At 52.4% G+C, this 114,893-nt stretch overlaps 1 protein-coding gene across 2 annotated transcripts; it reads right to left on the bottom strand.

Moving 5' to 3' along the window:
- Positions 1 to 20,746: 20,746 nt before the first annotated feature.
- Positions 20,747 to 89,467, bottom strand: MGAT5B (alpha-1,6-mannosylglycoprotein 6-beta-N-acetylglucosaminyltransferase B). 2 transcript variants are annotated; one of them, XM_082442686.1, is made up of 18 exons: positions 88,784 to 89,467; positions 84,841 to 84,953; positions 75,852 to 75,999; positions 64,336 to 64,451; positions 63,729 to 63,802; positions 62,532 to 62,702; positions 61,505 to 61,669; positions 60,628 to 60,797; positions 44,401 to 44,532; positions 42,885 to 43,018; positions 38,445 to 38,575; positions 37,973 to 38,057; positions 30,467 to 30,693; positions 29,259 to 29,405; positions 28,955 to 29,071; positions 23,470 to 23,544; positions 22,830 to 23,086; positions 20,747 to 22,300 (listed from the first exon to the last, which is right to left on the bottom strand). In XM_082442686.1, the coding sequence occupies exons 1-18, from the start codon at positions 88,849 to 88,851 to the stop codon at positions 22,102 to 22,104; spliced, it is 2,529 nt and encodes an 842-aa protein (XP_082298812.1). In that variant the 5' UTR covers positions 88,852 to 89,467; the 3' UTR covers positions 20,747 to 22,101. The 2 variants fall into 2 exon arrangements, with proteins under 2 accessions (XP_082298812.1, XP_082298811.1); XM_082442685.1 differs by lacking the exon at positions 37,973 to 38,057 and having other exon boundaries at positions 30,467 to 30,622.
- Between the last annotated feature and the right edge of the window lie 25,426 nt (positions 89,468 to 114,893).

The following is a 114,893-nucleotide window of genomic DNA, read 5'->3' as shown; positions in this document are numbered from 1 at the left end:
CACGTCAAGGACCGTGAGACATAGCTAAGAGATACTTTTTATGTGGGTAAAATCATGGCTCAAATGGAAAAGGAACATGTATCAAAGATTTTCTTGAATTCATTAATTCCTGAGGGAACCAAGATGTTACAACCAGTTCAAAGGAGAATTCAAAGAACACACACATGTGGGTAACTGGGAATGCTGAAATAAATTTACGAAGCGATGCAAACCTGGCCCCAGAACAATAATCAACTGCATTCCATCAACTCAGCTCCTATGCACTCCTATGGACAAAAATTACGTGCATTATTATCAGTTTTCCACAACTTAGAGTTGTAGCTCAAAGACAACAAAAAGTGGAGATAACCCCAAAGGTGTGTGAGACAGGATCCACAGTAAGAGGTTTGGGTTTTTTGCCCGTGTCAGGGTCTTTTTCAGCAGAAATGAATCACTACACACAGTGCCCAGTATATAGTAAGCGCTATACAAGTTTTTGTAAAAACTAATGTGGAGATATTGATACATAAATGAAGGCCAACCAAATGAGAATAAGCAAAGACCGTTTATTCAAGGTTGCTGTAGCCCCCATCCCTTTTCTTTCAGCAGAAACTCACAGGCAGGCAGGGGAGTGGGAAGGCTTTCTAGGGGTGCAAAGAGGAGAGCTCAGGTGTGCTCTGATTGGTGGCTGGCGGCCTGGGCAAGCTGGTGGGGGTCTGCTAGCAGCAGGGCATCCCACTGGTTAGGGGTGCATATTTGGCACTCTCTGGTTGGTCCTAAGTCGGAAGTGGGGACAAAAATTAGGGATGCTGCCGGTTATGAATCAAGTCCTAGCTGTTTGGGGCCAGTTGTTACAGGGCTGGTTGTTAGGCTTCCAGGATGTTTGCTAGAGATAGTGGTCTGAATTCCTCCAAGTCTGACTTACAGCCAGCAGGCCGGCTTCCTGGACTGGCTACTGTAGATAATGAGTTTGTTTCCTGGGCTGGTTGCTGCAGGTTGTGGGTCAGCGTTCTATTTTTATATACAGTCTGGCCGTTATCCATTTGTATATTGAGTCTCTCAATAACCCCAGTGCCTGACACCTTGGACCCGCCATCAGTGGCAATTAACATCAGCTGATACTCACTGATTGCACAAGATAGCCAATTCTGACTGGTTTAAGCAGAATCAGGAGTTTATTGCCTTGGGAGCTCAGAACATCTGCGGAGAGCCAGGCCAGGGAGGACAGGAACCGGAGTGGCTCCAGCCCCATGCCTGATGCAACCCGTTTCTGCCCTGCGTCGCTCTTGGAGATAAGGTCCTGGGGGAGGATGGGGTCCTGTTGATCTGCCTTGGGTCATGTGCCACCAAGGGAGAGAGGTGACTATTCCCCCAAGGAAAACCAGGGTGCTGATACCATACAAATGAGGCTTGAGGGACTTCCCTGGTGGCGCAGTGGTTAAGAATCCACCTGCCAATGCAGGGGACACAGGTTCGAGCCCTGGTCCGGGAAGATCGCACATGCCGCGGAGCAACTAAGCCCGTGAGCTACAACTACTGAGCCTGCGTGCCACAACTACTGAAGCCCGCGTGCCTAGAGCCTGTGCTCCGCAACAAGAGAAGCCACCACAGTGAGAAGCCCGCCCACCGCAATGAGAAGCCCGCACACCACAACAAAGAGTAGACCCCGCTCACCACAACTAGAGAAAGCCCGCGCGCAGCAACGAAGACCCAACACAGCCAAAAATTAATTAATTAATTAAAAAAACAAAACAAGGCTTGGTTACCAGATCACCAGAAAAACACCAGCATCCAATCAACAACCCCAGGACATGGGTGCCATGGGTGCCATGGAAACATCCACGTTTGCAGCTGGGGACACTGAGGCACACAGAAGGTCAGTCATTTGTGGGATTCAAACTCAGGGTCTGCTCTCTTCAAAGCCCAGGCTCTTCCCCTGTGTGTCCCTTTGCCTTGGTGTGCGGTGAACTTGGTGTCCCCTGACCCTCAGGTACATATGAGCTCCCACCTGCCCTGCCCAGCACAGTGCACGGAGCCCTCTCCCTCCTCTGAACTTGGGTCCTTCTCTGCATCAACACCCTTTTGGCCCATTCACATCACTAATTGCTGTGTGTGTGGCCTCCTTCCCCAGCGGGGGACAAGATCCTGGAGGTCACCTGTCTGTAAACACAGAAAAAACTTTAAAAGGAGATCTTGAAATCCAAGGGTCTCTGAGAGAGGAACTGTCAGAGCAAAGGAGAGTGAGCCAGCTATCTGGAGTTGCTCATTTTCTTACTGTTGAGTTTTAAGAATTTTTTGTATATTTTGGGTAACAGTCCTTTATCAGATGTGTCTTTTGCAAATATTTTCTCCCAGTCTGTGGCTTGTCTTCTCATTCTCTTGAAATAGATGACACTTGGCTAACTCCAGTTAAATCTTACTCCAAATCCTGCTTCTGAGAGAGGCAAGAAGTTTGGAGTCAGTCATGTTTTCTGCCCCCCACCCCACCCTCTCAAAGGTCATACAAGAATGGGGAAGCCCCCATCTTTATCCCTGCATGGTTCCCGTGGAGATGCTCCTTGTCCAAGATGCTGGCGGTCCGTTCCAAGATGGGCAGCTCCATCCCTGGGGCAAACTTGGGTTTGGGGACTCCTTTGCCAGGGCTCCCGAGGCCAGAGCTCTTGGGATCTGTCTACATCTGTGCGTCATCTCTTCTGAAGACCTGTCTCCTGGTAAGGATCCTCATGGGCCTGGGACACAGGTTTCCCCACCCTCAGAATCATCCACCCTCAAAGCTCTGATCTTCTTCCTTCCTGGGGAAGCCGCCTCCCAGCCAGTGTCCCCATTCTGAAAGCCCCGGAACGGTCCGCCCCCAGTAATTCAGTCATCTGGACTCAAAGCCCACCCCATCTTGTTCTTTTGGGGTGGACAAGAAAAAAGAGCTCTCTGAAGTCGGATTCTTTTACAGGAAGGACAAATTAGACATGCCACATGGGAAATTATCCTGCCTCAAGTGGTCACCAGGAGCCCAGAATGGTGCCTTTATTCAAAGGGGGATTTTCTGAGTTCTGGAATTCTGCCAGGAGATTCTGCCTCTGGAAGCCTTTCCTTTCCCCACCTCCCAGCCATCCCTTGCCGGCTGAGCCGCACCCCTTCCCCCCCGCCCCCCCTGCCCCCTGTGTTGCCATAACACCGTGGCTGCAGCTCTGATCCCACGGTGGGGGGATGGGGAAGTCACCGGTCCATCTTGCTGATGGGCTGTGAGGTCCCTGAGGGCAGGGCTGTCTTATTTGTCTCTCCAGCATCTGGCACAGATGGAGCCAACACATTCCCCGTGCCCGCCCCCAAACGACGGTGCAAACTCCAAGTGCTGGGTCGGTGCAGGAGGCTCCCCACCGTCGGGAAGCTCCTAGGCTGATGGGGTTGGGGGTAGATGCTGGAGTCCTTGGCCTTTGGGTTCACCCTACTCTCCTAGACTCCTCTTTATGCAACTTTCCTCGCCCACACCCACCACCGCTGGTGAGAGCGGCTCCTTTGTGATTCCTTTTGCATTTTCATTAATTTCTATTGAATAATTGAAACCAGAAAATTAGTACTTTCAACCTAAACCTGAATTGCAGTGTGTGTGCTTTTTATAATTATAATTCCACTGCAGTCTGAAGCATTTGAGTGAGCCCGCCTTCTCCAGGGATGGATGGAACAAATCTATGTCTGGAGAGCTTAAAACACAGTGCTTGGCTCAGACAGCGCACCTGGACATTGCTTTTTAATTAATGGATGGATGGATGGAAACAAGGACCCCAAAGGTCAATCATCAAGCCAGCTGTATAGAAGCTTCCAAAATTAGGGATGATTCTCCTTACTTTCTGAGCTAAAACCAATTTTGTTTCTTTTATCAAAATGAAATGGAGGGGGCTTCCCTGGAGGTCCAGTGGCTGAGACCCCACACTCCCAATGCAGGGGGCCCGGGTTCAATCCCTGGTCAGGGAACTAGATTCCATGTGCCGCAACTAAAAATCCCATACGCGGCAACGAAGACCCTGTGTGCCGCAACTAAGACCCGGCGCAGCCGAATAAATAAATAAATATTTTTTTAAAAATGAAATGGAAATTGCAGGACACCAAGGGGCTGAGAACCTGGCCAAAAAATTTTGCTTTTCCTTTCTGCCCTATCCAATGCCAGCCCACCTCACATTCTAGATGTGACCTGCTTCTAGCCTTCTCCTAGAGGCAGGATTTTTAAAGCATTGGCACCATCCTGGGCCTGGAGTGTGCTTACTGATGAGGGGTGGGGAGCAGAGAGCTTTGGTCTGCAGCCCTCAGCATGGCCCCCTTTGGGGACAGCCAGGTGACCACTCTAGCAGGCATGGACATCCTTCTAATACCTTTTACTCTTCTCCCACTCCTGGCAGGAATCGGGGGTCCTCGGTGTCACCTCAGTGCAGTTCCCATCAGCCTTACTTGGGATACAGAGGGATAAGCATCTCTGATTTTAGAGAAACATAAAGAGCAAGCGGGCAGGGCAACTGCAGAGAGAAACGTTCATGTGACCGCTGATCTCTGGGAGGGGCCCTGGCACCCTGATGCGTCCTGTTAATTCCGTTCTTTCCCCAGGAGAAGGGGAAAGACACAGTCATCACCCAGAGTCAGCAGTGACTCATGGCCTCCTGGAGGGGGTTTTCCCAAGGGGGTCTCAACAGGAAAAGAATAAGGCTGATGCGGCCAGGGAAGCCAGGAGAGGACCCGGCTGGAGCGAGATGGAAAGCTGAGTGGGAGGCAATCCCCAGGGGAAGTTATCTCCCAGGCTCCACCCATCCTTGTTCAAGGCTGGGATGCCCGGGGTCTTAGGGTGGGGTCCCCCACCTGGCTGATCATCACAGGCCCTGGCAGGTTAGGGTTCTATTGCTATATTTTTCACTGCCATCTAAATGCCTCTCCATGTGGGGGTTCAACCACAGTACCTCGAGGGTCTAGCGCAGGGCCAGGCACAGAACTGGAGTTTAGGACTCTCTGTAAAGTCTGATCACCACTCTCCCCATCCCTGTCTTTGCTCCACCCACAGTAGCCTCTTTTTTCCACCTTGCACCTGCCTCAGGGCCTTTGCACAGGCTGTCCCCTCTGCCTGGGACGCTCTTCCTTTTGACTCACTTCCTCCAGCTTCCTGGCCAAATGCCATCTCAGCAAGTGTCTTCTTATAAACCAATAGCCACCTTCCCACTTTCCATACTCCCTCTCCTTCTTGCTGTAATTTTCTCATTTTTGTTTATTGTCTATCTTCCACCAGCTGCAATATATGCTTGATGAGAACAGGTGTCGTTTGTGCACAGATCTCCTGAACAGTACTTAACACATAGTAGGTTCTCAATAAACACTTGCTGACTGAAGGAGTGAGTCACAGTTGCTGGCTAGGGAAGGAGCACAGGGTGTTGGGTCTAAAAAGAGAAAGTCTTCACTTTGGGCTCAGCTGGCACAGAGGCCATGTGGTCCAAGCTTGGCACACAGGCTGTGTCTTACCCTTTCATGGAGGGCGGCCACCTGCTTCTAGGCCGTCTGCTTCCCTCCCCACTGGTGGCCACAGCTGCACCAGCCCTCATAGACTTGAGGGCACACCCTGATCTTTGGGGCCCCACTCCCCAGGGCCCTTCCCATGCTTTCTGGCTGCACCTTTATCCCTATGACCAGGCCCCTCACTCCTGCCTTCTCAGGCCCAATCTGCAAAATTGGGATCACAGAGAGGTGTGGCGGCACTCACGCTGGGCAACAGAGCCAAGCTTTCCGTAGCAAATCAAAGTTTAAAAGATGCCACTTTTAATTATGTTTGAGTGCAACGTACCCTGAGGCTTTTGTGGTAAACGGCTCTCAATAAACAGTTTCTTCGTTAATTATTATTCATTAATTTCTTGAGCAGTGGCAAGGGGGAGGCAGGGCCCTGCTCAGCCCACAGCCGCATGTCAGCTGTCAAACCCTCGGATGAGTGGGGCTCTGAGCAGCTGCCCTGTTGGCTCCATCAGGCTCGCCTGGGCCCAGGGTGGGCAAGGGAGCAGCCTGAGTGGCGCCGGAGCCAGAGCTGGGAACTCCAAACTTTGGGAGGAAAGAAGGCAGGGGAGAGGGAGAGGGCTGTACTGGCAAAAACACCCCTTCCACCCGGGAGAGACCTCGCCTCTGGAGAGCCCCTCCATGGGGTAGTGAGGACTTTTATCTTCAGCAGAGCAGTAAGGAGAAGAGAATCACCACTTACTGAACAATGACGGAGGCGCCTTACACCTGGGATAAACCTACTTTCTGAAAACAAAATGCAAACAAGACCTTCAAAGCCCTGATCTGTAGCACATGCCAATTTCCAAGGTGTAAACACTCCCACCATGGCCAGTTTCAAGATACCAACAAGTTAACACTTGGCTTGTAAAATTCCTGAAAATTTAACAACCATTTCTGCACGTTAGTGGGAGCCAGCGCCTGCACCACAGTGTGTGTGATGGTATTCAAAACTTCCCTGCAAGAAGGTGTCATGGTTAGTTAATTTCACGTGTCAGCTTGACTAGGCCATGTGTACCCAGATATTTGGTCAAACATTAACCTGGGTGTGTCTTTGAGGGTGTTTTGGATGAGATTAACTTTTGAGTGAGTAGACTGAATAAAACAGATTGCCCTCCCCAGTGTGGATGGGCCTTGTCTAATCAGTTGAGGACCAGAATAGGACAAAAAGACTGATGCTTCCCTGAGTAAGGCCTGACTGTCTTGAGCTGGGACATTGATTTTTTTTCCTGCCTTTGGACTCAAACTGAAACACTGGTTCTTCTGGGTCTTGAGCCTCTGATTTGTGGACTGGAACATACTCTGTTGGCTCACTACGTTCTTAGGCTTTGGACTCAGACTGGAATTACACTATTAGCCCTCCTGGGTCTCCAGCTGCCAGATGAAGATGGTGAGAGTTGCCAGCCTCCGTTTTACATATAGATAGATAAATAATCTCCTGTTGGTCCTGTTTCCCTGGAGAACCCTAATACAGGGGTAGCTGTGGTCACCAGAATAATGCCCCCCACCTACCCGAAGATGTCCACGTTCTAATCCCCGGAACCTATGAATATGTTACGTTACATCATGTGTTGATTAATTTCATGTGTCAACTTCACGGGGCCACAGTGCCCAGATGTGGTCAAACATTATTTTTGGATGAGCTTACCATTTAAATAGGTGGACTTTGGGCTTCCCTGGTGGCACAGTGGTTAAGAATCCGCCTGCCAATGCAGGGGACACGGGTTCGAGCCCTGGTCCGGGAAGATCCCACATGCCGCGGAGCAACTAAGCCCGTGCACCACAACTACTGAGCCTGCGCTCTAGAGCCCGCGAGCCACAACTACTGAGCCCACGTGCTGCAACTACTGAAGCCCGTGCGCCTAGGGCCTGTGCTCCGCAACAAGAGAAGCCACCGCAATGAGAAGCCCGCGCACCACCATGAAGAGTAGCCCCCCGCAACTAGAGAAAAGCCCACGCGCAGCAACGAAGACCCAACGCACACAAAAATAAAAATAAAATAAAATAAAATAAATAAATAAGTGGACTTTGAGTAAAGCAGATTGCCCTCCCTAAGGTGGGTAGGCCTTATCCAATCAGTTGAAGACCTGAATGGAACAAAAGACTGAGCTCCCCTAAGAGAAAATTCTGCCTTCCGACTTGAACTGCAGCATCAGCTCTTCCCTGGGTCTCCAGCCAGATGGTCCACTCTTCAGATTTTGTACTATCCCAGCTCCATAATCACATGAGCCAATTTCTTAAAATAAATCTCTTCCTATATATGTACATATCCTGTATATACACATACATACACATCTGATTCTCTGGAGAACCCTGACTAATACACATGGCAAGGGAGAAAACGGGAGAATTAAGGTTGCAGATGGAATGAAGGTTGTTAATCAGCTGGCTCTGAAATAGGGAGACTGTCCTGGATAACCCACAAGGGCACTGCGGAATCACAAGAGCGGGCAGGAGGGTCAGTGTCCTGTGATGAGAGGTGACAGACCTGGCCAGCCATGTAATGGGGCCACAAAGCAGGGAATGTGGGCAGCCTCTAGAAGGAGGAAAAGGCAAGGACACAGATTCTTCCCCAGAGTCTCTAGAAGGAACACAGCCTTGCTGACACCTTGATTTTAGCTATGAGACCCATCTCGGACTTTGACCTCCAGAACTGTAAACTAATAAATTTGTATTGTTTTATGCCACTAAGTTTGTGGTCATCTGTTACAGCAGCCATAGGAAACTAATACCAATATGTATTGTCTGCAGTTAACTAGATGACGAGCCTAAAACTCAGAGAAGCAGGCTGCCCAGGTTGCCATAGTGATGAGCGTCAATGGGGTTTGAGCCTAGGGCCGTCTGATTCCAAGGGCCAAGTTCTTTGTTCTGTCGCATGAGAAAAGCCATTCTTTAAATGTAAACGCCCTTAGGAAGGTTACCAACTTAGTCCTATTTCAGCCTAGGTAACTGGAAAGTTTTCTTTACCAAACACCAGAAAATAAACCACCACAAAGAGCAACGTCCAGGTGAAGGCACAGCTGAGCTTGCTGGAAGGAGGGAACCCGCCCCCTCCGCGGGGTAGGTGTGGCCCAAATGAAGCTGGAGATGAAAACTACCAGGTGGTCAGTGTATGAGCCTGGCATTTAAGCCTATGAGGCTGAGAGGCGTTTCCAAACCCTGCACCAAGGGGCTTGGATGTCAACCCCTCCTTGGAGGCGGGAGGCGTGGCCTGGGGATTGAGGTGGGGAAAAGCAACCTCTTAAGGACCACAGCTTCGGTGAAAGGGTAGAGAAGAAAACACCTGTCCCAGTGCAGGGAGATGAGGAGGCTGGTCTTTTTTTGTGGAAGAGGCGAAATACAAGGAGATGCTGGCTGAGCACTTTCCAGAATGGATGAAAACCAAGCGTCATCAGATCCAGGAAGCCCGGTGAGTCCCATTACCCCAGGCCCTGGATGCTGGTGCCCAAAACACGGGCACTAGATGGGAGACTTTGTATCTTCTGGGCCAAACGCTGCAACAAGCACTTGTGCTGGGCCAGTGTTTGCTGGATGAATGAGTGATGGGAAATGAGGATGCCAGCTTTAGACAAGCCTGGGAATTCACAATCTCTACCCACCCCTCCATCCCCACCTTCTTAGGACCCCAGAATGGGCTGGACAGAGAGGGGTTCTGGGGGACCGAGGGGGGGCCTAGGGAAAGGGTATCAATCGTCCAGGGGTATCTCACATGGGTCCAAGGCGCCCTCCCATGACCTAGCCCCCAGCCTGAAACTCCAAAAGCCAAATGCCCAACCCCACCCAAGCCCTGGGGATCCCCGCTGGAGAAGACGCCCCCGAAAGGGTCTTGATAGGAAGAGGTGGCCGATGGTCAAGCCTGGGAAGCCAGGGACAGAGGAGGTAGCTGAGAGTTGAATTGGAAGAAAAAAGAGTCTCTATTCCATTCGTTTCACACCCAACTCAGGGGACTCAGCTGCACCGTTTCTCCAGAATCACGTGTCTCTTGAGCCCAGTATTCAAATATATGCAGAAGTCGAGGCTGGGCTATATTTAGCAGAGTCAGGGGGAGATGATCTAAGGCTGAATTGAGCAGAGCCAACCTGGGAAGTCAGGCTGGAGGGACCGCCCCCCTCCTGCTGGAAGTGCCCGGATGCTGCTCCCAGGTGCCCTGAGGGCCTGTATTTGGGGGTTCTGGCGGGGAGGAGAACGGGCATGATCTACAGCCTGCCTATATCCCTGGGCACAAGCGTTGTTTTTCCTTTGGGGGCTTTTATTGAGCCAGCACCACGCTTTTATGAGAAAAGATGGACTGAGCTGTGTGCTGGGGCCGACAGCCTGGCCAGGGGGCCATTGGGCTCACGACTGAGGGCACTCAGTCTGGTTACCTCTCTCCTGCTATTATCTTTAAAAGCAGCAGAAATCTGACCCTATCTGTATTAGTTTCCTATGGCTGCTGTAATCAGTGATCACAAACTGCAATGGCTTTAACAACAACAATGTATTCTCTCATAGTCCTGGAGGTTAGAAGTCTGAGATCAAGGTGTTGGTAGGGCCGCATTCGCTCTGAAGCCTCGAGGGAAGAATCTTCCCTGGCCTCTTCCAGCTTCCGGTGTTGGAGGCAGTCCTTGGCGTTCCTTGGTTTGTAGCTACATCGCTCTAATCTCTGCTCCGTCTCCAAATCGCCTTCTCCCCTGTGTATGTATGTGTCCAAATTTCCCTCTGTTATAAAGACTCAGGGCCCATCCTAATCCAGTACGACCTCGTCTTAACTAGGCTTATGAAGACTCTCTCCAAATAAGTCACTTTCACAGGCACTGGGGTTAGGACTTCAACACAGCTTTGGCGGGGGGATGGGGAGCGGTGCTCAACTCAATCACGACACCTTCCATCTCGTTCTACCCAAGGACAGCCATCCCCCACCCCCAGCAGCTGTGGCTAGGAGAAGGCCCTCCAGGTTGGGGGTTCAGAATACCTGGTGCAGCAGCAGGCTGCGAGCAGCATTTCCCGCAAGCCTTACTGGTCTCACCTGCCAGGAAGGGGCGGTCAGCCCCTCCTACCCGGAGGCACCTGGAGGCGGCCCTGAGCCTTCACAGCCCACTTACTCAACACCCGCCTCATCCCACACATCGCAACCCGGCTTGTACCTGCCTGACCTCGTTTCATCTTCAACCCCCGTGTGTGCTGGGATCATTTTCCTCGTTTCACGCAGGAGAAAAAAAAGGACAAAATAAGGTGAGCCCCACGGCAGCAGGTTGGGTGCCCGGATGCCAGCCCGGGCCTGACTCAGCTCTTGTTAGAGCTGGAACACGGGCTTCCACACCTGTCTGCCCTTCCGAGCTGGGGGCAGGGCTGCCCAAGCAGAGGCCATGGGGAGCAGGGGGAGCCTCTCCCTAGCGCCATCCTGAAAAGAGCCCCCCCAGTTAAGGAAATGTTGTCACCACTTTAAAGGTTACTAGGATAAGATACTGGAGGAACCAGCGTGACCCCCGTGGGCCACCGGGACTTCCCTGGCGGTCCAGTGGTTAAGACTCTGTGCTCCCGGTGCAGGGGGTGTGGGTGGGCCTTTTTTCTTGAGACCTCACCCCTGCCCTGGGCTCATTCCCCCAGACATGGCAGGAGGAACACATGGGGTTTCAGGGGACTTTGAGTTAGCTAAAGGGAGGGGCTGCAGCTGCGGTGCCGGGACATGGGGGAGGCATATCTCCCAGCCCCAGCCCCAGCTAAGAGGGTCCTTGGTGACCGGGAGAAGAAACTGGAGTTGGGAATGCCTTTCAGCGCTCTGCAGAGACTAGAGGAGACCCTGCCCCTCGGCAGCCCTCCCACCTCCCTGGTTCTGGGCAAGCAAGCCGGTCAACAGCCTCCCTGCACTCTCTCTCCTGCCCTTGATCTCAGGATTCTGTCTCGGAGCCTGTGTGCGCTCTTGGCTCCAGGCCCAGGCCGGACCCAGCCTCTTCCCTCTTCATTCCCAGGCTTGGCCGCCTCCCGAGCCCTGGGCTGGAGGGAGGAGCTGCGTTTGGCCTGAGGGCTGCAGGTGGGAACTGGGGGGGTCCAAGCCTTCAAAGGAGGCCTCCTCCAGCGCCCTCGACCTGATCACAGTCTATGGGAACAAAGCTGGGAGGTGAGGGAGCAGGGAGGAGCCATCCAGGCATGATGGGGAGACCGGTGGTTCACGCTGGACGCACATTAGAAACACCGGAGTGCTTTTTGGTTGTTTTGTTTTTTTAATTCTGATGCCTGGCCCCCGCCCAGAGATTTCAGTTTAATTAGCCTTGGACATGGGGATGGCTAACGCTCCCCAGGTGACTGCAAAGGCTAGGGCGGGGCTTCATCTCACCTGTGAGTGGGGAGAATGGAGTCGCCTTGCAGGGTGGTGATGAGGCCGGTCCGTGCCTATTTCAGCAGTGGTAGGGGTGAAGCAGGGGGTAGCCAGCTTTGGTTTTAGGGAGGAAGGGCCTCCTGGCACCAGCATCTGGTCTTGTATCCGGGCTGCAGTTTCTTCCCAGGGCCTGACTTCTTTCTCTTGCCTGCCCCTCCAACTTCACCTGCCCGCCACCCCCGCGCCCCCCCGCCCCCCCCACCCCCCGCCGCCCCGAGCCCACCCATCCACCTCATTAACATTTTAAGAGAATTCAAATGTAGTCTCCTATACAAAGAAGTCTCAAAACTCAACAATAAGAAAACAAACAACTCGATTTAAGAATGGGCAAAAGACCTGAACAGACACCTCACAGGGAAGATATACAGCTGTCCAGTGGGCATATGAAAAGATGCTCCACATCCCATGTCGCCAGGGAATTGCAAACTAAAATTCTATTAAAAATAAGTAGAATAGCTACTGGTACCCGCTTGATCTAGACCAGTGGTGTGCAACGTGTGGGCCTTGGGCCTGCAGCAGGAGCGTTGCCTTGGTAAGAACTCAAATTCCCAGCGCCCACCCCAGACCAACTGAATCAGAAACTCGGGGGGTGAGAGCAGCCTGGGTTTTAATAACCTCAGGCTCAGGTGATTCTGATGCCCTCCAAAGTTTGAGAACCGCTGGCCTAGAACAGGGTGTCTCCCCCTCGGCACTGCTGATGCTTAGGGCCGGATCGTTCGTGCTGGTGGGGGCCGTCCTGTGCACTGTGGGAGGTTGACCCACATCCCTGGCCTCTACCCACTGATTGCCGGAAGTAGGCTACTCCCCTGCCCCTGTTGTGACAGTCAAACACCTCCAGATAGTGCCAGGTGTCCTCTGGGGAGCTAACTGCCCCCGTGGGAACCCCTGGCTAGGCGAGCGTCTCAAACACAGGATTATGTAAAACCATGAACACATCCTGTGGCTTGGGCGCCACGCTGGGCTGTCCCTCTGTTGGGTCATTTGATCCTCGCTTTATAGCAAATCCCATCTCACTGCTTATAAGCTGTGTGACCTTGGGCAAGTTACTTAAACTTTGTGCCTCAGTTTTCTCAACTGTAAAATGGGGATAGATTAGTACCTCCCTGATAGGATGGCTAAGCACATAAAATGACAAATCGTGGTGTATCAAACTCTCAGCACGGTGTCTGAAGTACAGTAAATGCTCAGGAAATATGTCTTTTTTTTTTTAATTGAAGTATAGTTGATTTACAATATTAGTTTCAGGTGTACACAAAAGTGATTCAGTTATATATATGTATACATATTTTTCAGATTCTTTTCCATTATAGGTTATTACAGATATTAAATATAATTCTCTGTGCTACACAGTAAATCCTTATTGCTTATCTATTTTATGTATAGTAGTGTGTATCTGTTAATCCCATACTCCTAATTTTCCCCCCTCTGCCTTTCCCCTTGATAACCATAAGTTCGTTTTCTATGTCTGTGAGTCTGTTTCTGTTTTGTAAATAAATTCATTTGTTATTTTTTAGATTCCACGTATAAGTGATATAATATTTGTCTTTCTTTGTCTGACTTACTTCACTTAGTATGATAATTTCTACATCCATCCATGTTGCTCCAAATGGCAAGGTATTATTCCAATATACCTCTTCTTAAGCCAGTTGTCTATTGATGGGTACTTGGGTTGTTTCCGTGTCTTGGCTATTGTAAATAATGCTGCTGTGAACATTGCGGTGCACGTATCATTTCGAATTAGAGTTTTCATCTTTTCTGGATATATGCCCAGAGTGGGATTGCTGGATCATATGGCAACTCTATTTTTACATTTTTAAGGAACCTCCATACTGTTTTCCATAGTGGCTGCACCAATTTACATTCTCACCAGCAGTGTAGGAGGGTTCCCTTTTCTCCACACCCTCTCCAGCATTTATTATTTGTAGACTTTTTGATGATGGACATTCTGACTGGTATGAGCTGGTACCTCATTGTAGTTTTAATTTGCATTTCTCTAATAATTAGCAATGTTGAGCATCTTTTCATGTGCCTGTTGGCCATCTGTATGTCTTCTTTGCAGAAATGTCTATGTAGGTCTACCACCCATTTTTTGACTAGGTTGTTTCTTTGATATAGAGTTGTATGAGCTGTTTGTATATTTTGGAAATTAACCCCCTGTCGGTTGCATTGTTTGCAATTTTTTTCTCCCATTCCATAGGTTTTTTTCATTTTGTTTATGGTTTCCTTTGCTGTGCAAAATCTTTTAAGTTTGATTAGGTCCCATTTGTTTATTTTTGCTTTTATTTATTTTGCCTTGGGAAACTGATCTAAGAAATATTGCTACGATTTATGTCAGAATGTTTTGCTATGTTCTCTTCTAGGACTTTTATGGTATCATGTATTATATTTAGGTCAAACCATTTTCAGTTTGTGTATGGTGTGAGGGAGTCTTCTAACTTCATTGATTTACGTGAGGCTGTCAGCTTTCCCAACACCATTTGCCGAAGAGACTGTCTTTTCTCCATTGTATAGTTTTTCCTCCTTTGTCAAAGATTAATTGACTGTAGGTGTGTAAGTTTATTTCTGGGCTCTCTATTCTGTTCCATTGATCCGTATGTCTGTTTTTATGCCACTACCATGCTGTTTTGATTACTGTAGCTTTGTAGTATTGTCTGAAATCTGGGAGGGTTATGTCTCCAGCTTTGTTCTTTTTCCTCAGGATTGCTCTGGCAGTTTTGGGTCTTTTGTGGTTCCGTACAAATTTTAGGATTATTTATTCTAGTTTTTTGAAAAATGTCATGGGTGATTTGATAGGGATCACATTAAATCTGTAGATTGCTTTGGGTAGTAAGGCCATTTTAACAATATTAATTCTTCCAATCCAAGAGCATGGGATATCATTCCATTTCTTTGAATCATCTTCAATTTCCTTTATCAATGTTTTATAGTTCTCAGCATATAGATTTTTCACCTCCTTGGTTAGGTTTATTCCTGGGTACTTTTTTTCTTTTTAAGGGGATTTTTAAATGGGATTTTTTTTTTTAAGTTTCTCATATTTCATTTTTAGTGTAAAGAAATGCAACTGGGGGGCTTCCCTGGTGGCGCAGTGATTGAGAATCTGCCTGCCAATGCAGGGGACACGGGTTCGAGCCCTGGTCTGGGAAGATCCCACATGCCACGGAGCAACTGGGCCTGTGAGCCACAATTACTGAGCCTGAGCGTCTGGAGCCTGTGCTCCGCAACAAGAGAGGCCGCGATAGTGAGAGGCCCGCGCACCGCAATGAAGAGTGGCCCCCGCTTGCCACAACTAGAGAAAGCCCTCGCACAGAAACGAAGACCCAACACAGCCATAAATAAATAAATAAATAAATAAATAAATAAATAAATAAACGAATAAATGAATGAATGAATGAAAGAAAGAAATGCAACTGGGACTTCCCTGGTGGTCCAGTGGTAAAGAATCCGCCTTCCAATGCAGGGGATGTGGGTTCGATCCCTAGTCAGGGAACTGAGATCCCACATGCTGCGGGGCAACTAAGCCCACAGGCCATGACTACTGGGCTCACGTGCCTCAATGAGAGAGCCCACATGCTGCAAACTACAGAGCCCATGCGCTCTGGAGCCTGCACACCACAACTACAGAGCCCATGTGCCCCGGAGCCCACGCGCCACAACTAGAGAGAAACCCGCATGTTGCAAAGAAGAGCCCACGCACTGCAACGAAAGATCCTGCATACCACAACGAAGATCCCACGTGCCGCAACTAACGGCGCAGCCAAAATATAAAATTAATTAATCAATTTAAAAAAATAATCTGCCTTCCAATGCAGGGGATGTGGATTCGATCCATGGTCAGGGAACCAAGATCCCACATGCCACAGGGAAACTAAGCCCATGTGTCACGACTACTGAGCTCACGCGCCTCAACTAGAGAGCCCACGTGCCACAAACTACAGAGCCTATGTGCTCTGGAGCCCACGCCTCAACTAGAGAGGAGAAAACCTGCACACCACAACTAGAGAGAAGCCTGTGCACCACAGCAAAGAGCCTGTGCACTGCAACGAGAGCCACAATGAAGATCCCGCATGCCGCAACAAAGACCCAATGCAGCCAAATAAATAAATAAATAAATAAATGTTTAAGACAAAAGAAATGCAACAGATTTCTGTATGTTAATCTTGTATCCTGCTACCTTGCTGAATTCATTTATTAGGTCTAATAGTTTTTGTGTAGAGTCTTTAGGGTTTTCTATATAGAGTATATCATGCCATCTGCATATAATGACAATTTTACCTCTTCCCTTCCAATCTGGATATGTTTTATTTCTTGTCTGATTGCTGTGGCTAGGACTTTGGATATTATGTTGAATAAAAGTGGTGAGTGTAGGCATCCTTGTCTTGTTCCAGAATTTAGTGGGAAGGCTTTCAGCTTTTCACTGTTGAGTATTATGTTGGCTGTGGGTTTGTCATAAATGGCTTTTATTATGTTGAGATATGTTCCCTCTATACCCACTTTGATAAGTGTTTTTATCATGAATGGATGTTGAATTTTATCAAATGCTTTTTCTGCCTCTATTGAGATAATGTGGTTTGTGTATTTTGTTGATGTGGCGTATCACATTGATTTGCATATGTTGAATCATCCTGGTGACTCTGGAATGAATCCAACTTGATCATGGTGTATGATCCTTTTTATATACTGTTGGATTGATTTGCTAATATTTTGTTGAGTTTTGCATCTATATTCATCAAAGATATTGGCCTATAATCATAGGGCTGTGGTCAGAAAAGATGCTTGAAATAATTTCTATCCTCTTAAATTTGTTGAGGCTTATTTTTTATCCTACTTTGTGGTCTATCCTAGAGAATGTTCCATGTGCACTTGAAAAAAAATGTGTATTTTTTTTAATATATAGTGTCCTGTAGATATCAATTAAGTTCAACTGTTGTATTGTGTCATTTAGGACCTCTGTGGCCTTATTGATTTTCTGTCTGGAAGATCTGTCCATTAATGTCAGTGGGGTATTAAGGTCTCCTAATATTGTTGTATTCCTGTAAATTTCTCCCTTTATGTCTGTTAGTATTTGTTTCATATATTTAGATGCTCCTATATTGGGTGCCTATGTTAACGTTAAATAGTGTCCTTCTTTGTCTTTCTTTATGGACTTCGTTTTAAAGTCTATTTTATCTGATATGATTATTGTTACCCCTGCTTTCTTGTCATTTCCATTTGCATGAAATATCTTATTCCATCCCCTCACTTTCTGTCTATGTGTGTCTTTCACCCTAAAGCGAATCTCTTGTAGGCAGCATACTGTAGGTTCTTGTTTTTTTATTCAATCTGCCACTCCATGTCTTTTTTTTTTTTTTTTAAATTTATTTTTGGCTGTGTTGGGTCTTCGTTTCTGTGCGAGGGCTTTCTCTAGTTGTGGCGAGCAGGGGCCACTCTTCATCGTGGTGCGCGGGCCTCTCACTGTCGTGGCCTCTCTTGTTGCGGAGCACAAGCTCCGGACACGCAGTCTCAGTAGTTGTGGCTCACGGGCCTAGTTGCTCCGCGGCATGTGGGATCTTCCCAGACCAGGGCTCGAACCTGTGTCCCCTGCATCGGCAGGCAGATTCTCAACCACTGCGTCACCAGGGAAGCCCTGCCACTCCATGTCTTTTGATCAGAGCATTTAGTCCATTGATATTTAAAGTAATTATTGACAAGTATGTATTTATTGCCATTTTAAACCTTGTTTTCCAGTTGATTTTGCAGTTCTTCTTTGTTGTTTTCTTCTTTTGTTTTTCCTTTAGTGTTGTGATGGTTTTCTTTTGTATTGTGCTTGAGTTCCTTTCTTTTTGTTTTTTTGTGATTCTATTGTATGTTTTTGATCTGTGGTTACCCTGGTTTTCAAGTACGTTAACCCATAACTATATATGCTTGCTGTAGACTTATAGTCGTATAAGTTCAAGTACATTCTACAAGATCTACATTTTTTTACTCCTCTCCCCCACATTTTGTGATTTTGACGTCCTATTTTACATCCACATGTTTATCCTTTGCTGTTAATTACAGTTATAATCACGTTTACAAAAATATTTTGATTGTTTTTTAATCTATGTACTGGCTTATTTAAGTGATCTTCAGTCCTTTGATATATTTGCCTTTCCTATTGTGTTTTTCCCTTTCCTATTGATCCTTCTTTTCTATTTAGAGAAGGTCTTTCAATATTTCTTTTAGGTTAGGTTTAGTATTGCTGTATTCTTTTAGTTTTTGCTTGTCTGAGAAATTCTTAGTGTCTCCTTCTATTCTAAATGATAATCTTGCTGGGTAGAGTATCCTAGGTGGCAGATTTTTCCTTTTCAGAACTTTGAATATATTTTCCCTGCTGGCCTGCAAGGTTTCTGTAGAGAAATCAGCTGATAGCCGTATGAGGGTTCGTCTGTAACTGACACTTTTTCTCTTGCTGCCTTTAGAATCCTCTATCTTTAACTTTTACCATTTTAATTATGACATGTCTTGGTGTGGGTCTGTTTGGGTTCATCCGTTTGGGACCCTCTGTGCTCTCTGTACCTGGATAACGGTTTCCTTCTCTAGGTTTGGGAAGTTTTCAGCCATAAGTTCTTCAAATACATTTTAAATCCCCTTTTCTTCTCCTTCTGGAACCCCTATTATGTGTAGGTTGGCACATTTTATATTATTCCATAGATCTCGTATATTGCCTTCATTTTTTTTTTAATTTGTCTTTCCATCTGCTGTTCTGATTGGGTGATTTCCATTATTCTATCTTCCAGATCACTTATTTGTTCTTCTGCATTATTTAGTCTGCTATTCATTGCCTTTAGCTCAGTTTTTGTCTTGGTAGCTGAGTTGTCTAATTTTGACTGGTTCCTCTTTATAGTTTCTAGTCCCTCATTACAGTGATCTATATTTCTATCAATAATCTTTCTTCATTCCTTTAACATTTTTATTACCTCCTTTTTGAATTTGGGGTCTGGTCAACTGAAGAGGTCTGTTTCATTGTTTGTTTCTTCAGGGGATTTCTCTTGTTCTTTTAATTGGGAGTAGTTCCTCCACTTTTTCATTTGACTTAAATTCTCTGTCTCTGAATTTAGGAGAAACAGTGTTCTACTGTGGTCTCTAAGGGCTGTTTTTACGTGAGAGTGACCCGGTATAGACTGTGTGAGTCCAATATCTTTGGCGTGAGAGCTGTTTTTGGTACGGATGTCTGCCACATCTTTCCTCAGGGTGCGCTGGCTGCTGTCCCTTTGATAGGGGGTGTGTTTGGTGTTGTGGTGACCAGAGCCTGCACTGGATGTTGGGTGGGTCCTCCTCTTCGCTCTGTGGTTGTCACAGCTATGTTGGGGGCAGGTAGGTGGGACTGGAGCACTCCCGCTGGGAAAAGAACCCTTGTGAATTCCTCCCCAGGGGTTACCCACAGGGGACATGCAATTCTGTGATGCTGCCCGCCACCCAGTGTGCCTACCAACAAAGTCGGCTGCTGCTGGACCTGCCCCTGGACCTGCCCCTGCTGAGGGAGTGCTGATAATAGGCTCAGATGTCAGCCCTGCCCCGCAGTGCATGCACTCACAGAGCCCATGGCCACTGTAGTCACGCCCCACCTGAGCACGCTGACAGCAGGGGTCTTCTATGGCAGACTCGCGCCCTGTCTTGCACGTGTTAACAGTGGTGCCCAGACCACATTCCAGGCCCTTTGGGCTGTTTCCACACAGCTAAATCAAGTCTTCTCCCTGGGTCTGTCCGCTGAAGCCCCAGCCACTGTGCATATTAGCAGGAGCATGTTTCGGGCTGAGAAGTGTGGAGACGTGGCAGCTGTCGGTGCTGGTCTCTCTCTACCCTGCCTGGCAGCAAGTCAGCACCCACACACACCTGCCAAGCAAAGTCCAGGCCACTCCAGCGCCCTGTCTGCCCCAGCGGGCCTCCCAAATGGCGAAGGGGGATCCCAAGACAAGGGACCCTTTCCTCTTTCAGAGCTCCCTCCCAGGGGCCCAGTTTCCATCCTGCTTTGTTTTTTTTTCTTCTGTCCTACCTGGTTACAAAGAGATCTTTCTTACAGCTTTGGTTGTGAAAGATCTTCTGCCAGCTTTCAGTTGGTTTTCTGGGAGAACTGTTCCACATATAGATGTATTTTTGATGTTTGTGGCGGGAGGTGAGCTCTGTGTCCTTCTACTCCATCTTTTTTTTTTAATTTTTGGCTGCATTGGGTCTCCGTTGCTGCGCGCAGGCTTTCTCTAGTTGTGGCGAGCGGGGGCTACTCTTTGTTGTGGTGTGCGGGCTTCTCATGGCAGTAGCTTCTCTTGTTGCAGAGCACGGGCTCTAGGTGCGTGGGCTCCAGTAGTTGTGGCACGCAGGCTCAGTAGTCGTGGCTCGCAGGCTCTAGAGCACAAGCTCAGTAGTTGTGGCACACGGGCTTAGTTGCTCCGTGGCATGTGGTATCTTCCCAGACCAGGGCTCAAACCCGTGTCCCCTGCCTTGGCAGGCGGATTCTTAACCACTGTGCCATCAGGGAAGTCCCTACTCTGCCATCTTGATCTCCCTCCCCTAGTCAGTCTTCTTATGACGACCTGGCTCAGGCTCTCATCAAAATGCGTTTATGTTCTCTGACCTCACAGCAACCACAGCCAGCAGAGGCCAGCCCCAGGCGAACAGAACTGGATCCAGCCCTGCTGGTCAAGCAGGGTCCCTGGAGTCACAGTGCCGGAGTGGCGGGAGGGGCCGTGGACTTCTGGTGCCCACAGGGACTTCCTTTAGGCAGCCTGACACAGCACCAACTTTGTAGATGGAATGACAATGTGGAGGAGGGGCCCAGGGGCCCCAGATGTTCACCCCCCCACCCAGGGTGTTCACACCCCCTCACTCCTCCAGGCCTGGCATCCCAGGAAAAGACGAGAAATAGCATAGCTCCTCCTCTGCACCTCACATCCCAATAAAATATTTATTATTTCAAGAAATCTTTAAAAAAAAAGAGAGAGAAAAGAGTATCTCTATTGCTTTCCCCCGACAGGTCAGGTCCTTGGTGACTGTTGAGTTTCTGTGGCCACAGGAGCTGCCCAGGCCAAGAAGGCTCTCTGATGGGAGGTATCCACCTTCAGGCCCCGCCCTCTGGACTCAGGGCCCTGCGGCTGCCTCCCTGGAAGGGAGGAGGGGCAGGCCTAGGTGGGTGGGGCGGGTTGCCTGGAAGGGAGTGGAATTTAAAACGGGGGTGGGGTGGCAGTGTTTCTGACGGCCCGATCTGTTTCCTTAGGCAGCGCTCAGGGTGAAGGGGAAGGCATGCCACACGGATGGACGGCTGGATCCAGAGGCGGTTTGAGGCTGGAGGAAGCTGGAGGTTAGGGACACGGACGCAGCGTTGATGGGGCAGGGGTGGCTACGTGGGGGTAGCAGGCCTGGGCATCCAGGAACTGGGCCACGTGTGCCGTGGGGCTGAAGCTTCATCCCAAGCCTACAAAAGATGCTTAGGAGGTGGGGGCAGGGTAGATTCTAGAGCCTGTTCTCAGAGGCTGGGGTGGGGACTGAGGCTTTGGAAACAAATCCACGGTCTGGAATCGCAGTCATGCTGGGATAGGTTTCAGGAAATGCCCAAAGTGAAGAAAGTTGGAATAAGCAAGAGGGAAACAATTCAACCCAGGGTCTAAGTGGTCCCTGCAACCCTAACTGTGGTGCCCAAGTGTGGAAAGGAGGGGGAATTTGGGAAAGCAGGAGGGGTGGGGCTAAGGAGGAGGCATGAACAGGGTCCCCCAGCCTGGCCTTCCCCCAGTCCCCGGCCCTTTCTGTCCACACCCCAAACAACTCCACAGGGACAAGGCTGACCCCTCACGCATCACTCCCCACTCTGTGGACCCTCCAGTGGGCCACTGGGCAAGCATCACCCTGCTTCCTCTATCGTACGCCCAGAGGCCCCATCCTTGAGCCCAAGAAGGACAAAGGCCCTCACTCCATCTGGTCCAGATCTGGTCTTGCACAAAGCAAGGGGCCTCCGACCACCTGCTCCCGGGCCAGTGGGACCCTCTCACCAACCCCCAGCTGCTTGGCCACAATGCTGCCACGAGCCCTCGGGGTGAGAACGAGGAGCCTGCCTAGGGCGGGCACCAGGCACTCGGCAGAGTTGCCTCCCTCCCCAGACCTGCGCACCTATCATCAGCTCGGCCCACATCCCGGCCAAGAAAGGAGGCTCCAGCCTGGGGGCGTTGAGCAGGTAGGGCGGGTCGCTGGAGCTCGGAATCTGCTGGTGCTTTCTCCTGCGGCGGGGAGGGCCAGCCGGGTGGGCGCCCTCACAGACAGTCCTGGCACAAGGCCACCTGGCCCTTGCGGAAGTCTCGGCAGGGGCAGAGCCGGCGGTACTTGGTGCTGGAGCCGGCGCAGCTGAAGAGCAGAGGCTCTTTCTGCAGGAAGCACTCCTGGCCCGGCTGGGCAAAGGCCGGGTACAGGTGGTTCATCTCCGACTCGGTGCCATCACAGGGCACCTGCAGCCTGGGTGGGCACCAACGAGGTGGTCACTCAGCGTGCGGGGTGGGGGCTGCCCCAGCCTGGCACTGCCCACTCCCTCTTCCTGGCCCATCCCATTCCAGACCCAGGGAGATGTCTCTAGGAGGCGCCAGGACAAATGCTGGGCTGCAGCTCCTTCTCCCGGCTGCTGGGAGAGAGGAGAGTGGGCAGGAGGGCGGGGGCCCCAGGCTCACCCATCAGGAGGAACCTGGGGCAGCTTCTGTGGCCTGGACCTAGAAGATGCCCAGACAGGCTGGGCAGGGGGCTGAGGGAGGGATGAGGAGGTCAGGGACTGGGCAGGGAGCTTCCCCTAGTGGTTTGGGGCAGAGGCTTTGCCAAGAGTGGGCAGCTGTGCTGTGGATACCTGCCCGGAAGGTCCCTTCTGGATCCTTCCTGACTCACTGGAAAGCACTGCATGCCCCCACAGCTGGCAGGGCCGGGGGCAAGGCGGCCACGGGAGCAAAGGAGCTACAGGTGAGGTCAGCTGGGCCGGGTCGGGCCGGGGCTCACTCACGTCTGGAAGGCGTCCTGGCTGTTGAGGAAGGGGAAGAAGGAGGGCTCGCAGATCAGCCCGTGGTCCAGGCAGGCGTCCGTGCAGGCCCTCCCAGCGGCGGCCAGCCAGGCCCGGAGGGAGTGCGCTGGGGGCCAGGCCCCGGGGGCCAAGCTGGCGTTGCGGGCCCACTTGAGGTGAGTGGCGTTGGGGGCCAGGATGAAGGGGCTCTCCGGGGCTCGGGCCCCTGCGGGGGCAGGGCCTGGGGCTGCACAGAAGTCCTGCCCAGAGGAAAGCAGTGTCAAGAGGGGAAATGGAATACCTCACTCCCAACTCATCCTGTGGGTAGGGGTTGCTGGGGGGAGGGTCTTCCCTACTCATTACTAAACTTCTAAACAACTGTGTAATAAAAATGATAAATGAGTCTTTGCATTTCTGTGCTGTAATATGGGGGTTGGGACTCGAGCTGGGGCCCTGGGGCAGGGGCGCCCCAGGCCTGGTCTCTGAGCAGTACTGCTTGGCCCCGCCCATCTCCAACCCCGTGGGGGAAGGAAACAGACTGGAGAAGGACCTGGAGGTTAAAGCACGCTGCACCCTGGGCAGAGGTGGGTCCTCAGACACTGGAGCCAGCTCGGCCCCTGGAGACAGCGGGGGACCCACCTACCTGGTGCTGGATGTAGGCATGGACCCGCTCCAACATCCCCTCACACGTGTACTCGTAGGGCAGGTAGGGGTCCACCTGTGCGAGAGACAGGCAGACACATGGGGCAGGAGAAGCCCTGGGCCTCCCCAGACCTGGCTGCTCGGGCCTGGGCGCAGAGATCTGGAGGCTCTCACGGCCTGCACCCAGGGAGCCGACCATCCTATCCCCGCAGATGCCCCGCTCCCCGGTGCGCCCTTCAGTGGCCCTCGGGGGGGCTCACGATAGCTCATCCCTCCCTGGCCCTCTCCCAGTTCCACGGAGCTTCTCCTCTTTCCGTAAAGCTCAGCATTCCATCCCCTCCTCGGCTGTGATGCCTGCTCTTCCCCAGCCAACCACCGGACGCACCCTCCCCTCTTAGACGTCACCTCCTCTAGGAAGCAGACCCAGAGCTCCACCCCCACTCCTGTTAAAGGACCACTTTCCTTTGCACCCACCCCAGACTTCCCCAGTAGAGAATTAGTGCCTGTGTCATCATTTCTGATTTATCCCTTGTCTCCCTCAGGTCATAAGCCCCATGGGCTGTGGGACCACGACTTGTTCACCATTGAATCCCTGGTGCCTGGCACAATGCCTGGTACACAGCGGTCACTGAGGAACTAGTCATGGAATGAAAAAGCATCCCCAGCTCTGCCTGTGTTCTGCCCAAGATGTGGAAGTTTCACACAAAGCAACACCGGGCATCTCCCAGCCTGATGGAATGAGATGACATTTGTAAAGCTTCCTGCCCAGACCAGGCACCCGGCAGCTACATGAACTAGGTGCCCCCAAACGGAGGCCACATATTGTCAGTCTAAATATCAGAGTTATAGAACAGCGCACGCCAGGGCCGACGGGAACATATGGATTTGGTAGCTGGGGCGCAAGGAGCAAGGGGGACGGAAGAGGTGATGAGGAGGCCGCCTCCCCAGCGCGGGTACCCCCACCTCCTCTCCACTCTTCTTACCTGGCCACCCCCTCCCTGTTTACAGCAACGCTCGGTGGCCCAGCACACAGCCTCCTTGGAGGAAACTGTCGGCCAGGTGGGCGGGAGGCGAGATCGCGGTGACATGGGAGATGGTCCATCTCAGACTCAGAGGAAGGTCTGTTTTAGCCTTTGACCCCACCTCCCACTCCCCAACATGTGTGTTGGCACCATACCCAGCCCAGCCGCCTCCTGTTAATGCCGTTTCCCTGCCAGCAGCTCCAGAAATCAGGCAGTTTCAGCCCAGGTAGTGAAATCTTGCTGGTCTGCCCAAGTCCTTTCTCCTCATCAGAGATGGGTGTGTCAGAACCCAATCAGGCTGCGCTGGGTCCTGTCTCCTGTAGACCCCAGCTCGAAGGGCTGGAGGCCCACCCTGGGCCCTCTGGCCAAGGGGACATCCCCAACTTCAAGCTGAGGAGGGTCTCAGGGAAGCAGCAGCTGCCACGAGGACCGATTCTCGGGACAAGGCCCCACCCATCTGACCTTGCCCCGGTTCTGACTTCACCTACACTGTGAGCAGGTGTCCTTAATCCTGGGGCAGTTCCGGGGTCCCAGAGAATCCCCAGGTCCACATCCAGCCACCACTTCACAGCCCATCAACCAGCACAGCCCTTCCAGCCCTGAGCTCCACACAGCCAATCCCAACCCCAGCGGACGGCCACCGAGGCCCCGGCCGCCAGCTGCTGCCCCAGGAGATCCCCAGTCGCCTCGGGTCCAAGACTTCAAGTCCTGGTTATAAATAAACCCCCCAGAGAAAAGACTTCCCCTCCAAATATCACTCTGCCTGCTCCTGGAGGCAAAAGCCAGTTATCCCTGCGTGGTCTGAAGCCCATCACGTGGTGATTCTAAGCCCCCCTCCACCCGTGCGAGGGAGGGGACCATTCGCCGCAGCCACCTGCCGTGGCTCTCCCACCGGAGGAGCCAGCCTGCCTGGAAATCACCCCCATTAGGTCTAATTACAGGTGTGCACGGTGATCCGTCTCGACAGAATGGCAGGTGCTGGTCCTGCCGGGATTGCTGGCCTGTGATAATGAGAGCGGAAGGGGGCGGGAGCAGGTGCTGGCATCCCTCCCCCCCCCCGCCACCTCCTTCCTCTCACCTCGAATGGCCTCACCCTAGACAGAGGGCAAACCCACCCCCACCTGGAGCCTCCTCGCTGCTTGCTGGGTGGGGGACAGCTGGGCTGGTGCCTCAGGTCTCTCTCACCCCCTCCTCCTCCCTCACCCTGCAAAAGGCCCCATGACTTGCAGCAGCTGCGTCCCCTGATGCTGGCCCTCATTCGCTCTCTCAGTTCCTGCCAGCTGTTTCTAAGTCAGTTTTCTAAAACAGGATGATCAGAGTTACCCACGGTGCTTGTTTAAAACGCAAACTCCAAGGCCGCACCGGTCCTTTTAAATCAGAAGCTGGGGATAGGCCCAGGAATCTGCATTTTAAACACCTCCCAGGCAATTCTTGGGTAAAGGGTTAACTGCCCAAGAGTCAGGGTCGGGGGGGGGGGGGCGGGGGATGGCTAAAGGCAGGGGGGACCACGGGCTGGTTTGGGGTCCAGCTGCAAGTCAGCCTGACGAATTTGCAATACCTTGGTTCCTGGACCCTTTTGTTATTGATTTTTAATTAACTAACAATTAAACAGATGTTCACGTTTTAAAAAATCAAGAGAAAACAAGGCAAAGGGGGCTTCCCTGGTGGCGCAGTGGTTGAGAGTCTGCCTGCCAATGCAGGGGACGCGGGTTCGAGCCCTGGTCTGGGAGGATCCCACGTGCCGCGGAGCAACTAGGCCCGTGAGCCACAATTCCTGAGCCTGCGCGTCTGGAGCCCGTGCTCCACAACAAGAGAGGCCGCGACAGTGAGAGGCCCGCGCACCGTGATGAAGAGTGGCCCCCGCTTGCTGCAACTAGAGAAAGCCCTCGCACAGAAACGAAGACCCAACACAGCCATAAATAAATGAATTAATTTAAAAAAAAAAAAACAAGGCAAAGTAAGTTCTCTGACCCCAGACGCCCAGCCCCTTCCCCAGGGCAGGCACTGCTGTCAATTTCTCGTGTGTCCAACCAGAAATAATGCATGACTAGATGATCATGCTCACATGCACAGACGCCCCCCAACATACACCCCTGTTTAGGTCTGCAGCGGGGAACGTGGCCCTCCACAGGGCTGGGATCTCGCGCACTCAGCTTCACAAGGGATCTTGAAGGTGGAGCCAGACCTGAGGTCTGGGGGTGGACAAAAGCCTTCCTGGTCCCCTTCCCACCCCGCCCCTGCCCCCCTGGGGTGGAAGCCCCAGAGGGCTGCTTTTGCAACTGGTGGGGAGAGGGAGCAGGAAGAGAGTGCAGGATGGGGGTCCCCCAGGGCAGCTTCCCACAGCGCCCTCCCCCATACCGTCTGTCGGGGGCTGGGGGGCTTTCTCTAGCTTGCTCAGCTCAGTGTTGAGAGCTGACACCTGGCCCCCCCGGTTCAGCCTCAGCCAGCGATGGATGGAGTTGGGGGAAAAACACCCCGGTTTCCTCATTTCTCAGGACAATCCGGGATGCGAGTACCCCACCTCTCGGAGGTCCCCGCCGGCATTGAGCACCAGGTGCCTGAAGGCAGGGGTAACCTTCTTGATAACACACCCTGACTCACTGGCACCCCAGGACCTTCCTTCCTGGGCTCACCCCCCAAATAAAGTACTTGTGCTCAAATCCCTGCCTGGGGTCAGCTCCGGGAAGAACCCAATCTCAGTCCGGGACCCGGAGGAACTTCCAGCAGAGGAGGATTTGTTTAAGCGGATGCTTAAGAGGGGGTGGAGGGCTCTCCCTGCACCACTGGTGGAGGTTCACGGGTTCAGCCGCTTTGCGGGTCAACCTGGCCACATCTGCCACAACCAGAGATGCACCTAGGCTGTGACACAGCAGTTTCCTTGGTACTTTCACTAGAGAAACACTCACACCCAGACAGGAGGGAAGGACGAGGGTGGGGTGGGTAGAGGAAGGGAGTGGGCAGGGTGGGCAGGGATTTTCTGGGGTCATTTGCTGAGGGGGTGGGCTAAGGCTGGGAGTGCTGAATGGGAGGGACTGATCCACAGGATGCAGGAGGGTGTTAAAAAGAAAAAAAAATGCAGGGACTTCCCTGGTGGCGCAGTGGTTAAGACTCTGAGCTCCCAGTGCAGGGGGCCCGGGCTCAGTCCCTGGTCAGGGAACTATATCCCACATGCCGCAACTAAGAGTTCACATGCCACAACTAAGGAGTCGGGGAGCCGCAACTAAGGAGCCCGCCTGCCGCAACTAAGACCTGGTGCAACCAAATAAATAAATAATTAAAAAAAAAAAAAAACTGGCGGTCCAGTGGTTAGGACTTGGCACTTTCACTGCCGGGGCCTGGATTCAATCCCCAATCAGGAAACTAAGATCCTGCAAGTTGCATGGCACGGCCAAAAACAAATTAAAAAAAATATGCAACCCTGCCTCACGGTCAGGACAACCAGCAGGGCTCTGGACCCAAAGCTAAGCCCTTAAGACCGTATGGGGCATCGATACGCGCTGGCCTCTGCCCCGAGCCCGGCAGTGTCCCCAGCTCCCCAGACAGCTGTGTGTCCTCCTGGGCAGGGCTCTCCCTTGTGGTGGCCCCTGCCCCAGCAGCCTAATGCTCTCTGATTCTGCCACAAGTCCGCCCAGAGCAGCACAACCACCCCCAGCCCCCCGCCAGGCAGGGCACGCTCGGTGACCTTGGTGATGGGCAGAGAAGGGGACCTGACAGGAGTGGGTTTTTTTGCTCAGCCTGGTGTCCGAGCGACAGCAAGAAATGGGTCCAGAGGGATCACGGCAAGCAGAGCCGCCCCTCCCCGTGCTCACACAGTCCGACCGCTTCTCAAAATGAAGGCCCCACGAGAGCGCACACGCACAGGGAGCCATCAGAGGCCACGGAGGTGCCCACCGAGGAGAGGAGCCGCACAAGCCCCTCCTTGCCCTCCGCCCGCGCCCACCAACACTTACACGCTTGCTGGAGGAAACGCAGAACGCTCTATCCACTCGCTATGCAAAGGCGGCACCACCCAGACCTGGTTTGAAATGCAGGGCTTCAGCCCCACCCAACTTGCTGACTCTGAACCTGAGCTTTAACAAGATCCCCAGGTGATCTGTGTGCACATGATAGTCTGAGATGTGCTGCTAAAAGACCACAGAGACAGCGGAGTTCGAAGAACCTTCACGCATTCATCCCGAAAACATTTGCTCAGCACTTAACCTGTGCTGGGAGTGCTCACAGGACCCGGCCCCCAGAGACACGCGATAAATGATTCTGGATCCAGGGCTGCCGTGTAAGGTTGTGCAGGTTGCTCACGGCACAGAGGCAGGTTTTCCCCCCCCGCTCCCTCAACAAACACACACGCATCCAAGTTGCCAACCCAGGCCTGCAAGTCTGAATTCACCGAGAGGAGCATCTTTTTCTAATTATAGCAAAGACCCAAAGTCTAAGATATTGGTGGTCCCGACCGGATCCGAGTCTCACCTGGGTTCTCATGATGGCCTTGATGGCCGCTTCAAGCTCCTCTGAGTTGTTGTAGTTGACGGTCCACACGTGGGGCTTGCCAATGAACTTCTCTGCGTAGGGATGCTGGGAGAACACCTAGCCAGGGCACAGAGACGGGACGCTTCTCCCTCTGCCTGCCAAGCTGGGCTGCGTGAAGAGCAGGAGCCCCCCACCCACCTGTCCCATCTCTCCCTTCATCCCATGTCTCAGTTTCCCCCTTCCAGGAACTGCAGGGGTCCCATCTCGGACCCTCCCAATGTGGGACCAGGCCCTTCCCACTCACCTCTCTGGAGGTGGGTTTGCCCCGGAAGAACTCATGGTTGAGCGAGCTGTGGGGCGGGCTGAAGCGAGACTGGAGGAAGACGCAGCCGTTGGCGATGGCCTCCAGCGGGGCAGGGCCCTCATAGGGGAAGCCAAAGCCTATGAAGAGCTGCAGAACCGAGGCGGCACGATGGTCAGGGAAGGTTGGGTATCACAGCCCAGGAGCCCCAGGAAGCTGGGAGCGAGGCTGGGGTTGGGACATTCACAGGAGGCAGCTGGGGCAGCAGAGAGCCCAGAGCAGCTGTGTGCCTCAGCCACTGTGAAATCAGGACGTCTAGTTAGGTCATATCAATGGCCTCCTCCTGCTCTAAAGGCTATGATTCTGGAGGAGAAAAGAACAAGGGTTCCCAAGCTTAGAAGGCTTCAGGCCACTCCTACAGCTGACCTCAAAGGACCTTTACTCATTCACCCAAAAAACATTCATTCAGTACCTCACTTGTACTAGGAGTGCTCATAGGGTTGGCCCCTGAAAGGTGATCAATAAGTGCTTCTGAATCTGGGGTTGCCATGTAGGGTTGTTCAGGTTGCTCACTGCACAAAGATACCCTCTCTCCACCCCGACACACACACACACACACACACACACACACACACACACACACACACACACACATCCAAGAGGCCTGAAGAAATAAGTTATGGTGAGAACAGGGGAGGACCTGGCAGCTGGCTAGAGACCCTCCAGCCTTAGCTGACACTTCAGGGCCCAACAGCAGAATCACGCTCCGGGGACACAGCTCAGGGAATTCCCGAAGCAGTTTGTCAGAACTAGTGGCCCGATGGAACTCCAGCCATTTGCCCCCAGCCTGCCCTTCCACCCTCTCAGTGGCTCTGAAAGCCAGGTCCAGGAGTCAGCTGGGCTGGACTGGTGTTAAGGGTGGGGTGGGGGCAGGTGGGCAGCCCAACTCCTCTTCACCATCACTGAGCCCCACTCAGGTCCCTTTCACTGTGGGGCCTCCCCTGCCTGATGGGCATCCCCATCTCCGCCCCCAGCTCTGACCAGACCCTAAGAGGCCCAGACACGAGGCTCAGGGCAGCAGAGTGTGCTGGGCATGTCCACACATAGAGGGGACCACAAGTGATGGTGGCAGGTATGGCAGGCATGTATGGGCACCTCCTGGACATCTATGGCCGGGCTGGGGTGAGGATGGAGGACGGGGTGGGGCTCACTTTGGCCTTGCGCAGCAGCTGCTGGAACTCAGGCTGCGGCAAGAGGCCGTGGTTCTTCACGAAGGCCGGGACTTCGGGGGGCCGCTGGCTCTCGTAGTACACGGTGCCGTGGATCTCCATGTACTTGTTCAGGATGCTCAGGAACTTCTCCTTCCCCTGGAAGAGGAGGAGGGGGAGATGGGAGCCTTGCTCCAACCTCAGACGGCAGAGCCAGCTGAAGAGACACTCTTGGTCAGGAAGTCGGAAAACATGGGGCCAGTCTCAGGTCGGCCCCTAACCAGCTGTGTGACCTGAGGAGGCCCCTGCCCTCTCTGGTCCTCAATTTCTTTATCTATGAGTTACAGAGGTTGGATTAGACCAGAGGCCTCCGGACTATTTTTAGCCATGGACTTGTTTTCTTTCCAAAGGTCTCCTATAGAGACCAACGTTTAATTGTATCCAGCTGGAGCTACTTGGCCTCCCCTGATTCCCCGATGACCTCCAAGGACCTCTGAGGAGGCATGGAGCATAGGTGAATAGATAACACCTCAGCGTCTGGGCACCCATCTGACCCTATGGCCAGGGCCCTGAGCTGGGAGCTGTGGTCAGTGTAGGACCTCGACAGGAATAAGCATGGGATCGGCTGCCGGGTTCTATTTTTTAGAGCTTTTCTGAGGATTGCAGAAGAGAGGGAGGGGAAAGTAGCTTCGAGATCATGGAGAAGGGTGGGGCGTGGGGCTCTCTTCAGGAAGGATTAGTTCCCAACAGGCCAGTGGGTCAGAGGAAAAGAACTCATGGTTCCCCACGTCCCGCCAGCCAGCATGAGATCAGACCACCAGGAGCTCCAGCCCAGGTTTACTTTACAAACCACAGCTCTTGAAGAATATTATCAATGGACATCAGAATAATTGTTAACAATTCACATTTTGAAACTCAAACTGTATACATTTTTCACAAGGAGGCCTTCCACTTTGGGTAATGCAGATCAGCCCTGCCTCTGAGAATGACCAGGAAAAACGGGAAAATGTAAAAAACATCTATGAAGGCCCTGAAAAATCTAACAAAGAATGAAGAATTACAAGGCCAAGACCTGGGAGAAGGAGGAAAAGAGATTGCTGAGGCCAGTGTTGGGGTTGGTTTTCCTCCTGGGGGCACCTGCTGATTCCAGGGGCAGCATCTAGGCAGCTAAGCAGACCTGGGAGACAAAAGTCAGAGTTCGGGGCCCGCCAAAGATGGGGAGCCCTGACGGAAATCCACACTTTGGGTTGGAACTCTGAGGAGTTACATCCTGGACGAAAGGGCGGCCCAGAACTAGAGCAGCTCTTGCAGGGGCTGAATCCTTTTAAAATTGTCTCAATCACTATCATTGGTTGAGGTGATCTGGGATTGCTAGGGCCCCAGCTGTAATCTAAGAATAAAAGTAAATCCTGGGGCTTCCCTGGCGGCGCAGTGGTTGGGAATATGCCTGCCAATGCAGGGGACACGGGTTCAAGCCCTGGTCTGGGAGGATCCCACATGCCGCGGAGCGACTAGGCCCGTGAGCCACAACTACTGAGCCTGCACGTCTGGAGCCTGTGCTCCGCAACAAGAGAGGCCGCGATAGTGAGAGGCCCGCGCACCGTGATGAAGAGTGGCCCCCACTTGCCACAACTAGAGAAAGCCCTCGCACAGAAACGAAGACCCAACACAGCCATAAATAAAATAAATAATTTAAAAAAAAAAAAAAAAAGCTCTATGCAAAGGTCTTTAGGGGTTGCAGCCCACTTATTAAAAAAAAAAAAAAAAAGTAAATCCTCTCTGGAAGAAGAGAGCAACATGCTTGACCTCAAATTATTTCTACAGTTTTTCATATTCACTTTCCAGAACTACCTAGAGGTAGTTTTTCTCAAAAATAAAAAAAAGAAAAGAAAAGAAAAAGGAACCAATAAAATCCCAATCAAAATCCCAGCAGGCTTTTTAAAATAGGAATTGACCAGCTAATTCTAAAACTCATTTGGAAATGCAAGGACCTAGAAGAGACAAAATAACTTTGAAAAAGAAGAAGAAATTGGGCAGACTTATATTACCTGATTTCAAGACTTATTATAAAGCTACAGTAATCAAGACAGTGTGATACTGGCATCGAGAGAGACAGATCAACAGAACAGAACAGACAGTCCAGAAATAGACCTACACATGTAGGGTCAATTGAACCCTGACAAAGATGCAAAGACATTTCAGTAGAGGAAGGATAGTCTTTTCAACAAACAGTCATGGATCACTCTATATGCAAAAAAAAAAAAAAAAAAAAGGAAAGGGAAGGGAAAAAAGGACTTCAACCCATACTTCATATCATATATAAAAGTTAATTCAAAATGGATCACAGAACTTAAATGTGAACCTAAAACTATAAAACTCATAGGAGAAAAATCTTTGTGACCTGGGGTTAGACAAAGATTTCTTGGATACACCAAAAGCACAATCCATAAAAGAAAACACTGGACTTCATTAAAATTAAAAACTTTTGCTCTTTGAAAGATGCTGTTAAGAGAAAGACAAGCCACAGCTTGGGAGAAAAGTTTTGCAAAGCATCTATTTGTTAAAGAACCTATATCCAGAATATATAAAGAACTCTAACCACTCAATAATAAGAAAATAAACAACCCAATCTTTTAAATGGGCAACATTTTTGAAGGTATTTCACCAAAAAAGATAAATGGAAGACAAATAAGCACACAAAAACATCTTCAACATCCTTAGTCATTAGAGAATTACAAATTAAACCCACAATAAGATACTACCACACACCTGTTAAAATGCCTAAAATTAGAAAGACTGACCATGCAAAGTATTGATGCATTTGTAAAGGAATTGGAACTCTCATACATTGCTGGCAGGATTGTAAAATGGCAAAACCACTTTTCTTAAAACGTTAAACAGTTCTACAATATGACCCAGCCATCCACTCCTAGGTATTTACCCACAAGGAATGAAAGCATATGTGTGTACAAAGATTTGTACGTGAATGTTCATAACAGCTTTATTTGTAATAGCCAAATACTGGAAACAACCCAAATGTCCACTAACAGGTGAATGGATAAATAAAGTGTAGTCCATCCATGCAATGGAATACTACTCAGCAATAAAAAGGAATGAACTATCGTTACATGCAACAGCATGAAGGAATCTCAAGATAATTATACTCAGTGAGAAAATCCGGACAAAAATGAGTATATACCATATGATTCCATTTATATAAAATTATATTAATAGAAAATGAAAACTAATCCATAGTGACAGAAAGCAGATCACTGGTTGCCTGGAGATGAGGAGGAGAGGAGAGAGAGGAGGAAGAGATGCCAAAGGGAAGGAGGAAATTTCAGGGGTGGTGGATCTATTCTCTCTCATGAGTGTGGTGATGGTTTCACATAAGTCAAAAGCCATAAAATTATACACTTTAAACAAGTTTAGTGTATTTCATGTCAATCTTCCCCAATAGAGCTATTAAAATAGATTTTTAAATTTAAAAATTTAAATACCTTGATTTTTTAAAAAAAATCACGTACATAAAGAGACAAGACTATATGATCAACACCCAAGAGACACGATAATAAAAACAGATTCATACGAGATCTATATGCTGGAGTTACCAGGCACAGACTTTAAGATAGATATGCTGAATATAGTCCAGGAGATGGAAGATAAAATTTGAAATCAAATGGAAAAAAAAACCACAGTGGCAGAAACTAAAGACTAAATGGATGGATTTAACAGCAAATTAAACACAGCTGAAGAGAAACTTCACTTACTGAAAGAACAAAAGAAAACATCCATAATGAAGCATAGAGAAACTAAAGGATGGAAACTGCAGAAAAGAATGTTGGAGACAAGGGGATATAATGAAGATTTAATGTTTGTGTAAATGGTGTCCCAGAAGTACAGGAGAGAGATTGGGGCAGGAGCAACATTTAAAGAGAGAGTAGCTGAGAGTTTTCTAAAATTAGTGAAAGTTCAAACCACAGATCCAAAGAGATCTACAAACTCCACTCAGGATAAAAACAGAACAAACAAGCAAAAAACCACACTGAGGCTTTTCATAGTAAAGTTTCTGAAAACCAAACGGAAGCCTGAAAAGCAGGCAAAGGAAAACACAAAAAAGAAATTACCTTTAAAGGAACAATCAGACCTACACTGACTTCTCAACAGAAATGACAGAAGGCAGAGGACAAGCTAGAATTTGTACGTAATGAATATATCCTCTGAGACATTTTTAGAAAATCAAAAACAGCAGTCCCAGACTAAGTTGGTTTCTTCTGGAGACAGACAATGATTCCAAATGGAATCTCAGAGATGTAAGAAGGAACACAGAACAATACAAAGGGTAAATGTGGGTAAATGTAAATGAATATTGACTTCGCAAAACAACAGTAGCAACAACAACAACAATAATAATAATAATATATCGTGGGGTATAAAATATTTGGAGAGTATTAAAATACTATAAAACATATAAGTTGGGGCCGGATAGAAATAAAACATTTTAAAGTTCTTTTATAACCCAATGAAACGTAAAAGTATTGGCTTAGACTTTGATAAGTCAAAGGTGCGTGTTATAGCCTTTAGGGTAGCCTAAGAGTATAAAAATAAAGAGTATAAAAATATTAAGAAGATCAGAACCAAAAGAATACGAGAGTACAATTAGCTAAAGAAAGGTGGATTTTTAAAAATATATCAATGTAAAAAGATAAGAAATGAGCGGAAAAAGAACATGGAACAGGTAAAAAAAAAAAAAAAAAACCAACTAATAAAATGGTAGATTCAAAGCCAAATAATATAAGTAATCACACCAAAATTTTAAAAGGACTACTTATTATAAAACTGAATTATGGCCCTAGAAAAAAATCAAATCAAGGACGTAAAGTGTTTAGAAAATATCTCCAAAGCCCCCATTCAACTTCCTGATCCCATCACCAGAGCAGCTATTATTAACAGTTTCTTGCGTGCCTTCCTCAGATTTTTTATGCATTATAAGCAGATGTACATTTTCTTTAAAACACACACATACGTGCACAAATGGGTTCACGTTACATGCACTGTTGAGCAACTTTTTTTCACCTAATCATACACGTGTGTGTATTTATGTATGAAAACTTAAAGTTTTACAAAACAATAATTACGCTTAATACATATAAAGTCCTCTGATATCCTTTCATTCTATTGTTTCTATGTTATTCTGCTTCATCTAAAAGGCTAATCAAGACTCTCTGAGTTAAAAAAAGACAAATACTGCATGATCTCACTAATATGCAGAATTGAAAAGAGTCAAACACATAGAAACAGTAGAATGGTTTGTGTCAAGGGCTGGGCGGAGGGGATGGGGACATATAGGTCAAAGGGGACAAACTTTCAGTTTTAAGATAAATAAATTCAGGGATTTAAGGTCCAGCATGGTGATTATAGTTAATAAACCTATATTGTATACTTGAAATTTGCTAAGAGTCAATCTTAAATGTTCTCACCACACACACGATAACTGAGGCAGTGGATGTGTTCATTAGCTTGATTGTGGCACTCGTTTCACAATATAAATGTTTATCAAGCCATCATGCTGTACACCTTAAATACATACAATTTCTCTTTGTCAATTATACCTCAGTAAACCTGAGGAGAAAAAAAAAAAAAGAAAAACAACCAGAGCCAAGTTGCAGTTTGAAAAGTCCACCTTAGCTCCCCCAGAAGCACTTCTGATGTCTGGAACGTTTCCTCCAACAGCGAGGCTGGGTTTGCTGCGTCCGGACAAGCAGCCTCTCTCGCATCCCTCACTCCCGCTCCCTGGGACAGGCTCTCCTAAAACAGCGGCATCTAAGCCTTAGCCTCCGGCTCTGGGGACCCAGGATAAGACAAGCCTCCTCGGCACAGCATTCACCAAAACCCTCTCCCTGATCCCGGCTGCCGCTCCCCTAAGGATGTGACGACCTCATACCCTCCTCCCTCCTCCGCTTCTCGCCACCTGGTCCCCTGAACTCTAGATGGCATTTGTCCCAGGATGCTGCTGTCATTCCTTTCTTCATCCGGCCACCTCTGCCTTCCTTGGGTCACAAAGACCAGAGCAAAGATGTCTTTTTTTGGAAGCAGCTGCTTTGAGGTCTCTTGCTGTACAGCGTTGCTCCTGGCTATCCCAGAAGCTCCTGAGCTAGAGATACAACTGTTCTCTTCCCGGTCCTCATAACCTCTCATTCTCTTGGGGCAGTTTCTTAACAGTATCTTCTGGTACAAGCAGACACCGTCTGTGCTCGCTCCCTTGCCCAGCACCCCGGGCATCCTGGCAGCCAGCTCGTTTGGCATCAAATGAGGATGACTCCTCGCCCCTCTCCCCACACCTGGCAGTGGCCACTGATGTCTCAGCCAGGGCTTGGACCCGTAGTCCAGCTTAATCCAGAGCTTCTCTCTGCCTCTATCCAAGGCGTCATAACCGAGGAGGCTAGGTAGAGTCGGAGTTAAGTGTTCTGGCTCTTAGAGTTAGATGTGGGTTCGAATCCCAGCCACACCACTTAACTAGCTTGTCACTCTAACCTCGTAGTTGATGGTCAAGTGAGAAAATATATGCGAGCACCTGGCAATAGTAAGCTCTGGATGGACCAGTATTAGCCATGGCTATGACCTCATAGGGTTGTTGTGGCACAGACCATGAGATGTCCCATAATATCGCTTTCCTCCCCCTTCCTCAGCCACAGAACTCCAGGGCTGAGCTGGGCACCTGGTTGCCGGGGGCACAGCCACTTCCAGCATCCCCTGAGACTGGGCATGGCCATGGAACCGAGACCTAGCCACAGGGCCATATGGGGAAGAGATGCGCATAAAACGGTCAGGAGATGTCCCTAAACCTGACCTTCCCCTGCCCCTTCTTCTTCCCCCTCCTCCTCCTCCTCCCCCACCCCCTCCCAGCTGGAGGGCAGATGTAATGACTGTGCACTGTTTGTGGTCATCTTAAACGATGAGGCAAGACCAGGGTGGGAACTAAACAGGGCGGGTCAACCAGGGGAGAAGAGCCCCAGGTGTCAGGCCAGGACTGACACCTCCAGAGTTTGTCAACAGAGAAGAAGACATACTTCCATCTTGCCTCAATCACTATTATTCAGGGCTTTTCTGTGACAGCTGGACTTAATCCTAATCAACACAGCATGAGAATCATTAACTAAGATGGTCATGTGACAGGCTTGACATGGGGTACAGGGGCTGCTCAATGATCCCCACGATCGGCATCTTTATTATTAACCTTTAGCCTCATGCTGCCTGCCTTAGGTCAATAGCCCATCCTAGGAGCTGCCCTGCGCCACGCGGAGCTGGACCCTGACCTCCAGGGCCTGCCTCCCCTCAGAGGGCCCCGGGAAGAGCCTGAGACCCCGCTGTCCCCATCACCCTCCTCCCACCTTGGTGTGGTCCATCCACAGGAGCCACAAGCCCCGGAAAGCCCGCCTCGGGAGCACCCCCAGGGGAGATCCTATAGAGAGCAGAGGGGGCAGGAGGCGAAGGGGACACGCGGCATACCTGGAGCTGCCTCGTCGCCAGGGGGGCAGAGAGAAAAGAGGAGAGAGAACAAGTCAGTGGCCGGGCGAGTGGGTACCCTCCCATGCTGGTGGTGCTTCTCGTGGGACCCCCGCCCTGAAGATGGGGTTCCAGTTCCTAGTCCTCTCCTGCTTCTCCACTGCCTCCCATCCCACAGAATCCCCACGTCTAGCCTAAACCCCCTTTGCGGGGTTAGAGTGTCTGTTGATCCACCCGAGGGAGGGTGGAAGGTTAAGCCATTTGAATTTGTCGCAAAGCGTGGGAGCAGGGAGAGGGGTGAGGCATGAGCCCCCGGCTGGTATTTCCAAAGGCAGTTAGAGGCCTCTTTTCTGACCCATTAGTGGGGGCTGTTTTCCACCGTCGCCCAGTGCTGGGGGCGGTGGATGGGAGCCGAATCCTGGGGCTGGGAGCCCCTGGGGGCCGAGGGCTGGTGCTTGCGGTCAGCGGGGCTCACCTTCCAGATACTCGCCTCCTTGCCGTACACCACGGCCATGTTGCTGGCCTTGCCGCCTTTGATAAGCCGCTTCTCCGTCTCGTTGAGCTCCTCGGACACGAAGCCCATGAAGGAGTTGTCCGGGGTGTGAGCTGCAGCCAGACCACGGGGTCAGGAAGAGGGTTACCAGACAGCCAAGGGCACGCCCTGGGTCTACCCGGCCCAGTCCCATCAGAGGGTTCCCTGTTTGGCAAGGATGGGGAAGGGGGCTGGGAGGTAAGGGGTCCGGTTTGGGGCGGGGAGAGCATCCACCCATCAGTGCCCTGGCCCCCTCCCACGGCATCTCTTACCACCTCCCCAGCCCTCTCTCCACGCAGCTCTTTGTTCACAAGGCCCTGCTGAGAGGTCTTTCCTGACCCCAATCCCACTCTGTCTCCTTTCCCTGCTTTATTTTTTGTCCCAGCACTCACTGACCAGATGCGATCGTATATATGGATTTGGTTGTGTATCATCATCAGAATCTAAGCCCCATGAGAGCAAAAGCTCTGTCTGTGTCCCCGGCACACGGCCGGCTGGCTCACAAATGCACAGAACATCTTCCCTTTCACACCTGCCAGCTTCTGCCCTGCCCTTCCCTCTGCCTGGAGCGCCCACCACCCTTTTCTAGGATGAGAAAATCCTATTCCGCTCCAGGGCCCCACTCACACGTCACCTCCTCTCCTCCCAGAAGCCTTCTCTGGGGCCCACGTGCCCTCCCTTGTGGCCCCATCCACTGCGGTTAGGTCTCCGGCAAAGCGCGGATCGCACCCTGCCTCACCTCCCAGAACCGAGCACACCAGGGGCAAGGAATGCGTTTCAGCTAGGGCTCCAATTCCTCGGCCAGCTGCAGGAATGTCACTGATTAGCTCTGTCTGCCGTGGCACAGGGTAGAGGTGTAGGCACAAGTGCCATCCATTTGCAAGTCACATGATCCCTCCCTTCCACGTACAGGACCTTGAATAGAATGCTTATGGAACCCAATTAAACCTACTCTACCTTCCCAGGTGGGAGAGGCTGCGGGGAGTAGGTTGGTTACAGCCATACACCCTTGATTTCCCAGAACAGCCCCGATGCCAAACACCCTATTTCTTCATTTCAGATGCACGTTTTTTCACATTTTAGCATGTCTGAAATTGGGATGCATACTTTAATCAAATGTGTAGATTTAACACAATATGTCTACCCATCCCTCTCAATACCCACAAAACTTATAATCAATATCTGGCGCACCTTAGAAGAGGTGGTGGTTTTCTGTCGAAGTGCCCCAGAAAGCTCACGGATTCTTGAGTCTGAAAATCCGACCACTATAAGAACAGGCTGCAGAACAAAATGATCTCTCCTCTAGGGCTTCAGAGGCATAAGGGGGGGGGGCGGGGGCGGTCTGGAGGCCTGGAGTTGTTTCTGTGATGGTCAGAGCTCAGGCAGCTCTCCTGTCTCAGGAGGCTCTGCCAGGCCAGGGAGAGGCCCTAGGAGGGCAGACCAGACCCTCCCTGACCCAGTTTGCCTGCCCAGCCCCACCCTGGCCTCTGTCCCTACCCTCTGGCTCTAGCTGGGGCTGCACCCAGGTCTCTCTCCCATTCGCCATTTCCTCCCTATTCTCAGAGATGAAGAAAATCTCATTCCACTAACTCCACCAGAAGGGACAGGTTTAGAACAATTTGCTAAACTAGTGGGCGTGGGACAGCGAAGTATTGCAACCAACTAAAATAACAGGGACCATTAAGCAAAGAGCTCCTGGGGGCAGGGCGAGGCAGGGAGAGGGAGCCAGCCTCCCAGTTAGCTCTTTGGGGAAATCAACCAGCTATCAATAGCTGGGGAAAGAGGTCTGCTCATGAATTCCTTCCTGGACTTGGTATATCATTAAGACAGGCAAGTCTGTTTCTTGTTCTCTCTTTCTTTAATTGATTCAGTCAATTAACATTTTTCTGAGGACCTCGATAGGCTCCAGGGAAATAAAGATAAATCAGTCAGTGGCTCCTTTTTGAGTGATTCATACATAATCTATCAGTGGAAATAAATGTATAAGCAAATAACTCTATTTCAATATATGCTTTAACAGAATTAGGTTTAAGAGTTATAAAAACATTCTGCCTGGAATAGATAAGGGGATCAGTGAAAGTGACAGTAAAAAGAAGAGACATTTGACATGGGGTTTTGGAGGATGAGTAGGAGTTTGCCAGGTTTGGAACTCTAGATCCAGTGGGTTTTACCCCAGGGCAACTCCTCATTTTCTCAGTGTAGATTATCACAGAGGGCTCTTAACCCATCTCCTGCTTCCCTGTACTCTACCACTGTCCCTTTGGCCATCTGCAGTCTGCCAGAATAATGTATCTCAAAAAATTTGGGGGGGGAATTCCCTGGAGGCCCAGTGGTTAGGACTCCGTGCTTTCACTGCTGAGGGCCTGGGTTCAATCCCTGGTCAGGGAACTAAGATCCCGCAAGCCGCCCGGCGTGACCAAAAAAAAAAAAAAACTTTCTCCATGATATTCCCTAGCTCAAGAACCTACAGTGAACCTCAAATTACCATATCCAATGTAAACTCAGGAGTCTTTGCTAAAAGACCCCACCCCTCTGCTCCCAGATCCTCGATGGTATTTTTTCTGCTCTGCTATCACATATGCTGTTTCCACAGCCTAGGGCATCACCACCACTCCCCACCCCCACTTCCTTTCCCTCCAGAAATCTCCTCAGGACCCATCCCACGCCAATCACTCTGCTGGGAGCACAACGCCACCAGATGACCCGTTAGGACAGTCACTCTTCTCTTGGAGAAGCCTCATACAACCTTGCAACGGGCTATGGGGAGAGAGTCTGGTCCCCACAGAGCCATGTGGCCTCAGACAGGACATTCCACCTTTCTGGGCCTCAGTTTCCTCATCTGGGCTCCAAGGAAACTTCCCACCTTCCCAACCTTCTGGGATCCAATCAAGCCGTTACTCATGTATTATTCAGAAATCTTGTCTGCCTCTAATACAGCCTAGAGCCTGAAGAGTAATAAAAAAGCAGTCCCTAAGCACCCAAAAGGGATGCATTCATTTGACAGGCTCAGCAGAGATCAGCTACTTTACTTACGAGCAAGTTCCTCGGGACCCTGCTTGGAACCAAGCTCACTCTTAATTTAGAGACAATCCTAACGAGGGCGCTTATCCGGCTTTCTGACCCACAGCCTTCAAAGAGCCGCCAATTAGACATCCAAGATGCTGCTGGATGCAGATAGCTTGACGACGATTAAAAGTGACAGCTGACAGTCTCCCAAGTAGGAGAAAAGGCGCCACACTAAACAGCGATAGGAGAAGGGACCACTCAGCAGGGGACGCGGCTCTGCACACCTCTGCCGGCCCCGCAGGGCAGGCCCCACACCAGAGAGATAGAGCATTGACCCTGAGTTGTCAAGAAAAGGTTAAATTATTTTCAGCACGCTGCATGTAAGAGGGGAGGTCAGTGTGTACATATTTTAAAGTCTCATTAAAAATCGCGAAAGCGGGCTTCCCTGGTGGCCCAGTGGTTAAGAATCTGCCTGCCAATGCAGGGGACACGGGTTCAAGCCCTGGTCCGGGAAGATCCCACATGCCGCGGAGCAACTAAGCCCGTGCACCACAACTACTGAGCCTGCGCTCTAGAGCCCGCGAGCCACAACTACTGAAGCCCGCGCGCCTAGAGACCGTGCTCTGCAACCAGAGAAGCCACCGCAATGAGAAGCCCGCACATGAGAGTAGCCCCCGCTCACCACAACTAGAGAAAGCCCACGCACAGCAACGAAGACCCAAAGCAGCCAAAATTAAATAAATCAAATAAATAAAGTTTTTAAAAAATCGCGAAAGCTCAGCTGGAATGGCATCCCTTGCCTGAAGCCCGTCACCCACAGGGGCCCCAGCCACCCCACCCACAGCCTTACTTCCCATCATCCCCAACGCTGGAGCCTCCCGGAGCATTTGCATTTCCAGAACCTTCCGTTCTTTCCATATCCATCTTCACTACGTCTGTTCCCTCTGCTTAGAAAGCCTCCCTATGCTGCCCCCTCGCCACTCACTGAAGTCTCCCTCCACGTTGGAATGTCTCTCTTTCTCAAAGGCCACGGAACCCTCTTTGTTCTGGAACCCTGTGCTGAGCCCGCTCTCGAGAACAAGAGAGCAACGTGTGCTCCAGGAGGACAAAGGCTGCGTCCTCCGGGTGTTGGAAAGGTCACCACGCTTCCCCCCGCACCCAGGCTGCCCCCTCCCTACACACCACCGGAGGCTTCCTCTGTGGCTCACACATTTGCAGAGAGGGGAACGAGGCTTTCCCGTCCGAGGGGACACGCCAAGGGGGTGTGTTCCCCTCCCCGCACAGGCCCCAAAAGGAAGGAGAGGAAGGAATGGGACCTGCCTCCTCCCGGGCCACCTCGGAGAGGCCCCCACCGCCGCCCAGCGGCCGGACACTCACGGAACATGGTCATGAACTGCTTAGGGTTGAGGTTCCAGTAGCCCCAGTTTGTCCGGTAGCCGTGCAGCGTGGCATACTCCTCGTGGTTGTACGCAGGTTCTGTCCCGAAGGTGTCGATGACCCGGATGCGGCACCTGTCCACCCCCCCGGGATCAGGAACCAGGGTCACCAACCTCCCTGCGTCTCCCTGGGCCGGGGTTGTGCCAGCCGTGGGCTCTGCAACCCGAAGGTGGCTGGTCAGGGTAGTGTGATGTGTGGTCAGCGCTTGGGCTCAGACACTAGCTGGCTGTGTGACCACGGGCAAGTGCCTTAACCTCTCTGGGTCAGCTTCCCCATCGGTCAAATGGGGATAACTGTCTCAGGGTCTTAGTGATACACCTGAACCAGGGACCACTAACTCAGATACTGTTAGTTTTTATAGCTGCCCCAAGGGAGCCTAGAAGGGGAGGCCCAGCCTGGAATGGGATCCCTCCCCACTGCCCCAGGGGTCACTTGTACGATTTCTACTTTCCTGGGCAGGGAGTCCACAGTCCCTCTGCCCAGGAGCCTGACACCCGCAGGATGTGCCTGGGTTATCTGGGCTGAGACGCAGAAGAGTAGGGCCCCAGGGGGACCAGCCACTGCCACGGGCCCATCGTGCCCATCGTGCCTCAAAGTCTCCTGCAAGTGTGGCCACTTCAGGTGGGCCTCCCAGCCGGTGGAGGCTCTGTCCCACCCTTTGGCCCACTGAGGCTGCTGTCAATGGGCCAAAGCCCAGAACCTCTCCCTCCATCTGGGCCACCCTGGAGTGGGCACCTGAAGAAAACCGGTGAGACTCTGACGCCCCTACAAGGAGTTCCCTCACCCAGAGTCCGTGCCGGTGACCCAGAATTGTCCAGACTGCTGAGGTCAGCACTCCTCCCCCGGAAGAGGCGGGGATGGCAGGAAGAGGCCCCCAGTGCATGGAGAACATGCATTAATAATAAAGGCAATAACGCTGCCTGTCACTTTTTTTTTTCCTAATAAAATCATGTGGGATAGTCAATGAGACTAGAGCAAACGTAATAAATAGCAGGGCTCTCTGTGCTAAATTAAACCCCGTACCCAGCTGGCCGCAGAGAGACAGAGCTATGGCATTGGCTTTCCTCCTGCCCTGGAGGGGGTGGGGTGGAGGAGGGAGTGGGGAGGGGGCTGCTGGGTCCCCACACACAGAGGTCACGCCCCGTTACCTGCCTTGTTCCCCTCCACCACTCCCTGCAATTCCTCTGCCCCCTCCATCTGGGTCAGCTCTGACCCTGCCCCCCAGCCTGTCCAGCAGCAGAGGGGCCTGGATCACCTGGCTGTGGTTTATTAATTGTCATCTGAGTCAGCCTTAGTCAGGAGGCAGAGCTGTCAGAGAAGGAAGGCAGTGGGGGAGGGGGAGACTTCTCTCCACCGCGGAACCTGGGAAAGTGCAATCCCCCACCTTGGGGACCAGCCGGCAGCCAGACCCCGGGGGCTGCCATGGGCCATCACCACCGTCCCGCTGCCCTCTCACCGGTACTTCTTGAAGGAGAGTCCCATGTGCTGCTTCATCTGCTGCAGGCCGTGGTAGTCGGTGTAGATGAGGTCGAAAGGCAGGGGCATGGTGAGCGGGCAGTTCCCCCGGCCTGGCGGCACCCCTAAGTTACTGAGAGAAGAACTCTTCAGAGTCTGAGCCCTGAGAGGGACCCACAGACAGCAAAAACCCCTCTTCCCAAACAGGCTTGCGTTGGGGGGACCTGGAGCCCACCCTGGTTCCTATAGCCCAGAATAAGTGGCAGGGAGAACACTGTAAAGGAAAGTGAGGTCAGTGCATGAATCCTGGCAAACTCTTGGAGAGGAAGCAAACAGGGCAACCATGTACGGTTGTATAGGTTTTTTACTGCACAAGAGACTCCAACGAGGGGCAAACGGGACTGAGATCCAGCCCCGGCTAGCTTGCCAAGACTGTACCTGGTCTGGGTTACCTGCCAGAAGGAAGGAGCACCTTCTGTTAATTTGCACAAACTTGATCCCTACAGGGCTGTGTCCACCCAGAGGGGGCACCTTTACCCAATGTTCACAAAGTGCCATAAACACCCGCCGAGGTCCTCAGCACAGCTTAAGCATTTGTTAGGAGCTGAAGGGTCCCCAAACCTGTGCCCCAGAAGATATAATCCCGCTCTGCTGACTGGCTCCTGGCCCACGGAGATGCCTAGCCCTGCCCCACTGGCAGACCCTGCCTGCTGGGTCACTTACTTGCAGGCTTTCATATGGGAACAGGGCTGCCACTGGTGACCCAGGGTGGAGACTTTGGATCATCTCACTGGAGCCTGAAGGACACGGCCTCCCATCTGCCCAGTCCACCTCCCGGGAGGCAGGCTCAAAGCCCCCTGCCTGGCCCCCACAGTGCCAGCGTGAACTTTGTCCTGGATACCCCCGCCCACCATCTGGGAGCCTTTGCTAAGCCTGACTACACACCCCCTGCGGAGGTGATGAGGCTTTTAGATCAATGACTCAGTAAGTCTGTACTGAGCGGCTGAGCCAGGCAGGGAGTAGTGTCGGCCCCCAGGGAAGCCCCCCCAGCAGCTGCCCACCTCCCCCATTCCCGCCTCCCTTGGATTCGTGGTCCAGATGCTGGAAGGCATCTACGAGACCTCCCAGGGAGCCCCTTCAGGGATCCACATGGCAAAAGGCCACAGTAATCATCAGTTCCCTGGGTCGCATCTCCGGCTCCTTGAGACAATTCAAGCCACGTGGAAAAGGAGCACCTGGACGCCTCTGCACTGTCTTGCTCACATTCAGCAAGACACCCACAGAGGCTCGGTAAACACTGTCCCCTGAGCAAACTGCCCTAACGCGGCCTTTTCAGCGATGTTTATGATAACCTGATGACAAGGACATGATGGAAAGATGTCAAGGGGAGCTTCGGGCGACGGGGATCAAGGCATCAGGGGTTGGCCTGTGGCCGGCAGAGAAGGGCGTGCCCTCCCCCAGCCAGCGCACCCAGCCTCACTCAGCTTCCCCACGCTGGCTCCCCCAGTGGTAGAACCTTTGCTGCTAAGTGGGGAGAGAGGAGTGCAAAAATCTTATAACCATTTTCTCCCCATTTCTTATCTATAAACTTAAAAATGGCCAAGCACCCCCCCCACCCCCGTCTCCACCCGTCCAACCCTCCAATGAGTCCCTCTTTCCAACCAGACGGCCACACAGGATTCTCAAACCCAGGGTTTCTAAGTCAGGGCATGCTTCTTCAGCTTTTTTACTGAATTACTCAGAAAGCAAAGCGGAATAAGCCCAGGACCCCAGGGGTCTGGAGCCATCACAGGAAACAGTTCCCACAACCTGGAGACTTCATGAAATATTTGGTGGTATTTTTAAGTGTCGAGCAGGTTTTACATCCTCCTCTGTAGGATCCCTGTTTTCTTTCCAGTGTGGCTGGACCCCAAAGTCGTCCAGTCAGATGGAGTATCGTTTTTGTCCTGGGCTATAGAAGCTCCAGGTTTAGGACAGACCCTGGTCCCCCTCCCCACTTCCTCCACTCAACTGAGAACCGCAAATAGAAAGACAAAGTGATGATTCCTCTTGCAGAAGTGAGGAAGGGGGTGGCGGCTCCTCCCTCATGGAATCTGGGTCTGAGAAAATTAAGACGATTCTGAAAATATAAACCGTAGGTGGGTCTAGTTGCTGCTACCTGCACCAGTCACATGCTTGATTTTCCCACACTGCTTTTCCAGCTGGTTACCAGGCAACATGTTGTCCCCCTGTGGCCATGGGTGGTGCCAACAAAGTCATGGGGGCTTCCTTTGGTTGCCTCAACCCTGACGACACCCCTGGCCCCAGCCCCAGACACCAGGGCCACTGAGAGGCCAGATGAGCAAGTCACAGCCCTCTCCTGGGAAAATGACCCCACACTGACTTCCTAGAGCCTGTGTCATCATCTCCCTCACCTTCATGGCTACCATTTTGAACACAGGCACCATTCTACGTGCTTTCAACTCATCAATTCTTCAATTCCTTTCATCTGGGCAACTACCCTATGAGATCAGACCCATTCCCATCCTGCTCCCCTCTTTATAGATTAGGAAACAGAGAGGTTTAGTCATTTACCCAGGATCATACAGCCAGGAAGGCGTGGAGCTGGGATTGGAACCCAGGCAGTGGGCTCCAGCGCCCACACTCCCACCCACTGAGCTCTCCTTCCTCCCCAGGGCCACCGGGCATCAGACAGCACAATGGTGGGTCACTGGACCACAGTGACATCTGAAATTGGAGCCCCGGGCTGCCAGCAGAGATTGGGCCCCAGTCCCAGTTTTGTTGCTAACTTTGGAGGGGCCATAAACCTCTAGGGATTTCATTTTTCTTATCAGCAAAAGACAAATAATAATGCCTACCTCACGGGGTTCCTGGTAGGATCAAGTGGGGCAAGGAGAGTGAAAGTTCCGTTGATTATTATTACTTTAGTCATAAGGTTCACCTTCTGAATTTCCGAGTCTGGCAACTCCTTACCCCATCCCCACCCCCAACACACACACCCCTCACTTAAGGTCCCGGTCATTTTTCAGCTAGAATCTTGAGATAATTTCCTCTCCATTCTGCCTCCCTCCTGTCTTGCCTGACTCTTTTCTAGAGAGATCTTTCCACAATGTCCACCTGGTCAGTCATCCCTGGCTCCATCTGATCCTCTCCAGAGACTTCTCACCTCCTGCTCCTGGACTCAAACCTTGCCTCCTCCTCCAGGAAGCCCTCCTTGGACCTCTGGTCAGAGTGAGACGCCCTTCTCCCTCGATCCCCCTGCCCCAGCATCCCACTCCCCTCCCTACCATCCCTCTGCACTGCCCTGAGTCACCTCCTCACAACCGGGGCCCCTCCAGGGCAGGGCCAGGTTATCTTTGAAAGCCCAGAGCTGGGACAGGGTCTGACCCAATAAGTATTGTGTTCATGAACGAATTAACAAGGTAATGAACCAGGTGTACCTGCCCTCCCCCTCCCCCCGGAAGAACTGGTTTAAAGGTTGAAAATATGGTCAAGAAAAGCATGTTAGGAGAGAGGGGGTGGGTGAGTGAGAGGGGCCCAGGGCTGATGGGCGTCGCCGAGGGTTATTAGCTGAGTAGCCTCCTGGTCTGGACTGGACACAAGTGGCCCCACGGGTCCCAAAAGGACATCACAGCAGGAAGAAGAGGAGGAGAGACAAATTGGTCCAGAGACGGCAGGTCCCCTTCCCAGGAGGAGTTAACAAGGAGGCCCACGGTCCCCCCAGCCCTAGAAAACAAAGATTTTCAATTTACGGTGACTGCACTGGAAATGTATCTGAAGCTTCCTCATTACTCTTGTCACAAGGAATCTGAGCTCCTCCCGAGGAAAGCAGAGAGGGTCAGCCGAGGGGAGAGGGGGTTGTGGTTTTATCACTTGTAATTTAAGTTCACTTTTATTGGCAATTTTACTCTAAGTGGTTGGTTGGAGCAGTGACATGAATTGAAAAACGCTGTCTCCTGACAACCTTCAGACAAAGGTGCCCAGGGAGGCTCAGCTGTACAATTCCACCTTCCGTGCTGACTCCTCAAAAGGCCCCTGTCCAGACATCTTCCTAATTCCAATGTCAAGTTCACGTCTCTTCCGACTCTTAGCCCAGGGCTGTGTCGGGAGGGGCTCACAGAGCCTCCCCACCCCCCTGGCCCTGGTGAGAGGGGCACAAGCAGCCTCTCAGCATGAGGGGACTTCAGATGCACCCACTTAGCCTCCCCTGCCCGCCCACTACCACCCCCAACGCTTGGGAAGTTTCCGTGCAATTGCCAAATTGGGTGGTTGGAATGAATTTCCAAATGTCCCCAGGCCACCTGAGTGGGAGTCTAAATACAGATGAAGGGGGTGTGGGAAGGGGTGATCTAGGGAAAAAGAGCCTTTTTACAGGTCATCTGGTCATATGGTCCCGGTGCCCAACCCAGATTAATCCACCCTTGAAAGCCAACCTGTCAGGGGCAGTGGGGGATGGGGACTTAGGGTTTAATGGGGACCGTTTCAGTTTGGGAAGAGGAAAAGGCTCTGGAGATGGATGGTGGGAATGGTTGTACAACCATGTGAATGTACCTAACGTCACTGAACCGCACACGGTTAAGATGGTAAATTTTACGTTGTATGTACTTTACTACAATTTTTTTTAAAGAGCCAAAACCAAACTGTCCACAGTCACGGTGTCCGTGCCCAGACACACAAGTGCACGCCCAGCACTCTGTCTCCCAAAGGCACCCATGTTCCCATCTTCTCCAGGGCCCCCCACAATGTAGGGGCTCAGCAAATAGCCAGAGCAGGATGGCTGTTACTCTTTGCTAAAAGATCAAAAGGTGAATGGGTAAATGGGACAAGGCAGAGAAAAAATATAATCTACGCCCAAAAGGAAAAAAAAACAAACCTCAGCTAGGAATCAAAATGCTGAGTTCTACACGGTGAAGAGCATCCCTGGGCGGCAGCTCCAGCACAAACTTGCTGGGTGACCTTGCACAGACACAGAATCGCTCTGGTGTCCACCTCCACTCCCATTCCATGACACATGGACAAATCTCCACGGTTCTAGGCTAAAAATTCTCCGGTTTTATTTCTCCCTGTGCCTTTGGTCTGTGGCTAGAAATAATCTCTCCAGGTAGTGCTCAAATTCTGGAACAAACTATTCTCTCTCCCTCTCTGTCTTCTCTGTGTGGGATGGACCTAATTAAAAAGAATCCTTACCAAGCGCTCAAAGATCTTTGCCTCCAGGCGCTAAGTGCCCATGGGGAACTTCAGCTTCCCTGGATCCATCTCATTACTGGCAGCACCCCACCTGGGCAGCCCGGGACCTTTGTCTCCTCTGGGGCCTGCTAGCCCTCTGACCCCGTCCGGTGCCCACCCCCTGAGCACTAAGGCACTGCCCCCGTCTCTCTCTCACGGCCATTGTTAGAGCGGCTGCCGCCCCTTCCCCAGAGCGTGAGGACCACAGAGAAATAAACCCAGAAAGTTAACTGGGCTTCTAACGAGCTGCTTTAGCAGGTAGGTTAGGATCACTAACAAGGAAGGAATTAAATTCTCCTGCAGGGTTTCCTTCTCTTGCCCAGCGTGAGCTGACCTTCCTGAGCCAACGAAAGCAGCCTTACGAAGCCCTCACGATGGGCTCACCCGCAGCTTCCGTCTCCCGAAAAGGCAGGTGTCCCAGTGCCCTCGGAGGGTCAGGGATCAGAGCTAAAGAGAACGGTCAGGTCCCCAGTGGAGTCAGGGCTCAGAGGAAAAGGGAGTTCAAAGGAAAAGCCACTGCTTAGCGAAAGCCCAAAGCAAACACAGGCAGGAGGATTCGGACATGGAACTGGGCGGCCTGCATCGGGTCTGTGGTCCAAAGCCGACACTTTCTTCCCCAGCGTTCCCGCCTAGTAAGCAATCTCGGGGCTAAAAATATGGCTGCTGTTCCCAGGAGAGCTGGATGAAACGACAGACTCATCCTTCCAGCTCGCTGGGGGCCGCCGGGGCCGGAACACACCCCTCTGGCTGTCCCCTGCCTCCTTCCCCCATTTATGTAACAATGCATGTGAATGCAGAGCACAAATCAAGGCTTCTCTCATCCAAGCCAGGATTTCAGTGAAGGTGGCTCTCAGGCCCGGGTGCAGGTTAGGGTCACCGAAGCCCATGTTGGCTCTTGATGGCCAGGTCGGTCCCAGAGGTGCCACCTCTTCGCTCTGGGGTGGGGCCTGCCACTGGGATGTTGGTTTTCAGTTTTTCCGGGGATTCTCAGGTCCTAGGGGCTCTCGCTGTTCTATCCAGCTCCACAAACCTTTGTGAGGAACCAACCCGTGGAGGAAACAAAGATGGGTGAGACTCTGCTCTCAATCCCACTGGAACAAGCCCTGTGGGGGACTTGGGTTAAAGGAGAGACACAGTCCTGGAGTGCCGCCACGAACCGTAGGGTAATCTGGGTCCGTTCCAGAACAGCCAAGGAAAGAACAGTCTGGCTTCCAAGATCTTGACCAGAGCCCTTTTATGATTTCAGGGAAGTCAGAGGAGTGCTAGGGGTTATTTGTACCATCCTATGCTTCTGCCAGCTTCACTAGGAATAAAAAGAGTCCCAGGCCAGCCCTGCCCCTGCTCTGAGCCCAGAGCAATGGAGTTTTATCCCTCCTGTGGGGGGCACTTCAGTCTCCAGGAAGTTCATCCCACTGTCTGCCTTCCTCCTCTCCAGCCGCCATGGGACAAGACCTCCCCTTGCTCAGGACCCCACCTCTGTTTACAAGAACCCATGGCTCCTGAGATTTGAAGATGTACTGATGCATCCCTCCCGCCACCCCCCGGAAGGAATCCCACCTCCTTACCCTTCCTTCAAAAGCCTTCAGAAGCCAGCCCTCCTCTTCATTTCTTCTCTGACTCCCCCCAAGTTCTCCCCACCCCACTTGGGTTGCATGGACCTTTCCTGAGGGCCTGTGATTTCTTTTAAATCGCTCTTCCTTTGCAACCTCCCAGCCCCAATGTGGACCAGGCCAGAGCTGGAAAAGGCGCCTAGGCCACTACATCCGTGAGGTCACACTTACGGGCCAAGGTCAAGGCTTAGGGGCCTGGATTTGCAAGAGACAGACTCCCACTCTTTGTGGCTCAGAGCAGCATGGAGCGGGAGGTGCAGGGAATCATCCCTCCTGGATCCCGGGGAAGGATGAAGGGCAGGGAGCAGCGAGGCTCTGGGCCCCCAGCAGCAGAGGCCCTCATCTTCCTCGGTGTTCAGCTACACCGAACATGATCCTGCTACGCGGATTTAAATGCCTCCTTGGAACCCAAGGAGGAAGAAGGCAAAAGAAGGGAGAGGCGGGAATTCCCTGGCGGTCCAGTGGTTAGGACTTCCATTGCAGGAGGCACGGGTTGCATCACGCTTCCATTGCAGGAGGCACCGGTTCGATCCCTGGTTGGGGAACTAAGATCCTGCAAGCCACGTGGCACAGCCAAACAAACAAACAAACAAACCAGAAGGGAGAGGGGATGCAGTGTTTTAGTGTAAATTAGTCATTTGCCTCTCATGCCTCCTCTGGGAATAGGTGGGGGAGAAAGAACCACTGAGTACAGGGTCTGCTAAGTGCCAAGCAGATGCTGGATGCGGCTCTGCCTCCCCTGTTCTAATTGAACAATAAAGTATTTCGAGCATCCAGAAAGTTACAGATAATAATACAATGATATAATGAATACCTGTGCTCCCACTTCCCAGCCTTGTCAAGTCATAAGATTTTGCCATATTTGGTTCAAACCTCTTTGCTAAGGGCTAACACATCACAAATCCAGGGCGGCCTTCAGGGTGTTCTAGTCTAATCCACTCTCCTCACACCTCCCGCCCCCTCCACCTCACTCCCAGCAGATGTTCATCCCTCCTACATCGAAGATAAAATAAAAAGCATCAGTGGGCATGCTCCAACCCCTGCCTCCATCCCTGTAGCCCCATCGGTACCCCCACCACATCCCGCCCTCTTCTCCTTCCTCCTGGGGGCCATCCTCTCGGGCCACCATGCATGATACTATCTTCCCTCCTGTGGCTTTAACTCCTCCTTTTTCTGGTTCCTTCACACCAGCATTTAAACACGCTTACAACTCTCCCATCTTGAAAAATAAACACGCAGACCTCTGTTATGGGTTGAATTGTATTCTCCCCAAAAGATGTTGAAGTCCTAACCCCGGTATCTGGGATGTGACTCATTTGGAAATGGTCTTTGCAGATGGTCAAGTTAAGGTGAGGTCATTAGTGCCCTCACAAGAAGGGGAAATTGGACACAGAGACAGACACAATAGAAGACCCTGGGAGAAGACAGACATCTACAAGCCGAGGAAAGCCTGAGGCTCCCAGCATCTAGAAGAGGCATGGAACAGTCTTCCACCAGCCTCAGGAGGAACCAACCCTGCCGACACCTTGATTTCGGACTTCTGGCCTCCAGAACTGGAAGAAAATAATCCCCCAGTTTGTGGTGCTTTGTTTCAGCAGCCCCAAGAAACTCACACACCATCTACGGCTCCACTGTCCCCCCACTTCTCTTTCTCTCTCCTCCCGCTCACGGCTGAACTCCTTGGAGAAGAACCTAACTCGCTGCTGGTTTCCTCAGCAGCCCCCTCGTTCCACAACCCACAGATTTCTGGCTTCTGTCCCCACAAATCAACCAAAATGGCTCTTTCTAGGGTCAACAGTGACGCCCATGTGACCAAATGCTTTGGACATTTTTCAGTCTCCTTCTTAGTTCTTGTGAGCATGTGACATCATTGGCCACACCCTCCTTCTAGAAGCATCTTCTCCATGGGTGCCCACTCCTTCTCAGTCCCCTCTGCCAGCACCTCTCTCCCCAAGAAGCCGTTCAGTGTTGCTGTTTCTTAAGGCTTTGCTCTCAGGCCTTTTCCCCTATCACTTGGCAATTTTATTCATGCTTGTGTTCAGTTACCAGCGGCTGCCGAGATGCTGTCTCCATTCTGAGCCCCCGCGGCCCATCACTCAGCTGCCTCCACGTGGGCACCTCTAATTCAACGTGTCTAAACCCAAATTCAAGGTCTTCCCCGTGTGTCCCCCCAAATCAGTGCTTTTCTCTTCTCTCCCCTCCCGCCACTCCAGAGAATGGCAGCACCATCCCCCCAGTGGCTGCCTTAAGCTGGCTAGTTCAGGCCAGTTTGAGCCAGTCACAGACAGATCTGAATGGGTTCAAACCCTGAGGCCTTCCTGGACTGGCTCTTCAGAGGGTTTACTGGCTGCAGCTTGGTCAAGCTGGGCTGAGCACGAGGGACAGGATGTGGTCCCTGCCTTGGTCATTCTCCGGGGACCCTCCCCAGTATGTCCCTTGAACAAACACTGAACAGACAAAAAGGCCAGGAGACCGATTTCCACAGGGGCCGGGGCCGAGCTTCCCCTCCTCGTCCTCCTTATTTAAACATTCTCTTCTCAGACTTTCATTATTTCCCAGTTAAGTCAACTAATTTTCTCCTAAACCCAATTGCACTCATGGAGGGAGGAGGAGCTTGGTAATTTCTCCTCATGCCAATGTACTATTAATGATGCTTGAAATTATGCAAATAAAATGGATGAGTACAGCCGATTCTGGGCAGGCAGGAAGGGAAAGGCTTCACTTTAGAATGCCCACCGTGGATCCGGGCATCCATGAGGATGTCTCAGATGCAGCTGACGAGAGCTCTGGCTTCATCTCTCCTCCCGTCTCACGCGCAGGGCACGGGCGAGACTGTCTGACATGCCCGAGCTGCAGTCTGATCAGGGCTCATTGTCCCTGCACGCCACCGCTCTCACCCCGGAAACAACTTGCAGCAGCAAAGCCAGATGTAGATTCTGTGCATTGCCCCAAACATCACTCCAGTGAGTCGGTTAATTAAAACACCAAAACACGAGGAGCAGAGAAAAGAGGCTCATCCGTCCAGCCTCGTTGTTGAGTCAGTGGCCAAGACATCTGCCGTGAACATCTGTGAATGAACTACAGCAAATGTACAGGCGGCGTCTTTGTCCTGCTGTCTTCCCCACGCGGGGCATTTTGCCAGCCCAGGGAGACGTTCTATGGCAGGAGCCAAGCTGCGACTCTCAGAATTCGGATTATCTTCACATCCCGTTGACCTGTTTTCACGTTACCCTGGTGCCACCTGCATGGAACAGCTTCACAAGGCTAGGAGAGGGGGCCCCCGGGTGATCCCACCTCCCGCAGAACCCATGGCAGTGCCATGCCTGTATTCAATGGCATCTCTGCCCACAACCCCTTTCTAGGCTCAAATGGTCACCATCTTGTTATGGGTTGCATTGTGCACCCCCCGCCAATCATATTTTGGAGTCCTAACCCCCAAAACCTCAGAATGTGACCTTATTTGGAGGTAGAGCTTTTACAAAGGTGACCAAGTTGAAATAAGGTCATTAGTGTAGGTCCTGATCTGATATGACTGGTGTCCTTATAAGAAGGGGAAAACTGGACCCAGACACATACACAGAGAGAATGCCATGTGCAGATAAAGGCAAAGATGGAGGTGATGCTTCCACAAGCCAACCAACGCCAAAGATCACCAACAACCGCCAGAAGCTACGGGAGAGGCCTGAGACAGATCCTCCTTCACACCCTCAGAACCAACCAACCCTGCCAACACCTTGATCTCGGCCTCCAGAACTAGGAGACAATACGCTTCTGTTGTTTAAACCACCCCCCCCCCCAGTCTGTGGTACTTTGTTATGGCGACTTTAGCAAACTAAATCACATCTGTGTTTTAATCTCCACTCAAGGAAAGGCCTGCATTTATGCAGCGTCTGGGTGGTCCCAGCAAAGAATCAGTTTGAGGAGCTCATAGCCCCAGCCGACAGCTGTCACCAGGAAAAAGTACATCCAGGAAAGGGCGTGGCATGAAGTATATTCCAGGGCAGAGGTTCGCACGGATGTCCTGGGCGGGCTGCGAGAGGCCCCGCTACCTGGGCCACCTCCAAGGAGTGCCTGCCTGGCCTGTCCCTCCACTTGACCCCGACCCTGCAACCAAGGGTAACATTGGCACTTCTGAGTGTGCAAATGCAGGCTCGGGAGGAATCCACACATCTTTAAGGCGCTGAGCCCTTACCCCAGGCCCTAATCCTGCTCCTGGGGCCCGTGCACACATTCTGCAATGTCCTAACCCCACAGCTATTCTGCTACCCAGACTGGGCGGGGGCGAGGGGGGCCGTTGAAAAGCCACAGCCTCAACTTTTCTACTTCCCAACGGTCACTGCTCATTAGATCATAGATCGCCTGGGGGAGCTTTGAAGACTTGATACCGGGCGCCACCCCAGATCAATTAAATCAGAGACGCCAAGAGTGGGGCCCAAAGGTCAGTATATTTCTAAGGTGGTTTGGCTACAGCCAGGGTTAAGAATTCCCACCTGAAACGAATTTCAACACAGCGGGTGCTGTTAATTTTATAGATATAAGTGTGTTATGTCTCCTGGGGAAGGTGGTTTTCTTTTTTTAAATTTTTATTCGTTTAGTTGTTTTAAATTGTACCTGCTAACAGATTTAGAAAGAGCCTTCCTGAGACTGTTTCCTGAGGTGGCTGAGTTGTTTACACAGTTCTGCCCTGTCTGAGCAAGAGTCTTTGCTTGCACCTACACCCCACAGGGAGCCAAGGGCAGAGCTGTCTGGGCACAGCCTTGGGCCTGCCCCTTTAACACACTGCAAAGCGGAGGTGGGGCGACCTCTCCCTAGAGCCCTTGCTTCTGGGAATTTCAGATCCGTACAGGCTTGGCAGGAAGTGACACACTGGTGGAAAGATATGGATTCTCTGTGGGGGGGGGGGGGTGCGTGTGTGCATTGGGGGTGTGCCTGTGTGCATGTGTGTGCATGAGTGTGCCATGGGTTGCATGTCATGCACAGGGGTATGTGTATGTCCATGTGCAAGGGTGTGTGGAGGCGTGTGTGTGGAGGCGTGCACCTGTGTGCAGGGGTGTGCATGTGTGTGCATGCATGGGGTGTGCACATACAAGGGTGTGCATGTGTGGTTGTGCACAGGGGCGTGCATGCACGTATGTGGGTGCATGTGTGGAGTGAAAGAAATGGCAGCAGGGGCATATTTCAGATTCTGGCACTTTTCACTAGGGCCTCCCAAGTGCAGTGACCCCCATCTTCACTGCTCTGGCCCTGTGATGGGCAAAAGCAACCTCACTGACCACAGGCTCAGCTCCAGCCGGGCCCAGAGTGGCCAGAGGAAGAGGAAGTACTCTGGGCAGGTAAGGACTCAGGGTCCAGATTGGAAGAGGAGACGCCCCAGCACGGGCTGAGAAGCAGAACAACTGAGTTAAATTCCTGCCTCTTAGGGAGACTTGTCATAACCTGCTCTCTCACGGAAGGACGGTTCTCTAAGTGTGATGTTGGGCTGTCACAAATGCATGGGAGCCTTCCCATTCCCTGAGGGAGCAGTAAAGGAAGGAAGTTCTCACCTCTCTGGCCCCAGAAGATGCACGGTCAGAAGGGAGGAATCCAGCTCAGCACTGTTTGATAAACGTGAATTCATCTAACCCTTGAGGTGGAGCTGGGTCCGTGGTGTAGACAGAAGGATGCTTCACAATGACCGAGGACTTGTGTGTTGGCGAGCCTGGGGTGAGGGCTCTGGACAGTCCCCACCCCCGGGATTCTTCCCACTGCATCTTGGGGTCTCTGGTGACCCAGGGGACAAGGGTCCCCCGAACCTTGCCTGCTGTTCTGCCTGAGGCAGGTCTGGCTTCTCACAGCACTGGCTGTGCCATCCTAAGTTACCTAAGACTTCTTTGGCTTCCCACACCTCGGGTCCCTTTTCTCCTCCCTCCTCCTCCCCCCCCAACCCCATCTGAGTTTCCCGTAGGAAGCTTTGAGGCCAGGGCGAGACACCTCTTTTCATTATTTGCGAATGTTAGCTGCCTCTGCAGTGTTCTGCTCCACACACAGTGTGGACACATCTCCTGAGCTCTCTGTTCGGAGGGAGCAGGGGCGGGCACAGCTCAGCGAGCAGCAGTGCGTGCTGGTGGGCAGCGAGAGGGCACACCGCTCTGCAGTGGCCCGCACAATGGGAACAGCTTGTCTGACAACAAAATGCCACAGGGTGAGAGCCAGCGTGAGGGACGTGCCGGTTCCCTCTCCCAGCACCGGGTAGCTAGTTTGACGGTTCAGCACCGGCATACGGGGACAGCTCCCAGCCTAGTTCCTTCCCACTCTGGTGACATTCAAACAGATGGGGCAGAGGTGCTATTTCAAGGTGGCACCTCCTCCCCCAGAACCTGCTGCCCCCCCAGCTGGGATGGGTTTCGCAACGCTGCCACAACCATGCAGCCCCTTTGTCAGTCCCTGTCGCCTTCTCCCCCTTCAAAGCGGACCCTCTTCCATATCCACACTTACACGTTCCGTTCCCCTCTGAAGACACTTCCCGTCTTTACTAGGCCTACTGGAGACAAGCGCATCAACTTAAAAGGATGACTCCAGAGGGGTGAATTTCAAGCCATGGGGATGTAAACCTTCAAAGCACACCCCAGTCTCAGCCTCCTTCTCCCCCTACTCTCTCTCCGACTGAGGTCACAAGAAGTTCTACCTGAGTCACTGGCAGACTTTAAGCCGCAGGGGAAAACTGCAGAGGCTGATTAGCTGCCCGAGGCCAGTGCTGCCTGGGCCCTGTCGACCTAGGATTGTCGATGGCTCTGTCCCCATCGGCATCCTCCTCTCTCCAACACGTCCACGCTACACAGCATCAGCACTCATGGTCGGGACAAAATGCCAATCAGAAAAAGAGAACGACTTCTAGAACAAACAGACCATCCAGCTGGTGGGAGGGCTCTGGAGAGGAATCACATTCTAGCTTGAAAAACCACCTGAGAGTAAGTTAACGGGCTGATGGAGAAAAGTTCATTTGCAGGCAAACAACTCAGAGGCCTTCCTTAGTTATGCCCTGGCACAAAGTTAAGACAATCTTATCCCAATGCCAGTGAAAGGAATAGGAATTCACCAAGCACAAAATCGCAGGCCGTAAAGAAAATACTTGATAACTTTGATTACATTAAAATTAAGACCTTCTGTTCCTTAAAACAAAAGACCATAAAGAAATTACAAAGACAAGCCACAAATTAGCCTTAGAAGATTTTAAAACACATATAACATACACAGGATTTATACCCATCATATATAAAGAACTCCTCCAACTCAATATGGAAAAGATAAACAACACGGCAGAAAAGTGAGCAAATGACATGAAGTGGCATTTCATCAAGAGGAAAGAAGGAGGGCCAAAAATATAACAAACTGCTCAGCCTCATCAGTTGTCAGGGAATACAAGTTAAGACCATAACAGGATATTACAATACCACTCCACACCCCTAATGAGAAAGTCTGATAACACTAAATGCGGGTAAGAATGTATCCCACTGGGAACCTACACACGGTAGGACTGGACTGGTACAGTCACTTAGGAAAACAGTTGGCATTTTCTTGTCAAGCTGAATTTTCAGACACCCTAAGTCCCAGCAACTGTGTACCAAAGTCTATACCAAAGAAAAAACTCAGTCTATACCCAAGAGAAACTCTGACCCAGGGACACCAGGTGACATGTACAAAATGTCCACCACAGCATCATTCAAAATAACTTGTAAAGGACTCCCCTGGTGGTGCAGCGGTTAAGAATTCGCCTGCCAATGCAGGGGACACGGGTTCGATCCCTGGTCTGGGAAGATCGCACATGAAGTGGAGCAACTAAGCCCGTGTGCCACAACTACTGAGCCTGCGCTCTAGAGCCCACATGCTGCAACTACTGAGCCCGTGTGCTGCAGCTACTGAAGCCCACATGCCTAGAGCCTGTGCTCCGCAACAAGAGAAGCCACTGTAGTGAGAAGCCTGTGCACCACAATGAAGAGTAGCCCCCACTCGCCACAACTAGAGAAAGACTGCACAACAAAAGACCCAATGCAGACAAAAAAATAAATAAAATTTTAAAAAATAATAACTTGTAAAAACAGGGGAAAATGTCCACACAGGAAAACGTGATAAATAATTATGGTACATTCGCACAATGGAATATCATACAGCACTGAACATGAATGAAACAGAGCTACAGGCAGCAATGTGGAGAAATCTTTAAAACCTAATAATGGGTGGAGAAAACAAGTCTTAGAGGCTACAGACAGCAGATGTCATTTTTACAGAGCTCAAACCAAACGAAAATAAAACTAAACAATATATTGTTTATTGATACAAGAATTTGTAAAAAAAAAAACTAATTTTTTTTAAAAAAAGCAAAAGAGGGACTTCCCTGGCTGTCCAGTGGTTAGGACTCCGAGCTTCCACTGCGAGGGGCAGGGGTTTGATCCCTGGTCAGGGAACTGAGATCCCACATGCCTCACGGCCAGCCAAAATACATAAATAAATAAATAATAAAAAGCAAAAGAATGATAAACACAAAATCCAAGTTCCAGGTTTCCTCCAGGGTCGGGGCGGGGGGGTGGGGGGCGGCGGGCAGGACAGAGGGATGGGCAAGAGGAGTCCCCAGGCGAACATGAGAGCCCTGGTAATATTCTCACTCTAAAGGTGGATGGCAGAATCATGGGCGATCACTCCAATCTTGTACTTCATGACATACGGTACATATATTTTTGTATGTATCAAATATCATAGAATAAATATTAATAAATAAAAGAAGAAAAATCTTACATATTTCTACATCCCACAGATACAGTGGTTAAAATAAACCTCATCATACACACACACACACACACACACACACACACACACACACACACACACACACAAAATCCTACCCAGTCTAATCACTAGTCTCCCACCTCCAACAATATCAGAGGGACCCTGGAAAGGCAAGCACTGGAAGGGGTAGGCATCGCTGGCCCACCTCACCACCCTCCAGGTCTTCCTGGCCCCCAACCCCCAGAACAGGCCCAGGAAGGAGCCCCGTTCCAGAAGAGGACCCCCTGAGGCTGCACCAAGTCCACCAGGACAGCAGGCAGAGGGGACCCCATCTGCATGACGTGGCTCAACTCCACGAGCCAGTATTGGTCAGTCCCTGAGCACAGACACTAGGACCCCTGTCAGCCCCGAGATGGGGAACAGGACCCTGTTTGAACAGCACTATGCAAATACACGCCCTTGATGCATCCCCCAAAATGACTAGGCATCAGCGTTGAGGACGGAAGGGCAGGAGGCAGACTGAGCAGCTGGAGGAGGGAATTAGGAATGTCACCATCCGACAACAGCAGGAGCGCAGAGCTCCTGGGTGACGAGGGACTCCCCTTCCTCCCCTCCCCTCCCCCGGCACTCACCTCTGCAGCTCCTTCAGGGACACTGTGATCCGGAGGCCGTGGCCCAGGACGTAGAGAGCAGCCAGGATGTCTGCCCACTGCACCATCTCCCCCAGAGGCCCGCCCTTCAGCACCCGCGGGCTGAACACGTCCCCAGACTCCTCGGTCAGGAAGCCGATGTGGACAAGGATCTGGGGGTGGGGGGGGACACAGAGGGTCGGCACAGAGGAGCAGCAGCCCTCAGCCCTGCCACCCCCAGGGAGACCCGGCCAGCAGAAGACACTGTCTCCAGGCTGTGCCTGGAAGGGCGCTTTCTGGCACCAGAGCACAGCGGAGGGACCAAGAGGCAGAGTGACCTCGCTGGAGACACAGGTGAACAAGACGGTCACATCCTGCCCTCTAGGCGCTTAGGTTCCAGATGGAAGAGGTAGACAACAGTAAACACAGACAAGAGATAATTTCATGAAATGATAAGGACTCTGAAAGAAATAAACAGGGTGATGAGAGAGTCAGGTAAATATTTATTGCACGGACGGATGGATGGACAGACAGATGGACGAACCAATGAACCAAGGAACTTCCCCCAAACAGGCTACATTATGCCCCACATTCCAGGCAAATGCCATGACTCTTCTGCCTGACAAGAACAAGATGTCTACAGACTGCAGGACTCTCAAGGCAGAGGGGGTGTCACTCTGCCCCAGACGTGAAAAGGGCCAGGGCTACCACATGCATCTAACCAGACTCTGCCTCCCCCTGCCCGCGGCTCAAATTCAAATAAATGCAATAAAACTTTTGTAAGCGGAGACCCCGTGTCCACTTGGCAGCCTGAGGCCCTGAGCTCCCTTCCTAAGCTCTCTGAGCTCAGCTGCTTCAATGCACATAGAGGATAAGGTACCTGCTTCTGGTCCCTCCGGACGCCCCCCAGCTTCTGCGCCAGGCGCTGGGCAGCCAATGCCCACTGGGCCGTGAGCCGCTTGGTACGTTTCTTCATGAAGATTAGAGACTCCTTCCCGCTGCCCATCAGCTCCAGGAGGTGGGATAGATTGCTCCGGAAAACTGCCTGGAGGAGGGTCCAGACCTCAGTTCCCTAATCCTCCACCCAGCAGCCACGACACCGCCATCACCCACTGCCCTGGGCACAGGGGCTGGCACCTTCCCCGTGAGGCTGGGCCTGTTCTAGCTTCTCCAACTTTTCCTGTTTTCTTGTTTTTTGTTTTTATTTTTTGGCTGCGACCGCCCGGCATGTGGGATCTTAGTTCCCTGACCAGGGATCGAACCCGCACCCCCTGCGTTGGAAGCGCAGAGTCTTAACCACTGGACCGCCTGGGAAGCCCTTCCCACTTTTTCTAAGAGGCCCACCAGTTCCCACAGTCAGGGAGCCCAGCTCTCCTCCCCCCAGCACTCACTCCCCAGCCACACTGGTCTGTCCCGGTCCAGCTCCAATCAGCCACCTGTCCCAAGCCCTTCGTGAGGGGGTCAGCTATGACAGTTCCCAGGATCCCAGCTGCGACAAGGAAGCAGTAGGTAGTGGTCGGAGCCCGGGCTCCAAGGGCAGGGAAGCCAGGCCGCCTTTCAGTGGAGCCAGAGTAACTATATGCCTCGAAGAAGTTAACTCAGCTCTCCAGACCTCAGATCCATCATCTATTAAATGCGATTGCATACGGACTGCTGGGAGATTTAAGTACAAATAAAGTGTCTGGCACACAGGAAGCCCTCAATGAGTGACAGCTATTATTACCATTATTCCAGTGCATTAAGGGGGCACCTCCAGGGCCCCAGTCGGCCCCTTAAGCAGTCTCAGCTTTGCAGCATCCTGCAGAAGTTGGGACGGGCACCCGCAGGCTGGCAGGCTGGGACCAGCCCACCCACCTGGCAGAGCTGGCTGGCAGCCCCGTGCCGGCCCACTCACCTCCCACACCTACCTGGACTTTGGGGAGGGGCTTGCGGGCTCTCTGGGTGGCCGTCTGGTTCCTCCAGGGCAGCGGGGGGCAGAACCACTCGACCTCACTGAGGTAGATGAGGAAGGAGCACTCGGTGCCGTCCACCCCGAAGAAGGCGTAGCAGGGGTCAGAGGTCCAGCGGGCACGCATCCACTGTGGAGAGGGCCAGCCTGGGCCAAGGAGCCAGCGCCAGCCCCATGTGCACCCTCGGTGAGCCCCCTGCATGCATGTCCCTGGGGACCCCGAGGTCCCCCAGGACAGGGTCTCTGGGGCCCACCCTAAAGATGCAGCAAGGCTAGAAGCAGAAAAGAGAGACTGGACCAGGGCCCTAGGACCCAGCCCTGTGTCCTGGCTGCTGAGAACCTCAGGGAAGGCCAGACAGGACCACCATCCCCCAGGCCCAGAAAGAGAAGGACCCTGGGGGAATGAGGCCAGTCCAGGACACATGCGGCCAAGGTTCCAGGGGCAACAGTGGAGGTGCAGCAGCTCAGGGCCTGGCTGGCCACTCTTCCTTTGTCCTCCACCCGTAACCAAGAGCAGGGTTCAGCTGAAGCCAAGGTCAGGGAGCAGCCTCTGAGGGGGGCCAGGGCTGCGGCCAGGGCAGGACTCATGCACAGTGACCCCCCCACCTGGTCCCCAAGGAAGGGGTCTGCAATGCCAACAGCCCACGCTCTTAGGGATTTCAGCACCAGTGAGGGGCTGGCTTTTATGCCTGTGGACTGGCTCCCCGGATGGACAGACTTCAGGCAGCCAGAGGTGGGACCCTGGAGGTGGGGACAGGGAGGGGCTCTCTCCAACCAGCTGGTCAGCTGGGCCGGGAGGGAGAGGGAGAGAGAATGAGGTCCACACCTTGTCTGAATTTGTTGGGAATCAGGCTGCTGGTGGTGCCATACGTATACTTAATAGTTCGTCTGCTGTAAGAAAGTACTGAAAACCCTGCAACATGACCCATCCTGGGACATTTGGGTTGGTGCCCCAGGCAGATGGCCCAAGCAGAGAAGTGGTTTCCCTGAGGTGGGCCTCTGCCAGCTAGTGCCAGGTTCAGGGTCCAGAGGTCAGGTAGAGAGGCCCTTGATGGTGGATATCCCTGCCAGGAGCAGAATCCCAGAGCTAATCTGGGGTATGGCCCCCGTGGAGGAGGGGCCCCTAGTCATCCCCACCCTCAGGCCCAGGCCTCACCTCTACCTTCCCTGAGCAGTCAGGGAACTTGGGGTCGCTGGGTGCCTCACACTGGTCCCGCCGGCCTTCAGACACTGCAGGGAGAGAAGGTCACCTTGCTGAGGACCGGGGTCCAAGGAGGAGCCCCGTAGAGAAAGCGTGAGGCAGGTGGGCTGGTCTGGGGTGGGGCAGTGCAGGAGCCCACTCTGCCCTTGGCCTGAGTTTTCTCCCCTGAAAGGCCACCACCAGGGGGTCCCTGTGCCTGGGGTGTCCCCTCTTCCAACACTCCCATCCTCCTTAGGGGGTGCAGAACCAGTGCGGAGCTGGTCTGAATGGCTATGAACCAGCTCTCTGGACGGGCAGACCTCGGGCATCCACCCAAATGTACTCCTGACTTTTTGACGGGTGCAGAAGTAGGGCCTCCCAGCCTGATGCCCCCATATCAAGAGGAATGGAAGGGGCCACCCAGGGACGGTGGGGGGGGAACCCTGAGGTACCCCACTGAGAGCCCGACGCAGGGCCCCCGGGAGCCAGGGCAGCTGCCGTGGGGAGAAATCAGGGACCCACCCCGGACGTCCCACCCTGTACTCTGGCCTCCTGGGAGTAGAAGGGTGCCCCCGGCCCCCACCCTTGCTGTGCAGGAGCAGGCTGTGGCGCAGGATCTGGTCCACCTTCACGGCGATGTCCGAGACGTTCTGGGCTATGGCCTGGATCCGCTCCATGAGGCCGGCCCCGGGGGGTAGCCTAAGTGCGAGAAGCCAAGGTGAGCCTGCCACGGTCTCCTTCCCGGGCAGGGCAGGCCTCAGCCTGCCAGCAAAGGCAGCGGGACTGCAGGGCCCCCGGCACCCAGACACCTCCCTGCACCAAACGGAAAGGTAGCGATGGGTAAAGACAGGCCAGGAAATGGAGCCGCTGCTGCCCCAGCCCGGGCTGGAGGGGCTCGTTAACCATCAATGCACCCACGTGGCATGCATCTGGGAAAGCCCACATCTGCAGGTGCCAGGCATGTCTGCACACGTGTGAAGGGCAGTGCCTGAGGCTGACATGGGCAGAGGAATTCCATTCAAGAGCCTGGTCAAGATCTGTCTAGGGATCTCCAGGTGATGGAGGCCCTTTTCCTGAGCACAGCCGCCTGCCCTGAGTCTGTTTCTCTATTTTCTCCCAGAGGAGTTGTATCTTGCCAAAGTAAATTCCACCCAGAGCAGCCTGGGGACTTGCCAACTATTAAACCTCTAGTAAATTATTGTTGGGTTCCCAAGAATGAATTCTTCCCAGGATCTTAAATGAGTTTAGTGCCATAAACTTCACAGCCCTCCACCCCATCATCAATACTCGTGCTGCCTTTATTTTTGGAGAATTTATTTCCTGGTGTTGATTACTACTCCCCTCTCAGAGAAGTTTATTAGACATCAGATGCAGTATTTATCTCATTGCAAAAACTTCTATTGAGACAGATCCCACTCGGCTGGCACGTGGGTCTCAGAGCAAGGAAGGCTCTGGAGGCCCTTCTCCGGGAAGCTGCTTACTTTTTCTGAAGACAATAATTCCATTTCCTTTGATTTTCACCACCTCCTCTGGCTTCGCAGGCCCCATTTAAGCTCCATTTATCCCTTTACAAGGACTTTATTGTAAGGTCTTTATTGCCGCACATAATGAGAATTATACGAAGGAGGATTTTTCCAACCTGGGCTCCTCTGGGGTCTGTAAACCCCACCTCTCACCAGAGGAGGCACAGTGGTGCCCCTCGGGCCGCCCCCCCGCCTCCCCCCACCTCTACTTTCTGTAAGGAGAGGAAGGGCGTGGCCCCATCCACAGAGAAAGGCAACTGGTATGGGAGACATGGAGATGGGGGTGGGGACAGAAGGCAGAGGTGACAGGAAGGGGGTGACAGACGAGCCCTCCACACACATATACACACATGTGTACACACATGTGCACACACATATACACATGTGGACACACATATACACACGTGCACACATATACACACATGTGCACACATATACACATGTGCATACACACGTGCACACATATACACACGTGCACACACATATACATACACACATTGCACACACATGTGCACACACAGGCCAGTCCACCCTCTCCAAACTCTAATGGAAAATGGCCTTGCCTTTTATTCACTTCCTGCTGTAACAAATGACCGCATACTGGGGGGGCTTAAAGCAACACGAATGTCTTCTCTCACACTTCTGGATGCCAGAAGTCTGAAATCAAGGTGTCGACAGGGTTGGTTCCTCCTGGAGGCTCTGAGGGAGCACCTGTCCCAGCTTCTGGCTGGGACCAGCGGTCCTCCGCGTTCCTGGGCTAGTAGATGCATTACTCCAGTCTCCGCCTCTGTCTTCACTGTCTTCGCTTGGCCTTCCTCTGTGTGTATCCGAATTTCCTCTTCTTATAGGGACACCAGTCATTGGAGCAGGGCCCACCCTGATCCAGTATGACCTCCTCTTAATTTGATTACATCTGCCAAGACCCTATTTCCAAATAAGATCGTATTCATAGGTACCGGGGGTTAGAAAGTCAACATATCCCTTTGGAAGACACAATTCAACCTTCAACAACCTTCTATGAAATTACAAATAAGAATGAGCAAAGACATATAAGATGATGTTTCTTTTGCTCAAAAAAGTCCTCAGGCAGGAAGTAGCAATATTTCTCCTTGGTCTTCAGATTGTCAAGGAATGCTGTAGGGAAGAGGACAATCAGCTCATCTCCAATTTACAGTAACACACAAGGAAGTGAGCTGAAGCTCTGCCTCTTATGAGCTGTGTGTCCCTAGGCAAGTCACTCAGCCTCTCTGTGCCTCCAGCGCTCATCTTTTAAAACGGAGGAGAAAGGAACTTTTCTGGTGGTCCAGTGGTTAGGGCTCCGCACTTTCACTGCAGGGGGCCCGGGTTCGATCTCTGGTCAGGGAACTAAGATCCTGCAAGCCGTGCACACGGCCAAAATAAAAAATAAATAAAAATTTAAAAATAAATAAAAAATCAAATAAAATGGAGGAGATAGTGGCACCTCCCTCACTGCACTGGGGGACTCAGTGAGGAAAGGTGTAAGGCACACAGAACAGCGGTGCCTGCGTGAAAACAGCCCTGTCTGTGTTAGCGATCATTATTGTGGTGGTGGGGTTGGAGCTGCAGCAGAAGGGATTTGGGCTGGACCATTGTTTCTCAACCTTTTCTCATTATCACTCCCTTAAGGAGCCTTTTTAGACATTGTTTCCCCTTCTCAGCCTCCCCTCTTGAAATGTCAACTCCAGGGATATTCTGCAGATCTGTTTACACACTGTAGCCTGTGGAGGGCCACAAACCACTGTAGTAGCTAAAATTACAAGAGCCAATTTTCACCCTTCAGGGGGTGACACGCACCCATTGACAACGCCTGGGCTGCAGCAGAGAAGGAATGTGATGACCTTGATGTCCATTGGGCTCTGAAATAATTTCTGAATGAGGGTCGTGGAATGCTTTCCCCACTGACCTCCAGGGACAGGATGGACACGGCACCGCCTGGAAGGAGCATTTTGGTGATGGAGGGAGGCGGCCACAGGGCAGAAGGCCAGACCTGACAGCTGCTGGGTCAGGGCTGGCCCAGAGCACGGGCGGCCGAGGCCCAACAGGAGGGGCTCCCAGGTGGAGAAGGACTGACTGCGTGCCCTCCAGCTTCTAAGCAGAGACCTTAGGGCACAAGTAACCCCTGTCTGGGACCAGTGGGGGTCCTGCCAGGTCCCTGGAAACTTTGGAAGGGACCCCACCTCACTTCAAGCCTTCCTGAAGGCACCTCTCCGTCCAGGCTCTGCTCCATCCACCTCTCTGAGCACCCCCATGCCTGGGGGTGGTTATGAGCGTCTGGTTTAAAACCCCCAAAGGAGTCCTGCGCCTTCAAGAACAGGGATTTGCTTTCATAAGTGGAGCCTGGTACTGCCCCACACGGGCCACATGCCCAGAGCTCCATCACTGTGCTGGGTTGAATAGTGTCCCCACAAAATTCACATCTACCTGGAACCTCAGGATGTGACCTTATTTGGAAACAGGGTCACTGCAGAGGTAATCAGTTAAGATGAGGTCACACTGGAGGAGACCCTAAGTTGGCCCTAAGTTCAGTTACTGGTGCCCTTATAAGAAGGCCGTGTGGAGACACCCAGGGAGAAGGAGGCCACGTGACGATGGAAGCAGAGACTGGAGCGACGTGTCTACAAGCCAGGGACACGTGAAGCCACCAGAAGCTGGAAGAGGCAAGGAAGGATCCTCCCCAGGAGACTTCAGAAGGAGTGAGGCCCTACTGATACCTAGATCGTGGACTTCCAGCCTCCAGAATGGAGAGAAAATAAATCTCTGTTGTTTTAAGACGCCTGGTTTGTGGTCAGTTTTTACGGCAGCCCTAGGAAACGAACACAATCACCATCTGCAGAATTGAGGGGAAACGGTTTTTAATCCATTACAGAAAAAGAGCCCAGGTTCTCCTGCCACCCTGCTGTCAGGAACGTCTTATCTCCCACCCATCCTCCTCTTGCAGAAGTCCAGCCTCCATCCTGCTGCTGCTTTCATTGGAGATGAAGAGCAACGGGGAGTGGGGGGGAGCCCTTGACTCTCCACATTATTTGGAGACTTATTGGACCAAGAAAGGGCCCCAGAGTCTGAGGTCCTGGATTCAAATCCTGGTTCCACTGGAGAGCTGTGTGACCTTGGGCAAGTTATCTAACCTCTCTGAACCCCTTTGATTTATAACCCTTTATATGAGGGTTAGCTCATATAAAATCTGAATAATCTCAAACTCACAGAGTGATTAATTGCAAGGATTAAACATGAGGCTGACTGTCAAGTGCTCAGCATACAGTAAGTGCTCAATAAATGCTTGAGATGCTTTCACTCCCTACCTATAGTGGTCACCCCATCCCTGAGAGGAAGTCTCATAAGTCTAACTACGGAGCAAAGCAATTTACTTTTGGGGAGATTCAGCAATTTTCATCTGATAAGCACTTTTTGCATAAAACATATCACCAGCCCCGGCTTTAAAACAGTGCAGATGGCATCTGTCTGATTTAACAAGTTCAACTTGTTCAAAACAGAATTACTTGGCGTCACTATTATTATACTGGACTTAGCATTTGCACAGCACTTTCTATTTTCAAATAATATAGGATTAGGCTTCTCTCCCTGGGAAGCTTTTTTTAAAATGACAATCAAAGTAGATGTCGCGAGACCTCAAACCGCAGCACATCTATGACTTGGGAAATGCTTCCGTGGAAAAGAAAAAGGGGGGATGGATTGGGGAGACGGTATGCAGCTGCCTGCAGCTAACAGTGTTGTCACCATGGGGTCAGGGTGGTGGCAGGGGTGGCTTCTCCATCAGGCCCAGGCAGTTCAGTACCAGGGCCCATAGTGCTTTTAGGGGTCTGCGGAAGTGTTTCCATCTCTTTAAACATCGGGAAACAATTGTAGGTCAAAGAAAAGGTTTTAATATGTAATGTTACTATATGCATCTTCATGCCAATGCAGTCATAAAATATTATTTTGCTATTGGTTAAACTGGGTCCCCCCCGGTCCCACCCAAGTTTGCCCAGGGGATCAGCCTTGCGCTGTCCCCCGCCAGGCCCGGGACTCTGTAGGTGCCTGGGCTCCAGGCTGAGGCAGGTTTGGCCCAGGCCTTGCACTTCCTCCAGCAGCAAAAGGTTCTTCCTGAGCCAGTGTGGGAGGGGCCCCACAAGCACCCCAGCAAGAGGAATGAGGTTCTCTGGCCCCAACCTGTAATCTGTAGGTGCCAGGCAGGGGCAGAAAAGCTGGGGACATTCTGCATTATCACGCCAGCCCTAAGGGTCCCGCCATCCTCTCAGCCGGGCGAAGATTCCACCTCGCACCCCTCCCCCACCAATGTGATAGTCGCGTGGTTGCACGGCTCTCAGCACCACGGGCAGTGCAGACAAGGCAGGCAGGCAGGCTCGGACCCCTCCAGCCCTAAGACCTGGGCCAGTCCTTTTCCTGTCTGAGCCCAGTTCCCTCAGATCTGTCAAATGCAGACCTGGATAGGATCTTCCTCATTGGGCCGCTGGCCAAGGTCAAAGTTCATAATATGTACCCAGTAGGGGGTAGCCGCTTTTATTATTCTCATCATTAATCATTATTACTGCTACTTCAGTTAGCTCTGAAAATGGCCCAGAGAAGGTAAGATGATTTCCCAGGGTTGCACTGCAGGCTGGGGACGGGGCGGAGGCTCAAACACTGGTGCTCTGTGCCAGCCCTGCTCCCTCCCACTGTATTTGCAAAATAACTAAACATGCTCAGACTGTGAGCCCTGGGCCTCTGTGCACACATACTAAGTACCAGGCATTCCACCAAAATGATCAATTCTTACTTGGAAAGTAAAAGAAGGCCAAGACAGGCCCCTGGTCACCCGCCCACCCCACTCCTCAGCCCCAGGGAACCCCACTGGGGTATTCGAAGCATTCATGGTTCTCTAAAGCCTCAAACACCTGTCTTGAGCATCCCTCACTCACGCTGACAGACTGGCCACCAGCCCCTCTCCTCGGGCGTAAGTGGCTTCCTGGAGCCAGCCGGCCTCCAAGGTGCAGCCAGCCTCGGAGCACTGGCCCAGGGTCCCCTGAAGAAGCAACCAACACCACAGGCCACCCAGTGGCCTCAGGAGACTCTGCTCCCTCCACCACCCAGGGCCAGGTGCCAGGGGCCAGAGCCAAGCCAGGAGCTCTGGCTCCAGCTGGTAGCCAGTGGCCACCTCCCCCCAGGACACCAGCTCCAGGCATCACCTCCCATCAGGCCAGGCCCCCAAAAGGCCCCCTTGAGCCTCGGCCCCCTCCTCCCAGCCCCACGAGGCCATCGCTGATTCCAGCCCTCAGTCCCCTGGCCCTGAGCGCGAACTCTCCAGGAAGCCGCGGGAAGGAGGTTTAATTTCGAGTTCCTCCCGTGATTTATGAGGGTTGCATTCAATTAATGAGATATTGATTTCTGCGCACCCAGCCAGCATGCTTGCTGGGAGTTGTTATTTTATTATGAAACTGATCGCTTTCCTTTTAAAACACAGAGACTCGCGCTCACAGGTGCCCGCAGACACATATACCAAGACACAAACACTACAGACGGAAACACAAGCACCACAGACAGGACATGTGTGCTTTCTGGGTTTGTCTGTCTGTCTGTCTATCTGTCTACCTCTCACGCACACCACACAGGACACAGGAAACCCCCAGCCTGGTGTCCAGCCTTCCCTGCATTTTTACTGCTCTCCTCCTCTGCTTCAGCCCCTTCCTCATTCCCATCAGAGGTCCTGATGCTGTGACTGCTCCCAAGAGATGACTAAGGACCTGCCTGCCCCTCCCCAAGTTAAGAGCAGGGAGGACTCCTTCTCTCCTGCACCAAGAAATATATATACACGTACGTGTACACATATATATTTATATTAGATAGATGTAGATAGATAGATAGATGTCTTCCCACTATTGATAGGAAGAGAGCTGGAGTTGGACTGCGTGTGGTTTCATCACTTGGGGAAGGGAGTGGTACCCCATGGGCGGGGCAAATCCGGACTATGGGGGATGGAGCCCCCACTCACACCCCAGGGCCCAGACTTCCCCTGGAGGATTTTCCTTTTTAACATCTCATATGTTTATTCTATTTAAGACACATTGAGATCCTGCTACATACGTCTTGTATCTTGCCTCTTTTACTTAGACTGTATGAATAAATACATTGCCAGTCAGTAAATATTTTTTAAAACATATTTTTTAGTGGTTACATTTTATTCCATCACAGAATCCCTACTGTACTGGCCCTTTTCCTATTGTCTTCTTAATAGTAGTACTTTTAAGTCTCTTCAAAGTACATGTGTCTATTTGGCTGTACCCTCAAGGATAAAAGTCTTATAATTAAAACATACTTGTCAGTTTGATAAGTTAAACCATTTCTTAAGGGTGGGATTTTTATTATTAGTGAGGCTGAATTCTTTGTCCTGTTGAATGTTCTTCTGCCTCAAATTCTGCTTTGTTTGCTGTAAACATTGCCATCTAAACTTTCTTTCCGTTTGTGTGTCCTGGATACATTTCCTTTTATTCTTAGTTTCTGAGTCATTTGTTTTTAGGCCTGTCTTACAAATGGCATATAATTGGCTGTTGAGAACCTCTGTCTTTGTTAGGGATGTTTAATCCTTCACACTTATGTCACATTTGATAGGTGTCTGCCCTGGAGTGACCTTCTCACCCAGCCGACAACCACCCCCTACCCCCCCAGTCTGGCCTCTCCCCAACCCAGGAGCCAGATACTCTCCCAGATCTGTCCTGTTAGGAAGGGGCAAATCCAGAGGCTGGACCCAGCACAGGGCCTGAGAGAAGTGAGGCACATCTTTTAAAATTGAGCCCGAAGTCATCTTAACCGGTAACGTCTCCCCACCCTCACACACAGAACCCCAGGGAAGCTACGTTCCCCGGCACCTGGCCCCGCCGGCACAGAGATGGTCAGGAATGTCTAGAAGCGTTTTTGAGTTCTTAAATAAAGCTTTAAAAAAATTGGGAAAAAAACCCTCGACTCCTTACCCACAGACAGGAATTTTGATGTATCTTCCTTCCTGCCGTCTCCTCTGCACAGGGACAGGGTGCTGGCTCTCTCTCCCTAAGAGGCTCGGACACTCTTTGAGGACAGAGCTCTCTGACTTCTGTCTCCTGGGTCTTCTCCACTCATTCCTGACGCTCCAGCCCAGACCCCGCACACAGTAGGCACTCAACAAATACGGACTGGCTTGAGCGCAGACAGCCTCAAATTCCGGCCGTATTTGCCGCTGCAGAGAAGCCTTATGGAAAATTCAGAGATCACTACTATTTGGTTTTAGGATACATAATATGATGCCATTTGCAACAAATCTGCAAATAATCCCAAATTTTGTTTTCCTAGGCTAAAAAAGGCAAATTTGTTTTCCCTGAGGATAAACCAGCCATGAGTGGGAGGCACAGCCCAGGAGCTTCCAAAGGGCAGAAGGAGGGCAGTGGAGGTTGTTCTTTTTTAAGCCACAGATAATTGTAAAGTGAGAAATCCAAGTGCAGGTCACTGAAGAGTTTGCTAGAAACACAGCAGGGTGCGTGTCTGCAGGATTCTCGCCTGCCAGCTCCATGTTGACAGCCCGGAAGGGGATAAGGTGGAGAGGGGGCTCCGGTGTTTGTGCACATAGGAAGTGGGAGCAAGCAGCCTCAGCGTGCCCTGGACACACCCACTGCTTCTCGCCCTGAAACCAGAAGCAACAGTGTCCCTGAAATTTATGGCTCTGCCCTTGGGGTTTGATGGGCTCTGCTGGTCATGATAGATTGTTGCTATTTCCTGGGATGGAGCTGGAGGGGGTGGAGATGAAGGGCAGAGCATGGGAGGGAGGGAAGGCCAGGACTGGAAGAAACCAGAGACACTGAATATGCTGGCAGGAGCACTCCCAGCCCAAGGAGGCAGGCCCGGACCCTCTGCCCTCACCCTGATGAACAGACCTGTGGACAGAGGCTGGATCCGCAGCCCAGACAGGTGGGAGCACAGCTGGGGCAGCCGGGAAAGTCGAAAGGATGAGAGGGGGGCGAGGGGCTGAATCAGAGGGGACACAGCAGCATGGGAGAGAATCGCCCTGTGCACGAGGAGGATAAGCAGTCTCACGCCTCCGGGGTGGGGGGGTCCAGGGGAGCCCAGCAGCTTTGCCTCCGTCTCCTGTCTCTGCCACTGGCCCCTCTGCTTCCCCTCTTCCCACCCCGCTAATCCAGAGACTCCCCGCAGCTCTAAGACTAGTGTCCCAACGCTACTTACCACAGCTGACCCCTCCCAGACCCCACCACGCTCCGCCAGGTTGGCCTTCACACTGGTTCCTTTCCTCCAACACACCAAGCTTGCTCCTACCCCAGGGCCTTTGCACTTGCTGCTCTCTCTACCTCAAATTCTCTGCCCCCCAGCTCCTCACGTGGCTGGCTCCTTCCCATCGTGCAGAATTGAGCTCAAATATCACCAACCCCCAAGGGCCTTGCCAGACCGCCCTGTTTGAATAGCCCCTTTCCCAGTCACCCACTGCCTCATCCTTAGAACATGGCTCAGTATCTGACTTTATCTCATTTCTTTCTTTTTCTCAGTTACTGTCTGTCTTCCCCGCAGGAATGAGGACAAGGCTCATCACGGTGTCCCCAGCACCGGGAGCAGTGCCTGGTGCTTAGTAGGTGCCAAGACGTATTTCATGAGCAGACAGATCCCTTTAGTTTCCTCTGTCAGATGCTCAGTCCCTGGAGGGTGAGAGCATTTAACCGGGGACCCAGCACACAGCAGCACAGCCCACCCAGGGGCCCCGACTTCCCGCGGGGGAAGAGCTCCCACCTGGAGCCAGGCACGGACGTGGGCTCCTCACACCCACAACTGCATTTAATCCCAGGCTCCAGGACTGTAATTTTAGTGCCTACATTTTCCAAAACAAAAAAGTCAGAGCAAAGCTCTAACAAAGGATTTGTTTCCCCTGAGCTGTGAATTAATTGATATGAAAAGTCTTGCAAAGGGATAAAAATGAACCCCTACGTAGCCGCATATTTAATGAACGGCCATCAAGAGCACACTGGTTAGAAAGGTGGAGCTCTGGGGCCATCTGACCTGGGCCCCAGCTCCTCAGCAGCTGTGCAACTTGGAGCAGGTTCATGAACAATCTCTGTGCCTCAGTTTCCTCCTCTACGCAACGGGGATTAAAGCCCCCCATAAGGTGGCTGTGGGATTGACAGGATCACGGAGGTAACTCAATAAGGTGAGCTTTCGGTAAATGGCGCCCATTATGAGGACAGGGAGGCTGACATCGGCTGACCTGACTGGGCATCCAGAACATTCGATCAGCAAGGCCTGTTTGAGTTGGGACCCATGGCCAGTAGTCCAGCCCAGGCAGCCTATGGGGCAAAGGATCCCCCACTAGACCAAAGGGGTGGGCTGTGCTTCAGGATCCACCCAGCCAGGGCCCCTCAATGACCAGGACTCACCACCATCACTTTCTTTGATCTTGCCCAACACCGAACTTCAGAAATACCTGGAACTTTGGCTTTTACATCACACACACTGGCTGAGGTATAGCTTTCCCATAAATTGTCTAAAAGTGTGGATTTCAAACATATTTTTCAGCAATAGAACACTTTTAGCAAATCACACTGGCCGAGGTATAACTTTTCCCAAATTGTGTACAAGTGTGGGTTTCAAACTAATTTTTCAGCAGTTAGAACACACTGAGCAATTCCATCTCATCAAGAATCTCAACATCTAAAAGGTCAGGTGCAGAGTGCCTCCCTGGGATGGGTGGGATCCAAGCCTCCTCCCTCCACATCCAAGTCTGGGGGCCAGGACTCCCAGCTGGGACGGCCCTGACTTCACGCCCCCTCATTCTCTGGGATTCAGGAGAACCCGACACTTAAGATGCACCACCTGGGTTCCTGGGGCTGCACAGAGGCACGTGGGGCTGCAGCACAAAACCTTGGGGAACTTTGCACATTCTGGCCTCAGTGGGGGAATATTTAGAATGAATAAACCAGGATATTATTCTTGCAAAGATGGCCCATGTCGGGGCTTCCCTGGTGGCGCAGTGGTTAAGAATCTGCCTGCCAATGCAGGGTACATGGGTTCCAGCCCTGGTCTGGGAAGATCCCACATGCCGCGGAGCAACTAAGCCCGTGCACCACAACTACTGAGCCCACGCACCTAGAGCCCGTGCTCCACGACAAGAGAAGCCACTGCAATGAGAAGCCCACGCACCATGACAAAGAGTAGCCCCTGCTCACTGCAACTAGAGAAAAAGCCTGCACGCGGCAACAAAGACCCAATGCAGCCAAAAATTAATAAATAAAAAAAAAAAAGACGGCCCATGTCCATGGGAGGAGGACAGATGATCACTATGGCCATCACAACCACATGCATATCCACACATGCCCATCGACATGGACAGAGCTCAAAATCACCACCGTGAGTGGAAAAAGCAGGGGCAACATATGTACAATGGGAAGCCACTTAGGGAAGATTTATAAAAACCACACACTATGCATTTTGTGTGTGTGTATGTGTGTGTGTGTGTGTATAAAATGCATTTTGAGGCCGAATCCCCAGCCCAGCACACAGTGGGGTGCCCCTCTCCCTCCCGGGGCCCCCTCACCTGTCCACAGGGAAGTGCCTGTCGCCGGCAGCCCGGTGCAGCTCACTGCTGTTCTCCAGTCTGGCCAGCGTGTCCATGCGTTTCACCATCAGCTCCAACAGGTCACTCATCTTGCGGAGGACACCGCGGGACTCCGGCCCACCCATCACTGCAGGAAGAGTGTGGGTGCAGTCAGGCACGGCCCAAGCAGCCCGGAGGCCATCTGAGACCACCTGGTGTCTGGCGGGGTGGCTCAGACCCCAGCCCCACCCCCATCTTCTCAGGAAGGGGAGGGGTCAGGATAGTGACCCCCACCCACCCCTCCCCCCTGCAGGACAGGAATCCAGAGAGGCCTGGGCCCACCCTGCTCCCTAGCAGCTGTGTGACATTGGGATGACCTTTTAACCTCTCTGGGCCTCAGTTTTTGTCACCAGCAAAATCTGGCTTTAGACATAATCTCAGGTCTGTGAGAAGACAGGGAAGGCCCAGTAGTGGGAGAGGAACCCCAAAACCCCCCAACAGCAACTTCCAGACAGAACCTGTAAAACAGGGTTTCTAAAAGTGTGGTCAACCATCCACCCGCACCTGAATCTCCTGGCCAGGCTGATAAAGTCCAGATTCCTGGGCCCTCGCTGTCTAGATCTGCCAATTCAGATCTCTAGGGCATGGGGCCCAGGACCCTGCATTCTGCTTGCTCTTCACGTGGCTCGGATGCACAGGCTGTGAGCCCGTGTTCGAGGGGTTCGGGGCCCCAGCCACCTCCCGTCCCCACCCACTCCCCCAGACACCACCCTAGAAAAACCACTGTGAATTTGTCCTGACTCTCAACCCGGTCTTTGGGTTCCCAGAGATCAACTCCAGGGTTGAGGGGCCGGGAGACCTTGTGAAGAATAAAATTAAATGAAAACGAGGGGCTTCAACCAAGATCCCATTAACCAGCCCGAGATTTTCCACAATTTCCTTTCTAATCACTCCCGATCATTAGCACCGCACGTGCCAGTGTGGGAGAGCAGCTCTTGCCTTCCTTTTTAATTAAATTTTGTGACGGTTTTAAGCAGCCCCTCCAAACCATCCACAGGTGCTCGGTTCCAGGCACTGCAAGCCCCAACCAGGCTGCCTGCAAACCCCAGGGGCCAAGCTCTGAGCCACTCTTAATAAATGAGCTGAATCCATGGGGACACAGATGCTCCCAGGGACTCCCCAGGCTGCTGGAGGGCCGGGGGTGTCAGGGGGTGCCTTGAGTGGGGCTCCCCAGAATCAGACCCTGAGACAAGGGTTTGAGGGCAAGTCGTTATTTGGGAGGTGAAGGGAAGTGGGGAGGTGACCCAGGGACGGGGAGGCCGCCCAGAGAGGGCATGTCATCAACCTGGGGAAACCAGCAGGTGTAGATTCGGCCTCAGAGTTCTCCCCCGGGGGGCGAGGGGGCCAGTCATGTGCACACCACCTCCCGCCAGTCACTGCTTAAGGGCTACTCCCAAGGACGGCCATGTTCTGGTACTTTCCACCTGCCGTGGGGTGGCAGAGCCATCTCCAGCACATGACAGGAATCGTGAGGGCTGAGGACGTGAACACCAACAGCATCTGCTCCTCAGGAAGGAAAGGGTCAGGGCCCAGCGGACTGAGAGGGGCTACAGTGGACACCTGGCCTCTCACCTGCCTCCGCCAGTACCCCCTGCATGGCCACATGGCCAAGGGAGTCGTCATACTGCTCTCAGCCTCAGTGTCCCAAACCCAAGGCAATAACACCAGGCCCTGTCTGCAACCCAATGTCAAGGTGCCAGGAGCAGGGCAGGAGAGACCACGGCTGGCCACTGAGAGCCAGAGGCAGAGACGGGGGGTGGGGGGGAGAAGTGGGGAGGGGGGCAGGAGGGGGCCGGTCTCCTCTGCTCCATGCTTGGGACTGAGCCAAGGAGGGGGGCCTAGAGAGGTTGCACGTCACCAGGGCTGCTTGTGACATTTCTGCTTTGCTTGTCCCCCATATCCCCTGGCACCAGGCCCGTTCCAGTGACTGCCACCACTTTCTCACACCAAGTCACCTCCTGGCTGGGTTCCCCTGCCAGCTGAGCCCACCTGAGGTCAGATGGGAGGCCATGGGGAGCGGGCGGGGGGACCCAGCCAGGCATCAAATCCAGAGCAGGGAGGAGTTGCAGGTTCCTCAAAGAGCCTGGATCCCTGGCTCCGAAGAAAAGAATGGGCATGAATGGGGGGGTGGGTAGGGGCCAAGGGTGGGGAGAGCAGAGGAAGCGGAGGAGAGACACAGGGTGGGGTTGGGTACTGGAGAAACTGGGCATCAGAAGGAAGGAAGGAAAGAAACTGTCTCCAACCCCTCCCACCCGAGTAGTTGAAAGAGCTAATGGTCTTCCCACTTTCCCCTCAGAAAACTGGATGGATTTTTCAGTTGGGATCAGGAAATTTCACCATACTGTTAAATGAAGCAAAACTGAGGTCTCTCCCACCACTCGGCCCCCCCCCGACTCACTCATGGCCTCAATCCGTTAGTCAATCAAAAAGCAAGATATAAGTAGCTCCTTCTCTCTTTCAACTCCACAGAGCTGGGGACAACAGTTGACTCTTTCAAATCACTCTCATCCTGAGGACAGCCCCCAAAGCCCGTCATCCAAACACAATACCTTGCTTTCAACCAGTGCTTGGAGCACAGAGTAAAACAAGAGGGGAGTTCCCTTCATTTCAGCTAGAAAAATAGGAGCCCATCAGATGATCTGGCCTGGCAGCACTTTGCACAGCCCCAGGGGAGCCGCTCATGTTGTGGGCCACCTGATGGATGTCCTGGAGTTGTGCAGTGCACAGCCTGGCCAGCCTCCCTGGGCTGCCCTGATCGCTCGTAGCTCAGGCTGGGGTGGCCCCTTCCCCAAAGGAGTGGGATGAAAAACAGAGAGTGAGGCATGGCTGGGAACATCCTCAGGCCAGAGCCTGAGAGGCCCCCCAGCCACGCACTCAGGCCCAGCTGGACCACAGGGCCTGGGCGGCAGCTGGAACTTGAGACACAGCACTCCAGCAGTGCTGAGCCACATCACTGCTCCGGGGGCGGCGCTGCGTTCCCACGATGCCTCAGGCCTGGCACCTGCCCTGACACACGGCTGCCCTCTCTCCGGGCTCATCCCAAGCTCCCTTCTTCCCCTCTGAGCTCACTGCCCACGCCCCTCCCAAGATCTCACTGACAACCATACCCCACCCCCACTCCCACCCCCATCCCATTTCAAAAATTGCAAAATAGCTGATGGAGCCAGTAACTGCAAGATCTGGCCTAGAGCTACGGCGGCCCCAAGAGCCAGACAGAGCCTGGGGGCAGCACTGTGGCCCAGGAGAGGCCGGAGTGGGAGTCAGGAAGCCTTGACTCCAGACCTGCTCTGCCCCCACTAGATGGGGGAAGGGGCATGTCACTTTCCTTCTCTGGGCCTCAGCGCCCCCATCCCCTCCGGTAGAATGCGAGGGTTTGACTTACTGAGCCCCAAGGGTCTACAGCCCGGGACTCCGGTTTCTGCTCTTCCCCTAATTGCCCCCAGAGATCAGGGTAATAGAAAAGGAAAGAAGTGTTCCTATAAAAGCCGTCAGAATCTCCTTAGGGAGAGAGCTCTGTTTTGTTTTGCTAAAACCCCTGGGTGGGCCAGAGCTTCATCTAGAAGCCCGGAGCAATGAGACAGAGAGAAACCTAAATGACGCTGCATATTCAGCTAGGAAGACTGGAGTTTCCCAGCCCAGCCTAGGGAGACCAGGAGAGAGGACAAGGCCTGCGGACACGGGCAGGGGGCAGAACAACGACCCAGAGGGGCTAAGCAGGATGGGGGAAGCTCCGCTGCCATAGGGGTGACTCGTGGGGAAGCTCCGCTGCCATAGGGGTGACTCGTGGGGAAGCGTCGGTGGGGGGGGGGGCTGCGAAAGGCAGGGGTAAAAGAGAGAATTGTCATCTGTTTGCTGTGCTGAGCAGGGGTCCGAGCCCCCACCCCTGTGGAGGGTTTAGGGAGGAAGGGGTGCCCTTCCCACTAGGTCAGTGTAGGGGACACAGAGGAGGCAGGAGGGGAGACATCCAGTAGGATAATTCAGTAGAGGCAGGGGATCAGAGCCAGAGGTGACCAGGGAAGCATAAGCCCCCTAGAGTATTTGGAGATACCTGGGGGTTCTGGATCGCCCTTCACACAAGGGATGAAGCCAATTCTTTAAGAATGTCAACAGAGGGACTTCCCTGGCGGCCTAGTGGTTAGGACTCCGAGCTTCCACTGCAGGGGGCACGGGTTTGATCTCTGGTCGGGGAATTAAGATCCCGCGTGCCACATGGTGTGGCCAAAAAGAAAAAAAATAAAGTCAACAGAAAGAGGGACCCCAGAAGACCAGAGGGCTTATAGACTGGGGCTAAGGAGACAGATCTCAGATGGGTCTGTAAGGCCACCTCCATCAGACTGGACGAAGGCCACAAGATACCCTCCCAGCACCTGGGGCTCGGGGGCCACTTCCATTGTCTGCAGATGGTGCAGGACTCCAGGAGCTCCTGAGACCTCAGGAGACGGCCCCCCACCAACCCTCCGCCCCCATCACTTCCTGAGGAGCTCCAGGACACTAGGCACATCTTCTGCCCTGGACGAGGCAGGGCGTGGGTCCCGGGAGGGAAGCAGGCCACACACAGCCAGTCCAGCCGCTCAGCCGCATGATGGCTCCCTGGATGCCACGGCCGGCCAGGACCATCAGCAGAGCAGCCTCCTGACGTGGCTTTTGCCCTGAGTCACCGCACCGCTCTCAGCGGCGGCTAAACTGAAATGTATTTAACGTGAGGCCCCAGTGACACATTGCAGAAGTCACACAGGTTCCCTCCATATTTCCATATAAATAAGGAAAGCTGGGATGCTGAGAGATACAAATGGTCCTCACATATATCGACAGGGGTGCTTTATCACCCACCGAGGCCCCATCCCCTCCCCAGACGTGCTGTTTCTCTCTCCTGTCTGCCCTTGTCCCCTTTCTTGTCCCCACCCGCCACCCGTTCCCACTGGTTCCTGGAAACTGAAGGAGCCCCCACCTTGCCAGACAGAAGAGACCTCCCCGGCACTTGAGAGGGGGCTGGGACTCGGTGTTTGCACAGCTGGAGGAGCGCACACTTGTCTCTGCACACGGCCAACGCGGGAACCAGCTGAGGCCACGGGAGCTCTGGGCAGCGTGGGAGACAAGGCCAGGCCCTGGCTCACCCATCCCCTGCCAGCCTCTGAGAAGAAAACCCCCCCTGAGCACCGAGATCCAGGGCCAGAGCCAACCACAGAGCAAGGAACTACGTCTCTGATATTCCCCAGGTTCCAAGGCTGGCCAGGGTCCGGGATGCCCGGCAGGGCCAGTCCACGGGGGAACCTCAGGGCGGACACAAGCAGCTGAAGCAAGGACCTGTGGCCTGCAGCCCTCTCCCCGGAGACAGCCTCTGACCTCTACTTCAAGGCAAGACAGAGAGCCAGGAACAGCCACACAGGCTCCGGGGGATCTGCGGAGACCCCAGGAAAGAGACCTCAGACGTAAGTCCAAGTCCCGTCTCATTAGGAGCGAAGCAAGTTCCTCTTAGGACAAGAGCAGGAAAGCGGAGGCAGGAGGCAAGGAGGAGGGACTGGGGTGGGGAGGGAGGACTGGAGAGGGAGCATATAAAAAAAAAAAATCCTCCCCCAAGGCCCAAGCTGGGCCCAACTGCAGCAGCAGGAGGGACTTAGGTTAGCCGTCCTCCCACTTATGATTCTCTGCTCAGCCTCCTGCTCTCCTGAATCTTAAGATGAGTGTGCGGAATATACAATGAGATGTCTGTCACATTTTTATCCCCAAACTAGAGAACTTTATCACAAAATAGGAACCGGCCCACAGGGGAAACCAGAGCCTCCCCAGGGAGACCACAGTCCGAAAGAGGCTGTGGAAGGCTCTCCGCTTTTTAGAGAAAACCCTTCACCCTGCCCCTCCCCGCCCAAGCCATGTCCTTCACGTCCTCACAGGCTTGACAGGCAAGGAGAGGAGAGGTTATTTCCCTATTTGTACTCAGACAGTTTTATAGACCAATGGAGGATTTTTCTTTCTAAATCTGTTTTCTAACCCTTAGTGGGTTTCCTTCTCCTGGTTCTGCCTTGGGGCTTCACAGACCCCCCAGAATAAACATTATCCAACATCCAACCCCCACTGTGACCTCCAGTATCGCTCCCCAGACCCCTTCACAACCGCCCCCCACTTCCAACCCCATCCTTCCCCGGGCGGCTCCTAGGTAGAAATGCTGGCCCCTCCTAGGTTGTCTGCAGGGCCACCCCAGGTCCGGCGTGGGGTTCTCATTTGAGAGGTCATCTGTTACAGGATCAGGATTCTAAACCCACAGAGTCAACTTAGGGCTTTTCCAAGTCTCTGCTTTGGGTCTGTCCAAGCAAATCAACTTAATCCAAGGGCATGAAAAAAATTGAGGGGACAGTGGGACCTGGGATGTGAACCGAATTGGGGTCAGTTCCCAGGGGCTCTCAGAGGGCTCCCTCCTTGTCTAGCTCCTCCTCCTGGCCTTGACTTCCATATTCCGGGCAGGAAGCTTCCAGCACAGGGGCCTGGGACGTGTGAAAAGACTTGAAAACACTTGGTCTGAGAACTAATGTCACAACACACAGGAGACCCGGCAACTCCGCCCCAAGGTGCACCCAACAGAAACGCCCACATGTGTCCACCACAGACATGTGCTGGAATGTTCACAGCAGCACAATTCACAAACGCCCCAAACTAAAAACAGCCCAATGTCCGCCCCGGGGCAGAGTGGATAAATATATTGTGACGTATCTACACAATGAATGCTGTGCAGCAGTGAAAACAAACGTCTGCAACACACACCACGAGACGGATGAATCTCACAAATGTACTGTCGAGAGAAAGGGGGGCACGCAATGGAACACCTGCCACAGGATTCCATCCTCATAAAGTCAGAGAACCAGGCAACATTCCTCTGTGCTATTAGAAGTCAGGGTCCCGGAGTCCTTGGGGAAGGAGTGAGTGGAAGGAGGCCTGAGGGCACTTCTGGGGATGGATCACGCTCTGTTTCTTGATCCAGGTTGCTGGTGCATGGATGGGTTCAGTTTCTGGATACTATACTCCGACAGGAAGCTTAGCCACGTGCACGTGCGCGCGCGCACGCGCACACACACACACACACACACACACACGCCTCTAGTCTAACTGCATGACCCTGGGCAAGTCCTCTGCCCTCTATGGCTCTGCCCACACCTTAGACACAACATCTAGATTGGAGTTGGACCCTTTCTCCCTCTGCCAGGCAAAACTGCACAGCGCAGAGCATGGCAGGACCCCCACAAGCCCCCGGTCCTCTGGGCACTGGGACCACTCCCTGCCAGGATGGGGCCCCCATCCCCCGCCTCCGCAGGCAGATGAGCAGAAGAAACAGAGCCCAGCCATAACCCCCTCCTCCCCCAGTCCCTGATTCCCACCTCCTGGGGCCCTGACCTTGCGGAAGGTCAGCTTGCCCAAGCCCCCTGCAGCAGCCCACCCAGACAGACACGCCCCCTTGCCAGGGGTGGCACCCAGGTAGCCTGAGCATCGCTCCCTATACCCCCTCCCCCACTCTCCACCTCCCTCCGCACCTCCGCAAGCTTCCCCTCAAGTGCACCTTCACAGCCGCACCCGCCCCCATCCTCAGGGGTCTCCCATGTAGAGACGCCGGTACCTCCTTGGTCCTCTTTTCCCTAAACATCCTTTCCGGCAATGCCCCCATCTCAAACTCACCACATCCAGTAAATGTTTACAGAGCTCACAGTATTTGCCAGAAGCTGCTCGAGACCCTTCATAAACGTTATCTTCACACGCCCTCATGACAATCCTGGGGAAGAGGGTGTTGTTAGCCCCGTTTACCAGAGGAGAAAACGGAGGCTCCGAGAGACAGAGGGATCTCTGTGAGTCAGAGAGGGGATAGATTCGTTTACATTCAGGCTAGAACGTCTAATAAATGTGAAATTCCTGCTGGGAGCTGTTGCAAATTTAAAGAAGTGCGTGTTAAACCAAAGGCATGAATCTAAGGAGACACCAGATGGCAGAGTAAGTGCCCCTCGGAGCACCGACCCTAGATGACAAGCCATCCTACTGGAGGGTTTATCCGTTGCTGGGAAGAGGGGAGCCGGATGAGGCCTGGGGGTTTGAGAAGGTGGACTTCAAACGGAGACTTCCCCAGAGGGGCAGGGGAAAGCCCACAGAGCAGCCCCCTGAACAGTTCCAGAAACCCCCTTTGCCCCAGTTTCCCCACTGTGTGTCTCCTTCCCACGGTTACTGGGAGACCCCCATGACACACTGAGCAGTTCTGAACTGTTCTCCATTCTTCCTTGAGTAGGATGAGGGGGGAGCGGGACCCACCTTCAGGAGGAGGTCTCCCAGGCCACCACCCCATCACAACCCCATGCCGCGTGAGCCCATTTAATCCAACCCCTGAAAACGGTCACTGCTTTCCTTCTCTGAAGGTGAGTTAAGTGATGTGGCCAATGGCACACAGCTAGTAAATGATGAACCAGGGTACAAAGGTCCATGTGGTCCCCACAGCCCATGCTCTGAACCTCCATTCCACTGCCTTGTAAGTATCACGTGGGCAAGAATGAAGGACCAGAGAGCTTGGAGATAAGACACGTGAGCCCACGGCAGGCCTGCCCTCTCCCCTGTGCCTGGGCCGAAGGTACAGTATATGTGTATCTCAGAGAGACAGATGTCATATCCAGAAACCTCAAACCACCCCACTAGAGAAGCAACACAGGCAGCCTCTTCTGATGCCTGGGAGACCCTGGCTCAAAGGCCCTTCCTGGCCTGAGAGGCCTGATTACCACAGCCAGGACAAGAGCCAAAGCAGTGTGCAAGGCCCCCACCATTCACACATCCACCAACGAGGTGGCCAGATGCCCAAGACAGAGCCCCAGAAAGCCTCTTGCAGGGTTAGGTTCAAAGGCTTCCCTCTCCTCTGACCCCCAAACCCCTGCACCCCTTTCTGACTCCCCTTTCCCCACCAACATACCTTCTGTGCGGACAGTGAAGGGGGAGTCCCCCGGGCGCCGGGCTGAGAACTGGCCTCCCAGAGACGTCATCAGGAAGCAGAGTGAGAAGAAGCCGATGCCCAGGACAAAAAGCCTGTGGAGAGCAATAGGGCAGGTCAGGGTTAGGTCAGCACATGCACCCCTATCCTGTAAGGGCTCCTTACGAATGAATGAGTGAGGAAGGGATGGATGGATGGAGGAATAAAAGACCAGGGGGTTGAGCTCCCAGACCAGTAGGTCTCCCATCACACAGGATAAAGAGAGCTGGACTACAAGGAAGTGGCCACACGCAAAAACATGCAGGGCAGTGAGGCATCCTTAAGGTATAAGGTTGGGCAAGTTCTAGCCTCCAGACGGAAGCTGGCTCATTGACAGCAGAGGTCCTCAGCGTGTGGTCCCCAGACCAGCGGCATCAGCATCACCTTGGACATATCAGAAATGCTCATTCTTGGGCCCTAGTCCCAAGCTTACGGAATCACACACTCTGGTGGTGGGATAAGCAGTGCATTTTAACAAGCTCTCCAGGTAACCCTGATACACGTTCAAGTTTGAGAACAACTGGTATAGATGGAAACAGCAGGACCTGACGCCAGCCAGAGGGCAAGTAATTGGTCTAGACAAAACCCACCTGGAGCCCATCAATCACCTGGGCCCTGATCAGCACTTGTGTACACAGGCCTTGCTGCAGCAACCAGCTTGAACACATCCTGGTCATGTTCAGGGCAGGGGGTGGGGAAGGCCTCCCATCACTACCAGATGGTAAGATCTAGAAGGGCAGGGTCCTGTGGCTGCCTTCTGTGTCCAGACTCCCCCTATCCACATCTTCACCAGGCAGGCACACGGTAGATTACACCACGGCTCAGAGCGAGCCAACACCTGTGCATGGGGTGTCATACAAGTGTGTGCCGTCACAGTGGTCAGGGGAGTTGGCCAAAACACGACTGTTTATACTTCAACACCTAGTTTTTGATTACATCCCAAGTGCCAAGAACTAAGGTACCCCAGGGGGACAGCAGGGAACCCATCCTCAAGTCTGGCCCCAGGCTCCTGCTGCTTCCATACTAGATTCTGGGCCAGCACAGCCTTAGGGCAGCAGAGGTGGCGGCTGTTCCGGGATTCTGAATCTACCCGAGGACTTGATGAACTGGCAGAGCTGAAAGGGGAGCCCCCCACCCAGGTCAGGGTGAGGAACCCCATCCCTGGTGGAGCCAGGCTCACCATGGGGGCCCCCCAAATCATGCCAGAGACCTCCAGCCTTCCCACCTCCACCTCCAACCTCAAACCCCACATTTGTTTGTATCTCTATGCAAGACTTGTTTATGCATTTTAATCTTCATTATTTGAAACTGGCAGAGCAGTATTTAATTAAAATTTGATTCAGTAAAGAAAACACATAATTGTAGAAGAAAATAAAAGCACAACAAAATTCCCAACCCATATTTAAAGGAAGCTGTTAGAGATTAAATCAGAGAGGGGGGCAGAACCCAAAAGCAGAGATGGCACTGGGAACTTCTGCCAGGAGATGGCACAAGGAACACTGCTCCCTCACCTCCCAGGGACCCCTCACTGAATTCCACCAAGCCTGGGGGTGGGACTCTAGCCCTGGGATCCCCAAGATGAAGTCAGGCTGGTCTCAGGCTAGCAGCCAGAAGGACAGTGTAGGGGGAGGGTGGTCACACATCCAGGAAGATCCTGGGGGAAATCAGCAGTTTGTCCCCCCAGCCTGAGGACAAGGATGGGTCTCTCCAAGTTTCTCGTCCCCACTCCCTCTCCCCTTCCCCAGCTATGGGGTACTTGTATTTAGAGCTGGGGACCTGAGCTGCCAGGGTCCAAAAACCTGCTGTGAGAAAGATATCTAGGCCTTTAGCCCAGAACCTGAAGCCCCAAACACCTCATCTGCGTCTCTGTCTGCCAGACCCAATCCTGGGGCCATTTACAGTAGATTCAAGTTAAAATCGTTTCATCCACCCATGCATCCATTCAAGCAACATTCCAGAAGCAATTATGGAATAAGGACCCTGCCAGAGGCTCTGGGAAAACCATCGGGAATAGGGCTCCCAGCTGCCCTTGAGGATTAACAAGCGCAGCTGGGTGTAGGGCTGATATGGTTGGAGGTCATAAACACCCCCCCTCCAATCTGAAGGGGACTTGAAGACTTCACTGGTGGCTGTGGGTCTCTGGGAAGCCTAGGGATACCCTAAGAGGAAGTTACATAACCTGGGGGTGGGGAGGGGAACCTATGCAACCCCACCTCTGCATCCTGCTTTCAGAAAAGAGCCTGAAAGTGCCACAGGGGCAGGACCCAAAAGGAAGGAGCGCTAGGGAGCTGGCGCTGTCCATGGTGCTGGCGCCAGCCACTACCTCCAATTGTGCCGGGAAATGTCCAGCCAAGCTGGGGTCAGAGGCTGGGCTTCCCACGGCCTGGAGGCAGGGGTCAACACTGGGTGGGAGAGACAGGGCTGACGACGGTCTCGGTTGGCTAGGGATTTGAGGATTTCCCCTGAGGAACAAGGCCCTTTCCAGAGATGCTAGCTTCCCACCTGCTTCCCATGGGAACTTTAGGGCGTGGGGGTTCCTGACACCCCCAATCACCTGCCCAAGGCTCTATTCTGGGGACCCCCAGCTCTACGGTCGCCCCGAATCCTCTGGACATTGGTAGTCCAGCTTGACCCCTGCTGTCCTAAAGGTTGTCTCCTCAACCCTGCACCCTGCGCAGGAGGATCCAATAGCTGGAGGCAATGGCGGGGCGGCAGCCACGTGAGCCACGGTCTTTCCATCCGAAGGAAAACCAGCGGGGGGCATGGGAGGGGCCGGCTCTCCGCCTCAGGTCTGGAGGGGAGGGCCTTAAATCTGGCTCCCCCCGTCCCCCAAACTTCGGGCACCTCTGTCTGTACAGCTCCTGCCTTCGCGGGCTCCCTCCCGCGCCCGGACCCCACCTGTGGCAGCATCCCGAGTGCGGCCCACCCCCGTCCCCCGCCCCGGGCCCCGCTGCCCCCTCGGCGCCCTCCGCCGCTCAGCCCCTGGGCGAGATGGCATCCTGACTCCGCTGGGCACCCATCGCTTAGCGCCCCTCCCCAACCCCGGCTGCAGGCCCGGCTCCGACGGCGCTTGGGAGGAGCGGGAGCTGCCCCGGAACCGCCGGGCTCTGGGGGCCCCTGGGGTGGGACTAGCAGAGCCCAGGCAGACCTCGACGGCCGTAGCCCTGCCTGGCCTTGACCGCCGAGGTTGGGGTGGGGGGGTCGGTCTTCGCTTCCATCCCGCCTCCACGCTCTCGTCGCCCTTCCGCCCCACAGCGCCGCCCCTGCCCCAGCCTCTCCAAGGCCCGCGATCGGGGATCGAATTCCCATTAGAGGGGGTCCTTGCCGCAATCTCGGGGACCCTCCCGTTGGACAGAGGCCCGCACCCCGCGGAGAGGAGTGCGCGCAGAAGGCGGGGTCAGAGGGGGTGGGACAGGCAGAGGGGGTGGGCGGGCCGACTCAGGGCTCCACTGGCCCGCCAGGTGGGGGTACCGCCCCGCACAGAGCGCTAACTTTGCCGCGGGGGTTGGGCCGTCCGCGAGGTGGAGAAGGACCGGAGGGGCAGGGAAGGGACACCCTGGCTGGGGCGACTTCCAGGGCCCAGGACCACAACATAGGTGACTTCTGCCCCCATTCCCACCTTCGCACCCCGAGTCCTCTCCAACCTAGACCAAACTCGGTACCCGTCCCAGAATTACACACCCTCCCCACCCGAACCGGAACCCCAGCTCCATCCCTCTCGCAGCCCCACTAGCCACCACCAAGGGTTGAAGCACAAACCGCCCCCTCTCCTAACGGGACAGGCAGCCTTGGGACAGACACTCTCGCCGGGGCTGACCTCGTCCACCCCAACCCACGCCCCCTTGGAGAAAAAGACCTCCCCGCGCCAACCGGGAAACAACTTTACCGAAAGGGTCTCAGGGTGACCAGGCATCTTCTGACCATTATCTTCCCATCGGGGTTGACTGTGATCATTGTTCAAACTTGTCTGGGCGAGGAGCCGCGGGCGAGGCCGGACGCACCGTCCCGGGCCCTGCTCCTACCACGTCCGGGCCACGAACCCGCTGCGGGCCGAAGCCGGGTCCGAGTGACGCGGGGGACGCGGGGGCTCGGCGGCTTCGCTGCCCGGGCCGCGGCCCGCGGGGTCGGCGCGGCCTCGGCGGGCAGGGGAAGGGGAGCGCGGCGTGGCTGCCGGAGGGCGGCGAGGGCGCCCGGCCGGGCCGTCTCTGCGTCTCCGCCCTCCCCGCTTCACATTCTGGGGGCCGGGAGGCGGCGCGCCCCCAGACCGCCGGCCGCGCGTCTGCCTGCTCGGGCTCGCTCTCTGGGCGGGACGGCGCCGCGGCGCGCAGACGGGCTCCCCGCCGCGGTCGCCCTCATCCCCGGGCCCGCGCCCTCGGTGCCGGCTAGAGGCGGACCCGGGCCCGCGCCCCGGCCCCCCGCGCCTCCGGGCCGCGCCGCTCCCGGGCCCCGCGCCGCGCCGCGCCCATGGCTCCGGGCAAGGGCGCCCCGCGCCCGCCCTGCCTCCCGCTCGCTCGTCTGCCCGCGCTCGGGTGTCCGGCGTCCGGCCCCGCGCCGCGTTACGCCCGGAGGCGCCGCATTGTTTCCTCGGAGGAGGCGGCCAAGCAGCGGCTGGGGCGGCCCAGGAGCGGCCGCCGCGCTTCCTTGGCGCGCAGGCGCCACCTCGTGGCTGCGGCCCAGCAGCGCGCTCTCCCGGCCCGGGGCGGGGCGCCGGGGGCGGTGGGCGGGCGGCGCGGCGGGCGGGGGTCCTTGAGCCTCCCTCCAGCTGTGCAACTTCCCCGGGCTGGATTTCGGAAGCATCCCGGGTGCCACCAGCTCTGAGGGCCGAGGGCTGCTTCGGCTCCTGCAGAGCACAGAGGAGGTCGGCCCTGGGAGGAGAGCCCCCCTTCCGCCCGGTGCCAGGGCCCTCCCTCCGGTCGCCGCTGCTGCCTCTGCCGCCGCAGTGGGCTTCTGCAATGGCCCCTTCACACCCACAGTGATTTCGCTTTGCAACCTTCGCCCATCCTCTGGTCCTCTCTGAACAGAAACTGCAGCAGCTCCCCTTTGCTTTCTGGTTTCAAACTCGGCCTGTGACACTGAGGCTCTTCCACTGATCCCAGAAGCAGTGGCGCGCTCTGTGGGTCTGGGTTCTAGTTTCAGACTCTCCATTGACCAGTGGGTGATGCCTGAGAGTCAGGGGGACTCCCGGGCCTCGGTCTCTCTGCTATGAAATGAGAGTGACCCGAGGTTCACTAACGCTCCTTCCAGCTCTATAAAGCATGCACATCCCCCCTTCACCCCCACCCCACCCTCCCTCCACTCCTTGACTCTGGAGAGGTGTTTGCCACTGCAGAGAGGGGTCAGCGGCCCCTGTGAGCACCAGAGGCAGGGCGGCTCCCAGAGCCAGGCCTGGGTCTGAGGCTGCTGCTCATTCAGGAAGAGCACTTGCCCGACCAGCTTGGCCAGGCACAGCCGGAAGGGCCAGGCTGGGAAGAGCCCAAGGCCTCAGGCCACGTGTAAAATGACATGGGTGGGGCTTCCCTGGTGGCGCAGTGGTTGAGAATCCTCCTGCCAATGCAGGGGACACGGGTCCGAGCCCTGGTCTGGGAAGATCCCACATGCCACGGAGCAACTGGGCCCGTGAGCCACAACTACTGAGCCTGTGAGCCACAACTACTGAGCCTGCGCGTCTGGAGCCCGTGCTCCGCAACGAGAGAGGCCGCGACAGTGAGGGGCCCGCGCACCGTGATGAAGAGTGGCCCCCACTCGCCGCAACTAGCGAAGGCCGTCGCACAGAAACAAAGACCCAACACAGCCAAAATTAATTAATTAATTAAAATGACATGGATGACGCTGAGGGTCTTTCCACAAGACAAAACCTTTCTTCTGGTCCATCCGGTCCTTGCCTGGTCCAACTAGGCCCCCGGCCCCCAGCCCCTTCGCTGCCCACCTAGCCCACCTCCCAGCCCCTTCTGAGCCATTTCTCACCAGCTATGACTCTTGTTCGGCTTTTCCTGCTCGTTCCTCATCAAAATTCACCTGCCCCATGTTCCATTACCTCATCGCCTTGCTCTCCGCTGATACGAAAACCGATGGTGAATGGGTGTTGGCGGATTAATATGTTAACTCCAGCTAAGTAGCCAATTTACATTGAACAAGGACACGCTGACCAGGCCTTCGTGCTGAAGAGTGACAAATGGTGATGGGTAATTTGGGCATCACGGCAGGCTGGCCAAGGAGATCTCTGAGGGCGGGGGGGTCTCTGCTGGGGTCCCACTTGTCCCTGGGCACCTACATCTGCTACACACTCAGGCAATAACTGAAGCCTTGGATGTCAGGGCAAAAGCCACATCTACACTCGGGCATGAAATGCCCCTTCCCATTGTGTGCACCTCTCCCGTAAGTTCAGGGGGTCACATTTGCTCCTGGTTGGCATTTAGGCCAAAAGGGAGGGGAGAAGATGGGGGTCTCCCCAAAGGCACAGCCATGTCTGGTGTGGCGGCCTTCTCTCGGCCGGAAGCCAGATTTCAGAAGGTGGGAGAGGGTACCCCATTGCAGGCTCGAGCCAGGCAGGGAGGCTTGGAGCAGACAGTGGAAGACACTGAACCAGACCACCCTGCTGCCTCTTCCTTTTAGAGTCCATTTCCCCTTTGTCAGCCTCTTGTCTGGGGCGAAATTCAGTGCATGTGGCCCTGCTTGCTCTCCGCTTGCTGCAGACATTAGGAGAGAACTTGTGAATTGCCGGTCATGAATTGCCTGGCACCTTGGAGCCCTCCCAGCAGGTGGTTATGATTTTTCTTGCTATCGTCCACCTGTAGCAGCCGCTGCTGGTGCCTCGTCCTACTCCCCGGGCATTCACCTCTACATGCCAGAAGGCAGGCCACTGAGAATACATGCAACGCTGCCTGAGGCTTTTTTTCCTGGCTGTGAGAATATGCTCGAACATGCAAGGGCAAGATAGAAGTATCAGGGAGTTCATGCCCTGGAAGCAGCCCTCAAGGGCTCCCTCTCCCTCAGGTGGGATACTCGGTTCCCAGAGTTCCCTGAGCTCCCTCTGCCCACAATGGGAACCGGCTCTGTCATGTACCCCATGTTGGCTTCCTTCCTTCCCTGCCTCATCCCCCACTCCTCCATCCATGTTCCTGAGGCCACCTCCCAAATAAACTACTGGCACTTGAACCCTTGTCTCAGAATCTATTTCTGGGGAACCCAAACCAAGACCCTGGCCTATAGGCCAGTGGTTCTCAGCCCTGACTCACAGCAGAATCACCTGCAGAATGCAGTCCTTATTTTGATTCGGTACCTAAGATGGGCCCTGGGCATTTTTTTTTTGGCCATGTTGTGCGGCTTATAGAATCTTAGTTCCCCGACCAGGGATTGAACCCGGGCCCTCGGCAGTGAAAGCACAGAGTCCTAACCACTGGACCGCCAGGGAATTCCTGGCACATTTGGGGGGTTTTTTTGGGTTGTTTTGTTTTGTTTTGTTTTTTAACATCTTTATTGGAGTATAATTGCTTTACAATGTCACATTTGTTTTTTAATGCCACAGGTTATGCCCACATAGCTGGCCAGGGAGGAGAACCATTGGAGAAACACCCACATTCTAGATACGTACCCACAGCCTTCAGATAAGAAGCAGAGTGACCCTAAACAAATGAGAGGAGAATAGGGGTCACTTCTGCTGGGGGGCACATCCAAGGACCCAGGATGCCGGGTCACACCAGATTCCCAAACCCTCCCCTTTCTACTGTTTTTCTCTTTTGAGGCTATAAACAGAACCACAAGCTAACCCAACGTGGGGGTCGGGTGCAGACCCTGCATCAGCCTGGGTGCTCTAAATGTGGCACTTCCTGGCTCTCTCCCACTGCCCTCTGCATGACCTGATGGTCTGGCTAGAGGGGTCAGGAGAAGCTCAGCACCAGCAGGAGGCCCTGGCCAGGCAGGGGAGGGCCTCTGTCCAAAAGGGGAGCAGGACCCCAGGGAAGGAATTTGGGGAAAGTGGGTGATGTACTACTGCTCAGGGGCGTCGTACTCAAAATACCTAGATGGTGGGCCATGCAAAGAAGGGAGGGGAGCTATAGTAGTCTCCTAGGGATGCTGTCACAAGCGACCACAGACTGGGGGGACTTCAAACCATAGACATGTATTATCGGGACTTCCCTGGCGGTCCAGTGTTTAGGACTCGACGCTTCCACTGCAGGGGGCCTGGGTTCGATCACTGGTTGGGGAGCTAAGATCCGGCATGCCGTGCAATGTGGCAAAAAAAGAAAAAGAAATTTATTCTCTCACAGGTCTGGAAACCAGAAGTCCTAAATCAAGGTGCTGGTAGAGTCAGTTCCTTCTAGAAGCCCTGAGGGAGACTGTCACGTGCTCCTCTGCTGGCTTCAGGCGGGGCCCAGCACTCCTTGGCATCCTCGGCCTGTAACTGCATCTCTCCAGTCTCTGTCCCCATCTCTGTGTGACCTTCTCTGTGTGTGTCTCTCTGTGTCCTCTCCTCTTCTTATAAGGACCCCAGTCATTGGATTCGGGTTCACACTAATCCCGAATGACCGCATCTTAACTAATTACATCTGCAAAGACTTTGTTTCCAAATAAGGTTATGTTCTCGGGTTCCAGATGGACATGAATTGGCGGGGTCGGGCACTGTTCAACCTACTTCAGGGACCCGGTAGAAAGGGGCTGGAGTGATCAGAGAACGCCAAAGACTGGAGGTCCCTGAGGGGACGTGCCGCCATTGCTTTGTGTGACTCTGGGCCCAGTTATTTCAAGGGAGTCAGAAAACTGGGCTTCTCACGTGTGGCCACACAATTTTAAAATGCAGACTCAATATTTTTAGAACACTGCAAGACCGATAAAATCCGTTGGAGGTCTGCCATCTGGGCCCTCCTGCAGATGCCACCCAAGGGCAGAGCAGGGAGCCCACCAGCCCTGCCCACTCAGCAAGTCCAGCTTCCCTGAGGCCAGGTCCCCCTCCCCGCAGCAAAGACACAGTGCTGCCCCCAGGAAGGTCAAGACTCCTAGTGGTTCTAGGGGCTCCCTGGGGACCTCCCTGCCCCCTCGAGGGCCCCCCCTGGAGTCTCCTGGGGCATCACAGCTTTGAGTACACACCCACCTGCCCAAGGCTTCAAGGTTGCTTCTGGAGCTCACAGCGGCCTGGGGTGGGAAGAGGAGAGGAAGAAACGTGGTTTACGGTGTTTGAAATCCCCATTTAATGTGCTCCGACTGCCACAGCAGACAGCACATTAAGAGGCAATAGGCCATTGTCCTTTGTCGGAGAGCGGAGCATTAATAATGTCATAACAGCGTTTACTGACACTGTGCACAAATCATCAGCAACCTCGCTGGGCAGGAACAAGCAGCCGCACGCAGCCGAGAGCCGGGCAGGGCAGCTGAGAAGTGGGGAGAGCTATTGCTCCAATTCAGCTTTCATGCTTTCTGTTTCACAGTTAGGCTAATCCTCCGATTGAAAAGCAGCGTCTGGGGTTTATTTTTATTTATGACAGAAGGCCATTCTGTCGCACAGCTTGTGAGAGCAGGGAACACAGCCATTGTACTTCCCTGTTCTACAGGGAAGTTAGCTGCTATGTTTGTGTCTGTGTCTGTGCATGTGTGTGGACGGGCAGGGAAGCCCAGGACAGACTAGACAGGGGACCTTCCCAAGTGGACCCCATTCCAGTGCTGGAGACAAAGGCAAGCTCTTCATTTAACATGACCTTGAGACTCCATTTATTGAGCACCTACCAGGTGCCCAGAAATGACTCAAGGATTCTAAATATGTCACCACAGCTATATGGCTATTTTATTTAAATTTTCTTTAGCAGGGCAACTTGAAAAAAATGACCCCCAGGACTTCCCTGGTCGCAGGGGGCACGGGTTCGATCCCTGGTCGGGGAACTAATAAATAATAAAAATTTTTAAAAAAAGACCCCCTTTCTTTCTGGGCAGTTTCTCCAGTTGCATCACAGGTCACTGCAGGAGTACGGGAGCAGCCATCTGGGGTGAGCAGAATCGTGGTCTCCCAGAGATGACCATGTCCCAATCCCCATAATCTGTGAATATGTTATGTAACATTGCAAAAGGAGATTAAGGCTGCAAGTGGAATTAAGGTTGTAAATCGGCTGACCTTAAAATAGGGAGATCATCCTGGATTATCTGGGTTGGCCTAATGTAATCACAAGGGTGCTTAAATATGGAAGAGGGAAGCAGCGTGAAAAAGACTCAACCGGCCACCTCTGACTTTGAAGATGGAGAAAGAGGCCACAAGCCAAGGAATGCAGGTGGCCTCCGGAAGCTGATTCTCCCCAGAGCCTCCAGGAAGAACACAGCCCTGCTGTCACCTTGACTTTAGCCCCATGAGATGCATTTTGGACTCCTGATCTCCAGAACAGCAAAATGATTGATACATTTGTGTGTGGTTTTAAGTCACTATGTGTGTGTGGTTATTTGTTATAGCAGCAATAGAAAACTGACATACCGTTTTTTAGAGCCACCACTGCCAGGCACTGCAAAGGTTGATGCTCCCCGCACAGAAGCTCATATCTCCACTTCACAGATGAGGAAACAGAGGTTCATAGAGGTGAAGTATCTTGCTCAAGGGATCACTGCAGACCCAGCCTCCAATCTCAAGCCCAGCAGACCTCAGAACCTATGTCACACATTGTGTTCAAAACCCTGGTCCAGGGGTCCTGGGGGACAGGCATGAGCAGCTGTCCTCCAAAGAGTTCAGCCCCCAGGAAGAAAGCTCCCTCCCTCCAAGAGCTGCTGGTGGACATGGGAAGCCACCCAGCTGCCTCGGTTTCCCCCTTCTTCTCCCCAAATACCTCTGGATCATCTCAAAAGAGCAACTGCCCAAAGGCTCCCCTCTCTGGTTTCCATTCAGGCAAGGGTGATGCAGGATTTCAAGTTTCGCTGGGTTGTGTCTCAGACCACCTTGGAATCTGTCCCTTTTTAGCAAGATCTCCTGGCATCCAACCCCATGTGGACCCATCCCCTACTGAGAGGCAAGGACCTCCCAACGCCCGGCAGGTATGGAAAGCGGTCCCTCCCCACTTCATCAGTCCCACTCTGCCTCTGCCTCCCATGCCCCAGCTTGTGGTGGGAGAGCCATGATCCCTTCTAGGTCCCTTGAGAGGTTTGAGGAGGAGGCAGATGAGGGAGGGTGAAGATGCACTCCCCCAGCTAGGAGAAGGATTTTTATCTCTTGTTTACCGATGTGCCCCAAATGTCCTGGACAGTATCTGACACAAGCTACATCCAGTAGAGAAGTTTGGGCAGGGAAAAGTAGAAGGGCTGATTCTAAGGACCCCAGTTTCTAAGCCCAGTCTGACATGTCGTCAGCTGGGGCCATTTCTCACTTTGCCTTCTGCACCCCACTTCTACTTCGCAGGCCCCCTCCTCTCATGAAGTATTCACTCCCACACCATCCAAAGAGTTCCTGCCCCAAACCTTCCCTACTTTCCACTGTCACCAAATCTGGTTCCTTTGTGCAAATCCCCATTCACTCTGAGTATCACCCCCAAGGTCAGGCTCCCCGTGCTATTCCTGGCTTTTTGGGGTGTATATACACATAGCTCCCAGGGCATGGCCTGGCCCCTGCCCTGCATACTCACCTGTGCACCTGAAGGGCAGCAATGCCTGCAGGGTAGGGGGTGGTGGTCTTCTCAGCCCCAGATCGAAGCTGCCTCATCCTGGGAATTCCCTGGTGGTCCAGTGGTTAGGACTCAGCTCTTTCCCTGCCGTGGCCCGGGTTCAATCCCTGGTTGGGGAGCTAAGATCCTACAAGCCACTGCCTCACTCACTGCAGGAGTCTGGAGTTCGAGGGGCCTGTGCTCCAATCCTGCCACCCCATCCCTGCCTTAATCGGGCAAATTACTCTCAGAGCCTCAGTTTCCTCATCTCTAAAGTAAGGATTGCACCTACTGTATAGCAGAGGGAAATATACCAAATATCTTGTAATAACCTATAACGGAAAAGAATCTGAAAAAGAATATATATATATATATATAATCCTACTGAAAACCTGAATGAACTTTTGGCCAACCCAATATGTGTGTATGTATAACTGAATCACTTTGCTATAAACTTGAAATTAACACAACACTGTAAGTTATCTATACTTCAATTTTTTAAATGGTTAAATAAATAAATAAAGAGTGAGGATTGCACCTAAGGACTTCTCACGGGGCCTGATACATAGTAAGTGCTGATTTTTGTCTGTCTTATTTTCCTACTAAATTATAAGCTCCTCAAGGACTAGATCCAGGCACAGAGAAAGATAAAATCATTGTTATTATTAGCTCCCATTTCTTGAGCACCCACCTTGCACCAGGTACGTGTCTCATCAATTTACACTAAGCCTGCAAGGTCACAATTACTATTTCACGAACAAACACTGAGACTCAAAAGATGAAGTAATTTCATTCCTAGGTCTGTTCCCAAGAGAAACAAGAGCACACAGCCAGACACAAACCAGTACACATGGCTTGTGTACTGCCAGCATGATTCAGAATAGCCAAGGAGTGTAAAAACCCCAAGTTGCTCATTGATGGATGAATGCATAAACTGTGGTGTGTCCTTATGATGGAATGCTATTTATTCAGCCTTAAAAAGGAATGATCCTCAAAAAATTAAAATAGAATCACCATATGATCCAGCAATTCCACCTCTGGGTATATACCCCAAAGAATTGAAAGCAGGATCTCAAGAGCAGTGTTATTCACAACTGCCAAAAGGTGGAAGCATCCCAAATGTCCACTAACAGAAGAAGGAAAAAATAAAATGTGGTCCATCCATACAATGGAACGTTATTCAGCCTTGAAAAGGAAGGAAGTTCTGACACACTACAACATGGATGGACCTTGAGAACATTATGCTAAGTAAAATAAGCCAGTCACATATTGTATTATCCCATTTATAAGAAAAGTACAGAACAGGCAAATCTATAGAGACGGAAAGTAGATTGATGATTACTATGGGCTTGGGGGAGGGGAATGGGAGTGGCTGCTTATGGGCAGGGGGTTTCTTTCTGAGGTGATGAAAATATATAAGACTGGATAGTGGTGATATTTGCACAGTCTTACGAATATACTAAACCACTGAATTGTACACTCAAAAGGGGTGAATTTTATGTGAATTATATCTCAATTTTTAATAAATGAAATAACTTGCCCACAAGTACACAGTTAGTAAGGGGGAGAACCGAGATTTGAACCCAGATTCCGTCTCCAAGCCCGAGCTCCCTGGTTGCTCTGTGCTCTTGTGTATCTGCAGACACAGCACAGAGGGCGCTGTGGACCAGACACCAAATAAATGCTGCTCTGACTGGCAAATGCTTAAGAAGTTAAGGACGGGGACCAGGCCCCAGGATTCCCAGCGTGAAGACAGCCCTTGTTCCCGGCCTGTGACCCACCAAGCCCCCCCACTGAGGGTCTCCAGCATGTTATTGCAAGTACTTAAAACTTTCCTCCTAGAATATGGGTCACAAGCTCTATCTCCCCGCCATCTTCTCTTCTCCAACTGATGAGAAAGAATCTTAATTAAGTGCCCCTTGGCTGCTGGTTTAATTCCATAAATATAAAATTGAAGCAAGCTAATAAAGCCATCAGTCATCCCAAATCCCAGCAGTTCTCTGAGCTGAGGCCTTTTTTTTTAATAAATCCATTTTTAAGATGATAATGAATTGAGTCTTGTTTGGAGTATCTGAAAAAGCTGTGGCCCCGTGAGGTGACACTGGGGAAAAAGGGACCCGTCACCCCTGCATGAAATCTCTCACAGGACCCCAGAGGGCACACACCCCCTCCCACCCCCTGTGAGGCCAGGCCGCCACCTCTCCACGGGGCCCCATCCCCGCAGCCTATTCCTTCTTGTTTCTGCCCAAGGCGGCTGGGGCCCGGGGTGGGGTGGGGTGTAGAGGGTGAGGGTGGAGGGGTGTGGGGAGATGGGGGGCTAGAAGTGCGCCCCCTCCTGGTCCCACTCTCTCACTTCATGGAAGTCAGAGGTATTTTGTGTGACTTTCCAGGAACACGTTGAGATGTCTCAGATGTCTCAGAGAATCCTGCCCTGCTCCTGAGCTGTACTCAGTCCCACCTGTCGGCACCTGTCCCACAGGTGTGGTCAGCCCAATCTTAGACTTGCTCTCAGGTGGAAAGGGGGGAGCTCAACAAACCCAGATGGTGAAATTTTTCGGTTTTGTCCTTCAAGACAGCTCTTGACTTGAAGAAAGAATGGAGCCGACACAGGTAGCTACCACCCAGACACAGGGGAGCTGACCCCGAACTCCCCATTCTGAGCTACCCAGGCCTCTGACAGCCTCGGACATCTGGCTCCCCAAGACCCCTTGCTGGCCCAGAACCATTCTCTTCCAAAAGGCCTTCACTGGCTTTTTGATGATTCACTTGGGATGTTTGAAATGTATGGAAATTCCACCTGCACATGGTTGGGGGAGGGGTCACCATCCTCACGCTGACCTAACCCTGAACTCCCAGCATCATGTCGTTTGTAAAGCTGAGATTCTGAGTCAACAAACCCTGGGTCCAGATCCTGGTGCTGCCACTTGCCGGCTGTGAGGACGAGAGCACATCCCCCGCCCAGCTGAGCTCTGGTCCCCTCCACCACGTGAGAGGGTGTCCTGAGAGGCCGGCGCAGGGGGGTTGGGGGAGAGGGGCGAGAGTCGATGCGGGTCAGGGGCTCAGTGCAGGGCCTGGCACCTCCGGTCAGTCCTCAGGGAATGAGTGTTACCATCTCCCAGGGAGGCCCCAAGGTCCTGGTGCCATCTCTCTCCAAACAGCTAGGACCCAAACCCTGATGGCAGGAAACCTTACCCCAGCTGGCAGGCTCTGTCCCCGGGTGCTGATGCCCCTGTCCTAATATGGTTGGTTTCTCAACCAGGCCCGGTGTGGTCCTCCAGCCTCACGGATGCAGATGAACATGATCTTTCTTCCTGGCTCCTAAGGACGCAGGCACGGAGCCAGGGGCTCATGGTAGACTGGACTCACCAGGCTCCTCCGTTAGCGCTTTCCATCTGCCAGCTGCCCAGCCTGGAGATGCTGCAGGCCTGAGGTTAACGGCAGATTTTGTCATTTCCTTGTGCATTTTGAAAACACAGTTACTTGCAGGGTACTGGTCGGAGTTTGCCCCTAAGTGCCATTTTTGTTGATTGCTAGCTGGGTCTGTATGTGGTGCATCATTACACTTAACCTGCACAGTAGAGATGTACTGTTCATGTACTCCCACTTTGCCTGTGGCACCGGGAGAGCCAGATGCAGAACAGGCAATGAGAGGCACGGGACACAGTGTGCACTCAGCCGGGCCCCAGGACCCCGTCCCTCCAGAACCCACAGTATATGGACAGAGCCCTTCCTGCTGAGCAGAATCTTTCTGGCATATATTCTATTTTTTTTAATCAAAGTGAAATTCACATAATACAAAATTAACCATTTTCAAATACACAATTCAGTGGCATTTCGTACATTCAGTTCATTGTGCAATCACCATCTCTGTCTTGCTCCAAAACATTTTATCTCCCCAAAAGAAACCCCACATCCACTAAGCCTTATTCCCTATTCTTCCCTCCCTCCCATCCTTGGGAATCACTGATCTGCTTTCTGTCTTTATGGATTTGCCTTGTCTGGATATTTTATACAAGTGGAATCATACAATATCTGTGTGGTCTTTCGTGTCTGGCTTCTTTCACTTAGTATAACGTTTTCAAGGTTCATCCATATTGTAGCATATAGTATCAGAATTTCCTTCCTTTTTATGTCTGAATAATATCCCACTATATGGAGGGACCACACTGTGTTTATCCATTCACCTGTCGATGGACATTTGGGTTGTTTCCACCTTTCAGCTCTTGTGAATAGTGCTGCTGTGGTCTTTCTTCTCCTTCTCCTTCCCCTACTTCTCCTTCTCCTTCTCCTCCTTCTCTTTTTCGTTGCAGTTAAATTTTGCATGAAAAAGTAATCCTTGCATATGGTACAAAATTGTAAAGGATCTCCAAGGATATAAAGTGCCTTGTTTCCCTTCCCCCCTTCCCCTCACCCCAGCTACCCTGTCCACTCCAATGGAGACAATCTAGGGTACCAATTTCTTGCATCTCCTTCCATCTTGTGCACTGTTTGTAACACACAGTCATAGATAACTCTACAGGCACTTCCGGCTCTGTCCACTGAAGGTTCATGGAAAGCATCTGGAAGAGGTATTCAGCCAGAAGGGGATCATTCTCTCACAGGTTAGAACCTCCCTCAAGGAAGATGCCAAACCATCAAAGCTGAGACCCCCTCATGGAGGTATGAGTTAGAAAAATCTATCCAGTGTGGTAGAAATGGTTTGAATATGGCTCTAAGTTAACAGTCGGCAGTGAAGATGGAAGAATAACTAGTGTGTATTGGGTTGGGGGGGTGTTTTTCAAAGCAGAAGCTGCAATGCCCATTCAACATCTGATGTACAATGGAGGTTCCACGGCAGGGAGCCAGGAAACTGGGGTCACAGCTGATGGCAGAGGAGAGGAGCTGAGAGTACAGCCATTCCGAGGTACAGTTGTTTGTTCATAGGGAGAAGTTAGCCACCTGAGAGGGCCTGACTAGGTCCTGGCCACTGTCTCTAGAACAGCTTGCTTGCAAAGTTGGTTCTGATACATGCACCCCAATGTTCACAGCGGCGCTATTTACAATAGCCAAGACATGGAAGCAACCTAAGTATCCATCAACAGATGAGTGGATAAAGAAGATGTGGTATATATATACAATGCAATATTACTCAGCCATAAAAAGGAACGAAGTAATGCCATTTTAGGAAACATGGGTGGACCTAGAGATTATCATACTAAGTGAAGTAAGTCAGAGAAAAACGAATATCATATGATATCACATATATGTAGAATCTAAAAAAAATGATACAAATGAACTTACATAAAAAATAGAAATAGATCCACAGACATAGTAAACAAACTTATGGTTACCAAAGGGGAATTGGTGCTGGTGTGGGGCAGTGGGGCGGGGATAAATTAGGAGCTTAGGAAGATATACACACTACTATATACAAAATAGATAACTGGCTACTTCCCTGGAAGTCCAATGGTTAAGACTCCAAGCCTTCAATGCAGGGGGCATGGGTTCAATCCCTGGTAGGGGTACTAATATCCCACATGTGGGGGCTTCCTTGGCGGCACAGTGGTTAAGAATCCGCCTGCCAATGCAGGGGACACGGGTTCGAGCCGTGGTCCAGGAAGATCCCACATGCCGCGGAGCAACCAAGCCCATGGGTCACAACTACTGAGCCTGCACTCTGGAGCCCACGAGCCACAATTACTGAAGCCCACGCGCCTAGAGCCCGTGCTCTGCAACAGGAGAAGCTACCGTAGTGAGAAGCCCATGCACCGCAACGAAGAGTAGGCCCCACTCGTCGCAACTACAGAAAGCCCGCATGCAGCAACGAAGACCCAACACAGCCAAAAATAAATAAATAAATTAATTAAAAAAAAAAAAAAGATCCCACATGTGGTGCGGTGCAGCCAAAAAATAAAGTAAATAAATAAATAAAATTTAAAAATAGATAGCCAACAAGGGCCTACTGTATAGCACAAGGAACTATATTCAGTATCTTGTAACAACCTATAATGGAAAAGAATCTGGAAAAGAATAGATTGAAACTAACACAACATTGTAAATCAACTATACTTCAATTAAAAAAAAGAAAACTTTGAGTGAATAAAAACCCCATTTATTTTACTCTAAAAAAAAAAGTTGGTTCAGAGCTGGCATCTGGTCATTTTGCGCTTGAACCGTCCCTCCCTTCCCTTGCTAATCAGGCAGGTTCGCTGTGCCTGCACTGCTTGTCCAAACGATGTGGTTTATGATGAGGGTCTGTCGTGCTGAGAGGACTCTGGAACTTTGAAGGTTGCTCAGCCTAGATGTCCCCGTGAGAAGCCCCCAGTGAAAACCCTGGGAGCTGAGTCTGCAATGGGCGTCCCAGGGCAGACACACAGTACACGTGTAAGTGCATTTCCGTTGTTGAGGAAGGAGCACACTCCGGGCCCCCTCACGGGAGGCAGTGGGGATGGGCTTCAGAAGCCTGTGCACAGATTTCTCCTGACTCCGCCTGCATCTTTTTCCCTTGGTGATCCTACTATGTGTCCTTTCACTGTAATAAACCTTAGTCTTAGGTACAACTCTGTGTTGAGACCTGTGAGTCCTAGTGAATCACCAAATGTGGCGGCAGCCTCAGGAACCCCAGACACAGGGGAACCAAAGAGAAAGATGGGGACTAAGTGGAAATCCAATAAAAACTGTCTCCATCCAGGGGCTTCCCTGGTGGCGCAGTGGTTGAGAATCTGCCTGCCAATGCAGGGGACACGGGATCGAGCCCTGGTCTGGGAAGATCCCACATGCCGCAGAGCAACTGGGCCCGTGAGCCACAATTACTGAGCCTGCGCGTCTGGAGCCTGTGCTCTGCAACAAGAGAGGCCGCGACAGTGAGAGGCCCGCGCACCGCGATGAAGAGTAGTCCCCGCTTGCCGCAACTAGGGAAAGCCCTTGCACAGAAACGAAGACCCAACACAGCCATAAATAAATAAATAAATAAAAATTAAACTTTAAAAAAAAAAAGAAAAAAACCTCAGTAACATTCAGCAATAAACATTTATAAAAAAAAAAAAAAAACTGTCTCCATCCAAAACAGGAATCAGTGTGTGCTATATTGATGGGTTACCTTGGCTACAAATAATCTGAAAACTCAGAACTCCTTCAGCATAACAGTCACAGAAGACGGGAAGGGGCTGGCCTGGGTGAGGGTTGCAGTGCTGAATGGGATCCCGGAGAGGCGTTGTAGGGAGTCAAACCCTCAGAGAACTGCCCAACATCCCAGGAGACAGGCACGGCCTACACAGTCTGCTGGTGATGGGCCACCCAGAATGGTTAGGATAGGGGTGCCCCAGGGCAGAAATCCTGCTCCCCACCCGTAGTAAACTGGGCAGCTCCAGGCCCTGGGGCCCTGACCACACCCACCTTCTCCAGGCCTTCCCAGCTCATGTCACACCCTTTTCCAGGGCTGTAGATTCCAATCTGTCCCAAGAGAGGTCTTCCTGGTGACTTGTCTCCACATCCATCCCCCATCCTTCCTCCCTGTAATACATTTAGGCACCCATGATCCCTCCTGAGGGTGTCTACTGGGCCGTACACTGTCCAAGGGGAAGACTCACCTTGCTTCTCACCTTGACCCACAATGCAGTTAGGGCATCAGGATTTGGCAGTGACCTTCAGAAGTTCTCCAACAATGAGAGCTGCCGGCAGGCATGACTGGGACACAGGGAGCTGAGTGGCAACAGCATGACTCAGAGTCCCAGCGAGCGCCTTGGCCTGAGGGTGTTGGAAGCCATCCATCAGCTCCACACCAGCGCTGCTCCTGTTTCTCTCATCGCAGAACAGATGATCCAGGACAACCACGCTCAAGGAAACAGGAGCCAAGCTTGGCTGCTCCTGCCCTGACCGGACACTGATTGATATTCTGACAACCTCGTAGAAACGGCATGCTGCAAAGGGGACGAAAGAGAAAATAAAGTGGGGTGACATTAATTTAAAAAGCTTCTACGTAAAGAAGAAAGAAAGCTTCTATGCAGCAAAGGAAACCATCAACCATCAAATAAATAAATAAATATTTTTAAAAATAGCATGAAAAGGCAACCTATGAGATGGGAGAACATATTTGCAAACCCTGTATCCAATAAGGAGTTAATAACCAAAAAAAACCAAGAAATGCATACAACTTAATAGCTGAAAAAGGGACTTCCCTGGTGGTCCAGTGGCTAAAACTCTGCACTCGCAATGCAGGGGGCCAGGGTTCGGTCCCTTGTCAGGGAACTAGATCCAACGTGCTGCAACTAAGATCCTGTGTGCTGCATCTAAGACCCGGCACAGCTTAAATAAATAAATAAATATTTTCTAAAATAGCAAAAAAAACCCCAAATAACCCAATTTTAAAATGGGCAGGGCTTCCCTGGTGGCGCAGTGGTTGAGAATCTGCCTGCCAATGCAGGAAACACGGGTTCGAGCCCTGGTCTGGGAAGATCCCACATGCCGCAGAGCAACTAGGCCCGTGAGCCACAACTACTGAGCCTGTGTGTCTGGAGCCTGTGCTCCACAACAAGAGAGTCCGCGATAGTGAGAGGCCCGCGCACCGCGATGAAGAGTGGCCCCCGCTTGCCACAACTAGAGAAAGCCCTCGCACAGAAACAAAGACCCAACACAGCCAAAAATAAATTTATTAATTTAAAAAAAAAATGGGCAAAGGAAAAAAAAATGGGCAAAGGACCTAAATAGACATTTTCCCAAAGAAAACATACAAATGGCCAACAGGTACATGAAAAGAAGCTCAACATCACTAATCATCAGGGAAATGAAAAACAAAACCACAATGAGATATCACCTCATACCTGTTAGAATGTCTAGCATCAAAAAGGCAAGAGATAGCGTTGGTGAGGATGTGGAGAAAGAGAGCTTTTGTGCACTGTTGGTGGGAATGTAAGCAGGTGCAGCCACTATGGGAAACAGTATGGAGGTTCCTTAAAAAATTAAAAATTTCCATGTGATTACCATATGATCCAGCAATCCCACTTTTGGATATATACATGAAGGAAACGAAATCACTATCTTGAGGAATTATCTGTACTTCCACGTCCCTTGCAGCCTTATTTGCAATAGCCAAGGTATGGAAACAACCTAAGTGTCTATCGACAGATGAAGGATAAAGAAAAAATATATGCGGACTTCCCTGGTGGCGCAGTGGTTAAGAATCCGCCTGCCAATGCAGAGGACATGGGTTCAAGCCCTGGTCCGGGAAGATCCCACATGCCGCGGAGCAACTAAGCCCGTATGCCACAGCTACTGAAGCCCGCATGCCTAGAGCCCGTGCTCCGCGACGAGAAGCTACCACAATGAGAAGCCCACGCACCGCAACGAAGAGTAGACCCCGCTCACCACAACTAGAGAAAGCCCGCGCGCAGCAACAAAGACCCAACGCAACCAAAAAAAAAAATAGAAATGAGGTTTTTTTCCTCTCCTGATAACCAGGAAAAGTAAGGAAACAATGAATAGGCTGAGGAAACAACATAAACAGGCCTGAAAGAGTTAAGCAATCTTGGTTATTCTTTAGTTGTTACTACTAACAAACACTTGTAGCTAGACTTGTCCTTCACAAAGCTGAGTACTCTCTGACTCCATACAAATTACCCTTTGCACCTGGCATTTCTTCTCCCCCTACAATCCTTTGTAGCACTCATCATTCAGAAAGAAGGTCACGGGCCGATAACTTCAGGAACACCAGACCCGGTTGATGAGCCACCTGATGCCAGCTTTGGCCATGAATCTACAGAAGAAAAGAAATGCAAGACCTTCACTATTTTTGATCCTTTATCACATGCCCCAGACTGTGAGCCCCACATATAAAATCTTCTCCATTTCCCCAAGGAGCGGGGGCACAGTTCTTGAGGTGTTAGCCTACTGTGTCTTCCCTTTGCCTGGCAAAGAAAATAAAAAGCCTCTCTATTTCTTCTCTTCCAATTCTCTGTCTCTGTATTGTTATTCGGCATAGGTGCACAGGGAGCCAGATTTGGCAACAAGCTCAAGGGTGATACCAGGAGGCGGGAAGGATGCTCAGGTCCATGTCCTCATTAAGGCGGAGGGGCGGGGCCTTCAGGCCTGGGCACCACTGGTAATGCTTGGCGGCCACTCACGGAGCTGCCTGACTGCGCCTTCTCCAGGGTGTCCCTGAGACGTGGAGCCCAGAGGACGGAGCACAGGCCCGGAGTCAGCAAGGGGAGGGGGCACCCTGTCCCACCTCTGGGCTCACTCCCTGGATGGTGTGCTGAGCGGCACTTTGCTGTCTTGCTTCTTCTTCTCGGTACAGGTTTCACTGGCGCTGGCCCACCTCCAAGGCCGGGCCTGAGCTCTTCTTCAGTGGGTCCGGGCCAGTGGGGTCCTTTCCGCAGGGTCAGATCCACGGAAGCAGACGTCTGTGCCTGGAAGGGTCTGAGCTGCTTCCCCACCCCGTGAGCTCGGGGTGAAGGTGGCAGCCCCAGCCTGAGGCAGGCCAAGCGGAGCCCCAGGATGCCGGGCCTGGGAGGGGCTCACAGGCCCAGTCTCTGCTGCTTCTCGTGGGTTCGTGCCCCTCACCCTGCAGATCCCCCTTGTGGGAAACAGCCTGGGTCGTCTGAAGGTCCCACCCCACTCGTGCTCCTGTTCCCAAAGAGAGGATAAGACACAGCGTGCTAGTTTGCTCAGGCTGCCACAACAAAGTACCGCAGACGGTGGGCTTAAACAACAGAAATGGGTTTCCTCACAGTTCTGGAGGCTGAAAGTCCAAGGTCAAGGTGTCGGGGGTCTGGTCTCTCCTGAGGCCTCTCTCCTTGGCTGCACGTGCTGCCTTCTTGCTAGGTCCTCACAGGGTCTCCTCCGAGCACACGCATCCCTGGCGTCTCTCCGTGTCCACGCTTCCCCTTCCTGTGAGGGCACAGTCACACTGGTCTGGGCCCATCCTAATGGCCTAGTTTTAACTTAATCACCTCCTAAAGGCCCTGTCTCCAAACATAGTCACAGCCTGAGGCCCTGGGGTTGAAGGGACACAATTCAGCCTGTAACACACAGTCTATAGGACCTATTCCTGGACACTCGATTTATTTATTTATTTATTTATTTATTTATTTTTAGTTTTTAAATTTGTTTTGGCCTTGCTGCACGGCTTGTGGGAATCTTAGTTCCCCGACCAGGGATTGAACCCAGGCCCTCAACAGTGAAAGCACTGAGTCCTAACCACTGGACTTCCAGGGATTTCCCTGAACACTCTCAAAACAGGAGGAGACAAAGGCAGAAGCCACCTCCTCACCACAGCTGCCCACCACTGCCTCCAAGAGACACAACCTCAGCTTGTCGCTATGACCCACCTCTGGGTTCAAATCCTACACAGACGGTAATGATCCAAATTATGTAAATTAAGTTTGGGGACAGGGACTTCCCCGGTGGCGCAGTGATTAAGAATTCGCCTGCCAATGCAGGGAACACGGGTTCGATCCCTGGTCCGAGAAGATCTCACATGCCGCGGAGCAACTAAGCCGGTGTGCCACAACTACTGAGCCTGCGCTCTAGAGCCTGCAAGCCACAACTACAGAGCCTGTGTGCCACAACTACTGAAGCCCGCGCACCTAGAGCCCGTGCTCCGCAACAAAAGAAGCCACTGCAATGAGAAGCCTGCACACATCAACAAAAAGTAGCCCCCCCACTCGCCACAACTAGAGAAAGCCCGCACACCATAATGAAGACCCAACACAACCAAAAATAAATTTAAAAAAATAAATAAATTTATTTATAAAAAAAGTTTGGGGACAAAGGAAATATTCCAAAATATTGAACGGCAGACTTATGATGGGTTAAATTTTTTTATCTTCCAGTTTTTTTTTCAGTTAGTATGTATTAACTATTGTTTTTAATGAAGTATTTTTTTGCAATCCTATTTCAGCCACTTTACTGTGAAACCTTGGGTAAATAACTTGTCAGAGGCTTAACTTCTCCATCTGTGAAATGGGGATAATACTGCTTCCCTTAAGAGTGGTTGGAGAATTAAATGATGTTACTTACGTCAGCAGTTCCCAATTTTTTTTTCCCAGAATTCCTTTACCCTCTTAAAAATTACTGAAGATCCCAGAGAACTTTTGTTTACATGCATGGTTGATCAATATTTATAATATTAGAAATTAAAACTGAGAAATCTCAATTTTAATCTATTAACTCACTTAAAAGATAGCAATAGGGTGGGGACTTTCCTGGCAGTCCAGTGGTTAAGACTCCGTGCTTCCAGGGGCTTCCCTGGTGGCTCAGTGGTTAAGAATCCGCCTGCCATGGCACGGCACACAGGTTCGAGCCCTGGTCCAGGAAGATCTCACATGCCGTGGAGTAACTAAGCCCATGCGCCACAACTACTGAGCCTGTGCTCTACAGCCCACGAGCTGCAACTACTGAGCCCACGTGCCACAACTACTGAAGCCTGCGTGCCTAGAGCCCGTGCTCTGCAACAAGAGAAGTCACCACAATGAGAAGTCCGCACACCACAACGAAGAGTAGCCCCGCTCACCTCAATTAGAGAAAGCCCACGCACAGCAACAAAGACCCAACACAGCCAAAAAATAAATAAATAAAATAAATAAATTTATTAAAAAAAAAAAGACTCCATGTTTCCAGTGCAGGGGCTGCAAGTTCGATCCCTGGTCAGGGAACTAAGATCCCCGCATGTGGGGAGGCGCAACAAAAAAAAAAAAAAAAAAAAGCAATAATAGGGAATTCCCTGGTGGTCCAGTGGTTGGGACTCTGTGCTTTCACTGCAGGGGACCCGCGTTCAATCCCTGGTCAGGGAACTAGGATCCTGCAAACCATGCAGTGTGGCCAAGAAAAAAAAAACAATGACATGTTAGCATAAATAACATTTTTTAATGAAAAAAACTCCAGTTTCCAAAACAACACAATTTCTGTGCAAAGAAAGGCATCGTTTTACAATAGTGCAGATCTCTTTAAGGTCTGGCTTAACCAAAGCCAGCTGGATTCTCATGTCTGTTTCTGCATTTGGTCAGCTTGTGTAAAGAAAAATTCCTGGAGCTTTGTGAGGGCCCCACTTTGAGAACGGGTGACTGAAATGAAGCCCCTGATCCCTAGTCTCTGGTACAAACAGGAGCTCGATAAACGTGCATCCCCTTCCCTGGGCACAGGGCTGGGCGGCGCCCCTGGGTTCCCTGGGGACACTGTCAGGCTTGCGCCATTGATCCTGTAGTTAATTCAGCAGCACTGGAGTGGCCTCCTACCAGGTCCTAGAGGCAATGGGAAGTGACAAGATTGGATACCACAGGTTGGAAGGTGGTGATGAGCCAGGACAGAATTGACCCAGAAAAGCAAACTTTGATGTGCTAAAAATATCCATCAGTTAGGCAACCCCCCCTCCGCCCCGCCCCCCCCCACTGTCTCTCCAGATTCAAATCCAGGAAATGCCAAATGCAAGACACCAAGCCAGGATTGAGATCAAGCAATTAGACCATTTAAGACAAACTTTCAAAGCTCAGACCCCCCAGATGTTTAAATCTCACAAAGAAAATGTGCATTCCATGGACACAATGAGAGCAAATCAGTTTCCCTTTTTTGTTCCCTTCTCCGCCCCTGCTCAGAGGCAAGCGATGGAAGAAAATAAGCATAATTGGGCACAGACAAGGCAAAAATAAATTTAGCAACAAAGGGAACATCTCTGGGGGAGGTGCAGAGCTGATGTGGCCGTGTGGGAGTGGGGAGCGATGTCCCCCAGGGCTCAGCAAACTGAAGCCCTAGGATGACAGGGGCTGGGCAGAGAGAGACCACTCTCTGGGGGTCCTTGCTGAAGCCACAGGGATCAGTGATGAGGGCAGCCCCCCAGGCTGGGGAGGACTTCTCTTCGATCCAAGATGGGTGGCTGTCCTCCCTGACGGAGCCCCCCCAAGAGGCTCTCAAGTTCTCTGCAGGAACAGAACTTGCAGGTGGCCGTTGGAAGAACATAATCCAATCGCTGCCCAAAGACTCCTATTTAGCCTCGCCTTGGCTCAGAATCGACCTTTGTGCCCTTCTCTCAATCATGGGAGGCCACCAAATGTCAAGGACTACGACCCAATCAGATACTGTCCTTCACCCCCGACCTCTGCTGAACGAGACCCAATCAGACACTGTCCTTCACCCCCGACCTCTGCTGAACGAGACCCAATCAGACACTGTCCTTCACCCCCGACCTCTGCTGAACGAGACCCAGTCAGACACTGTCCTTCACCCCCGACCTCTGCTGAACGAGACCCAATCAGACACTGTCCTTCACCCCCGACCTCTGCTGAACGAGACCCAATCAGACACTGTCCTTCACCCCCGACCTCTGCTGAACGAGACCCAATCAGACACTGTCCTTCACCCCCGACCTCTGCTGAACGAGACCCAATCAGATACTGTCCTTCACCCCCGACCTCTGCTGAACGAGACCCAATCAGATACTGTCCTTCACCCCCGACCTCTGCTGAACGACAAGCAACCTCTTGCTAAGAAGGGTGCATTCTCATCCATCCAAGGGTCCCAGCCTCCAACAGATGACATTCTGTAACTACACTGAGCTGCCACCGGGCAAGGCAGAAGCTTCCAGAGGGGCAGTTTGGAAGGCTCTCTCTTCAGCTGCCATAACAAAACACCATAGACTTGGGGGCTTCAACAACAGAAATTTATATTCTCGCAGACCTGGAGGCTGGAAGTCCAAGATCAGGGTGCCAGCATGGTCGGGGTCTGGTGAGAGCTCCCTTCCCGGCTTGTAGACAGCCGCCTTCTTGCTGTGTCTTCACATGGTGGAGAGAGAGAGCGAGCTCTGATGTCTCTGCCTGTAAGAGCACCAACCCCGTCATGGGGACTCCATCTACGTGACTTCATCTAACCCTAATTACCTCCCAAAGGCCCCCTCTCCCATTATCATCACACTGGGGGCTGGGGCTTCAACCTGTGAGTTTGGGGACAGGGATGTTCAGTCCGTAACACTCTTAAGGCTCCTTCGCCACTGTCCCCCCGCAAGGGACCAGGGAGGCTGCTTGGGGCCGCCACCAGGGAGGGGGCTCCATCAATGCCCTGCATCCCTACCATCATCACTCGCAAGGAGACACTCCTGGGATGAAATGCGAATCAGAGCAGCACTCTGTCCTTTCCATCCCCGTGAGCTACCCTCCCAACCTCGCCAACACATACACACTCTTCCACTCCCCACACTTGCCGCACAAAAGGAATGCCCCTCCACAGCAAGCCCACATAAACAGTCAGCATTCCATATCAGAAGAAAAGCTCTGGTTTTCTTGTTTTGTCATGGGGGATGGGAGGAGAGAGGAGGAGCCCAGTACTTCATGTGACTGTGATATGTCTGTAATTCTGCCAACCTCTCGCATAGATGATTTAATCCTCATACCACCTTACGAAGTAGGTGGCATTATCCCCATTTTATAGACGGGAAAACTGAGGTCTGACAGCTGGGAAGTCGTGAGGCCAGGATCCTGAAGGGTCTGTCCTGTCCCACATCCATGCACTTTCTAATACATCACACGCCCGGAAGAGCCAGGTGGAGTGGGGCTCCCCACAAAGGGCAGCAGATCATGGGAGGAGGAAGAGATAAAGAAGCAGAAGTAGGACCTGGCCGAAGGTCCCGATCAGAAGTAGTCATTCCAGGGCCCCCTTTAGTTGAATGGAATGGGACCACGTGCCCTGTAATTTCCTAGGATTCTAAGCTGCTTTAAAATATGTCCTTGTTCAGGAAAGGGAAGAGAGTGTCCTGATTCCTGCTCACCCTCCCCCAGTTCTCTGCCTAGTGGCCTAAGGAGCTGGCCTGGCCCATTCGGTGGGGTGGTCCCCTCTAGTCAGAGCTGAGCCTTGCCGAGTCATTTCTACCAGAAGTGGCAATGGAGAGAAACCGCTGTCTAGGACCTTGATTTCTCCAGGGTAAGCACGATCCTGTGGCTGCATTAACGTGGGTCTGGCCGAGCTCCCCTAGAGGATGAAGTCTCACCCTGCCCATTTTTCAGGCAGAGCCCCAATCTGCAAACCTACAACTGTTGACAAACAACTTTTCACGCTGACATTTGAGAGCTGGCATTTTCTTTTTCTTTTCTTTAATATTTATTTACTTATTTATTTGTCTGCACCAGGTCTTAGTTGCAGCATGTGGGATCTACTTCCCCGAATAGGGATTGAACCTGGGCCCCTTGCATTGTGAGCTCAGAGTCTTAACCACTGGACCACCAGGGAAGTCCCTGGCATTTTCTTATACATGCAGCTACCTGCTCTTACACAGATCTGTAATTTGTGGATTTTAACTGGATGCTCTATCATAGACAGAAGCAAAGTGGTTTGCAAAGTGTACAATATGATAAAGTCAAATAAATTAATGGGCCACCGAGTGGGCCTGTCTCTTCCAGATAGCCAGAAAGAGGATTCTCCTGACCTATAAATCTGTGGGTGTTCGTAGCTCCCACGGAACCAAAATCACACTCGCCTGACACATATTCGTTCCCACAGGCAGTGAACTGGTAGGCAGACTCCACGATGGCCTCATGAGCCTCACCTCTGTGTCCCTGTGGAATCTTCTTTGCTGGAGTGTGGGCTGGACCGAAGGACTTGTTTCTAGCAAGTAGAAAACACAAAAGTGATGGGATGTCCAAGATTAGGTTACACGAATTCTGTGGCTTCTGTCTTGCCTGCTCCTTTCTTGCTCTCTCTGGGGGACACTGCCCTGGAGGACGGCCCTCGTCTTTGGAAAAAAAAAAAGAAAGGAATGTGAGGCTGCCCACGGTGCACGGGGGGATCTTTCTAAAGCGTCCCCCTGCAGACTTCCCCCATGAAGGCGCTTCCCTTCTGGCGTTACGGATTAACACCACACGTCTGGTGAGATAGGGAGTATCCCAGAGTCTTCCTGAGATGAAGTCAATCAAAGCCTTTGAGGCAACCGGCTTCTCCCCCACAATAAACCCCCAGGCTGGGACTTCCCTGGTGGTCCAGTGGTTAGGACTCTGAGCTTCCAATGCCCGGGGCCCGGGTTCGATCCCTGGCAGGGAACTAAGATCCCGAAAGCCACGCAGTCTGGCCAAAAGAAAAACAAAAAACAAAAAAAAACCTAGGCTTGGAGCATGTTACCCCACCACCACCAAAAAAGAGGTTCTGGTACCTCCGTAACAAGATCCAACAATGAAATGCTTTCCCCCATTTTAATTAATCCACGTAGAATTTCATCAGCAGAGCTGCGCCCTCTCTCCAGCCAGGAAACAGCAGGTGTGGAGCCTCGTTCCCCAGCGCTCGCCAGCCGGGCCCTTCCAGGTTGCTGGCGGAGATTCCCAGTAAAAAACCTCAGCCATACTGAAAGGACAAGGCTGTGCTGAGCAAGAGGTCCCGGGGCTTCAGAAACCCTGGGCCTCATTCCCCACCCCGCTGTCTCACCCTCAGAGCAGAGTTGGGAGAGAAGGGAAGTCCTGCTCACCTTCCCCTGGAGGAGCCCCTAGCCATGGAAGTCATCGCACGCCTGCCGATTGGTCCTGTTCAACCTCCACCATCCGATGGCCTCCACGGCCAGCTAAGCCCCCGAGGCCCAGAGCAGAGGTGCCTTGCTCAAAATCAACAGGCAGCTAGTGAGGGGTCGAGCTGAGACCCACTCTCCACTGGCACAGACCCCTGGTTGGCCCACGTGTCCCCAGTTGGGAGCTGTTACAGAGCCAGCGGGAGGGTAAGGCTCCAACCCAGGAAACGTGGTAAAGAGATGGAGGATCCCAGGGGCTCCGTCCAGCAGCCACGGTCATGGTCACAGGAGCCCCTCCGGAGACAGGCCCAGATTCAGAACGTGCAGAGCCCGGCGGGAGGCCCACGGTGTGAGACCTGGAACATGGACTGTCTGTATGGGCCGTCTGGGAGCTGAGGAAAATGGGATGAATGGAGTTCCAGGGACGGTGGTCTTGAGAAAAAGGGTCTTCAGTTTGTTTTGTGTTCAAGACTGGGAGCGGTTTACAAGGTGAGGAAAATGTGCTGGGGGTGGAGGGAGAGCCTGCAGATGGGAGAGAGAGGCCGTCAGACAGTCCACCTTTCAGAGAGTCCTGGGGGGGAAGGACGGCTCAGAATCACAGCTGCAGCTGCACCCCAAAGCACACTCACTCTCCAAACGGTGGCCCCCCAAAATATTTGTCCACTTCCCGGAACCTGTGCGAGTGACCTTATTTGGAAAAAGACTCTCTGCAGATGTCATTAAATCAAGGGTCTCATGATAAGATTATCCTGAATTATCAGGTTGGGCTTAAATCCAATGACAACTGTGCTTATAAGGGAAAGGCGGGGGATTCCCTGGCGGTGCAGTGGTTAGGACTCCCCGCTTTCACTGCCAAGGGTGTGGGTTCAATCCCTGGTCAGGGAACTAAGATCCCGCCAGCCTGCAGTGCAGCCAAAAAAAAAAAAAAAAGAGAAAGAGAGAGAGAA

The sequence above is a fragment of the Balaenoptera physalus genome, assembly GCF_965194825.1.
Source record: "Balaenoptera physalus genome assembly, chromosome: 20".
NCBI classification, from domain to species: Eukaryota; Metazoa; Chordata; class Mammalia; order Artiodactyla; family Balaenopteridae; genus Balaenoptera; species Balaenoptera physalus.
Note: the sequence above shows the minus strand (reverse complement) of the source record. Positions and strands in the feature narration are given on the sequence as shown.

What these genes read in the sequence shown, in the direction of transcription:
- MGAT5B (XM_082442686.1), bottom strand. Translation starts at nt 88,851, where the DNA reads ATGATCACAGTCAACCCCGATGGGAAGATAATGGTCAGAAGATGCCTG. An exon ending in CCTGCTCCTGCACAGCAAGG is followed by an intron (nt 63,803 to 64,335) that starts GTGGGGGCCGGG and finishes CTCTCCCTGCAG; the next exon opens with TGTCTGAAGGCCGGCGGGAC. An exon ending in GCAGTTCATGACCATGTTCC is followed by an intron (nt 38,576 to 42,884) that starts GTGAGTGTCCGG and finishes GTCTGGCTGCAG; the next exon opens with CTCACACCCCGGACAACTCC.